General features: G+C 36.0%; 4 protein-coding genes and 1 non-coding gene across 18 annotated transcripts; 2 read left to right on the forward strand and 3 right to left on the reverse strand.

Moving 5' to 3' along the window:
• Window positions 1-30370: 30370 nt before the first annotated feature.
• On the reverse strand, window positions 30371-30477 carry LOC141722367 (small nucleolar RNA R71). The gene has a single exon (XR_012575386.1). It is a non-coding gene; the product is annotated as a small nucleolar RNA R71 (small nucleolar RNA).
• A 9237-nt stretch (window positions 30478-39714) lies between these two features.
• Window positions 39715-41130, forward strand: LOC141719497 (protein FAR1-RELATED SEQUENCE 5-like). The gene is made up of 2 exons (XM_074521880.1): window positions 39715-40383; window positions 40639-41130. The coding sequence occupies exons 1-2, from the start codon at window positions 39715-39717 to the stop codon at window positions 41128-41130; spliced, it is 1161 nt and encodes a 386-aa protein (XP_074377981.1).
• A 5533-nt stretch (window positions 41131-46663) lies between these two features.
• On the forward strand, window positions 46664-55658 carry LOC141720801 (U-box domain-containing protein 35-like). Of its 4 annotated transcripts, none has more exons than XM_074523429.1 (10): window positions 46664-46975; window positions 47295-47546; window positions 47914-48041; window positions 48121-48242; window positions 49907-50097; window positions 50395-50717; window positions 52038-52139; window positions 53721-54149; window positions 54275-55027; window positions 55271-55658. In XM_074523429.1, the coding sequence occupies exons 2-10, from the start codon at window positions 47321-47323 to the stop codon at window positions 55451-55453; spliced, it is 2457 nt and encodes an 818-aa protein (XP_074379530.1). In that variant the 5' UTR covers window positions 46664-46975; window positions 47295-47320; the 3' UTR covers window positions 55454-55658. The 4 variants fall into 4 exon arrangements, with proteins under 4 accessions (XP_074379530.1, XP_074379533.1, XP_074379531.1 ...); XM_074523432.1 differs by having other exon boundaries at window positions 47920-48041; XM_074523430.1 differs by having other exon boundaries at window positions 46664-46909.
• A 440-nt stretch (window positions 55659-56098) lies between these two features.
• Window positions 56099-70064, reverse strand: LOC141720802 (DNA mismatch repair protein MSH5). 11 transcript variants are annotated; one of them, XR_012574552.1, is made up of 36 exons: window positions 69525-69686; window positions 68738-68791; window positions 67879-67910; window positions 67614-67708; window positions 67294-67374; window positions 67145-67217; window positions 66685-66748; window positions 66327-66478; window positions 66069-66170; window positions 65958-65985; window positions 65845-65876; window positions 65700-65757; window positions 65357-65443; window positions 65104-65160; window positions 64160-64261; window positions 64006-64050; window positions 63626-63703; window positions 63503-63553; window positions 63311-63392; window positions 63064-63137; window positions 62868-62967; window positions 62181-62277; window positions 61989-62078; window positions 61812-61876; window positions 61645-61704; window positions 61408-61483; window positions 61225-61311; window positions 61030-61091; window positions 60807-60868; window positions 59888-59941; window positions 58621-58706; window positions 58190-58221; window positions 58084-58107; window positions 57043-57158; window positions 56546-56924; window positions 56104-56457 (listed from the first exon to the last, which is right to left on the reverse strand). XR_012574552.1 is itself a non-coding variant. In XM_074523434.1 (35 exons), exons 1-35 carry the CDS (start codon window positions 69558-69560, stop codon window positions 56838-56840), a joined length of 2472 nt encoding a protein of 823 aa, XP_074379535.1. In that variant the 5' UTR covers window positions 69561-69691; the 3' UTR covers window positions 56101-56837. The 11 variants fall into 11 exon arrangements, 7 of the variants coding, with proteins under 7 accessions (XP_074379535.1, XP_074379536.1, XP_074379538.1 ...); XM_074523434.1 differs by having other exon boundaries at window positions 56101-56924; window positions 57043-57149; window positions 69525-69691; XM_074523435.1 differs by having other exon boundaries at window positions 56103-56924; window positions 67614-67681; window positions 69525-69687.
• Window positions 70065-72907: 2843 nt separating this feature from the next.
• Window positions 72908-75805, reverse strand: LOC141720803 (acid phosphatase 1-like). The gene is made up of 3 exons (XM_074523440.1): window positions 75063-75805; window positions 74266-74475; window positions 72908-73335 (listed from the first exon to the last, which is right to left on the reverse strand). Exons 1-3 carry the CDS (start codon window positions 75764-75766, stop codon window positions 73158-73160), a joined length of 1092 nt encoding a protein of 363 aa, XP_074379541.1. The 5' UTR covers window positions 75767-75805; the 3' UTR covers window positions 72908-73157.
• Between the last annotated feature and the right edge of the window lie 68374 nt (window positions 75806-144179).

Here is a 144179-nt window from a genome sequence, read left to right on the forward strand (position 1 = left end):
AACCCATAATCCAGTAACTGATTCTTCATCCAAAGAATCTGTGCACAACAGCTTCCTGCAGCAATATACTCTGCTTCTACAGTTGATGTGGAAATTGACTTTTGTTTCTTGCTGTACCAAGAAACCAATCTGCCTCCAAGAAATTGGCAGCTTCCACTTGTGCTTTTCCTGTCAATTTTGCAACCTGCAAAATCTGCATCTGAGTAACCTATTAGTTTAAAATCTGATTCTCTAGGATACCATAATCCCAGAGCAGCTGTTCCTTTAAGATACTTAAAGATTCTTTTTATAGCTGTTAAGTGAGGTTCTCTTGGATCTGCTTGAAATCTTGCACAAAGACAGGTAGCATACATGATATCAGGTCTACTAGCAGTTAGATAGAGTAGAGAGCCAATCATACCTCTGTAGTCAGTAATATCTACTGATTTACCGGTATCCTTATCCAGTTTTGTTGCAGTGGCCATTGGAGTGGATGCACTTGAACAATCTTGCATTCCAAATTTCTTTAGCAAGTTTCTGGTGTACTTGGTTTGACAAATAAAAGTGCCTTCCTCATTCTGCTTGACTTGAAGGCCCAGAAAATAGCTAAGTTCCCCCATCATACTCATCTGATATCTTGACTGCATTAGTTTGGCAAACTTCTTGCAAAGTTTGTCATTTGTAGATCCAAAAATGATATCATCAACATAAATCTGGACCAGAAGTAATTCCTTTCCATGGTTGAGGTAGAACAGTGTTTTGTCTATTGTCCCTCTGTGGAATCCACTTTCCAGAAGAAACTGAGCTAAAGTCTCATACCATGCTCTAGGAGCTTGCTTAAGTCCATAAAGTGCTTTGTCAAGTCTGTAGACATAGTCTGGATGTTTGGTATCTACAAAACCTGGAGGTTGTTCAACATATACCTCTTCCTCCAATTCTCCATTGAGAAAAGCACTTTCACATCCATTTGAAAGACAGTAAACTTTTTCTGAGCAGCATAAGCCAAAAATATCCTTATGGCTTCTAACCTAGCAACTGGTGCAAATGTTTCATCATAATCAATTCCCTCCTGTTGAGAATATCCTTTTGCAACCAGCCTTGCCTTATTCCTTGTAATTATGCCATCACTGTCAGTTTTGTTTCTGAATACCCACTTTATACCAACAACAGATCTATTATTTGGTCTTGGTACTAGGGTCCAGACTTTGTTTCTTTCAAATTCATTCAACTCTTCCTGCATTGCTTGCACCCAATCAGCATCTTGAAGAGCTTCTTCCACTTTCTTTGGCTCAGTCTGAGAGAGAAAAGAATTGTAAAGACACTCATTTGAAGTACCTGTTCTAGTTCTGACACCTGCATCAGGATTTCCAATTATCAAATCAGGTGTATGTGATTTTGTCCACTTCCTTACAGATGGAAGGTTTTCTCTAGAACTGGATGCTCCCTCATGATCCATGCTATCTTCATTTTCATTTTCTGATGCTCCCCCTGAAATTATGCTCTCTGAGTTGGATTCTTCAGTATTTAGATTTTCAGCACTATCAGAACTTGGCTTATCAGAACTTGACGAATCAGAACTTGAAGAGCCAGATGCATGTTCGGATGTTTCTTGAGATGTGGTAGGATCTTGAGTATGCTCCCCCTGCATAGGTGCATCTTCCTTTAACGTAGTCACCACAGTTTCAATAACATCAGAGTTTAATCCATCAGAGTTTGCAGTATCAGGACTTAGACTGTCAGGATTTTCAGTATCATAATATGAGTCTTCATTTTCAAATCTCAGCTGATCATGGTCAATGAAATCTTTAAGACCAGTGATCTTCTTGTCATCAAAAGAGACATTGATAGATTCCATGACCACTTTTGTTCTCAAATTATAGACTCTGAAGGCTTTTGTGGAAAGTGGATATCCAACAAAGATTCCTTCATCAGCTTTTAGATCAAACTTTGATAGTTGTTCAGGATGAGTCTTGAGAACAAAACACTTGCATCCAAATACATGAAAATATTTCAGATTTGGCTTCTTTTTCTTCACCATCTCATATGGTGTTTTTCCATGCTTGTTAATGAGTGTTGCATTTTGAGTAAAACAGGCAGTCTGCACAGCTTCAGCCCAGAAATAGGTTGGAAGCTTTGCTTCTTCAAGCATTGTACGTGCAGCTTCAATGAGAGTTCTATTCTTCCTTTCAACAACTCCATTTTGTTGTGGAGTTCCAGGAGCAGAAAATTCCTGCTTTATTCCATGGCTTTTGCAGAACTCTTCCATTATCAAATTCTTGAACTCAGTGCCATTATCACTCCTTAAAATTTTCACAGAATCTTTGACCATTTTATCCAGCTGTTTGACATGATCAATCAAGATAGATGCAGTTTCACTTTTTGTGTGTAAGAAATACACCCATGTGTATCTGGTGAACTCATCCACTATGACCAACGCATACTTCTTCTTTGCAATAGACAAGATATTTACTGGACCAAATAGATCAACATGTATAAGATGATAAGGCTCAAGAATTGATGAATCAGTCTTGCTCTTGAATGAAGATTTTCTTTGTTTGGCTTTCTGACATGAATCACAAAGACCATCAGGAGCAAATACTGTGTTTGGCAATCCTCTCACAAGATCTTTCTTGACCAGTTCATTTATATTGTTGAAATTTAAATGAGAGAGTTTCTTATGCCAATTCCAGCTTTCTTCAATTGATGCTCTACTTATCAGACAGATTGCAGAACCATCAGTACTTGTTGAAAGCTTAGCTTCATAAATGTTACCACGTCTGTATCCTTTCAGAACAACTTTGCCTTTAGATTTACTCACAATTTCACAGTGTTCTTCAAAGAAATCAACATGATAACCTCTGTCACAAATTTGACTTATACTCAGTAGGTTGTATTTAAGTCCTGAGACCAGAGCTACTTGTTTAATTATGACATTTCCAAGATTGATATTGCCATATCCCAATGTTTTTCCAATGTTGTCATCTCCATAAGAAACACTTGGGCCAGCTTTCTCCACAAAGTCTGATAGCAGGGCCTTATTTCCAGTCATATGTCCTGAACATCCACTGTCCAGAACTAGAATATTTTTCCTGTTGCCCTGCAATCACAAAGACCACTAATTATTAGTTTTAAGGACCCAGACTTGCTTGGATCCTTTGGCCTTATTAAGTTTGTTAACATTTGCAACGGATTTAGCATCAGAGTTTATGTTAACATTTTTCTTATCAGAATTTACACTATCAGACTTTGAATCAGAATTTACACTAGAAGGAACAATGGAAACTTTCTTCAAAGAAGGTTTTATTTGATAATAATCATAGTACAAACTATGTTATTCCTTACAAGTATAAATGGAATGCCATAAACTACCACAATGAAAACAAGGATTTTGTGGTTTGTATCTAACAGACTGACTCTTAACTCCTGATTTTGAAGGTAAGGAGTTAATATTCTTATTCTTCCTGTAAAAAGAAGCCAGATGGTTAGAACTTCCACAGTTATGACATGTTTTCCTAGGAGCATCAGGAACAGGTTTATAATCATTGCTTTTATTCACACCTTCCTTTCCATTCCTATTTTTCCTAGGTGATTTTACCTTGTTTGCATTCTTGACATCTTTCAGCTTATGCTTAAGCTGCTTCTTTGTCATTAAGCCTATGTTCACTTCAGCTGTCTTTTCCTGTTTTAGTTTGTCAGAAGTTAATTCCTCTTTATCTTCTGATTTCTCATTTTCAGACTTTACAGTTACAAACTTAATAGGTTTAAACTTTGGCTTTTGCTTAACAACAGGCTTAATTTCTTCAGTTCCTTTATCATTCTTATCTTCTCCATAACCTAAGCCCTCTTTCCAGTTTCCACTACTTAGAAAATTTTGAGTTGTTTTGCCAGAGTTAGTCCAAGTCCTGATAATCTATCTTTCCTTTTCTAACTCAGTTTTTAGAGATTCATTTAATTTTAGCACTTCATTCCTAACATAAAAAGCATCATCTCTATCCTTCTGAGTTTGATGGAACATGACTAACTCTTTTTCTAAGAAGTCATTCCTTTTCTTAAATGCAAGATTTTCAGAAGTTAATCTTTGACATGTTAAAGTTTGGTCTCTATAGCTAACAAACATGGTTTTAAGATATCTTCTCAACTCATTAATATCATCAGTATGAAAAGCATAAGTAGTCTGAGGTACCTTTGTTTCAGCAGCTTCAGAACTGCTCTCAGCACTTTCTTTATCAGCATTTGCCATCAATGCATAGTTCTCCTCACTTTCAGAGTCTGAGGTGTCTGTCCAGCTTTTCTGCTTTGTGACAAGAGCCTTGCCTCTGTCACCCTTTACCTTCTTGCAATCAGGAGATATGTGGCCTTTCTCACCACAGTTATAGCATTTAACATTGGTGTAATCTCCTCTGTCAGACTTTCCTCCTCTGCCTTCAGATCTTCTGAAATTCTTCTTATCAGAACTTATGCTTTTCCTGGAAAACTTCTTTCCCTTCCTGAACTTCCTGTATGCAATCTTTGTGATTCCTTTCACCATAAGAGCACACAGCTTCATCATCTCCTCATCAGCATCAGTCTCAGGCAAGCTTTCAGAATCTGAGTCATCATCACTCTCAGAACTTGATGACTCTGTATCAGACTTTATGAAAAGAGCTTTACCCTTGTCTTTCTTTGAGGAAGCTGCTCTGGGGAATTCTTCTTCAGCCTTAAGAGCAACTGTCCTTGACTTTCCTCATTTCCTCTTGCTTTTTTGTTCCATCTCCAGCTCATGAGTCTTGAGCATTCCATAGATTTCGTCAAGAGTTGTTTCATCAAGATTGTAGTTGTCTCTTATTGTCGTTGCCTTCAAATCCCAGCATTCAGGAAGAGCTAACAGGAACTTAAGGTTTGAATCTTCAAGATCATACTCTTTCTCAACCAATAACAAATCATTCAAAAGTTTGACAAATCTATCATATAAATCATTCAATGACTCATTAGTCTTTGAGTCAAAGTGTTCATACTCTTGAGTGAGTATTGTCTTCCTGTTCTTCTTAATTGTGTCAGTTGCCTGACACCTTGTTTCCAGAGCATCCCATATCTCCTTAGCAGTCTTGCAGTTGATTACCCTGTTTGACATTACATTATCAATGGCACTATGCAGTAAGTGTCGTACCTTAGCATCCTTAGCAATTGATGCTATGTCCTCAGCAGTATAATCACTCTTCTCTTTTGGTACGGTCTTTGTTGCTTCACCTACAACTACAACAGCGAGTTTGGTTGGTTTGTGAGGACCTTCCTTGACTCTATCCAGGTATTCTGGATCTGTTGCTTCCAGGAACATGGTCATCCTTACCTTTTATATGGGATATTCAGATGGTCTCAGTATGGGGACTCTGATGGTCTCATACCGACTCTGAATTTGTGTCTTTGGTGGTTCCTCAGTTGTGGTAGGCTTAGTTGGAGTTTCTGTGTCCGACATGATTGTGTTTGGATCTTTAACTGTATGTAAGTTAACAGATAGGCTCTGATACCAATTGTTAGGTCACACACACACTGTAGAGGGGGTGAATACAGTGTATAGTACACTTAAATCGAACTTTAAGAACTTAAGTAACAGAAAACAAACTTTATTGAAACAATAAACTCTGTTACAGTATGGAACTGTTACCTCTCAGTGATGAACAAATATCACGAGAGCTGCTAGGGTTACAATGAATAATCTTTTCTAATAATGATAACACTTATAGTGTAAACCCTATGTCTGTGTTTATATACTACACAGTTACAAGATAATCGCTAATTGATATGGAATATAATTCTGCTTCCTAAAATATATCAATCAGATATCTTTTCTTCCAAGTATTCCATTCTTCACGGAATTCCTTCTTCATGCATATCTCTTCTTATGTTTATCTCGATCTTCTTTTCTTTAATCAGCTACTGTCCTTATCTGATTGTCCTTCAGCACTTAAGTTCTGATATCTATCTTCTGATGATTATCTCCTGATAATATAAGTACTGATATCCTTAAGTCCTGACTTCCAGTATAAGTACTGATCAACAGTTAAGTACTGATTTATCCTGTTCATGTAAGATCTGAAAGCTAAACACAAAACATATTAGCCATGACATTATCAAATATATCTAACAACATCTCTCAGCATATCTGAGTTCATCAATCATCCTCCTTTTAGCATCTTTAAGCTCTGTAATATCTTCACCAGTTTGGAAGATAGCATATCTGAGATCATTAATTTTTGCTTTTCTCAACTCCTGATCTAGTCTGATGACGTAGGCTTTTTCAGACTCTAGATTGAATTCAAGTCCCTTAATACCAAGATATGTTCTAATCTTTGCAGTATCAGGCTTCATATCAACAATATCACCCTTGTGATCTCTGTACTTGGGACAGTATGTGCTGTCAGACTTCACAGAATAAAGCTTCTTCTGTCTCTGAATTTGAGTCTTCAAATAATTTGCAGCACTTTCTGTTAATTTGTCCTTCACTTGAAGTAAGAATAAAACATGTTCTAATTCCTCAAAATACTTCAGTGGTATAGCATTTTCCCTTATATGGTAAACCCTTCCATCTGTCATGAAATATAACAAGATGTGTTCTTTCAAGAAGGTATGGTAGACCATCTGTACAGATTCAAGTTGATTCAATCTTTCAGGTGTTACTCCAATATCTGGTTCACATAAGGAAGTTGGATCATTGGTTGTGTTCTTCACTCTTCTTTCATCAGCACTACCCAATCCAGATTTATCTCTTACTTCCTTTCCAGTAACCACTCTTGCTTCAAAACCACTTGCTGCAATCTTCAAAGGTTGAGTCTGTTTGGCTTTAGTGAATCCTGGTAGGAGTAACTTTGAGGATTTAACATGAGCAAAGTCAGAGGTTTCCTTTGACTTATCTTCTGATATCAATCCAACTTGAGCTATGTCAGAGGTTGCTTGCTTCATTGTTATATCAGAACTAACTATATCTTGACTCTGAACAACTTGAGCCATGTCAGAGGTTGTCTTAGAAATCTTCCTTGAAGTCAGAGTAAGATCAGCATCTTCATCAGAAATTTCTTCATCCATAGGAGGCACATAAACCTTTACAGGTTCACCAACTTTTTCTTTGCCCTTGGACCTTGGATATATCTACAATTGTGATTTGGCTTTACTTACCACATGATTTGTCCTTTCTTTTATCACAATGCCTTTAGCCGCAGGAAGTTTCTTTTTAACAACAAAAGCTTCAGATTTGGAGTTGACTTTTTCTAACTTAAGTCTAGCTTCTTCTTCCATTAGACTCTCAAAGTCCATTCCTGGATTTTCTTTCAGAAATAATTGTCTTGAAATTTCTTCATCAAGTTCCAACAGTTCATCAGAACTTATCCTTTTACCAGTATCAGAAGTTCTTCTCCCAGTATCAGAACTTGTTCTATGTCTTGTAGTTCCAATTCTACTTGATAAGAGACCTCCACCTTGACCATGACCTCCACCCATTCCAGAGTTTCCCGGGTCATTACCATCCTTTCCCTTCAGTGTCTTATCAGGTTTGCATTTGGACTTAATTACTTTCTCCCCCTTTTTGGCATCAGCAGGTAAAAGAAGAGAGAGAAGCTATTCCACTGAGGATTGGATCTCATTGAGTTGAGATTGCTGAGAAGCTTGATTTTTCAAAATTTCATCAATCTGAGACTGTTGCTTCTCTTGGATTTGATCAATGTTGGTAATTTTGTCAAAGCAAGGTTTGAAAAACCTTTTTTTGTCCAACTTGACAACTGTATCATGCTGCATTAAGGTTTCTTGAATCTTGTCCACCTTAGCCTGAGTTACAGAATATTGACCTTGAAGGTACCTTGTACTAAGTGCAGTAACCCTTAGCTGTGTCTTGAAATCATCATTTACTAGCATCTCATCAGCTTTTGCCAAGTGATCAGCAAGAATCTTTTCAGTAGGAACAAAGGTAACTGTATTCCACTCCTTAGTCCACTCCTGTCCTCTAGGAGTTTCACTCCAAGGTACTGGTGCTTCCCCTGTAACAAACTTTTTGACTATCTCAGCTTTTGAAGGAGCTTGTAGAGGTGCATTTCCAGAAGGAGCAGCTGCATCAGCATCGAAATTTGTAGCATCATTACCAGTAGCATCAACATTTGCAGCATCAGAACTTACAGAGTCAACACCTTCAGCATCCTCTGATAAAAGAACAGTATGAGAAGCTATGGAGGCTTCAACATCATCCTCTAAGGGCTGATCTCCAACTAAGTTCTGATCAACATCCAAATTCTGATGCTCACCTAAAATATGATCTTCAGTATCTAGATGCAGAGAAGGTGTTGTAGGCAATTCTGGATTAAAATCAGCATCAGGAATTGGTGTTATTGGTGGAGTGACTTGAGTTGGTGGAGCTTCTGGATACAAAACCTAAGGTACTTCTAAGTTATGGATGTCAATTTCATCACTTGACCCCTGGTTATCAGCATGTACTGGAGAGACTGGAGGTGTAGGAATGTGAGTAGTTTCTGGCTCATGTAGTGGAGAGTGATGAGATGCATAAGGGTCTAGATCAGCACCAGGAGAATTGTGAGCTTCAATAGAGTCTTGTGAGATCAGAGATTCCTGATCCCTTTCCTTAGCTGCTGCTTCCATTCCTTTACCAGAATCTTCAGGCCTTTTTGCCAATGTTTTGAATCTTTTAGCTTTTAAGGTGACTTTAGGAGCTGTATCATCAGAATTACGCTTTCTAAGCCTTTTTAGGGGCCTAGAACTCCCAATATCAACATCCTCCTGAGAAGAGACTTTCTCAGCTTCTCGAACAACAGGTTCTGAGACAGGAACCTGTTCCTCAGCATCTGATTCATCTCGCAGAATGAATCTCCTTCTCTTCTGTTGTATCGGAGGTACTTTCTTAGTCCTCTTAGGTTTGGAAGATGAAGGCTGCACTGTAGGTTCTAAAGTTTGAAGTGGAGAAGTTTGAGGTGGTTGAGTAGAAGTGGTAGGTGCTGATGAATGAGGTGCAGACAGTTGGACATCAGGATATAGTGCAGTATATTTCATAGGATCATAGGTTATTAAGGCTTGTTTGACAGATAAAGGAATTAAGAGGGGTCTTAACACAGCCTTCTTATTATCAGTAGATAATAAGTAAGTAAAAGCTCTTTTAGCTATTCTGAATGATGAAATTAATTCACCAGCATTTTGGGGCTTATTATCACAACATAAACTATAGATAAGCTGACAGAATCTAGCAAAATAAACAGTAGATCTATCTTCATTCATTCTGTCCCCAATAAAACCTAAAACAACACTTGCATAGTCAAAATCAGTTTGATTTATAAGAGCATACCCGATTTGTTGGTTGAATATGGGAATTGCATCAAAATTGGAACATTTGTTTGCAAAAGCCTTGGTTATGCAATCAAAGAAGAAACTCCATTCCCTCCTTATGAAAGATCTCTTCAACTGGCCCAGCTTTGCCAATGTCCTTTCATATCCTAGACTGGCCATCATGTTTTGAAGAACTGGATCTGCAACAGTAGAATAAACACAGTTCTTAGGTAGCTGCAGTGCTTGTCGAACCGTAGACAATGTCACAACATACTCATCCTCCCCTGATGAAAAAATAATACTTGGGGACCCTTGAGCACCACCATCATCATATACACCGCTTCTCCAGAACTCCAGTACTTGAGTACCAGAGACTGCTTCGGGTTTAGTCAGAGCATACCCAATATCAGAACTAGCAAGAAAGTCCTGAATGAAGTGAAGTTCAGAGGGTGCTTCTGACTTGCTAAGAATAGCAGAGAAGTTATTAGGAACAAAAGTAGCTCCATCAAAAATTATGTCCTTGGGTTCCATGAGAACTCGTGAGAAAGAAAATTGCCTGTAAGGTGTTTGAGAAAATGTCTGTGTGAAAAATCGTAAGTAGATGAGAGAGAATAAAAGTAAAAAGAGAGAGATAAAATATGAAAGTAAATAAAAGATTTTACAATCTTTTCTCTCTTTTACTTATACACGGTAGAAAAAGTAACCGTTGAGACACCTGTCAGACATGCAGCAGTAAAAGATAATTAATGGGCACGGGTATTCAGTAATCATTACTTATCACATGCAGTTTTTCAAGGAAAAACCGTTCCACTTACCAAGTAATCCCATTAATCAAGGTCGTTCAGTTTTACTTTAAATTTTAAAACTGTTCCCACTTAATAAATTTGTATCACTGATTGACCAATATTCTGTAAAAATATGACCAATGATAGAATGACCATTAATAAACCAAGTAAACAAATACTGCCACGTCAGAATCAGAACTTGATTTGTATCGGAGCTAAAAAGGTCATCAGAATATGGTTAGTGCCAGGATTTAAAATGTTATCAGAATATCAAACGACTCAGAGACAAAATCTTGCATAAAGATAAAATTTCATTAATATATTGAGCAAATCTATTTCATGAAATTTAAATTATATGCTTAAAATTACAAGATTGTCCTAAGCTATAAATCCTAACATCAACAGCTTTAGTCCTAAGCTAAGAAGCCAGACAAAGCTGATGGTGAAGAGAAACAGATAGCTGCAATTACTTCTTCTTCCTACTCTCAACAAAAAGAACAGCAAGACGAATGATTCACTCCTGCTGTCGGAGAGCTTCTCTCCGTTCCTCTTCCAGATGCTCAAGATGGCGATGATAGTCCATGTAGAAGAACAAGAGTGTTATTCCCAGTGGACTAACAATGAGATTTACAGAAGGGGGGTTAAATGTAAATCTCAAAACTTTTTCAAGTTTTGAGCAGTTTCTAAGGCTAAGTGTTTGAGTGATCAAATGTGTGTGAATTGCTTGAAGCTGATGCAGACAGATATATATTCAAACACAAATGTAATGAGCACAAAGAACTTAAAAACTTTTCTGGTGGATTTGTTGTTCCACCAGAGATGTGTTATTTCAGAAAATCTGTGATTCAAAGAATTAAATCACAGCTGCTTTCTAGTACAAACTAGATGATTTTCTCTTTTGATATTTCTAAATAGCTCAAGAAAAATTCATATCTAATTACTAGCTGCTACTTGGTTTATATATCACCAAGTTTACAAGTGAAGACAAACTGTAAAAAATACAATTAAAAAGATTCTTCACATGTTTCTTCTTCATTTCTCTATCCAATGCAATCTAGGATAATCTGTAAATCTTTGAATACTTCCTTGTTTGCATCAGAATGGAAATGCTGCATTTTCTTGATTCCTCCTAGAGGCTTCCACATTCCAGTATGTCTTTGTCAACCCATGTGCCTCAGTCAGCTTGTGAATTGTCACTATCAACTGCTAATGAACTAAGCATCCGTTGAAGCTTTCATCCGTTGATGCCTTATCCGTTGAGGCTTTATCCGTTGAAGCTTTATCCGTTGATGCATTATCAGTTGAAGTCTTTATCCGTTGAAGCACTTATCCGTTGATGGATATTATCCGTTGAAGCATTTATCCGTTGATGGATATTATCCGTTGAAGCATTAGTGACATCCGTTGAAGCTTTGTTTCTTATCCGTTGAAGGTCTTCAATATCCGTTGACACTTCTTCACTTATACAAAATTACAAGGCATGAAATATTTACAATTAGCCCTCCTATTTGTACATCCATTAGTAGTCAACATGACTGATTATTTCCTAACAACATCTAAGAATTACAGCTTGAAACCAGAGAGTGAAATGTGCTACAATACTAAACTTATTGCTAAGTAAAGCTACTCCTTCAAAGGATAGCCAAGATGGTCTTATCCGTTGAGGCTACAAACACTAGATTTCTACTTAAGTGTTTTGCTTAACTTATCATCAAACTAATACACATATTCCTAACAATCTCCCCCTATTTATGTCTACTAGAACTGTAGGCATAAATTTGGGTTTAGCTTGATGATAACAAAACACTTAACAAATATATAAACTGTAACAAAGCAGAAATTCAAAAGTGCTACAAAAATGTATATACTGAGATGGAATTGAAGAATTACATTGTTTCCAAGGGTGCTCCTTTAGCCTGAGCAAATTACTTTCTTTTCCTTTGATCCCTGGTTTTCTTTCCTAGCCTCCTGTCATTCTCCTCTATTTGAAGTTGAAGTTGTCTATAGAATTCAGCTTCATCTTCTTCATTGATATCTAACTTAGATTGCATATCCTTGAGAGTTTCATTACTGGCAATCTTTAGCTGATCTTCAATTCTGAAAAATCTTCTGACTCCTTTGTTGTCTCTGAACTCCATCAACCAATGAGGTGATTTGTGAATTATAATTCCTCTTTCTTGAATGAGTAAAGTTCTAGGCAAGGCATTGGGCTCCCTCCAAGTTTTCCTTATGTTGGCAATCTTGTTGAGAATCTCAGTCTTGGCAATCCTGGTAAAGCCAGAATCCTTTTGTATGGCTGAGTAGACTCTAATCAAGGTAGAGTAGCCTTCATTTAGAATTCTATGAAGAGACCATGTTCTTTCCCCAGCTCCTTTATATTTGAAGACTAGTCTTTCTGGTAGCTGTCTGTAGGCAGCTATTCCCCTTACATCCTCCAGCTCATCCAGATAGAGTTCAATGTCTGAAAATTCTTTTATGTCACAGATGTGAACATAATCATCTTTAGAGGTTTGAGGTTTAGGCTTAGGCTTCTGTGTGAATTTGATTGAGGCTTTAGAGGGTGTTGATTTGATCCTTCTTTTCTGCTTCTTTGATGGTGGAGAAGAGGTTAGGAAGGTGGGCAATTTGATGGTGTCCCAATCAATTGGTTCCTCCTTGGGAATGATTGTTTCACCATGAATGTTCATGAAGGGGTCAGGTACAATTGGTTCAGGAATAGAGGGTAGTGGTTTGGATATTGATTGGGTTTCTTCAGTCTTATCTACCTTCTTTCTCTTTGCATTGACCTTCTTTCTTTTCCCTTTCTGCCATTCTTCCTTACTTCTTTCCTCCATCTCAGTACCAACCATGTCCCCCATAGCTTCATCTTCACCTTTGTCTTCAATTTCTTTCTGTTCTTCAGCTTGACTTGACTTTAGCTATTTTTTAAGCTTTGCTTGTGCTCTTTTGCCAGCCTTTAGCTGTTTGGCTTCTTCCTTTAACCTTTTGGTTTCTTCCCTCTTGGCTATTGAGAATTTGGGATGTCCTTGCATCACACATATGCTTTTTCCCTCTCTGAAGATAATAGCCATGTTTCTCCTTACAGCCTCATCCATGGTCTCTTTGAGATATGCAATACTTCTACCTAAAAGCTTGTCCTCATCAGCTTTTGGAAGAGGAAAATCCACCTCTTTTAGAGGATTCTTTGTAGAGTCCTTATTGGATCTGTTATTGGGCTTGAGAACCATAGGTTGCAGATCTTTGGAAGAAGTTTCTCCATCCTTATGCCTCCTTACTGGCTTGAGTTCCATAATAATTGATTCCACTTTTGTGCTATGCTTCACAGATTGTGATTGAGAAGTTGTAGAACCAAATATTAGTTGCATCTTTTCATCAATCTTCTTCCTTTGCTCTTTGACTTGCAATTCAGCTGCTGCTATCTGGATTAAATCAATTCCATCTAGCTTTCCTTTGACTTGAATAGTTGGAGAAGTTGTGATGACAGGAACTAGCACTTGAGAAATCTGAAATGTTGTAGATGGCTCTCCTTCCCCTTCCCTTTTATTCTCCCCCTTTTTGTTATCATCAAGGGTAGGGGTCAAGCCTTGTGCTTGTGCCAGCTGCATGAGTAGATTTGTTTGAGTTTGTTGATTCTGAAGAATGGTGACCATAGAGTCTTCAATGATTTGAACCCTATCTTCCAATCTGGCCAGCCTCTTGTCAGCATCAAATGCCTTCCTCAGTCTCCCCAACAAATCTTGCATAGTACTATAGGGTATAAGTGAATCCAATTTCTCAGCATTATAGGATTTCAGATCAGCAATGTCCAGCTTGAGCTCATCCACACTTAGATTTTGCTGGTAATGCTGCAACTGCAAGAGATGCAGAGATTCCAGATGAGCTTGAAGAATTGCCTTGGTACCAGCATCCTGAGTCTCCTGAAGGGCCTGCTGAATTGTCATGACTTGTCTGACCAAAGTGACACCAAACTCTCCTGGTGTTGATGGTTTTGCCCATGCCCATGCAGGAAGATCAGGAACAGAACTTGGGCCTGCTACTCCCCCTAAGTTCATGCTCTCATTCAAAGAATTAGAGTCATCATCATTAGAATTCACTCCAAATTCTTCAGATGGCTCACCAGCTTGAGAAGGCAGCCTGTTGACAGCAGCTTTGTCTCTGAGAAGAGATTCAGAAGTGTGTACAATGTGTAGTGTATGTTCTGCCTCCACATTGCCCTGTGCAGCCAATAATTGATAGGCTGAAACAGGGTGAGTAAAAGTGTCAGCATCCAAGGAAATGTTATCAATGACAGCTTTGTAATGTTGCTGAAATTGTCTTCCCTTGTCTGCATCATCCACTTTCATTAACTCACTAGCAATGGCTGGATCCACCCTTATAGCTTCTGTACCTGCCTTTCTCTCAATTTCTCTCTGTTCTTGCATCAGGGGCTCCCCCTGGCTCACACACACCCTCACACCCTCACCTTCACCTTCTAAGGTGGCACTCCTCTCACTCACTTTTGCCATGCTGGAAGAAATAGCATGCATTTGGTGACTCTCAACCTCTCCTTTTGCCTGGGAGCAACCCAGCCTCTCACTCAAAAGATCACTCCCTTCCCTCAAACCTAAAAGTGATTGTACAGTTGCCATGTCCTCTACAGTTGGAATTGTTTCTGTTAAGTGTGTAGAGACCATCAACGGATAGGGAGTATCCGTTGAAGTAGAAACTGATGGTATCAACGGATAACTGCTGTTAAGCTTATCCATTGAAGAACAACCACTTGTCAACAGATGAGAGATATCTGTTGAGGAAGGAAAAGATGTAGATATAGAAAGTGACATAATTGTTGAATCTGTGTGGATTGATTTTAAGTGAGGTAACACAGATTCTTCAACTACATCTGAAAGAATTGGCTGATGATCCAACAAATCATCTAAAAGATGATGATCATCAGGTTTTGAGTAGGGCTTCTCCCTGAGTTTTAATGAGGGAGAATCAGGAACTGATGTGAATATTATATCCACATCCAGAGAGGGTGTTGGAGAGTTTGATGAATGGTGTGTTTCTATATTGAGAGAATGGGGTTGTGATTCCACATTTGCTGGAATCACATCAAGCTGAATTTGAGAAGGCACAGATACTGGTGGATGTATCTGTGTTGTGTGTGTCCCTTGTGTGGAAACTAGGGTTTTGGCCTTCTTCTTCCTTGAAAAGGCTTTAAATGGTGAATGTGTGGCTTCAGTGTCCCTCCCTCTTTTGTTCTGTGTCCCTGGTTGGGGACTATTTTCAATAGTTACATCCTTTTAGGAGGATGCAACTAGGGATGTGCTGGACTCCTTTTGAACCACCACAGTCTTTTGAGAGACCGTGGCTTGGCTGGTTTGGGTACAACTCACCTCTCCCACCTTATCCTGGGGGGCTTTTTGATGTTCACCCCTCCCCTCACCACTCACACCCTGTTCACTCCCTTCAGGGTTTATGGTAGTTGTTACAACTGTTGTCTTTTGAGAAACAACAGAGGTAGGTTTCTTTGACTTGACTTTGGAAACTTTAGATTTGGTGGCTTTGGTAGGAGCCTGTTTGGACAAAGACACAGGTTCTATAGCCACACTAGAAGGCAAAGAAACATTGGGGTTGGAAATAGTAGGAGTTATAGAAGTATTTACCTCACTTACCTGTGGTGCATTCATGATTGGCAAGTATACCAATGGCACCTGGCTGTTGAGGTTCATTCTCAAAAGGTCTGCAAGGACCCTTTTCTCTTGTGCCCAGCATTTGAGTTTATTATTCTCATTGGATATAACCAAACCTTCAACAACATGGTTAGCCAATAACATAAAGAATCTAGCATAGTAGATGTTGTGTGGTCTATTAGCTTTGTTACCTAAGCTGGAACCTAATTCTAGCATAACACAGTTGCTAAAATTAAAGTACCTATCAGAAACTAGCATATAGAGCATATTAACAAGAGATGAAGTGATAGCATCAAAATTGCTAATCTTCCCAGAGAAAACCTTAATAAAGGCATCTCCAAGAAAACTCCATTCTTTCCTAAAGCCTTTCCTTCTAATACTACCTAAACTAGCAGAATCAAAAGCATAGCCTATGGAATCTAGCATAGCAGAGACATCTTTATCAGTGTGTGGTGTCATGGCATTATTCTCAGGCAACTTAAAGCAAGATTGTATATCATCACAATTAATGCAATAGTCCTTACCTTTGAGAGAGAAGGCAATAGTCATATCTGTGGAGTTGAACTCTGCAGTTGTCCAAATCTCCTCAATCACCTCACAGTAGATAGTTGGGGCTTCCAGCATTGCATAGCTTAGTTTGCAGTTTTTGATGAAGTCCATCATCTTGTGATAATCAGAATGGGCTTCATTCTTTTCAACCAAGGCTATGAAATTATTCTTTTCATAAACAAATCTTGTTTGAGACATAATTTTGACTACTGGTGCCATTGTTGTGAGTAGAGGTTGCAGAGAAAAACTTGAGAATTTAGAGAGAAAGAGAATAAGAATTGCAAGAAAGCGTAAAGTGAGAATAAGAGTTCAATTGGGCTTTTATACTTTCTTGAATTAAAACGTAAATAAAATGATTGAATGATAATTTTAAGTAAGTTACAGCCGTTCAAGAATAAATAAAACTGTAGAAATTCTGAAAACTACCTTAAATACAATTACATACAACACTGTATATCTGTATCAACGGTTGAGTAAAAGAATCAACGGTTGTGACTCACTTATAGTAACTGACGTGACACATCAACGGATAAGGGAAATAGTTATCTGTTGATGAACAACACCATTTTATCCGTTGAAGGATAAAATTACCAGAAATGTATTTGTCTTTCAACGGATAATGAATATCCGTTGATAGAACAATTTTGGCTTTCAACGGATAGGGAATATCCGTTGATAGGATAAGTCTTGATTAAAGCCAACTTTGTTCTTGCAGCAAATTCATTTCAGGCTTCAAGGAAGATTATATTGATGACATATATTATGAATAATTAAGCATACCTAACTCACCTACTAATCTTGTGAATGTTGATTCATCAAGTGGCTTGGTAAATATGTCTGCAATCTGCTTTTCACTTGGAACAAAATGAAGCTCCACTGTAACTTTCATCACATGTTCCCTAATGAAGTGGTACTTGATATCAATGTGCTTGGTTCTTGAGTGCTGCACTGGATTTTCAGTAATGGCAATGGCACTTGTGTTGTCACAGAATATTGGAATTTTGTCAACAGTCAGACCATAGTCAAATAGTTGATTCCTCATCCATAGTATCTGTGCACAGCAACTACCAGCAGCAATGTACTCAGCTTCAGCTGTTGATGTGGAAACAGAATTCTGCTTCTTGCTGAACCATGATACAAGCTTGTTCCCTAGAAATTGACAGGTGCCTGTTGTGCTTTTCCTGTCTATTTTGCAACCTGCATAATCTGCATCTGAGTAGCCAATTAGATCAAAACCAGACTCTCTAGGGTACCAAATTCCTAGATTTGGAGTCCCCTTGAGATATCTGAAAATTCTTTTAATAGCCACTAAGTGAGATTCTTTAGGGTCAGCTTGAAATCTAGCACAGAGACATGTAGAAAACATTATATCAGGTCTACTAGCAGTTAAATATAAAAGTGAGCCAACCATGCCTCTATAACTTGTAATATCCACAGACTTTTCAGCCTTGTTTAATTTAAGCTTAGTGGCAGTGGCCATGGGAGTTTTTGCAGGTGAACAATCCATTAAGTCAAACTTCTTTAAAAGATCATAAATATATTTAGTTTGACTAATGAAAATTCCACCACTAACTTGTTTAACTTGTAAACCAAGAAAGTAAGTTAGCTCTCCCATCATGCTCATTTCATATTTACTTTGCATTAATTTAGCAAACTTTTTACAAAGCTTATCATCTGTAGATCCAAATATAATATCATCTACATAAATTTGTACAAGTATCTTAGAGCCATTAACATTTCTAAAGAAGAGAGTTTTGTCAACAGTACCTCTTGTGAAGTGATTATCTAGAAGGAACTTTGACAAAGTCTCATACCAGGCTCTAGGTGCTTGCTTTAGTCCATAGAGTGCTTTCAACAGATAATACACATGGTCTGGAAAATTTGGATCTTCAAAACCTGGAGGTTGGCTTACATAAACTTCTTCCTCCAATTCCCCATTTAGAAATGCACTCTTGACATCCATTTGATAGACTTTGAAATTGGCATTAGCTGCATAGGCTAGAAAGATTCTGATGGCTTCAAGTCTGGCAACTGGAGCAAATGTTTCATCAAAATCTATTCCCTCTTGTTGAGAATAGCCTTTAGCAACCAATCTGGCTTTATTCCTTATGACAATGCCATTTTCATCCATCTTGTTTCTGAATACCCATTTTGTGTCAATAGAACTCTTGTTCTTTGGCTTGGGTACCAGCTTCCATACTTTGTTCCTCTCAAATTGGTTTAGCTCCTCTTGTATTGCTAAAATCCAATCTGGATCCAATAGAGCTTCTTCCACTCTCTTAGGTTCCTCCTGTGATAGAAAGCTACTATACAGACATTCATCTTGAGTAGCCCTTCTAGTTTGTACTTTTGATGTAGCATTACCAATGATCAGTTCAAAAGGGTGATTCTTGGTCCATTTCCTTTGAGGTGATAGATTAGCCCTAGACGAGGTTGCCTCAGTATTGTCATGATGTGAGATAGAATGTTGATTTGTTGAAACTCCCCCTGAGTTGCTGATCCTTTGAAAGGAATTGGGAGCTCTATCAACTGATGAAGTGAATTGATTATCCGTTGACAGACTGTGATCAACGGATGCTTCATTATGAACTTCAACGGATGATGCACTTTGTCTTTCAACGGATGCTGCATCGCTTCTTTCAACGGAAGCTGAATTATGACTTTCAACGGATGCAGCATTCTGTGCATTATCCAAAGGCAGATTCTGAATTCTTCTTGAGATGCCTTCTTCATCATTCTCATCTTCACTATCATCACAGTATATCTCAATGTTGTCAAATTTGAGTCCTTCATAATGTCCCTCATCTGTTAGTCCATCAATCTTTTTATCATCAAATACATGTACAGATTCCATGACAATGTTGGTTCTTAGATTGTAGACCCTATATGATTTTCCAGCAGAATAACCAACAAATATTCCTTCATCAGCCTTTGCATAAAACTTCCCTTTGTGATCAGATTGATTCCTTAAAATGTAGCATTTGCAACCAAAGACATGTAGAAAGTTTAAAGTTGGTTTTCTTCTCTTGAATAATTGATAGGGAGTCATGCATTTTGCCTGATTGATTAGAGAAATATTCTGAGTGTAACATGCACAGTTAACAGCCTCAGCCCAAAAATAAGTTGGGAGTTTTGACTCTTCAAGCATTGTCCTTGCAGCTTCAATTAGCGATTTGTTCTTCCTTTCCACCACACCATTTTGTTGTGGAGTCCTTGGAGCTGAGAACTCATGCATGATCCCACTTTCTTCACAGAACAACTTCATGGTTGAATTCTTGAACTCAGTTCCATTGTCACTCCTAATATTCCTTACTTTGAAATCAGGATGATTGTTGACTTGCTTGATATGATTGATGATGATTTCACTAGCTTCATCCTTTGATCCAAGAAAATAAACCCATGAAAACTTTGAGAAATCATCTACAATCACTAGGCAGTATCTTTTCCTTGAAATTGACAATACATTGACTGGTCCAAAAAGATCCATGTGTAGAAGTTATAGTGGTTCATCAATTGCAGATTCAAGCTTCTTACTGAATGATACTTTCTTTTGCTTTCCTTTCTGACAAGCATCACACAGTCCATCCCTTGTGAATTCCACTAGAGGCATTCCTCTAACTAAGTCCTTTTTGACTAGATCATTCATTGTCTTGAAATTCAAATGGGACAGCTTCTTGTGCCATAGCCAACTTTCAACTGGACTTGCTTTGCTGAGAAGACAAGTAATGGATTCTGCATCTGTAGAGTTAAAATCAGCTAAGTACACATTCCCTTTTCTAACTCCAGTTAGAACCACTTTATTGTCCTTTTTACTTGTGACAATACAGGCTTCAGAATTGAATGAAACAGTATTCCCTCTGTCACATAGTTGACTGATGCTCAATAAATTGTGTTTGAGACCATCAACCAATGCAACTTCATCAATGATGACATTTTCTTTTGAAATCAAGCCATATCCCATAGTGAATCCTTTGATGTCATCTCCAAAGGTTATGCTAGGGCCAGCTCTCTCCTTAAACTCTGTGAGCAGGGTGAAATCTCCTGTCATGTGTCTTGAACAACCACTGTCCAAGTACCATAGATTCCTTCTTTGTCCCTGTACACAACAAAATCAATCAAGTTGATTTTGGTACCCAAGTTTCCTTGGGTCCAGCCTTGTTAGTCTTTTTCCTAGACTTCATTCCTCCTGCATCTTTTGACTTAGGTAACTTTGGGTCAACCTTGGTCTCAGATGTGGTTGGTTGAAGTGTAGGGTTAGTCACAGAATCATTTAACACATTTGATTGAATTTGATAAGGCATAGGTTGTGCAAACATGTTATTCCACATAGGCATATTGTATGGCATTTGAGGCATACTAAATGCAGTAAAATAAGGATTGTTAATATATGGCATGTTTGCAAAATGTGCATGGGGATTCTGGTGAGACATAACAGGCATAGCATGCAGAGGTGACATAGACATGTTAGGCATGGAGGGATTTGAAGGCATGGGAGCATTTTTAACAGATTTGCAATTATCATATAGGTGATCAACACTTTTACAATGCACACAGCTTTTTCTAGGAGCATACCTATCAGGTGTGTAATTGTTATGTTTATTAATCCCTACCTTCCCATTTCTTTTAGATTTTCTTTTAGTTTCCTTCTTATCCTCAACCAACTTAAGCCTATCTTTTAGCTGATCTAAAGTCATGTGTCCTATATTCACCTTACTGACATCTCTGGATGTGCTAGCTCCTTCTTTGACAAAGTTCTTGAGAGTTGAATCATTCTTTTTATTGAGACTTTTATTTTTAAAAGAACTTGCCTGTTTTAATTGATGAGCCTTCAACGGATGCTCCTTTTCTTCCTTCAACGGATAACTTTCATCATCCGTTGATTCCACATCCGTTGACAATCCATCAATTAATTCTAACTCCTTTTTGTTTTTCTTCCAGGCATCCTCACAGAATGATTCAATTCCCTGAACCTTTGCAATCTGAACACTAACATCCCTAGATGTTTTCCAGGCCTTGATTACCTCTTGCTCACTTTCTAACTGTGTAGAAAGAATTTCTACTTTCTTAACAGCTTCTGCTAGTTCACTTTCAACAGTCAAGCATTTAAGTTTTATCTTTTCAAGCTCAATTACCTGATCCTCTAACACAGCATTCCCATCACTTAAAAACACATTATTCTCCTTGATCCTAGTGTTTTCTTTTGCTAGTGATTTAAGGGAAACACGCAAATGATATAATTCATTGGTCATATCATTTATGGCTTCATTGCATTCATGTTTAGAAAGCTGAGAGAGATCAGTAGTAATCACCTGGTTGCTTGATGAACTAGTTTCATTTTCATCAGAATTAGCCATCAGGGCTAGGTTGACATATTCCACATCATCATCTTCATTTACCCCATCTGCTGCCCAATCATCTTAAGTGATAAAAGCTCTTTCCTTTTGTTTGAGCAAATCAAAATACTTCTTTTTGTAATCAACTTGCTCAAATTTTTTTTTCTCAGAATTTGGCTTCCTACACTCACTTGCAAAGTGTCCACTAATGCCACAGTTGTAACATTTGAACTTTGATTTGTCCACCATGTTTTTGTTTGGCTTAGTGAACTTTGTGTTTTTCCTGAACTTCATTTTTGCAAACCTCCTGGACAGAAAGGCCAAATGTTCTTCAATATCATCAGATTCATCCTGACTGGAATTGTCTTCATCCTCAGCAACTTGCTCTTTACCCTTGCTTGATTCTGATTTGCTTGTGCCAATTTTGAGACTTGGCATTGTCTTCTCCTCATTCCTGGCTTCCATCTTCTCACTGTCAGCTACAAGAGCAACTGTTCCTCCTTTTCTCTTTCCCTTTTCCAACAGCTCATCCTGCTCCATTTCAAGTTCATAAGACTTCAGAATTCCATATAGTCTTTCAAGTGTGAAGTTCTTATAATCTTGAGAATTTCTCAAAGAGACATTCATGGGCTTCCATTCCTTTGGCAGAGACCTAAGAAATTTTAAGTTGGAATCCTTGACTTGGTACACTCTACCATACAGCTTCAATCCATTCAACAGTTTCTGAAACCTGTTGAAGGTATCATTTAATGATTCACCTTCTTCAAAGTGAAAATATTTATACTGTTGAATAAGAAGCTGCATCTTGTTCTCTCTGACCTGCTCAGTACCTTCACAGATGATTTGTACAGTATCCCAAACTTCCTTTACAGTTTGGCTATTGATGACATTGTCAAACATATCTTGATCTAAGCCATTAAACAAAATGTTCATAGCTCTCTTATCCTTGCGGATTTCTTCCATGTCTTCAATAGTCCATTCTGCTTTTGACTTGGGAATGGACTGTCCAACAGCAACTGTTGCAGTAGCGGCTGTGGCTACTTTGTGAGGGATGTGAGGACCATTTTCAATACAGTTGATGTAGCTTTCATCTTGAGAAAGAAGATGTAAATGCATCTTCACTTTCCAGTGATGATAATTATCTTTTTCCAGGACTGGGATCTTTACACCAATATCCTTCCTATTCATGATGTTAGCAGGAGGATTCTTCTGTGCACTCATGATGTTAGCAGAATAGATCTTTAAACTCTTTGTATGTTAAGAGCTTGCTCTGATACCAATTGTTATTCCCAGTGGACTAACAATGAGATTTACAGGAGGGGGGTTGAATGTAAATCTCAAAACTTTTTCAAGTTTTGAGCAGTTTCTAAGGCTAAGTGTTTGAGTGATCAAATGTGTGTGAATTGCTTGAAGCTGATGCAGACAGATATATATTCAAACACAAATGTAATGAGCACAAAGAACTTAAAAACTTTTCTGGTGGATTTGTTGTTCCACCAGAGATGTGTTATTTCAGAAAATCTGTGATTCAAAGAATTAAATCACGGCTGCTTCCTAGTACAAACTAGATGATTTTCTCTTTTGATATTTCTAAATAGCTCAAGGAAAATTCATATCTAATTACTAGCTGCTACTTGGTTTATATATCACCAAGTTTACAAGTGAAGACAAACTATAAAAAATACAATTGAAAAGATTCTTCACATGTTTCTTCTTCATTTCTCTATCCAATGCAATCTAGGATAATCTGTAAATCTTTGAATACTTCCTTGTTTGCATCAGAATGGAAATGCTGCATTTTCTTGATTCCTCCTAGAGGCTTCCACATTCCAGTATGTCTTTGTCAACCCATGTGCCTCAGTCAGCTTGTGAATTGTCACTATTAACTGCTAATGAACTAAGCATCCGTTGAAGCTTTCATCCGTTGATGCCTTATCCGTTGAGGCTTTATCCGTTGAAGCTTTATCCATTGATGCATTATCAGTTGAAGTCTTTATCCGTTGAAGCACTTATCCGTTGATGGATATTATCCGTTGAAGCATTTATCCGTTGATGGATATTATCCGTTGAAGCATTATTGACATCCGTTGAAGCTTTGTTTCTTATCCGTTGAAGGTCTTCAATATCCGTTGACACTTCTTCACTTATACAAAATTACAAGGCATGAAATATTTACAATTAGCCCTCCTATTTGTACATCCATTAGTAGTCAACATGACTGATTATTTCCTAACAACATCTAAGAATTACAGCTTGAAACCAGAGAGTGAAATGTGCTACAATACTAAACTTATTGCTAAGTAAAGCTACTCCTTCAACGGATAGCCAAGATGGTCTTATCCGTTGAGGCTACAAACACTAGATTTCTACTTAAGTGTTTTTCTTAACTTATCATCAAACTAATACACATATTCCTAACAAAGAGGTCTGTGAGAACCTCTTGGGGAACTGAGTCCCAGATTTCATCAGGAATGGCAGTGACATGCCATTCCTGCTGCCATTCAATACACCTCAAATTGATAGTGAAAGTGTCATAGTTCTGAACTAAGTTGAAATGAACCATGTTTGTGATGAAAAAAAATGAGTTTGAGAGAAAATGAGAGATGTGTTGGTTGGAATGAGACGTTGGTTTATATAACCAATAGAATATCAAGAGACGCGAGGAAAATTGAATGGTTACAGGTAGAAATAATTCTACCTCGTCTCCCTAGACTGATGAGAATAATAACAGGCATTGGAAGTTTAAAACAGGATTTAATGCGCACACGAAACAAGTAGAAATTACTGTGCATAGACGAGTACCACTAACCCAAATTATGTGGACTATTAATACTTCACCCAAACATATTCTGATTTTAAATAAGACTATTTCAGAGTTTAACCACAAATAAGTCAAGTAAAGAATCAGAGTTTAATATCAGAACTTAGACTTATATCAGAACTTAACAGTTATCAGAACATGATTTCTTAACTCGAAAAGTGAATACCTATATCTGTAATTCTTCACACAAATTCTGATTTCGTTTCTTTAGAACTTAATCATCTGAACTTTCATCAGAATTTGTCCCCAGAATTTATGCAACTGACACTTAAACGTTCATCTAAAACAACATTTATCACCACAGTAATTTTCATCATTCATATGGAGTGTATGTGTGTGCAGTAAGCTAAATATCAGATAAAGATTAAAGTCTGATTCACTTCAGTATATCTTAAAAATAAGGCATAACTAAGAACTTTGCTCAAAATCTGTCATGATTTTGAAGTCTACTTTAGAATGAGTTCATGCATGAATCCACCTCAACTGTTTTGTGCTCATTTTATGCATCTTTTGAAATTCCATATTACAGTGGCTTCTCAGTGTAAGTGAGTCACGACTGCTTATCAGAATTTACGCTATTATCAGAGTATTTCTTCAGTAACCATGGAGTGTGAAAAGTCACCAAGAAAAATATTTATTTTACTTTTCTGATGCATATTACTTAATACCAGCAATGCACTTGGGTCTTCCCTTCCACAGTTTTTACTCTAGATCTCAAAGGAGTACCTGATTTTAATTTTTCTTTTTCTTTTGATAAGTGAGGTTTATCAGCACGTAGTACATCCATCAGATTTACTAACATCAGAACTTAACAGATAAGAAGCACTATTCCAGTTTGTGACTTAGTAATGAGATACACAAAGTAAACTTCAATTAAGCTCAGTATCATAATTTGCTTGTGTTAAAAGATTTCCACATAAATAATTACTTCAAACATGGGATCTTTAGTATATTAAAGACTACCAGGTCAGCATCTAGCATAGTTATCCTCATTGGATTGAATGGTCACAGAAACATTCATCTCACTATCAGAGTTTAGAAATTCATATCAGACAACAATCAGTATTTTAGCAATTTTCAATTAAGCACAGAATACATAAAGATAGTAATTTCTGTAAATACTGATCATAAAATCTGATGCATTAGAACAAAAACTAAGCAGATTTAGAGAAAGAACCTGAAACCATTCAAAGTTCATTTACCAATCTTGTAAAAGTAGCTTCACACAGTGGTTTTGTGAAGATATCTGTTAGTTGTTGATCTGTTGGAATAAAGTGCAATTCCACTGTACCTTCATCCACATTTCCCTTATGAAGTGGTACCTAATGCTGATGTGCTTTGTCATAGAGCGTTGAACTGGATTACTTGTCACAGCAATAGCACTTTGATTATCACAGTAAATAGGGATTTTAAAATATGTTAACCCATAATCCAGTAACTGATTCTTCATCCAAAGAATCTGTGCACAACAGCTTCCTGCAGCAATGTACTCTGCTTCTGCAGTTGATATGGAAATTGACTTTTGTTTCTTGCTAAACCAAGATACCAATCTGCCTCCAAGAAATTGGCAGCTTCCACTTGTACTTTTCCTGTCAATTTTGCATCCTGTAAAATCTGCATCTGAGTAACCTATTAGTTTAAAATCTGATTCTTTAGGATATCACAATCCCAGATCAACTATTCCCTTAAGATACTTGAAAATTCTCTTCACATCTGTTAAGTGAGGTTCTCTTGAATCTGCTTGAAATCTTGCACAAAGACAGGTAGCATACATGATATCAGGTCTACTAGCAGTTAGATAGAGTAGTAGTCAACCATACCTCTGTAATCAGTAATATCTACTGATATACCAGTATCCTTATCTAATTTTGTTGCAGTTGCCAAGGGAGTGGATGCACTTGAACAATCTTGCATTCCAAATTTCTGGTATACTTGGATTGACAAATAAAAGTACCTTTTTCATTCTGCTTGACTTGAAGGCCCAGAAAATAGCTAAGTTCCCCATCATACTCATTTGACATCTTGACTGCATCAGTTTGGCAAACTTCTTACAAAGTCTGTCATTTGTAGAACCAAAAATGATATCATCAACATATATCTGTACCAAAAGTAAGTCCTTTCCATGGTTGAGGTAGAACAGAGTTTTGTCAATAGTTCCTCTGTTAAATCCACTTTCCAGAAGAAACTGAGCTAAAGTCTCATACCATGCTCTTGGAGCTTGCTTAAGGTCATAAAGTGCTTTATCAAGCCTGTAGACATGATTTGGAAATTTGGAATCTACAAAGCCTGGAGGTTGTTCAACATATACTTCCTCTTCCAATTCTCCATTGAGAAAAGCACTTTTCACATCCATTTGAAAGATAGTAAACTTCTTGTGAGCAGCATAAGCCAAAAATATCCTTATGGCTTCCAATCTAGCAACTGGTGCAAATGTTTCATCATAATCAATTCCCTCATGTTGAGAATATCCTTTTGCAACCAGCCTTGCTTTATTCCTTATAATTATGCCATCACTATCAGTTTTGTTTCTGAACACCCACTTTGTACCAACAACAGATCTGTTTTTTGGTCTTGGCACTAGGGTCCACACTTTGTTTCTTTCAAATTCATTTAACTCTTCCTGTATTGCTTGCACCCAATCAGCATCTTGAAGAGCTTCTTCCACTTTCTTTGGTTCAGTCTGAGAGAGAAAAGAATTATAGAGACATTCATTTGAAGTAGATGTTCTAGTTCTGACACCTGCATCAGGATTTCCAATAATTAAGTCAGGTGTATGTGATTTAGTCCACTTCCTTGCAGATGGAAGGTTTTCTCTAGAACTGGATGCTCCCTCATGATCCATGTTGTCTTCATCAACATTTTCTGATGTTCCTCGAACTAATATGATGGTAAGCAAGGGAAGTGATTCTTTTTTTTATTTTAAATTTTATTCAATGTTTAATTCAATATAAATCTCTTTCTTAAATTTTATTAAGTACTTTTTTTAAAAAAAAATAAAAATCAAACATAAGACTATAAATTCAAATTTATTTATCATCAAATTTAATAATGAAGATTTAAGTGTTGAAGATAACATTAAATATTCAGTATTAGAAATTTCAAATGAAATGATATAACTTACTTATAGACATTGTACTCTATTTATACTTATCAAGTGCTTAATATATTTTCTCAACAAAAAATAATATTTATTTATTTTTTCACATACCTATATATTATAAAAAACAAATTAAAATTAAGTATTATATGTTTAGACATTTTTTAAATATTTAATGTATTTTTTTCATCAAAAAAAGGCAAAATATACAATAATAATTACAAAAAAAATTAATTTATTGATATAAAAAATTTATGTAATATTGAAAAGTAATATGAATGTTATTATGAATTTTAAAATTTTTTTACTAATTATTTTCTTCACAAAAAAAATCAAAAAATAAACAATTATCAAAACTGCTTCTGCAATGAACCATAGCGTAAGCTTTGGCTTCTGCAATGAATCATTGCGGAAGGGTTTAATGTTTTGACAATTTCTGCGCATTTTAGCGCGTGGGTTGGCTGAAGCATTAAATACACCTTCCGCAATAATTCATTGCGGAAGTGTGCATTAAATTTGCCTTACCAGCTTCGTTTTTTTGCTTTGTAAACCCAATTTCATCATTTTTCTCTATCATTTTTCAATTTGCAGCCAAAAAGAGGTTAATTTTTCTTTACTATTTTTAATGGCATCTCATTTATTTAATTATTCAAGTTCATCTAGTGAGCATAACGATTTTGATTATTTTACACCCGTTGGGAAAAATCCGGTTGATAAGTGGCATTTTATACCACTTAGAACGTCTTAAAATGGCTTAAATTGGTGTCTTGAAATCAAGTATTTTGTGTATTTGATGCATTTTTCTAGTGTTTATGCATTTCAGGGTATTAGTTGCATTTCGGAGGAGGAATCATCAAGAATAAGCCTTGGCATGTGTTCACCATTGCGAGAGGAAAAGAACGGGCAGATTACGGCGAAGAAACGGAGCAAACCTGGAATTTTTCCAGTAAGGTCCTGCGCGCCCGCGCAGCAATGCTGAGCGGCCGCGCAGCAGCCTTGCGCGCCCGCGCAGAAATGCTGAGCGGCCGCGCAGGGTCGGGGAAAAAGCTGAATTATTTTAGACTTCTACTTCTGTTTGGCTTCCAACTTCTATGTAATATGAGTTTTATGGGACTATTATATAAGTAGATTTGAGACGTTTTCATAGAGAATATGAAGGAGATTATGTTTTAGATTGTGTTTGGCGCAAGAAGCGAAGGAGATAAGGAAGAAGACCGATTTAGTACACTGCAGCGAAGAGGAAGCATATTTTCTTGTGATTCTTGTTTCGTTGTAACGTTGGATGCTAGTTTTCTTGCTTTGACTTATTTACTCTTGTGACGTACTCTGTTTTAATATAATTAGTTTAGTTATTATTTTCTTGTGTTGTTTATCATGATTTCATATGAACCCATGATGGCGATAAGTTCTATTATGGGCTAATCGTGATCATGGGGTTGCAACGGATTTATTATGGAATTCTTTAGTTAATTGTTTAATACTTTAGTGTGTGATGATTGCATGATAGCTAGTATTGGTTGTGCGTATTCGTCTTATGTGCGTCGCGAACATATAAGATAGGGTGTTAATCTCTTGTGAAGCGACGGTGGATCTTGAGATTTAGAACTTGCCATGCTAGCATAGGTTCATGTACGTTGTGCATGATTAGTGGGTAACTCTAACAGTTTTATTTGCCCTATGTAATCAAAAGGGATAACTTGTGCTTAAATCGTTGTGTTGTCAATTTCTGTAGACATATAGAAACTCAACATGATTGATGACTATTCAACTTCTATCTTAATTGTGGATGCTTGGTAGAATGGTATTAGTACAATGAAAGTTGGCTTTTATCAGTTTCGTGTTATTCGATTAATGTCATCACTGTCACATGCTAAAGGTAATAACAATGGCTATAGAAGGAAGTAATAATGAAGTTGTGATCTCATGAGTGTTTTATTATTGATAAATTGAAGTGTTAGTTAAGTGGTTAATTAAGTAGTTAATTATAGTTAATATTTAATCAACAATTTTAAGTGTTATTATCTTAACATTGAAAAGTAGTCATACATTGGTGAGTGAGTTTAATTAGACAATAACTTAGTCTGAGTCTCTGAGGGAACGAACTAGAAAGTATTCTATATTACTTGCGAACGCGTATACTTGCGTGAATATTAGTGCATGTTTTCGCCCTAACAAGTTTTTGGCGCCGCTGCCGGGGACTCGGCGTATTTGTTTAGTTTATGTACTTACCATCATTGGTCATTAGGACTCAGTGATTAGGACGTAGTAGTTAATTACTCTTTTCGGTTGTGTTTCAGGTACTTTAGCAAGCGTTTATGCAAACTCGTTCTCGTGCTCGCAAGAGGACCTTAGATACAGCTGAGGAGAAAGACGAAGTTCTTGATACTCCGGAGAAGTTAGATTTTGAGGATTCGGATTCAGGAACTGAGCAGAAAGAACCAGTAAACATGGGAGATCGTATTGTTCAAGCTGATCCAGCTCTTATGGATTTTTCTCGGCCTAAAATTGATGACATTCAGTCAAGCATCCTTCATCCGGCTATTCAAGCTAACACCTTTGAAATCAAGCCGGGCACTATTCAGATGGTGCAGAATTCTGTTTCTTTTGGAGGAGCGGCAACTGAAGACCCCAACATGCACATAAGGAATTTTGTCGAGATCTGCAGCACTTTTAAGTATAATGGCGTGACTGATGAGGCTATCAAGTTGAGGCTTTTCCCATTCTCACTGAGGGATAAAGCTAAAGACTGGTTATATTCTGAACCAGCTGGGTCCATCACTACGTGGCAAGATCTTGTGCAAAAGTTTCTGGTGAAGTTTTATCCAATGGCAAAGACTGCTGCTATGAGGAGTGCTCTTACTCAGTTTGCGCAGCAACCTACAGAATCTATGTGCGAGGCTTGGGAACGCTACAAGGAAATGTTGAGAAAATGTCCACATCATGGAATGCCGGATTGGATGGTAATCACTGGTTTTTATAATGGTTTGGGGGCCCAATCTCGGCCCATGCTCGATGCAGCAGCTGGAGGCGCCTTATGGGCTAAAAGCTATACTGAGGCGTATAATCTTATCGAGACGATGGCTGCAAATGAGCATCAAAACCCAACTCAGAGGATGACGTCAGGCAAGGTAGCAGGTATTCTGGAAGTTGATGCAGCCACCGCTATTGCAGCCCAGCTCCAAGCGCTATCAATGAAGGTTGATTCTTTGGCTACGTATGGAGTTAATCAAATAGCTATGGTTTGTGAGCTTTGTGCAGGTTCTCATGCTACTGATCAGTGTTCTCTTGTCAACGAATCTGTTCAGTATGTGAATAATTATCAGCGACAACAGCAGCCTGTGCCAGCGACCTATCATCCTAACAACAGAAATCATCCAAATTTCAGCTGGGGGAATAATCAGAATGCTATTCAGCCAACATATCAGCAAGGAGTAAGTAAACAGTTTAACCCACCTGGATTCCAGCAACCACAGCAGTATGCTACAAGGCAATCATATCCTCAACAGGGAAGTGCAGCTGCACCTACGAGTGCTGATTTTGAGGAACTTAAGCTGTTGTGCAAGAGTCAGACGGTTTCTATCAAGACCTTGGAAAATCAAATCGGTCAATTAGCCAATGCAGTGCTCAATCGTCAACCTGGCACTCTTCCCAGTGACACGGAAGTACCAGGCAGGAAGGAAGCTAAAGAGCAAGTTAAGGCTATTACCTTAAGGTCTGGAAAAGTAGCTGATGCTGAAAAGGCAAAAGAAGTCGAAGCTGAAGTTAGAGATGAAGAATCTAAGCAAAAGGAGAAAGTGGCGGAACCAAAGAAGACTACTGTTGAACACACTCTGCCTGAGGCTAATACAGGGGAGAAACAGCTCTATCTTCCACCACCTTTTCCTAAGAGATTGCAGCAACAAAAGCTGGATAGACAGTTCGGGAAGTTTCTGGAGGTGTTCAAGAAACTTCACATCAATATACATTTCGCTAAGGCGCTGGAACAAATGCCTAGTTATGCGAAGTTTATGAAGACTATTCTTTCAAGGAAGGTGAAACTGGATGACCCTGAAACCGTTGCTCTCACGGAAGAATGCAGCGCGGTTCTGCAACAAAAGTTACCACCAAAACTGAAAGATCCAGGAAGCTTCACCATTCCTTGCACCATTGGCAATCTAACTTTTGACAAGTGCCTTTGTGATTTGGGAGCAAGCATTAATCTGATGCCGTTGTCGATCTTTAAAAAGCTGGATCTGCCTGATCCAAAACCCACATACATGTCGCTACAATTGGCGGACCGTTCCATTACTTACCCAAGGGGCATAGTTGAGGATGTGCTCGTCAAGGTGGATAAGCTCTTCTTTCCTGCAGATTTTGTTATTCTGGATTTTGAGGAAGATAAGAAGATTCCCATAATCTTGGGGAGGCCTTTCTTGGCTACTGGTCGTACCTTGATAGATGTGCAAAAAGGGGAACTTACTATGCGGGTCCAAGATCAGGATGTGACCTTCAACGTATTCAAGGCAATGAAATTCCCTACAGAAGATGAGGAGTGCTTAAAAGTGGATGTGATTGATTCTGCGGTTACTTCGGAACTCGATCACATGCTAATGTCTGATGCATTGGAAAAGGCCTTAGTGGGGGATTTTGACAGCGATGATGAAGATAGCAACGAGCAATTACAATATCTGAACGCTTCTCCATGGAAGCGAAAGCTCGACATACCATTTGAATCTCTTGGTACTTCTGACCTTAAGAATGCTGAAGGGAAGCTCAAACCATCAATAGAGGAAGCACCTACCTTGGAGCTCAAACCATTACCTGAACACTTGAGGTATGCTTTTTTAGGAGATTAATCTACGTTACCTATTATTATTTCAGCTGACCTTTCAGGTAGTGAGGAAGACAAGCTCTTAAGGATTTTGAGAGAATTCAAATCGGCTATAGGATGGACCATAGCAGACATCAAGGGGATAAGTCCTTCATATTGTATGCATAAAATTCTGTTAGAGGAAGGTAGTAAGCCAACTGTGGAACAGCAGCGAAGACTGAACCCGATCATGAAGGAGGTGGTGAAGAAAGAAATTCTGAAATGGCTAGATGCAGGCATCATTTATCCTATTTCTGATAGCTCGTGGGTGAGCCCCGTGCAATGTGTACCTAAGAAAGGAGGTATCACTGTGGTCGCAAATGAAAAGAATGAGCTCATCCCTACTCGAACAGTTACAGGATGGAGAGTATGCATGGATTATAGAAAATTGAACAAAGCCACAAGGAAGGATCACTTCCCTCTCCCATTCATTGATCAAATGCTTGACAGATTGGCGGGACATGAGCATTTTTATCTTCTGGATGGTTATTCCGGGTATAATCAGATTTGTATTGCACCAGAGGATCAGGAAAAGACTACCTTCACTTGTCCATTTGGCACATTTGCTTTTCGTAGAGTTTCGTTTGGGTTATATGGCGCCCCGGCCACCTTTCAGAGATGTATGATAGCTATATTCTCTGACATGATTGGAAATAACGTCGAAGTGTTCATGGATGACTTCTCCGTCTTTGGACACTCATATGATGAATGTTTGAATAATCTGCGCGCCATACTCAAAAGATGCGTGGAAACTAATTTGGTGCTTAATTGGGAGAAATGTCATTTTATGGTGCGTGAAGGCATTATCCTTGGGCATAAGGTCTCTAGCAAAGGTCTGGAGGTGGACAAGGCCAAGGTGGGAGTCATTGAAAATCTTCCCCCACCTAATTCGGTGAAAGGAATCCGTAGTTTTCTCGGTCATGCGGGTTTTTATCGGCGATTCATCAAGGACTTTTCAAAGATATCTAAGCCGTTGTGCAATTTACTTGAGAAAGATGTGCCTTTCAAATTTGATGATGAATGTTTGGCAGCATTCGAGACTCTCAAGGAGAATTTGATCACGGTACCAGTTATTACAGCACCAGATTGGACAAAACCGTTTGAGATGATGTGTGATGCGAGTGACTATGCGGTAGGTGCAGTTCTGGGATAGCGCAAGAAAAATCTCTTCCATGTGGTCTACTATGCGAGTAAGACTTTAAATGGGGCCCAATTGAACTACACCACTACTGAGAAGGAACTTTTGGCTATAGTCTTTGGCTTTGAGAAATTTCGATCTTATCTGCTTGGTACGAAAGTGACAGTATTCACTGATCATGCAGCTATTCGCTATCTGGTTTCTAAGAAGGATTCAAAGTCGAGACTCATTCGTTGGGTGCTTTTACTTCAAGAATTTGAGTTAGAGATCAAAGATAGAAAAGGTACTGAGAATCAAGTAGCTGACCATCTCTCTAGGTTGGAGAATCCCGATTCTACTTCACAAGATAGGACGTTAATCAATGAATCTTTTCCGGATGAGCAGTTGTTTACAATTCAGGAGGAAGAACCATGGTTTGCAGATATTGTAAACTATCTTGTCAGCAATATAATGCCGCTTAATTTGACATCCGCTCAAAAGAAGAAGTTTCTGCATGAGGTGAAGTGGTATATGTGGGATGAACCATATTTGTTTAGACAGGGAGCTGATCAGATCATCAGGAGATGTATCCCGTTCTGTGAGACGGAGGGGATATTACGAGACTGCCATTCCACGGTTTATGGTGGACACTATGGAGGTGAGAAGACGGCAGCTCGTATTCTGCAAGCAGGTTTTTTCTGGCCTACTTTGTTCAAGGATGCTCATCAGTTTGTTTTAAGGTGTGATCGTTGCCAAAGAGTGGGAAATTTGTCAAGGAAAGATGAGATGCCATTAAATGTGATGCTTGAAGTCGAGGTCTTTGATGTATGGGGAATCGATTTTATGGGGCCTTTTATCTCGTCTTACAATAATCAGTACATCTTGCTGGCAGTCGATTATGTTTCAAAATGGGTCGAAGTTAAAGCTTTACCGACAAATGATGCAAAGGTAGTACTAAATTTTCTTCATAAGCAAATTTTCACAAGGTTTGGAGCGCCTCGGGTAATCATAAGTGATGAAGGATCGCATTTTTGCAACCGTAAGTTCACTTCTATGATGCAGCGTTATAATGTGAATCATCGAGTAGCTACTGCCTATCATCTGCAAACAAATGGTCAAGCGGAAGTGTCTAACAGAGAGATAAAACACATTCTAGAGAAGGTTGTTTGTCCGTCAAGGAAGGATTGGTCTTTAAAGCTCGATGAAGTTGTTTGGGCTTACAGAACAGCATACAAAACTCCACTTGGGATGTCACCGTTTCAGTTGGTGTACGGTAAGGGATGTCATCTACCGGCGGAGCTTGAGCATAAGGCCTACTGGGCATTGAAGAAATTGAACCTGGATTTAGATGCAGCTGGTAAGAAAAGAATGCTTCAGCTTAATGAACTTGATAAATTTCGACTTCAAGCGTACGAGAATAACAAAATGTATAAGGAAAAGGTGAAGAGGTGGCACGATAGGAAGCTACATCCTAAGTTATTTGTGCCAGGGCAACAAGTTCTGTTATTCAACTCTCGGCTCCGACTTTTTCCTGGGAAGTTAAAATCAAGGTGGTCTGGACCTTTTATTGTCAAAACTATGTTTCCACATGGAGCGGTGGAAATTTTTGAGAATGATTCGGACCAAGCATTCAAGGTTAACGGTCAACGGTTGAAGCACTACTATGGGGACATGGCAAACCGAGAGGTGGTTAGTGCCATTTTGTTGACTACTTGAGAAAGGTACGGAACGTCAAGCTAATGACGAAAAAGAAGCGCTGCGTGGGAGGCAACCCATGAATTGTTGTTACAGGAACCCTTAGAAGTTAATAACCTATCCAAAAACACAAAAAAATCAGAAAATAGGGGCTGAAAAAAAATTTTCCACAGACCCTCTGCGCGCCCGCGCAGCTATGCTGAGCGGTCGCGCAGCTTGCTGCGCGCCCGCGCAGAAATGCTGAGCGGCCGCGCAGGGGTCGAGTTCCAGAAAATTTTTTACAGTTCAGAAAAAAAAAAAAAACAAACAAAAACACAAAAACCCATCACAGCCCATAAACCCACGAATTCTTTTCACATTACCCCATGATTTTATCCCTCAACCCCACTCCTAGTCTAATTTAACCTACTCCACATCCTATATATACATACACCTATCCTACATATCTCCCACAAACTTCCTACACTTAAACCCTCTCATAAACATCAAAAATCAGTTCTTACACACTTTTATTCACAAATCAATGGCACCCAAGAGAGCACGCACTATTGACAGCAGCAGCACAGTTCCTACTGCTGATTCATCAAGGGGTACTGCTGCAAGGCCTCGGTTAACTGACAGAGCTGCGGAGGAGGAGTACACTAGGCTGTTGGGGAAGCCGATTCTGAAGGAGAGGGGGTTTTTACCATCAGGGAGGGATGGTGAGTTGTTGCCCATGATTGCAGAGAAGGGGTGGATAGCTTTTTGTGAGTCACCCGAAGCAGTACCGATGAGTGTTGTTCGCGAGTTCTACACGAACGCGAAGGCTGAAAAGAATGGGTTTTCTGTAGTTCGTGGGCTGACGGTTGATTATCATCCTGCGGCGATTCGCCGTGTGATTGGACAGCGAGAGAGGAAGCCCGAGGAGGAGAACTGGAATGAAAAGACTGCTGAGGATTTTGACTTGGATTTGATTTGTGCGACTCTCTGTCGACCGGGCACAGTTTGGAACCGCAGTCCAGCCAATAATGAGTATCGTCACTTTCCGGCGATCGCCATGAACAGGTATGCCCGTGCATGGAATGCATTTATATGTGCTAATATTTTGCCTTCTTCACATGCACACGAGGTCACAGTTGAGAGAGCACAGTTGTTGTGGGGAATTCTGAATGAGGAATACTATGTGGATCTTGGTGAGTTTATCTACCAAGGAATTCTGAAGTTTTTGAGGGGAGCAAAGCATATGAACATCCCTTATGCATCCACGGTTATGAAGCTATGCCGAGCAGTAGGAGTGAACTGGCCGGCTCATGAGCAGTTGCAGTTGCCAGCAGCTCCGATAGATTCTGGCACTCTGAATGGGATGCAGGAGTGGACCGGTGGTGAGCCTGAGGAGCATGGGCTGGGTTATCGTCTTCCAGGAGGACGTCAAGCACGAGGTGCTACTATGGCTAGGCCAGGGCGTGGTGAGGCTGGTTCTTCGAGAGCTCAGGAGGGTGGGTGCTGGGATGGGTGATGCCCAGTATAGGAGGCTTTCACGGTGGATGGATGCCATGTATGAGACGCAGAGCAGGTTTGCTCAGGAGCTCACTCTTGCGTTAGGGACTGCTTTTCGAGGCCTTGGAGCTGATATCCAGTGGCCAGTTTTTGGTGAGGACTCTGCATACCCGCCGCCTGATACTCCACCCACTGAGGGTGATGATGATGATGACTCCGAGTAGGTATACCCTGTGTTCCTTTCTACTACCTTCACTGGGGACAGTGAAGATTTTAAGTTTGGGGGTGGTAGTTAAGGAATATTTTGTGTGTGTCATATAGCTGCATATTCATGATAGTTAGTTCATATAGTTTTTTTTTATATAGCTTTATTTGTTTGTCATATCATATAGCTCATGCATATACCATGATCCCTTTTGCAATGATTTATCGACTGAATTGTGATATTGATGCGAGTGTAGTGATAGCATTAAAGTGATATTAAGTTGTGTAGGTTGATATGCATGTTAAAAGCACTTGTATTTTCACTAAGTCTTAGAGAATGCTTAAGGGCTAGATTGTTGTTATGATCTGATTATTTTCGAGGATAATCTATTTATTATGCTTAAAATTTGATAATAGGTTCTTAGTGGTAAAGGCATGAAAAAGAAAAAAAAATGGAGTAAAAATGGAATTTGTTGCTAGTTGTGGCTAGGCGTCAAATGGCTAGTAGCCGGCTCGCATGTTATGCGAGTAGTCTAGGGTTGAGCAAGATGGAGCGAAACGCACTTGCTCAGAAAAGAAAAGAAAAAAAAAATTGCATAATTGATCAAGAGTGGGCTCTTTGGTATTCGAGTTATTAAGTTCTTAGGGGACTTTGTGCCTAGTGACCTAAGGCTTTTAGAGTCTGGGATCCGCTAACCTAACGCTCGTTACATGGATACCATTGTATAAGTCTTTTGTGGACCTCACTCATTGCACGGTCAAATAAGCATTTGAGTTGTAAATAAAAAGCACGATTCTGTAGTAAGCTCCAGAGTTCTTGTAGTGTTGTATATCACTTTGTGCCTAGAATTTTTATTCTTTGTATAATCGTAGGATTGCCTTGAGGATAGTCTAGTCATAGTAATTGGTCTAGTTCTGAAGCATATCTGTTAAGCATTTGCACACACCACGTTTCTGGCTGTATGTCCGTTTGCATGAGTTTATTGATCTTTAGTGTCTAACTGCATTCGTTGAGACGTGACAATTTGGTTGGTTAATTGTAGTAAGGGGGATCGTTGCATTTTCATATAGATTGCATTCATGCATATTTTTATTTGTTTTGAGTCTGTGATGCTTGAGGACAAGCATCGATTTAAGTTTGGGGGTATGATAAGTGGCATTTTATACCACTTAGAACGTCTTAAAATGGCTTAAATTGGTGTCTTGAAATCAAGTATTTTGTGTATTTGATGCGTTTTTCTAGTGTTTATGCATTTCAGGGTATTAGTTGCATTTCGGAGGAGGAATCATCAAGAATAAGCCTTGGCATGTGTTCACCATTGTGAGAGGAAAAGAACCGGCAGATTACGGCGAAAAAACGGAGCAAACCTGGAATTTTTCCAGTAAGGTCCTGCGCGCCCGCACAGCAATGCTGAGCGGCCGCGCAGCAGCCTTGCGCGCCCGCGCAGAAATGCTGAGCGGCCGCGCAGGGTCGGGGAAAAAGCTGAATTATTTTAGACTTCTACTTCTGTTTGGCTCCAACTTCTATGTAATCTGAGTTTTATGGGACTATTATATAAGTAGATTTGAGACATTTTCATAGAGAATATGAAGGAGATTATGTTTTAGATTGTGTTTGGCGCAAGAAGCGAAGGAGATGAGGAAGAAGACCGATTTAGTACACTGCAGCGAAGAGGAAGCATATTTTCTTGTGATTCTTGTTTCGTTGTAACGTTGGATGCTAGTTTTCTTGCTTTGACTTATTTACTCTTGTGACGTACTCTGTTTTAATATAATTAGTTTAGTTATTATTTTCTTGTGTTGTTTATCATGATTTCATATGAACCCATGATGGCGATAAGTTCTATTATGGGCTAATCGTGATCATGGGGTTGCAACGGATTTATTATGGAATTCTTTAGTTAATTGTTTAATACTTTAGTGTGTGATGATTGCATGATATCTAGTATTGGTTGTGCGTATTCGTCTTATGTGCGTCGCGAACATATAAGATAGGGTGTTAATCTCTTGTGAAGCGACGGTGGATCTTGAGATTTAGAACTTGCCATGCTAGCATAGGTTCATGTACGTTGTGCATGATTAGTGGGTAACTCTAACAGTTTTATTTGCCCTATGTAATCAAAAGGGATAACTTGTGCTTAAATCGTTGTGTTGTCAATTTCTGTAGACATATAGAAACTCAACATGATTGATGACTATTCAACTTCTATCTTAATTGTGGATGCTTGGTAGAATGGTATTAGTACAATGAAAGTTGGCTTTTATCAGTTTCGTGTTATTCGATTAATGTCATCACTGTCACATGCTAAAGGTAATAACAATGGCTATAGAAGGAAGTAATAATGAAGTTGTGATCTCATGAGTGTTTTATTATTGATAAATTGAAGTGTTAGTTAAGTGGTTAATTAAGTAGTTAATTATAGTTAATATTTAATCAACAATTTTAAGTGTTATTATCTTAACATTGAGAAGTAGTCATACATTGGTGAGTGAGTTTAATTAGACAATAACTTAGTCTGAGTCTCTGAGGGAACGAACTAGAAAGTATTCTATATTACTTGCGAACGTGTATACTTGCGTGAATATTAGTGCATGTTTTCGCCCTAACACCGGTTTATCGTAAGCTTATTATAGATGATGTTAATGAATTGATAGATGTTGATAATTATAAATGTAAGAAAAAATTGGATATGGATGATGATGATATTGAGTATATGGAAAAAAAGGAATATGGATGATGATGATATTGAGTATATGGAAAAAGTGAAATATCATAAAAAGAAGAGGGAGATTGTAAGGGAAAAGGAAAATTGAATGATGATGATTTTTGTAGAGAAGAGAAAATGAATATAAGTGATGATGATGTTGATGATGATGATGGAGATGATGATATGAGTTTTGACAAAAAAGGTTACGGTTTTTCAAAATCAAATATGAATAGTGTTGTGCCTTGCGTTGGTATGTTTTTTAACACTTTGGATGAAGCCGAAAAATTTTATAGAGATTATGGTAGAAGTGTTGGATTTGAGATTATTATTAGGAGTACTCATAGACATTCACGGGGTAATGGTATCTCCTCTCGTTTGTATATTTGTCGTAAGGGTGGAAGACTAGGTTCTAGTACGAAATTGGATGTTGATGATGAAAGAAAGGAAAAAAGAAGGATTAGAGATGTAATTCCGAGAACAAATTGTAGTGCTCGAATGTGTGTCACTCATAGAGTTAAAAATGATAAATGGGAAGTAACTTTGGTTAAATTAGAGCATGATTATGATATGGTAACCTTGGATAAAGTACAATTCATGCAAAGGTCCAAAAATATAGATCCGGTTACCCGAGCATTGCTTGAGTTATTTGATAAATCGGGCATTAAAACCGCTAAAGCGATGAGATTTCTTGGTGAAACATGGGGTGGTGTGGAAAAACTTGAATTTTCTAATCAAGATGCTCGTAACATAATTCGTGATATTCGACGACGGGTGTTCGATTCCGGTGATGCGGGGAGTGGGATGGCATTGCTACGATAATTGAAAGAAAAAAAATTTGGAAACTTTTTCTATCAAGTTGATTTGGATGAAGAAAATAGAGTTAGAGGTTTGGTTTGGGTTGATCATCGATCATTGAACGCATACACGAATTTTGGAGATGTTGTTTCATTTGACTCCACATATAGGACCAATAGGTATTGTATGCCGTTTATACCAATAACCGGGGTCAATCACCATTACCAAAATATCTTGTTCGGGTTTGCACTCATGCGGGATTAGACGGAGATTTCATATAAATGGGTTTTGAAGACATGGTTGGAAGCCGTCGGAAACAAACCTCCCCTCACTATTATTACGGATCAAGATATAGCATTGGAAAATGCTATTGCCGAGATTTTGCCGGATACCAAGCACATATTATGTTCGTGGCACATAAGTAATAAATTTCCCAAAAAATTGTCGGCTTTGTACACACAATATCCGGAATTTAAAGGGGATTTTAATGATTGTTTGTACAAGTCGTTGTCACCCACGGAATTTGTTGGTAAGTGGGAGGTTTTAGTTGATAAGTATGGACTCGAGGATCATGTTTGGCTAAACGATATGTATGCCATAAAAGATAAATGGATTCGTGCTTACACAAAACAACATTTCTCCGCCGGTATGACCACCACCTCAAGAAGCGAGTCCATGAATTCATTTTTTGACGAGTATGTGAAAGCTTCAACCGGGTTGAAAGAATTCATTGAGAATTCACAAAAGGCTTTGTAAACACAAATTCTTAACGAGGTTAAAGCCGACTACGAGACCGAGTATAAGGAAAGGAGATTGATATTTAATTCCGCCTTGGAAAATCATGCTTCTTCTATTTACACAAAAGAAATGTTTAGGCAATTTCAAAATGAGCTTAAAAAAAGCACATCTTATGTGGTAAATAGTTGCAAAGATGGTTCCAATTACATGTGGAAGTTGTATTTAGTTGAGAAGTATAATGTGCCAGAGAATCTTAGAAGAAGGTATCGGGTAATGGTTTCTTTGGAAGGAAATATTGATTGTGAATTTAAAAAATTTGAACATTCCGGGATGCTTTGAAAACATATCCTACGCTATCTTGACAAGAAACAAAAAATTATGATACCAACAATTTTTATCAAATCAAGATGGACGGCGAGCGCAAATAAAATTGATGGTTTTTTGCCTTATAATCCTCCCGTTCTTGTTGATGTTGGTGATTCAACAACGGCAAGGTATAGTGCTTTGTGTAAATCTTTTCAAGGTTTGGGTGCTCTTGGAAGTTGTTCAAAACCAGGATACAATTACGTGATGGATTTGATTGAGAAAGGAAAATGTTACGTGATTGAAAAGTTTCGTGAAGAAGAAAATAATTCAAGAATGGAGGAGGAGTTTCAAGCTTACGATGAACATGATCCAATATTTAATCCTCCAATGTCACAAACAAAGGGAATAAAGAAGGATTCGGCAAGGTATAAAAGTGGCATTGAGACGTCAACAACAAAGAAGAATTCGGGAAGGTCTAAAAGTGGTATTGAGACGTCAACTGAAAAAATCCGTTATTGCAGCTTTTGTAGTGTGGCGGACATGATAGGAGGCGTTGTCTAAAAAACCCAAATAGAAATTTTAAATGATTTAATTCGCAATTTATTTGAATGTAGAAATTAAAATTTGGAATGTAATATTTGAATTTGGCTTTTAAATATTATTTGGTATGTATTTGAGCTATTATTTACTTTTTTCATAAGTACAAATTTTAAAAAATTCGAAGCTGAAAAAAACAGGGGAGCAGAGCCCACTTCTGCAATGATTCATTGCGGAAATGTTTTGCTTCCACAATGATTCATTGCGGATGGTCCCCTGTTTCCCCTGTTTTCCCCTGTTTTTGCTTAGCTTTGAATTTTTGAGGAATTAACTCAATTTTGAATTTTTTAAAAATTCAATATTAAATGGAAAAAAATCAGAAATGGTGAAAAAAAATTCGTGACACTATTTTTTAATAATTTCAGTGTCTCCTCTAATTTTTGATTAATTTTTAATAAAATTCCATTTTTTTATTTTTTCTTTATTTTTAATTTGAATTAATACACATTATTCAAGGAGAAAAATCAAAATAAAATGGAAAAAAATGGGAAATGGTGAAAAAAAATTAATGACACTATTTTTTCATAATTTCAGTCTCTCCTCTAATTTTTAATTAATTTTTAAGAAATGTCCATTATTTTTATTTTTTTTTATTTTTAATTCGAATTATTACACATTATTCAAGGAGAAAATTCAATATTAAATGGAAAAAGTCAGAAATGGTGAAACAAAATTAGTGACACTATTTTTTAATAATTTCAGTGTCTCCTCTAATTTTTGATTAATTTTTAATAAAAGTCCATTTTTTTATTTTTTTTCTTTATTTTTAATTCGAATTAATACACATTATTCAAGGAGAAAAATCAAAATGAAATGGAAAAAAATGGGAAATGGTGAAAAAATAATTAGGCATTTTATTCCTAAAAATGCAAGATTTAATCAATTTAAGGGGTAAAATGCATTAATTCCTTTTTTAAGTCCTAAATATGAAATAATTAGGCATTTTATTCCTAAAAATGCAAGATTTAATCAATCTAAGGGGTAAAATGCATTAATTCTTTTTTTAAGTCCTAAATATGAAATTATTAGGCATTTTATTCCTAAAAATGCAAGATGTAATCAATCTAAGGGGTAAAATGCATTAATTCTTTTTTTAAGTCCTAAATATGAAATAATTAGGCATTTTATTCCTAAAAATGCAAGATTTAATCAATTTAAGGGGTAAAATGCATTAATTCTTTTTTTAAGTCCTAAATATAAAATAATTAGGCATTTTATTCCTAAAAATGCAAGATTTAATCAATCTAAGGGGTAAAATGTATTAATTCTTTTTTAAGTCCTAAATATGAAATAATTAGGCATTTTATTCCTAAAAATGCAAGATTTAATCAATTTAAGGGGTAAAATTGCAAGAGTTAAGGAAGAGTTATAAAATATACCGCATCAACCATATTCTGCTGGTTATACCAATGACGAGGCCGTATCTTAGTGGCATGCTCAGCTACAAACGGTGCTATCTTCAATTTACTCACCCTCCTATACCAGTACATGTACTCTGTCATCGGTACATAAGCCCCCTCTGTAAAAATAGGCATACCGTGTCAACAAAAGAATCCCACTTCAATATAAACTGTCTCAACAAAACAGTATGGTTATCCCGTTGCATACGGGATAACCTCTCCACACGTAGAAAACTATGATCCACCGGCTCCTCAGGAATATGTTGCAGCATACCGAACTGTCTCAGAACCCTGTCCGGCATGACATACTCCACCATCTCAAAATGAATCATCGGTATGCGACCGAGTGCCGTATGCAACATATCCATCATGTCAGTATCATAATCATCGGCACTATAATCAATCCTCCTATAAAACCTCCGATATGGCTGTCATGTCAACCAACTCATCTGAAAGCTATCAAAATCTCCCTGATAACCTCCTGTGTGATGGTGAGGGTTACTCCTCCTGTTAGCTACCGGTCTAGCCCACGCTGTAGCCCTCGGCAACACAAACCTCGTACGCGGTGCAATCTTCGGACGGCCAGGCAATACCCTCTCCCAAGCCCACAACATCAGCAACATAGCACACCCGTTCAGACTGCCTGAAGACTTATGCACAGCCTTCGACAAGCATTTATACAAGTAGCTCAGAACAGCAGCCCCCCAAGCATAATCGATAATATGATCAGTGTCTAGTATAAGCTGTAGATATCGGGGGTGCACCACATCCCGTGATGAGGTAGGAAATAATATACCTCCAATCAGAAACAGAAGATATGCCCCGGTGTAAACTATAGGATCCTGCTGAAGAAACTCTGGACTCTGCTCCCCCTCTGGCCTAGAACCATATCTCGTGCGTAACTTGTGAAGAGTCACCCCGCATCGACCATACATATCAGCCCGCTCCTTCTCAGTCATCCTCAAATCCTCCCAGTTGGTCACCCAATACGGTTTTGGATTATCAAGCTCCGTATGGGTAACAGCACGACCAGTAATAGGCAACCCCAAGATCATGTAAACATCCTCCAGTGTAATGGTCATCTCACCGAATGTGAAGTGAAATGAGTTAGTCTTTGGCCTCCACCTCTCCACCAGTGCAGTGATCAAGCGAATATCATTCTGCGGAACAACCAAGGGGTTAACAAACACCCCGAAACCCCAGCCTGTAAGCAAATGTATCTGCTCCTCATCCAATACCCAGTTACACATGTTAGCAGTCAACTGTCTAACATCGAGCGTCTCCCTCTCACCCCCATGCCATATAAGAGTACTAATGTGATCATCCTGCATGGTCAGCAATGATCGATCCATAGGCCCGCATTCTATATTCATTTTATCTGCAATTTTCAAAACAAGAATATTTCAGTTTGATATTATAATGCACAAATAATGGCAAAATAACAAGCAACTAAACAAATAACTGCAAATAAACAAGTAATTAAACAAGGATAGATTATGAACAATTAATTAACAATTAAACAAGTAATTTATAATTAAATAAGTGTAAACAATGATATCTTTAAATATATCCTTATTTCAAATTCAAATTAATTATTCTAATCATATTTAGTCATTTTCATTAGCCCCAATTAAACAAGTATTTAAACAAATATATATTTTTAAATACTAAGAAATATCCTTAATTGAAATTATTAATTCAAATTAACCTAATAATTACTCATAATTATTCCAAACCATTTATCATTAATTTTAAATATTAACCTAATTATTCGAATAAAATTCACAACTCGAAATTAAACCTAAATTCATTTCTTAACTAATTTATTTCAAATTAAAAAATTAAAATGACCTATTCCTTATTTCAAATTATTAATTTAAATTCAAATTAATTATTCTAATCATATTTAGTCATTCTAATTAGCCCCAATTAAACAAGTATGCCTAACTCATATATTTAAATGCTAAAAGCATGCCTAATCACCCATAATTAGCCCAAATCATCTATCATTAATCCTAAATTTAATCTAATAATTCGAATTAATATGTATATAATTAACCTAATTATTCGAATGAAATTCACAACTCAAAATTAAACCTAAATTCATTCCTTAACTAATTTATTTCAAATTAAAAAATTAAAATGACCTAATTAATCCTAACCCTAATAGTTAATTATGCCAAATTTTAACATATAATTCGAAATAAAAATTAATTAATTCGAAATAAAAAATTAAAAATTCCTAATTAATACTAACCCTAATTCGAACTAATTAATCAGAAAGAATCAAGAACATATAATGCCATCTAAAAAGTATCAAATCACGCTACAATTCAAACTAAAAAAAGAATAAAATCATCATACAATTCGACTAAAAAAGAACAAAATCAACACAAATAATCAAGATTATCATGTGTGTATAATCAAGAACATCTTGTGTGTACTGTGTATGTGTATATATATACATACATCTCGTATGTGTTTGTGCGTATACAAGAGAAAAAAATGGAAGAAGAATAACGAACCTTTGAATCAAGGAAGAAGAACACAAAAGAATCAGTTGCAATTGCCTTAGAAAAGCTCAAAATCGCCCTAAGATTGCACGGAATCGCCCAAAAAATGCTCAAGAACAGATTTTAATCGATAAAACTGCTAACAGTTGGTTAGCAGGGTATATCTGTACACGACTTCCGCAATGAATCATTGCGGAAGTATTAAGGGTAAAAGGGTATTTTCAGTCCTTCCGCAATAAATCATAGCGAAAGTCAAGGTAAAAAGGTAATTTAATACCCTTCCGCAATTCATTGCGGAAGGAACCATTGCGTAAGGGTTGAATTGCGGAAGGAACTATTGCGTAAGGGTTGATTCTGAAAAAACTCCACCATTGCGTAAGGGTTGATTCTGAAAAAACTTCAACCAACCATGGTTGGGGAAGGGGACTCGTTAAATAATATGTCTCACTCATATAAAATTTTAAAATAATTTGCAACTTAATCTAAAATACTAAATTTGTTCTAACAAAAATAAAAGACACAAAAGTAAACTGTACTTTGGCTGTTGTGGTCATTGCATCTGATTCTTCATTTTTCGTCAAGGGGTTGGTTCTCCTTCTCCCTGCTCAGCTGCTCTTTCTCCAATAAAATAAAATAAAATAAAATAATTCATTTGCTTTTTCTCAAAAATTATTAAATATACTCAAACAAGAAACACGTTGACTAGAAAGCCAAACAAGTTGGGTTTAAGGAGAAAACAGCAAACAAACGAAACGACCAAAGTGTGTTCCGAAGAAAATAATTATTACATACCAATACAATGAATCCTATATATATATATATATATATAAATCTACATACACATACATGCACAATGTTTGAACAACATTTTGTGCTGCTATCACATCATTTGCCTTGTGGGTTCGAGCATTAAGCAGCAGCTGCTTCACGTTTTTATCTTCTTTTCATTTCTCTAACCTATATATTTTAAAGATTTTTAGGGTAAATTTTCATTGCTTTTCTTCATCTTCTTCAAGGCCAAATTTGACATTAATTCTTCAGCAAGTGGTACAATTATATTTTCTGATTGTTTCTAAACATATTTTAATTTTGATTATAATTCTTGTGCACGTGTGAAATCTTGACTTTTCAGCCATTTTATTGATTGATTACTTGTACATAGTAACATTTATAATTGATTTTGTTGATTTTATTGATTTCATCTTCAGTCCAGTTTCAAGAGTTTGTTTCTGTTTTGTTTTTTTTTTGTGTTATCTACTTAAGTGCAATTTAATTGTTAATTTCCAATTTAGAGCATGTGACAATTGATTGTTAAATTCCTGACTACGGTTTGATGGTTTTCCGTAATTTCTTTGATTTGATAAAGATAAAGGCATTCATGTGATACACAAAATGATGCTACACAACATTTACAAGAGAAGCGGCTTAGATATGAATGATGATGAAATGATTGAAGATCTTTGTGTGCTGGCCCCTCCGGTTGTTGCTATAGCTGTCAATGGAAGTTCAAATTGTAAACAAGTAGTTCAGTGGGCATTGGAGAAATTTGATCGTGAGGATAATGTGTTGTTCAAGTTGTTACATATCCGCCCTAGGATAACAACTGTCCCGACATCAAGTAAGTTCTTTTGTTTTTTTTTTCATTTTGTTTCGGACAATGATAAATGATTAGTGTAGAAAATAGATTCACCGGGAATGCAACAAACTATCTACCTGTATTGAGTTGTTGGTTATAAATTGTTGTCTGTATGAATGTATAGGAATGTAGACTGCACTTAAGAATATTAAGGATATCACAATATACGTAATGGAATATAATGGCTATAAAAATTGCACTCTTAGATTAAGCAGGATATTGACAAAATATGAAGTTCTTTGTCCACTAAATAGGTTTTTGCATATTGTGCTGCACAAGCAAAACTTAAAAAAGACAATAGACTCAATATCGTATTTTACCCTGGGGTTTGATAGAGTGCCTTCTCTAGCTGCAGTGGGAAATCTCATTCCTATGTCAGAAGTGCGAGACGATGTAGGTGCTACATACATAAGGGAAGTGGAGTGGCAAACTGATGAAAAATTATTTCCTTACAAGAACATGTGTGCTCAAAGAAAGGTTAGGAATCAAGTGGTTTTTTAAAAGGTCACGTAGCTCATATATGAAGAAGCTCACTTCATATTTCTTCCACTTGCAGATACAAGTAGAGGTTTCACAAATTGAATCAGATGATGTTGTAAATGCGATAGTGGACGAGGTTACCAAGTGTAGCATTAAAAGGCTTGTTATCGGAGCTTCATCTCGTAGCATGTTCTCGAGGTATGAACCTAACTTGTCCAATTAATTGTGAATAATTAAGCTTTTGGGTATCTGTCCCTTATGCTTTAGCATACTCCTCAGGGGACCCATGATTTTCATGAATTGACAACCAATTCTGGATTCTGGAAGACATAGTAGATATTTTCATTTCGGGAAGCACATGTAGATTTTGCCATGTTGTCGGTCACAGTGTCATCGACTATATTGGACTTGCAATGCTTTGTGCAAGAATGCATTTTTAATCATTGCTCCCATTTCCTAACGGAAGTACCATTGAGTATTTGAATTATTAACCAATAATATAAGTATTACCTATTTGTGGATATCATTAGGAATCAAATCAAGTCATCAACAAAATTGACTCGAATAGTCAAATAATGATAAAGTAAACAATAAAGACATAATACAAAAAGATGCAAATCTTTAGCGTATTAGGGAAAAACTAAAGATAGGATACCAAATATCCACAATGGGGAGAACTTGTAAAAATGCTCATCATCCCAATGCTTCCTCTAACCTAAAGCTTTTTTGAAACTAATCTTTTCTTTCTCTAGGTTTTATATCGTACCACGTTAATTATGAAAAATTTTAGATAGTACAGTATAGTTTCAAACAAAAACATTTTGATTTTAACGAGAACATCATTTCACTCCATTTTTTTTATTAGCATGCATGGAAAAAAGCCTTCTCCCTCTGGTAAATCACTACCAGGTTATCTCTATGCATATGATGTATCCAAGCTGCTGTGCTATTTGAAACCTTATATTTAATATAATGTAAAATGGTGTCTCGACTTTTTTTTGTTAGCCGTGTCTTCGTCCAGTTTCAATTTCTATTGTTCACCACCAACTGCCAATCTGCCATTTTAAAAAAATAAATTCTGCCAATTAATTGATATCTTGAAGTACAGGGAAGGACATTAAGCATTTTGTTAAATTTAAACTTGATGTAATCAAAGAGTTCTGTATTTATCATATAGAAAAAAAATTGAGTACCATATTACGAAAAAGTATAAAAACTAAGCTAAGAAAAAGAAGGTGCTTGTGTCACCCTCCTCTTATACTTTGACCTTGTAAACACGTTCTTGTGATTTTCTGCATTATGTGGCTTTCAGGGGGGTTTCCCCTTTGATCATATTGTTTAAGCATTGATAAATTTTACTTGGTAGAAGATAAAGAATATTAAGTACCCCTATGACACGGTCAAGCACTTGAGCGTAGCCAGTCAATAATGAAAATATGTTTTGAGTTGGATTTTTTTTACTGAATTGGAGATTATAACGGGTGAGGATCTACAATCACATATATGAAAGTTGTGACAAGAAGGATGGTCGTCTCACACCAGCTGCACAATGCATGTAATTAGGGACTTATTGAGTTTTTTTTTTCCTCTTTTTTTTTGTATTAAAGAAATCTGCCAAGTATGTTTATGTGAGGCTGTGCATTGGAAGAGGATCAAAAGCTGTTGCTATTGTGTTTTTTTGGAAATAACTTGATACTTTTGAACTGACAATGAAAAACCTTTCAGTTTTATTCCGAAGAAACACAATTCATACTCTCAGAATGCTTTATAGACCATCTCATTTCTTCTCTTTTTAAATAAATATAGGAAAATCTTTGTATTTAAACCCTTCCAGTAATATTATATTTTTCTTGAAAACTTAGGGGAAGGAGATTGTCTTCTAGAATTTCAGAAGGCACCCCAAGTTTTTGCACAGTATATGCTGTTTCAAGAGGGAAACTTTCATCTGTCCGTCCATCTGATACAGAGACAATTAAAGATGTGAAGGATGACATGAGTGATACAAGTTGTTCTACCAGCAGTTCTTCAGGTTATAGTTTCAGCTCGCGAGCAGGTTAGATGCTTTTTTGGTGCCTTAAATCTCAGATGAGTGGTAAACATGTATGCAGATGTACATTGGCTGCATATTGTGTCCCTCCAATCCTGTACATGCGAGCAATAACTTGTGTTCTAGCTTGAAACATAAATATGAGTTTGAGTCGATCTGAGTTAAGATAAATAAGCTTGATCTCAAGCTACTCGCGATCAGCTCAATAGTAATTAGAGCACTGCTTAAAAGTAGTATAAATAAACAAAACAAATATTAAGATAGGACTTCTGTTGAACGCATAATGTTTTTTCCCTTTTTCAGAATGGACGGAGGCAGACTCAGTTAGCACACACTCTCAATTTCAATCTCCTTCACTACCAATGCAGCGGCGTCAAGCACTTTCAACTATAAATCATAAATTTCATTACACAAAAGTCAGTTCCATTAGATATGACCATCCAAGAATCGTGTCTTCAGATATTGAGAAAACTAATAAATTTGTGAGTCCTTATCCCAGTAACGAAGACCTTGACTATGCAAAAGTTTCAAGTAATAGAAACTTGGTTTCAGACCATGACCAATGGACATCTAGGAGAAGTTCAACCTCAAGTGCACTACCTACAGAATACTCGTCAGAGAGCCAGGTGCTGTATCTTGCTAAAGAGTAGAACACACGCACACACACGTGTTATATTGTAAGGGCTTCTTAATCATATTGACTTCATGAATTTATTTGTATCAGCACCCTAAGTTTAGAAATTACTCCAGACATTGAATACGATAAACTGGTTTAAGGAAAGATATAACAAAATCAGATCAGAGAAGTAGGTGGCTTAGACAAATAATTTCTCAATGGTGAACCTTACAAGGAGTTAATCACCTTAGAGCATATCCAATAGAGGTTGCTAACAAAGTTGTCAAACCATTACAAATCATTAAATATATTATTTTTTAATTTTCTCTCACATCCATGTCACTCTTGGCAACATTTATTAAAATTTTGCTCCAATAGTTAAAAAACTTTAAAGGTTGCCCATGTGGTCCCTCAGAAGCACTTTATAATAAAAATAATATATATATTAATTTTATATTTAGTTCAATATAAAAGTGGGTTGAGTAATATACACTTTAGATGTTTTTTATGACTTTTTGCTAATTTAGGAAGTTGCCAAGGGGTTGCCAAGTTTTGGCAACATTGGTAGGCAACCTTTTGGCAACCTCCCAACTCCAATAGGTAGGCAACCAAGGGTGTCGTGCCACATAAGCTTGGCAACCTCCTTGGCAACCCCTATTGGAGATGCTCTTATAAGACCCATGATAAACTAATTAATCTTACACATGCCTAATTGGTAGCTTAAATAATATATACTTGAACAAAGTAAGCAACTCAAATTAATAGTAAATACATCCTGTAGATTCTCAAATTTCTTAGATATGAAAAATCATTCAAATAATCTCAAACTTTTCCTTCTTATATCATATATACAAACTTTGTGGTATCATAAGCCTTTGATAGAGTTTATGTTTCGACTTCCTTGCTTTTGTTACTAGCACCTGTTACTCCTTACAAGTTACAAGCCTTACATTATTTGAACTGTGTTGAATTTCCTAGTAACTTGATGTGTTCTTTAAGTCACGTGTTTGGAATTGTACTGGAACCCGGAGTTTCCTGTATATGTTTGTGTTATATGTTAGAAAAGCATACAGAAATCCCAGAGTCCAGAATTTTGTATCTGTCAACAAAAAAAGCCTTATCTATACAGCAACTAAGTAGTAAGAACCAAAAATCTTCTTATGTTGCTGTTGTTATGTTTTAAAAAATGTAGTCCTGGTATACAATATGAAGGTACTTCTAGAGATTATTTATATGTAGTAATATAGATATAGTTATAAGGTTGTTTTAATGATAATCAAAGTAGCCATCAAGATAAAGGAATAAACAATAGTCCTACTTTTTGGTGCAGGTCAATGTTAACTTTGAGTTGGAAAAATTAAAAGTTGAGTTAAGACACATCCAAGGAATGTACGCAATAGCTCAAAGTGAGACAATGGATGCTTCTCGGAAGGTAATATTTGGGGCTCTTGCTTTTAAGAAAATATATGAATTTCATGTTTGAGTGTCAAATTTCATCATGACATCCGGGTGGACCGGGTATGATCTCATATTATATCATCCAAAAAAATTCCGGTTAAGCTTATTATGATTACTGATGTCTTCTGAATTAATCAGCAATTTTTTCTTTCTTAAAAATCTTCTTAAGTAGCATACTAAGTTTGCTTGTGACCTGTAAAACTTTATATAAAAAGAAGCAAAGGTACCCGAAGAATACTCAATACAATGTACACTAAATAATTTGATTAAGGTGTGATGAACATCAGTCTAGCATTTTGTTTGACTTTTCAAATAATTATATTAAATTTTTGTTTTAAATTAGTGGACCCATTTCTGAATATGAAATACTATTAGTTTGAGTTCCTCAACCAAGAATAATCTACTGGGGGTAAAGGGTCTTGGCTACAATATACTTTACTTTTTTTGTGGAAGGATCTGATGTCGGGACAATAATATATACTTTTAACAATTTCCCTTGTGCTTACCCTGATATAGTTTAAGTTGGACCATGTTTATAATGCCAGAAAAGTCAATCAGAAGAAGCTAGTAATATAAAAACTCCTGAAGAATTCTAGTATATCACACAGGCTTTTACTTAAAAGCGGGTAAAGAATTGACCTTCAGAGCTAAGATATGGACCGAACGTGGGTAAGAGAGTAGAGTTAACAATGAGTCATGAATGCATATGTTGCCTAGACTGAAAAATCTTTGTGAGGTTCTTCAATCCTTTGAATCTATATTTTTATTTTCTCCCACTTCTGTTGGCAGTTCCTTTCACCTTCCATGTAGCTATAGAGGTTTGTCTGCATTTGTTTTTCATGTATATGACCTTTTAAATAGATAAAATGTATATAATACTGGACTTATCATTTCAAACAATAAAGCTTTAGGTTGACTTATTTGTGTACCATATTCCTCAATCAAACACAGTTCAATTGCACTAACAAGAGAAGGGGCTGGATAACTTCTTGTTTGAGGAGGTAGAGATAACGAGTAACTTGCATTAAAACTTGATATCATTCTATTAGAAAATGAAACATGCAATGATTTCATAACTGGCTTTTGGTTAACAATAATATATATATAAAACCAAGAATAAGAAATTGTGCAGTGACAGTAACAAATTTTAAGCGAAATTCTAGCATCCGGTTTTAGTCAACTTTATACTGCCATGCTGCTCTCCTTGAAGGATTGAATATAGAATCCTCATTACTGATTATTATAGTTTGACATGTCCTTTTTTTTTGTTGTTGCTAAGATATGAAGATATCTATTTAAATGTTAATAGGTGCAGAGTTGTACTAACTGACCAAATTATAGCTATAAGACTGTACATAATTGAGTCTACCCCTTTTAATTACTACATTTAATTAGTACAAAATGGCGTGGTTTTTCAGAAGTACGTTCTTGTTTGTCTTTATTTGTCTTACTGTTGTTCACTAATGCTGATGAGCATTTCTCACTTGTCATCTCTTTAAAGAGATACATTTGCTGTCTGGTAGAGATGCATGCTCACCACTGCACTTTTTATCAGATAAATTATCTTAACAAAAGACGAATGGAGGAAGCAGTCAACTTGAAAGAAATACAAGATAAGGAGGAGGAAGCGAGAGTATTAGCAAAACAAGAAAAAGAAAAATATAGAGCTGCTAAAACAGAAGCTGATTATGTAAATCAATGCGCTGAAAGAGAAGTTTCAGAAAGAAAAGATGCAGAAGCTAGAGCCTCGCGTGAGACAAGGGAGAAAGAAAAGCTTGAGAATGCGCTAGCTGGATCTGTGCAGCAGTACCAAACATTCACATGGGAAGAGATTGTGTCTGCCACCTCATCGTTTTCAGAGGATCTTAGGATTGGCATGGGATCATATGGTACTGTCTACAAGGGCAGTTTGCATCATACAAGTGCAGCTGTTAAAGTTATCCACTCTCAGGACGTTCACAGGACCAAGGAATTTCTGCAAGAGGTATGGGAGTTCCACAAATGAAGGTTTTATAAGAAATACATATATTTGTCTACTATATATTTGTTCTACTATATAATCATGTCAAGGACAATAATACCTTGCTTTCTCTTTGCTTGGATTATCAGGTGGAGATTTTGAGCAAAATTCGTCATCCACACTTGCTAATTCTTATTGGCGCATGTATTAATCATGGGTGCCTTGTTTACGAGTATATGGAGAATGGTAGCTTGGACGACAGATTGTTTAGGAGAAACAACACTCCCTCAATTCCATGGTTTGAGAGGTATCGTATTGCTTGGGAAGTAGCTTCAGCACTTGTATTTCTTCATAATGCAAAGCCAAAACAAGTTATCCATCGTGACTTGAAACCAGCAAACATATTGCTTGATCACAATCTTGTAAGCAAGATAGGTGATGTTGGCCTCTCAACAATGCGTCAGCTAGACTCTAATTCTATATCAACCACATATCGAGACACTGGTCCTGTTGGAACCCTTTCCTATATTGACCCTGAGTATCAGAGGACGGGACTAATATCTCCAAAATCTGATGTTTATGCTTTCGGGATGGTTATACTGCAGTTGTTGACAGCAAAACCGGCCATTGCATTGACTCATGTAGTGGAAACAGCTATCGATGATGATAAATTTACAGAGGTGCTGGATCCAGAGGCGGGTAATTGGCCAATAAAAGAGACAAAAGAGTTAGCTCTACTGGGACTAAACTGTGCGGAGCTTCGACGTAGAGACAGGCCAGATCTGACAGATCTAGTTCTTCCTGTGCTGGAGAGACTAAAAGATGTTGCTGACAAGGCTCGAGATTTGGTGTCAACTGGTCAGACATTTCCTCCTAACCACTTTATATGCCCCATACTGAAGGTATGCCTGTTGATATTTTTGACCTCTACTTCGTTGAAATTTGCAAAAATGAAATGCTAAGAAAATAAAATTAAGAGAGTGAATTTCTTGAAGAGATACTTAAAACTGCAAGGAATTGATTGAGAAAAAAAAATGGTTCTTTATCTCGGTCTGTTCTTACAAATAGACAAATGCTAATATGAATCTTTTGTGTACTTGATCCTACGTACTAGCAAGTTTTTAATTTAGCTTTCCCTTCTATAGGAAGTAATGGATGATCCTCATGTTGCTGCTGATGGGTACACTTATGACCGCAAGGCAATAGCAAAGTGGTTGGAGGAGAATGATAAATCACCGATGACAAATTTGCCAATATCAGATAAGAGCCTCATACGAAATTATACAATTCTTAGTGCAATACTGGAGTGGAAGGGAAGAAAACAATAGAATTCTCATTTTTCCTACATATTTGTAATATTTGTGTTCATGTAATTTGCATGCGGTTATCAAAAGATCCATCATACGTATATGTTTCAGTTTTGAGAGTAGAACTTAAACAGTTGAAGTAATGTGAACCTGATAAGTGTAAATTAAAGGGCAAACAATTTGTTCCACGAGCTGGCACGAACAAAATTTAGGATTTTTGAGGAGAGTTCCTGGGCTGGGCATAGGCCGCTTAAATTTTTAACTTTTTAACATTTGTGTGCCAACAATACATATATGGGTATTGTTATTTACCCCCAAAAAATAGCTATTCTTACATTATGAAACCAACTAGTAACTTTTGCTTGCTAAGATAGAATTTTTTATCCAAATTATCCCATGCAAAATTTTAAAATGCCCATATAAAATTGCAACCTATTTAGCCTATTTATGATTTAAAATTTTATGGTAACTTTTAAGTATCCAATTTTTTAATATTCCCGCTTGTTTGCTTGTGTCAGTTATTTCTAATCTATATTTAGAACATTTTTCTGTTTTACAACCAAATTTAACATTACATTGGGGTTTGGAGGATGTGTTCTCTATTATAGATGTTGTAATATAAATAGCATCTTTTAGCATTGCACTAGACGTACGACGCTCTTGGAAGTTTGTAATATATCAATCAAACGTTTGTAATATATCGATCAAACGTTCACATGCTTATGCACAGCTGAGTTCAGTCTAAAAACTGTATTGGCAACTTATTTTATCTACAACGAACAATCCTTTCTTTCATAACTGCTCCTATTTGGTCTCAATGTGCAGAATCCAAGTTAGACACACTAACCATGCCTAACTAAATCCTCCAACTACCGTACACATGTTATTCATAGACACGGCCTTACTAGCTGTGAACACTTTATAATGAGATAGCTATCATCTTTCTTAATATCAAAGAATGCAGTCACAGTGATCTAGTGGCTTTTCCCGCTTCATTGTTAAGTATTTGAGGACAGACCATACAGCTGCAGAAAAAGTATCGATAATTTTTAATAAACAAATTGTATACATACCTGAGAGCTGTGTCAAAAGCTCGTTAGCAGAAATTTTAACCTTGTGTAGACCATGAACGCTTTTTGCAAGTCCACTTGCTAAAGTGTCATATCACAGTCAAATTATTTTGTTGGATACCTTGGAAATCGACAATAAGCCACACCTTGAAACTTGATTACCTATCCCAATTCTTCTAGCTTTGTAGGGTTTAGCTTAATATCAGGGTTAATTAAAGGTGAGGGCCAGCAACAAGATATATTAAACTAAAAGAGCTTTGGAATATCTATATTTCATTAGATGTCCTCTACTGGGATTCCAACTTCCGCAGAGAACATGGGTATCCCTCGATCCTTCAAGATTTAACTGGAAACACATCTTGAAAGAAAAGACTCAAATCACCTCTATGAACATCAAAAGCTAACATCTTCTCCGCATACTCCTGCTTCACATATAAGTCATGCTTATATTATCATACCTAAATAATCTTACTTACATTATTTAGCAAAAAAGTAAAAGAATCTTACTTCTACTCAGCAATAACAAACTAAACACATTACCTTATATTGCCGATCTTGTGTGGATATGTTATCACAATTTAGCCGCTCAATATGCCTATCATGTCCAGTAGCATCCAGAACATATGCGGCCCTCCTAATAACTTCCTCTGGTATACCTACAGAAGAAAATAGTACCTCAGGGCTACTTAATTTCACGAAGTAAACATATTCAACATATTACATATTATAACAAAGAACAAAGTTACAGAAACAAACATGTTTAGGTTCTCCGAACACCTAAAAACAAATTGGTTGGATTAACAGTAATATTACATGCAGGGGGTAATTAAGCATGTTTTCTCCTTGGATAGAAAAAGGAAAGAATTAATAGCCTTGCTATAATCCTATTTCACCAAGTGAAGTATTTCCGTTACAATGGAATCTGGAAACATATACTCCTGGAAGTATAATCTTACATCCAAAATTCTACAAAACATCAAAATTGCAATCTAAAACTATTTAACATAAGATAGGAAAAAAGTTCCATTTCAAGCAAATGGGCTGTTTAATGCATCTACAATTCCATCAAAATAGTAAACCTTGATTTCAGAGGTTCCCTTTAAGCAATTACTATGAATGCTGGCTTCCGCTCTCACACATCTATTTCCTCCAAGAGATTTTGGAATTTACTTAAATTTATGCCATTTCACAATACTTTGAGGTTGGTCATACTATTAAAGTACTCTTCTTCATTTGAATGCCTGATGTAGTTCATTTCAAACAAATTTTTGTATGAATTGAAGTCTTCGCAAATCCCATTTCCAAGAATAGCTCAGCTCCCATAGCAGTCCTCTTTTTGGTCTTACATATTCACAAGTTTCAGTTTCATTTCAAATTATATATAATTCAAACAAGATCAGCAAATTAGTGGTCATAACTTGGGGAAACAGTATCAATGCATGCCAACTATATTACTTCAAGTCGAGATCTATTGCATTTTCCATATAGATAAGAACAGACACGGTAACTTAAACTAGTCAAATACAAAGAAAGAAAACTGAAAGTAAGAAATATTCGGGGACAGCCACAATACAGACGTACCAGCAAGTAGGGCACAATGTAGCCCTGAAATAAACACCCAAACTTAGTATGATCAGGAATATCTACTATACACAAATCATAACAGAAGTCTAGCTTGTATACTCACCATAGCTGAGAAGTGCTCGTCCAGGAATAAGCCTGCTCGTTAAGCAAAAAACATTTAAGGTGTGAGATTACTTGGCCTGATTCATCAACAAAACAGACTAATACAGCTACACACACATTGCTTTGATTATGAGTTATAAACAAAACATTGCTACATACTAATCTTGATTGAGGGATATCATGTACATTACATGATGTTTTACATTTACCAGAGATCAGACTCTCCATTCAACTAAGAGAATCATATTAGATAAATTACAAATTTCAAAAAATGTTCTTATATATATATATATATAGGAGCATTGGTGTCTTTTAGTACTGTCATTAGTTAACAGGACTTTGTGTTGTAACAATCTTTTTTCTGCAATGAGCCTTTATTCTGCAACAAAGGGAGTACCACAGAAAAAACAAGAGACTAAAACACTAGTATACCTGTACAAAAATACAATATCTTCAACATCTGTGGGGTTCTTGTCAGGTCTTAGCACACTCATTGTATGGCATTTGATCTTATCTGACTGTAAACATTCAAAAATGCAAGTATAACTGTGTTGAAGTGGCAAAATTATACAGGTTTTTATGTTAATACTTATATCACATTAATTCCATATTCAGCCTAATTTTGTAAGTATGTGCTGCAACCTGTGCTGGAATATTAGGTTTGGTGAAAATTGTTACTTAAGAACTTATTTCTTTTTGAATCAAGATTAAGTAAAGAAACAACTTGGGGCTTGAATTGAGAGGTTCAACATCATCATAGCCATTACATTGCATCAAGGCGACACAGATCTCTAAACCTAAAAAATCAATCAAATAGTTGAGATAATAAGGTGTGCTTGATGATATCACGAAAGACGAAAGGAAGCATATAAAGCCAATCGCGGTGCGCCGGTACCTCAAAAAGTCATGAAATGAAGATATGAAGTGTACGGGCCAATTGAGAAGTCACACCAAAGACAGCAATTATTGAAATAGAAGGCAAAAAGAAAAGAGCATATTAAGGCTGTTACCAGGCATCAAGCCTGTGACATGTGCTTAACCGCAGTGACAGCAGATTAACCGCCTGGATGTGGAAAATTTCAGCATCTTTCTAATATTAAGTGTCTAACTTGAATAGGGTTGTTTTTTCTGCTCAATTATTCTTGTATAAATTGAGTCACAGAGGATTAAGACATCACTATAGGGAAAGCAGATTTTAGAAAGATTATAGAGAGAGAGTTTGGAAAGTGGCAGTAACTATTGTCGATTTATGGCAGAAATCAGCTATAAAAAGGACAAGATAAAAAGCGGCAGGAGTCAATTGAAAGGGAAAAGGGAAGAACATTATTAGGGTATAAATATGATGCTTCTATAAAAAAAAGACGCAATGCCTCTTTTTATAGACCTACAAAACTTGCTTCCTAAGGTTGGAATAGTAATGGTGATGTCACTAACTATGATGTCAGGGTGCTGAGTCATGCTACAGCATCTTAAGCTTAAAAAGCAAATTAATCTTCGGTGCTTAATAATTAGATTTTTTAATTATTCATGAGATTAAAGTTATAGGATAATTGTTGGTCGAATGATTTATCATCTTCCCTGTGGAAACGTTACTTTCTGTATCCCTGAACATGATATTATTTGCCCATACGACTTGTTCTAGTTGTGATAAGAACATTGGATATACACAAGTACTTAAAATAGCAACTGAATGGTGTACCTCAAGTAAGCAACCATGGTCAAATATTTCCGTCAAGTGAGTGCAAACCAGAACCTAGAATAAGTAAAGACTAGTCACTGGAAAGGATAATAGCAGCACTTCAATGTGTCATGGAAAAGGAATCTGTAAATACGGAAAAACGAAAAAACAAGAATGATACTTGTGCATTATAGTCCACATTGACGAGTAAGTACACGAATATATTGTCCTTAAAATTAGAAAGCAGCAAGACTGAGATATGAAAAGATAATGTAATGGTAATTCATTATCTGTTAACATTATAGTAAGATGTATAACTAATATTGCAGGACTGATCTCTATCATAATATGTATTATACTATTATTATTGTCACTAACATGTTAACACTTAGCTGGCAGAAGAACTTTTTGAATTTTACGAATGACTACGCTCACAATACATAAATCACAGGAAGGAGCTGTGAATATGATTAACTAAGCAAAAACATTAGCTAGTGAGCTAAGATGTGAGAGGGTAGGCACATTGTAAGACCAAATCCATTAGAGCTACTGAGAAAGGGAGGAGTTATTAGCATAATGTACAAGAGGCACATTTGGCAGATTGAAAGTATGAACTTGATAACGAATTCGGTGTCAAACTTAAAACTTTATTTTTGGAGTGAACAAAGATGCATTTTTATAAAACGAGATAAAAACCCCTATATACTGTATAGAATCTGTACATTTACTGTACAAATTTTTACCTGGATAAGGCCAGGAAGATTGTATGCAGGTGAAAACTAAGCTTACCGTGCACTATGCTTTCCATATTTATTAGCTTAGCTGCAGAGTTTTCTATAATAAATATGCATGAGCAGAACGACACATAGAAGCACAATCTCCATTACCAGAGTACGCTCCTGAGATATTAATGTTATAAACCAAAGAAAGCATGTTGTACCTTTGGAGGGTCATACATTGAGATAAAATGATTTATAGTTCCACCAAGGAGCCCAACGCCATCTGAAATAAAAATATAGCACATGGCTTCCGATCAATATATGTATATATATATAAATGTGCACACACACACATATAAATATATATATATATGTGTGTGTGTGTGTGTGTGTGTGTGTAAGTGAGTAAATAAAACCACTACCATGAATAGCTCAAAAACTGACCTTCAGTAAGAGTACCTTTTCCAAACTCATCCAACAGACATAAAGATTGAGAAGTTGCATGTCTACACATATTTCCAACATCAACTAAAGCTGAAACAACATTTTACTAGAAAGAACAAAAACCGAAAAACAGAAATAGAAGAGAATAATTTATTAGGATGTACATTACTAAGACGCCAGGTCTATATGAGATACCTTAGCATCATTCCCACTTGACGGAGATCAATCATAAATGTTGACTGTTCAGCAGTCATATGCTTGCTTCCCATTGCACAAAATATTCTATAGTTTTGAAATTGTGTTTAAAGAATGCTGTCATGGAAAAACCTGAGGTATAACTCTTTGCATATTGAATAAAAATGGAAAATAAGGGTCAACCTATCAGTCAAACCCACAGTAGCTGCATCTGCTGGAACAAAACTTCCAATGTGGGAAAGGAAAACTATTAAGGCTACCTGAAAGAACCAAAAGCAGAAAATTCATTTAAATTTTTAATTAAATAACAGAGTAATACCATTTGCAGAAATGTGTAATAGAACACCTAAAAGCAATTTTTCATCAAACATAAAAAAACCCAACTACTTTCCATAAAATGTAAGAACACACTGCAACTTTCCTGCTTTATGTATATACTTTTTCCTGAATAATTGGGGCCGGTTATGATATTGATCCTCCCTGAAAACAACCCATGTTAAGAAACATAAACTGTATTAGGGCAACCAAGGGCTTTCCAAAATGAAAACTAATGAACATAGCCCTGAGGATAGTACAAATATAAACACCTTCATCTAAAATTTTTGTATCATTGGGAATGAATGTGTCAACAGTCATCTCTTGCAAAACATGTCTGCTTCAGAAAAAAATACTTGTTCAAATATTCATTGCTGCCATAACCCTTGAGAAGGTGTATATTGATCAGATAGCTTTAAAACATTAAATTTCAAATATATAGTACTGACCTTCCATTTCGTACATCAAGCAAGGATTCTGAAGTCAAAATGGGCCGAACGTAATTGTTTTGACGAGCAACCAGTGCCAACGACAAAAAACTGATGATAACATTACAAAAACAATTACTCAAGCATACTGAAAACAGAAACCATATGTATTAGGAAGAAAGTGAAGCTGCCAGTCAAAAAGATAATACTTACCAATCAAGCTCAGCTGCAAAATTAACAGCCTTGAGCAGATCTTGAGAGAATAGCTGCAGACGCGATACTAAATCTCTTGTAATAGCCCTCTCCATGTCTTCGGAAAAAGTAAATGAATGTAAAAGAAAAAAAGGATAATTTTACAGAATAGTTTACAAATTTGTCTCCGGATACTAAATTAACAAAAGATGTGATGTGATCACAAATTAAAATTTCATTTGTCAGACAAGGGACCCTTGGTATACTGATCTATAAACTACAATGATTCATCTTGTATAAATTATGTCATAGCTTAAAAGAATTTGACAGTAGTGACATACACATAATCAGCAGTTAACTTGAAGAAAATGAGTAATTATTATGTCACCAACTCTTCTAAACCCTGAGGTAGTTAAAAGGGAGGCTTAAAATATTGGTTAGATTAACACTGACACACCCCTCAATCGGAAGCCCAATCTTGTGATTAGAGAAATATTTCAATCTTAGTCCAAATAAGTTCTGTGAGAATATCAGAGTTCCCAGGATTTGAACACGAGAACCCCAAGTCAAAACAGCACTCCTGCCATGATAATTTAGAAACTCTTCTAAGACCTCAAGGTGTTAGAAGATCTTAATACATGCTTATGTTAACAGTAAGATTAACCGGAGAATACAATAAGGCTCTCTTGAAATTCTTACACGGCATACCTAGAATTTTGTGATATACATCTCCCAGAAGAGTGTCTAGTTCTCTTGTCTTCGCAGTGTGATAAAAAAAAGATACAGCCTCTCCATCTTCATTAGAGAACTGAAAAAATATGACATCTACAGTCTGTTAATTACATAAATTTGAAATATATGACTAATAAACAGTAGCATATGATAGCAAGAGTATGAGACGTGCTGCAAATTCATAATCTTGAAGTTTCTCCAGCATGCTGTCACAGAGTTTTTCTTCGTATATGCACATCATATATCCTACAAATAAACAAAAGTAAATTCAGGTTTACAAGATCTATAAATAGTAATACGTTTGGTTGACAGTAAGAGAGTGGATAATCTAAAACTGAAAAGTAATGTTCTGTTAAAGTTCCTTGAAGACATTAATTTAGGAAAATAGAAAATATAACAGAATAGATATATTAATTAACCTATCTGGTGTATATAGACAATGCAGGGACGATGCTTCTGCACATGATTATAAGGGAGTCGTGCAAGTTCTAATGCTGAAACCTGTAAAAAATTAAAACAACTATTTAAATGGTACCCCATTACGCTGTTGCCTCCGAAGATTCTATATATACTGTAATGATATACTTGATTAGAAAGGAAAAATACAACACCTCCTCCAGAAATTCTGGCAATTCTTCATATATTTGTCTCATCTCATCCAACTACATATGAAGAATAAAGAATGATTTGCCAATTAAAGATAAGAGATCAGTATAGGTAATACCATCTTTTACCTCATCACAGAAACCATCTTTTACAATTGTCTCATAGCCCTTCTCTTTATTTCTATTTACATCAATAACTCCAATTACCTGCACATGCAACAAATATAAGGTCAAAAAACATTATTCGCAGATCAAGTTCAGCAGAATGGTATTGTCATAAAGTAGTACTTTTCTCAGATTTTTTCTCTCATCCAGTAAACAAAGAAAAAGAGATAAGAGTCAATAGGTCATATGATGGAGGACAAAACTAAGTGACAATTATGAGTGCAAGTCCCAAGAAATATTTTTTGCATTTCTCGTTAAATTTAGCAAGTCTTTCTTGTGCTTTCATCTAACAATTCATCCCCCATGCCATCTAAAGATATATGATTGATAGAGGGGAAACTAACCAATTCATAGACATATGCCAGATCCCCGGATATTGAAGAACCCACCTGTCATAAATTTAAAGAATCCCAATACGCTTGAATTTTCATGAGGCTTAAAGAAACTCCCAAAACATGCAACTCCACAGGTATTGCAGTTATAGATATTACAGAGTACCTTCTCAAGTATGTCCAACTCTAACAAACTCACTTGCTCGCACAGAGTTTCAGTTGTGCTTACTTCAAATATCTTGTTGATATGCAAGAGTGCACAGATGCTCTGGAAACAAATAAACATCCAACTTAGAGAAATTCGATAGATAAGGGCATAATTTCTGTCATCCTTTTCATTTGGAATGTATGCATCAGTATATTCATACAGATGTGTACCCTACTTCAGGATAAAAGAAGAAAAACAAGCAATATAACCAGTAAGGCTATAATAATATTATCGCAAGTTGTCATGAATTTCCAACACAATTGTTGCCAAGGGGACAGGCGATCACCTACAACTAGTTTTGCATTTTTATACAGTTGACAAGTACTAACGGCAATTTAATTTCTAAAACTCAAATCGTGCATAACGTACAAACTTACAATAGAAAGTTAACTTACAAACTAACAGAAAAAGGACTAGGTTTAAAAATTAAAAACGAATAAAAGGATACCGTACTTCCGTACTATTTCTACTGTATGCATAACTTTCAATTTTAAAATTTTTAGGTAAAACATCAAAATGCTTTATAAACTACATGATCACTGGTCCTGACATATCCCAGCCCACCCAAATAAATTCACTACCAGAAGAAATTAATAAACAATATACCTACATATATACAAGTAAAGAGAGAGTAATTAGAAAAAGAAAAGAAAGAGAGAGTGAAATTCATTAAACAACCTCAAAAGTTAAAGAATTTTAATCTAAAAAACAAGAGAACATGTATAACTCAATTGTTACTGCCAGGATATTCTTCAAAGTGAACATTTTTTCTCACAGACAGTGATAGTGTTGCTAACGGTGAAGCATGCATCAAGTTATCAGATGCTGAATTACGTTCAAGGTTCATTAGGTAATTTTTTTGAAAAAGGACAAGGAGAGTTGGTGGTAGAACAAAACTTTACCTTCAAAAAACATGCCCAGTCACCACTTGTACAAATAGAGCTTGGAGAATTAAATTTCTGCCACAGGAAAACAAGAGAAGAGAATGAATAGTGTGGGCATAAGTAACATTTCTCATTACTCAAAAGTTTAAACTACAAATTGAGTTGTCATAGGACTCATCACACCCATAAAATAGATATATTATTCAACTTAAATAAAAGTTGATGTCTCAAGCTTATTACTCGAAGGTCCACAAGATGCGGAGAAGAGTACCTTCAATATATGGGGAACATCCTTCACTGACTTTAGTGTTTCACGCAAAGAAGACAATAATTCTTCCATTGAAAGGAAAAATGATATCTAGGTTCATCAATTAAAGAAATCATATCTACAAAGTAAATCAGTACAATATTACATGCTCATAATGAGTTATCATTCAATTGAAGTGAACAGAACAAAGTCATACAAAAATCTGTAAACTTCAAAAACTCAGCAACGCACATCTATTAATTTCTGAATGTAACTTGCTTCAAGTTACTTATCCTGTTTCTCATCAAATAACATGCTCATGGCTAGGTTCAACAGAAGACAAAGTTACAATGAACTAAAAGGATACAACATTGAGACGATTGTTCAGATTATCAATATCAAGTATAGGCCTCAAGAACCAGTTCCTAACAAAAAGCAATAAGAAATTAGCCAAGGGTCTTGTGTAGAGAAATGATTAAAAGTAAAATCGCATATTTGTGGTGTAAACTTACTTCAAAAGGCGTCTTCCCATTGGTGTCACGCACTAATAAAGCAAACACGCACAAAGACAGTAATTAACATTTTAGAGTATTTCAGATCTAGAAACTGAATGGAGTGTGCATACCTTATTCATCATACCAAACACAGAGAACCTGCACAAATACATATTTAGTAACACACAGGATATTTAAATTATCAGATAATTCAAAAGAATCTGAGAATGCTAGGTATGTACCCTTCTTTAGCTCTACCAATGCCCATATGGCTTGGATGTTTGTCTATTTGAAATATTTGCAGTGCCTCATGAGCCGCTGAATCAATTTTGAGAAATTTGTTCCTGCAATTATGTATCAGCAAACTAGGTAAATAGATAATTGAATGTATAATTATGATCCAGGTATGTTTAATACAATGCAATTACCCAGGGTAAAGTTAACATAATGCAATCATCTTGGACTGAGATTAAAAAAAGAAAAAGAAAGTAGAACTGTACAGTGATATCTCAGCAATAAAATCAATTGTAATTGACACACTCCCTTCCCGTTGTTCAAGGGTATCTACTATCCTTTCATTCTCTAATATGGCAAGAAGACCCCCACTTGCACGAACTTGAACTTCACTTCCAACGTCCATCATTGAGCTCAGCTACATTTTCCAGAAGGAGAAAATAGTGTAGTGTATTAAAAAGAGTGCATACAGAATGAGCTTAGCACAGAATACAGGTTATGTCTTCAATCAACATTTTCATAAGAGTAAAAGCTAGATGAGAAAAACGATTATTCTGATTTACGTATGTCAGATTTAGATGGATATAATCATACTGCAAACACAAACATTAATATGTTACTTACAAAACAAACTCTCTCTTTTATATTTAGTCCCTCTTCCATTCCTGTAACTCGAAGGTATATCAGCCTACACAATAAAACTAGAGAAATTAAAAAGGAAAAGGAGGAAGTTTAGAAATGAGTTTAAACTATATAACAGATAATTAACATATTTGTAATTGTATGACAAAGAGTTTATACGTTTATATGAAGACTGCTGCCATTTGTACATAATAATACAAATTGTAAGCATTCACTGACTCGATATTTAAATTGTAAGCAGAGAGACAATAACACAACCCTTGTTTATAGTTCAAAGTGTATTAAGACTCAATATTTAAAACAACCATTTATATATAATTGCGAAAACACGACAGACACATCACAGCCTACAAATGATTTAAATATAAATAAATTGATATAAACAGTAGGATGAGCAAGATGACAGTGAAGCACAAGTACAAGATCTTATGAGGGATTAAACCTGTGCCATGCTTGCTCGTAACTGAATATTGAACTTTTCATGAGCTTTACAGTAGGAGCCTCAATAGTTCCATCTGTATCATGTTCACTTCTATAACTGAACAGAAAACCAAGACAACAGTAATGCAACAAAAGAATAGATTTGCGTACCATTTTGCTGTAAAGCAGCCAAAAAGCATTCTTCAATTTTAGTGCTTGTAAATATGACTTGAGGTTTCGCTTGGAATTTAACTGAAATAAAGTCAGTTATAACTTTTAAGTATTTGTGATTTGTGAAGATAGAATTACAGAAGTAGCATGCTAAAGTAACCACATCACAACAAATTTGAACCAATGCCATAAATGTTATCATATCTAATATCACAATTCACCGGGATAGTTTTAACTTTTAACTTCTTTATTTCTACCCCATAATCAGTAAGCAGCAGAACCTGGCTGGGGACAAAGATATTAACCAATTAATCTCATACCTATATCAAGTAGAGAGAAGTCAGCACTCCCATCTTCCCAGAAGTCTGTAATGTAAAGGTGGCGGATGCTGGAATCATAATATGAAACTCCAACTCTGGTGAATGTTTTTTTAGTTATATATAAATCTTATAGGGGAAGATGCCATGAAAATACAATAAAAAGAAAGAAGATATTGTTACTTTAAGACACTTTTAATATGTATTATCATATTAAGATAAAAAATTATTATAACTAAATTACAGAACAGTAAAAGAATTTTCTCACCTATGACCATGCACGATACATGCCATGTAAACCTGCACAGTCAGTCACACATAAGATATGAACAAAAATACTAATAGCTATACAACTTATATATAGGAAATATAGATTAGATAATATGTAGCAGATAATGTGTGAGATTTTGATGATCACAATGGCGCAGCAGCACTTGTGTAATCCTCCCTGATATTTTCTTATTCAAGTATTCTTTACAGTAATATGACAAAATCAACTCTCAAGGTAATAATTTTACACAAGTTATGGTAACATCCACCACCTATCTCCTGTAACTACTTGCATTAAATATGATCTTTGAGGAGTCATATATATCAAATAGGTTCTTTAAGTATTTTTTAAAAAAACTCATTCAGATGACCCACAATACATTTTGTAACAGTAAAAATGCATAGTTACTGTACATCAGAATGACATAGTTTTCCAGCTTCAGAGTCATATAGTTTCTCATCGGCAATTAACACAAAACACAAACAAAATACAGTTAAACCTCTTTAAAGTAATAGGGTCGGGACCAAGAAAAAATATTACTTTAGCGAGTTTATTACTTTATCGGGAGTAAAGAAACACTGTGTCTATTATGTTTGGACCGGAGAAAAATATTATTTTAGCGAGATTATTACTTTATCGATTATTATTTCATCGAGGTTTAACTGTAATGCTGAAAAATTTGATAAGTATGTACCAACTACCATGACATTTTTTACTGTGATACTGTTACTTTATTTTAGAGTTTATGTCAGTGATATAAAAAAGCCCAATAAAGTGCTGCTAATGAAATGCAATTATCAACGAAAGATTAAAATAACTACAGTGTTTGGTAAATTGAGCAGAATAAAAATTTTACCTGAGTTGCGGCTGATGTTTCGCCGACTTCCTCCATATTTGATGCTCCTAATTCCTGTCATGTAAACATCACGTAGACAAAATATTTTCTCATGTATTGAATGGGAGTACAGATATATTACATTCTTTCACAACTACAAGTTGTGTGAATATGTGATTCAATGAACTAACATAGATTAGTGAGAAAAAACTCGTCTAGCACACTGTTAATTAAACTCAGTGTTCCATTGATACAAAAAAGTTAGTGGCCTGGAACACTAAAGAATGTTCGTTTCTTGTAGAAAATGCATGAAATGTGCATACAAATTTTGAAGCCACTGTTTATTAAAAGCTGCCAAACTCTGGTTCCATTTTTTATAGAGCAGATTTGCAGAAACTATAAGAGTTAACTCTGATGGATGAGTTGTAACTTAATCGGAGGACAGAGCACAACTTGTTAGGAACAAACAATAACAATCAGGTGATACACATAGATTTGTTAAATAGCCTGGCTACCAATTGAATTGAAATCATAACACATGGTATTATACATATCAAATTTGCAATATGTAGTTGCAATTCCGAATTACACTAACATACATATTTTAAAAGCACTTGAAAAGCCTAAACTCTGGATCAATAAGGAGAGTAAGAGTTTCAAAACGTAGCAGCATATAATTAACTGTATATTCCATCTAGACATCAGCAACTTGATGAAATAATTCTAAATCAAAGTTAATTTACGATGAAAATACCGATAAATCCTGGTAAAATTTCACACTCTCTAACTAATAGATGTAAATTAAAACCTCAAACACGAGCACGAAAGCAACACACATATGCATGCTTAGCACATCGTTTCATCAAACACCTCGAAGCGTGTGATCCCAATCCACGATTCCTCGCATCAACACATTTCAAGCTAAACGACTTTATATCGAAATTAGGTGAAAGTAGTAGTTCGCGGAAAATGAATGAAGGTAGATAAACACTAAATCTTAAAGAAGCAATTCAACAAACACATAAAGTGCGGAATAAAAAAATATGTGAAATCAATTGAAGATAAATTAAATAAAATGAGATGAAGATATAAGACAGTGAAGATTGGGAATACCTGGCACGTTAATCTCGTGGAGAAAGATATAAGCGATTGCGTTTACAATTGCGCGGAGAATCAGAAAATCACGAGCAACAATATTCGAAAAGAAGAAAGTAAGAGAGAAAGTGTATGTGTGCGTTTTTTGAAATTGAAGCTAAGTGGTGATGAATGTTGATCTGAATTTTCCCGCGTTTAGTAATCAGAGATGCAGAGAAAATCAGGCCCGAAAATCGGGTCAAAACCCGGTCAAACCCGGCCCGGTCCCGGCCGGTTTCGGGTCTCGACGGATCCTATATTTTTAGGCAAAGACCGGCCCGGCTCGATCCGGCCCGATTAAAAGCCCGAAAAAGTCCTGGCTCGATCCGACCCGATTAAAAGCCCGAAAAAACCCGGTTATAATTTGATTATTTTAATATATTTTCTTATATATTTATAAATTCACATTTACTACAAATATAAATAATACTTTAAACATATATATATTTACATATTTGTGATTAATAATATTATTTATATACTTCGTTGCATAAATAATGAAAGAAAATATAATAAGTACACTATATATATTTGGATATCATTGTTATGAATATTTGGATATCATTGTTACCATAACAATGATATCATTGTTATCATAACAATGATAAAACATATTATTCTATAAACATGTTTATTTTTTGTTGAACTTAAATGTTTTCAACGAAGTAATGTTTTCATAAAATATTCCATGTAAACTAATATATTTTTACGATGATCTAGTTGCTAACACATGTATTCTTCAGAATTACTAATAATACTCAATCCGATTTAAATTAGAAAAAAGGCCGGCCCGATCCGATCCGGCCCGAAAAAAGCCCGGTTAGGTCCGCCTCGAGGGCCCAAACGGGTTCTGACATTTCCGGAAAGCCCGGCCCGACCCGACCCGGTCAAAGTCAAAGCCCGAAAAGTCCGGTCCGGTCAAAACCCGGGCTTTTTAAGGTCCGGTCAAAACCCGGCCCGGTAGGCCTTTTGTGCATCTCTAGTATATATACAGTCTTTTTGGGAAGGCAAAAATTGAATAAAAACATGGGTAATTTAACCATTTTTAATAGTTGAGGGTTTACCCTCCGTTTCGAATTCTAGAAATATTAAAAAATAAATTTATAAAAAATAACATAAATCCTAATTTAATCTTTAGGCCCTAAATTTTAGCCAGCAAACTCTAATTTTTAACATTTTTAAATATTTTAGATTTCACTAATTCTTAATTTAGATTTTAAAAATATTAAAATATTTAGAGAAATGAAAAAAATATGAACAAAACATCTCTTAAAATAATATTTTAACCTTAAAAACATAACATTATCTAATATTTTGGGTAAAACAAAAAAAAACATTTAAAACGAGATACCAAACAATATTAACCTCAAAAACAAAATATAAAGTTGCTTTTTACCCCATAAACATGATTTATAAAAAAAAAGGCTGAAAAAATAGAGCACGCAACTCCATATTTGATTAAAAAAAATCAAAATTTTGTTTTGAAGTGATATTTGGAACCATATTTTTCCAAATTAATATTCAGACAAAAGAGTGATATTTGAGCCCAAAACCCTGAAATTTATACATGAGAAACGACTTTGATACATTGCAGTTTTTTTTACTACGTCATGTAACAAAATTAACAAATATTTCACCAATTTCGTTTTCATTTGGGAATCTAATTTATTTTTAATAGATCGTATTTATTTATCGATAATTTTTCAGAATTGTTTATGAGCAAAAAATTTTTTGTCGGTATTTAATGTTACTTTTAAATTATTCACTTAAATAAGTATCATTTCAAATTATTATATAAAAAAATATGATGATAGATGGATTTTCGATAACCAATTTCAGAAGACATTGTATAAAATTTTTGTGTTCTCCAAAATTCTATATATAAATTTTGTATATTAAATGATCCTTAAGCTAGAAAACAGTCATGCAACTTTAATACTGTACCACTATGGCACTATCTATAAGGTTATCTCACCATACTCTATTTAAGGAAGATCTAAATTTCTAACCATGCAAATATTTCATCCAAATTATTTTTTAGATATAATAATATATAAATATCATATTAAACAATTTTATTTTAAATTTATTATTTAATTATTATTAACAATTTATATAATATTTCATAAATTAATTAAATCAAAAAAAATTAATACACATAAAAATATTAAAATTGTGCACTTAATTCATGAAAAACACATTTATTGCAATAATTAACATACAAAATATCATTGTAACACACTAATTTTCTGAATTAGTATATTCTTCCCGCAAATGCTCAAATAATGCATCTCTAAGTGCAATATGTGCCTCTTTATTTTTTATTTTTAAATTTTAATGAAATTATGTTTTCTTATTAATTTAAGTTTTATTTTTAAAAATAAATTTTGTTAACCATTAATTATATTCTATTATTAATTATATAATTAAATAATCAAAAATTAATTTATAATCTCATAAATTACAAATAACAAAACCATAATTTTATATTAAATGAAGTGATCCGAATTTTATATTAATACACATAATTTTAAGAAAGCCTTAAACAACCATATAATCATGTGCTGCTTATATTAATCTAACAATTAACTGCGATCCTTAGGTAGATTAAGCATATCCTTAAATTAGCATTTTTCAAAATATGTTAATCTGAGGCTGCACGACTCGGGGGAGGACTGAAGGTGTCTGCATTGTGCTCCCTATTTGGAAGTCTCAGCATCACTTCATACTTACACTGACATTAATGACTTTGAGTTTCTTTGCGAATGCAAATATGCTACTTAGTCCATGTAAGTTGAAGGTCCTGACCAGCCCCAACCCCAAGTATACTCACAGTCACACATCAGGGGTTTCTTTCAAATTCGGATAGTTATTTTGATTTATTTCATTTTGTGGGGGTGTATCTCATATCCTCATCTAAGACAGAACCTCCGTATGCTCCCCGCTTTTGTCATTGTTTTCGGTGTCTAACTTCCTAGTAATTTAAAATTTTCCTTAGATCAGTGCTAACATCAAGCCTTGTGATATTTTTATATCTCAAGGGAAAAGAAGCAGAAGAATCGAACTGAGGTCTTCAACTGAACTAAAACCATGACGATTTTAAGGAAGATGCACTACATATTTAAAGAGTACATATAATACAAGGTACATTGTATGGACATGCATCATTACACATGTAACAGTGACAAGAATGATTATTTCATTCTAAGAATACATGTGCAGTCCAATGGCCAATAATTATATAATATACGCTATTATCGCAATAATTTACACTTAAAGATAGAAAAAAGAAGGTGCTTCAGTTTCATCAAGCAATATAATACATAGGATTTGGTAGCTTGAATGATCGAGCAGACATCGATGATCCTAGTAAGTCACTCCATTGATCTCCTGAGTTCCCATGAATACGATAGCCTTCTTCCATTATCTTTCGCCTCTTCTCAGACTTGAATTGTGTTGCAGTTTTCTTATGGTCCTCAGCACCTCTGTAAGTTCATGTAGTAAAACTCAAAAAATAAGCAAATATTTCTGGACACAATTATATTGATTTCAGAACTCAAAAAGAGTTTACCACGATATTGAAGTTGATTATTATGATATCACCTGTTACTTATGATTTTTTATTATTATTATCGTAGGTAACCGCAGCCGCTATCCTTTTGGGTGCGCACTGGATAAACCCTACGGGCTTTACTTATGATTCTTTTTAAGGAATACTTAATAGACTTTTCAACTTTAATTTTGTGAACATAACCCGACTTAAAGCTATAATAGCTATAGATATCTTTTACTACTGAAAAAGTGGTTTTTGTTTTGTTTAAAACAGAACTTCAAAACCAGTGTTTTACTCCATTTGTAGCTTAGTTCTAGGCTCTAGCTGCTAAAGCCTAAATCACAATTTAATCTCCGGCTATTGATATTGAGCCAGATGGGAAAGAAGGTACTCTCTTATATAGAATCTATAAAATTACATTCCATTCCCTTCTTTTTCAAGGCTAATAACTGCTATCTTATTCTTTTGTTCCTCATAAAGAACAACCAAGTTCGGCTTGTGCTGTTTGGGCATGCACGTTAGTCCTAAAAAACTGGTTTTATATTAGCTATAGCACAAATTTAAGCACTTTGATGGATCTGCTCTTACAAAAACACCCCCTGTAGAAGCTATCATTGATCTATGTACTCAATCAGAGAGAACAATGGGCATGTAAATGTCTAGAGCATCTTATTTAAGTATAGGTAACCATATACGTGTAAACTATATGAAACAAAACTCAGACATTACTTAGCATATGTTGCAAGGACTGCCTAAGACTAAAAGATGAATGTTATATCTACAGGCGATCATCAAGAATTGAATCATGCAAATTTCATTCGACTAAGAGAAAGTGCTTAAACCATAATGTTCCGATACTAACCTCAAAATAAGATAATCCCAATCATGAAATCCGATTTTACTCAGATTCTCGACTGTAACATTTCGGCGCATTTCACTACGTCCGGTCAGCAAAAAAACCTTGAAACCAAACTTTACTACTTCCTCATATAGCTTCAAGCTGGACTCGATCGCCTGTGCTATTCCATTGTCGACCCATTTATCAAATGCCTCGCTATCAAAGACCTCCAGTCTGCAAATATTCATTACAACCCATATAAATACATATGAAGATATGAACAGCTGCATATAATTTAGAATTTCTTTGAATACACAAATAACAGTTCTTGGATTGCCCACACCTCCAACTAAATCCCAAAATTTCATATTTTCATCACTCCGTTTAGTCCATTAAACATATCAAATATGAAATTCCCGTGATTCAATCAGGGGTAGATCTAGAAAGGGGTGTGAGAGACAGTAGTTCTCCCTGACATTTTTGTAAAAATCCAGAAGTTTCCCCACAAAAATTATAATTTATAAAGTGCCTCCCCTAAAATAATTTGTTGCCGCTTGTTATAACTTTTCTGGATCCATCATCAGGTTCAAATAACCTAAATTTTCGACAATTGATAAAATTAACATGTTTAAAACCCCTCACTTGGCCTTTTTCTATACATTTCCCCCAAAACTTATAACTAACAAGTAACAACCATCCAATAAGATCATATCACACGCCCTTTATCACATTACATCAATCAACAACCCAAAAAAAAACAATAAAATCAAAATTAAACAATTAAAGTAATAAAAAATAAGTAAGAGTAAAAATAAATTTACCCATAACCATGATCAACATAATAAGGAAGATTAGAAAGCAAAGTCTCATCAATATCAAAAACCCAAGCATCCATTCCATCACCCTTCAGTTCCACACCTGAAGCATACAATAAAGACTCTTTGGCCACTCTTTCAAGATCACTTTTATAACCCTTATTACTCATATAATCCTTGACATAATCTTTACATTCTTGAGGAATAGTTTTCCACGGGCTCAAATTATTAGACTCAACTGCAAATCTCCAGCTAGTACAATGCAAAGTAACATCATCATCGTGATCTGATGATAGTAATGGTGATTGTTTGATACGGGTTTCAAGAATTAAAGGTCTTGGAAGTGTGTGAGGGTTTAACGTTTCTTGACATGTGGATACATAAATTAGAGACATGAAGAGTAAGAGTTTGTGCAAGAGAAGGAATGGGTTCATTTTCATGTTCATGCAAGAGCAAGACAAAAGAGTTGGTGTTTGAACAGAATTGTTGGTTTTTGGACAAGAAAAGTGTGCGGAAAGTAAAGTAAAGTACCTTTTGTGGATTCGAGAGAGAGAAAGATGAAGAAATGGCAAAAGTTTGGAGTTATTGTAACTTGAATGAATGGTCAAGTTTAGTACCAGGGGAGTATAATACAATTCAAATGTATGTATGTAGAGAAGAACAAGGCAGCGTGTGCGTGTTGTGCAGCATATACTCTGCGCAAAACGCATTTGGTCGGTGTTGCTTAGCCAATAAGGAGCTTCATCCAAGTACGTGTTAGATGCTTTTTATCCAATTAGCGTGTTCCACGACATCTGTTTTAATTTTTAAAGAAAGCTTGGGGTAAATGATTACTGAGTTTTTGCATGTTTGGCAACAATAAATTTTAGCTTAAACAGGCATAAATACCCATTTTCTTTTCGGAGTAGTGCTGGGTGTACAATATTTGTATTGTTGATTTAAATGCAGGTGCTCATTTCAATTAAAATACACCATATTTCATTATGTATAAAATTTTGTATATAATTATATACACCAAACATTTCTCTTTTCTATTCTAGAGACTGTTGGGGCATTGAAATGAACGGTCATGTCACTCCGTATAGCCAAAACTAGAATGGTGACTAATGTACATTCAGTTGGAGTGTACGGCCGACGGTATTAAATCACTTAATCACTTGCAGCCAAATTATATTTTACGGATAATCAGAAAATACGAAGTGGTTATGGATTTAAATTTTAATAATCGCTTATTCGCGGTTTGGATATGGTTTTAAATTTTTAAAAATAGCAAAACCATAACTGGAACCACAAACCGCGACATATATTAATAATAAAATATATTTTCAAAAATATACTTGATATCATATAAATTAATATATTAACATATTTATTTTTTTTAAAAAGTTATTATTTAATTATCTTAAAATTAACTAACCTTTGTTAATACTTTATTATCATGACTTTAGAGGGTCAAATCAAGCTCAATATCTGAAACCAAACTAATTCAAAACAGTACTGTTGGGTACCCAATATCCAGTGTGTGCATCCAAAATTAAAGAACACCCTCTCTTTGGTAGTTACTCGGTACAGTTGTTTGATAATTACTCGGTACAGTTGTTTGCTACGATAAATAACAATTGTCAGATCTAAAATCAAAAAAATGAGAACCATTGGATACAATAATAAAATATTTTTATATTAATATTTAAACTGCTCTCATGGATTCAGGGTTCGAACTCCGTCAACAGCTTATTATATTTAAATTTTTATATTCTTTATTTAAACAATATATTATATTATATTATTTATTTTTTGTCAAAGTCTCAAATTATTATAAAACATATATTGTTATAATTATTATATTCTTCAATTTATTTTTTAACTATTGAAAATTATATTATAAAATATATTATTAAAAACTATCGAATATTAAAAACAATTGGTGCATCACACGGGGGTTATAGACTAGTATAGATGAAGACTTGAATTGCTGATACTTTACGCACAAATTGAATTCCCTAGTAAATTTTGTTTCTATATGCATATATGAAAGTTTAACCTGTAATTTAACTTAGTCCAGTCCCGCAATGTCCCTGAATATATGTCGGGCCGACATATATTCAGTTCAACTGACAATTAACAGTTGACTAGTTTAAGTTTGTAATTTATTCAATTTCAACTTGGTCGCTAAGATGCAAAATATGTGACTTAATTTCCGTGTTTCATAATTGACTATATTTTAGTTTTGAAAGTAAACTTATCAATTAACTTAAATTTAAATTTATTAATGTTCTGAATTTATTTTTTTGAGAAATTACTAATTATTTTATAGTAAGTGGTTAAACCGCAACCCAATCCCAATAATCGCAAATCACAACCGCAATTGACGCGGTTAATTGCAACTGCAAACGTGACTGCGATTGACAATTGTCTAAAACCGCTATTCGTGATTTGGTTTGATTTTTACCCCAAAACCGATCTGATCTGAACCACGTACACATCTACATTCCCGCTTTCATTTATGTCATAATGTAAGTTTTCAAGCAATTTTTAAATTTTTTCAATATCTTCGTACATTTCCGAACTTATAAATTTTACTTAAATTTTAGGATACAAAAATAGCTTCAAATTTTATCAAAAATTTCTGACTAAAATTTAAATTTATTCAAAAAATCAAAATTTAAAGATTTTTAAATGCAATTATCATTACGACACATTAAAATGCTTGTAAAAATGAAATAATTAAAATTTTCGAGTTTTATTAGAACATGATTTTTATTTTATATTTTCGCTAATTGATTACACACGTACATACATAAGTCGAACATTTGATCTCCCCGCAAAAGGTATAAGAACTCAACTAATGTACCAATATTTCGTTGACATTAGATAATGATATTTACTATGATACAAAGGGTGATATTGTTAAAAGGCGGATTACAAAACGTGATGAAATTTGTGAATTTAACATTTGTAAATGATGGTTAGTTATTTTTTAATTTTAATTTTATATTAATATATTTTAATCTCATGATTTTATTTTAACATAAGACCATTATTCCGATCAAACTAAATCAATGTAATTATATTTAGTTTTGTTTTTTTTATCCAGATTAACAATATAATTTTATTTTTATCGAGATAAATAGTATATACTATATAGTTTTATCACGAGATCATTATCCTTGTTTTTCAATTTCTTTTTTTTTTATTTTATATTCATATATTAAAATTATTAATTCATGTAATTAGTAATTTATATTTTATTTTATTTAAAAAATATATAACTTACTCCCTCTATCTTATTCATTTCTCTACACTTTCATTTTTGGTACATCCCTACCAATTCTCCGCGTTCCAAAAATGATAAAGTTTTATAATATAAAAATCAACCACATCCACTCATATTCACTACTTAATTCCACTATACTCACTATATATGTAAGAATCCAAATTTTTGACATCAGTAAAAGACCTTTAGGAATAGTAACCTTGCGGTTTATTAAAAACTTTTGCGACCATACTGTAATAACTCGAATTTTTGAAACCTCGTAAAACGCTAAATGAATAGTAACCCTGACATACGGGGAAAAACTTTTTAGCCCCCACTATGTAGTGCATGAGAAAATGAGTTTCAGAGTTGATATTATGATTATACGTACCAAATGAGTGTATGTAAACGCTATTAGTTTTCGAAGAAAACGAACTTTGACAAACGACCATATTTACGAATCATCGAGGATTACGGGAATCACAATATAATTACGAATTTAAAACCCTACGGATTTATATCCAAGTATGATAATTCAAAATATAAGGAATAAATGCGAAAGGATTTACGACGCAAACCATTTACGAGAAAGTATTACGAAAACATTTAATCGACCGAGCGAACGCGTAATCGATTAAATAAACGTAACGCACTAACTAACCATGGTAGGAAAGTAACCATGGTTACTTTATCAAATAGTGAGCTAAGGTGTAGGATGATCAACCAAGGCTACCAAATAGTGAGCTAGAGAGCTAAACAAGTGGCTTAGCTTGTAATCTACCAAAGGCTAGCTAGTTTTGTCTAAGATTTGCCAACAAGAATAAATCCTAGGATATATACTAGAGAATAAAGATCAATTACAAGCTATAACTTGCATTATTTCCAAGAAGCCACCAAGAAGCAACCAAGGAGCAAACACAAATTTCTCTCCCTCTCTTCCAAGAAGCTTCATTCGGCCCTTTTCTTTAAAACAAGGAAACCAATTTCAAATCTTTAAGCTCTAGCCATGGATAAATCCTCCCATTAATTCTCAAGCTTCCTACCAACCAAACTAAGGTAAGATAAATCTTTGAGCTCTTTTTATCAAGGTTTGATGGGTGAAATAAAATCAACAAAGATGAGAATGAATAGTGTGAATAGTAACTCTTCTTTGGCTTCTTGATTTTAATGGTTGTTTTAGGTTCCAAAAACCATACTAAGCACTCCCAAGACTTCACCATCATCAAGAACACATCTCAAACTCTCAATAAAGATAAAAAATCTTTGACCCAACTTTATTGAAGACTTAAGTTGTTAGATATATTTGATAATATCATGGCTAATATGATTTATGTTTAGTTTTCAGATCTTACTTAACAGGACAAATCAGTACTTAACTGGGAATCAGTACTTATACTGGAAATTAGGACTTAAGGATATCAATACTTATATTATCAGGAGATAATCATCAGAAGTTGGATATCAGAACTTAAGTGCTGAAGGACAATCAGATAAGGATAATAGCTGATTAAAGGAAAGAAGATCGAGATAAACATAAGAAGAGATATGCATGAAGAAGGAGTTTCGTGAAGAATGGAATACTTGGAAGAAAAGATATCTGATTGATATATTTTAAGAAGCAGAATTATATTTCATATCAATTAGCGATTATCTTGTAACTGTGTAATATATAAACACAGACATAGAGTTTACACTATAAGTTCGAGAAGATTATTCATTGTAACCCTAACAGCTCTCGTGATATTTGTTCATCACTGAGAGGTAACAGTTCCATACTGTAACAAAGTTTATTATTTCAATAAAGTTTGTTTTCTGTTACTTAAGATATTAAAGTTCGATTTGATTGTATGTTACACTGTATTCACCCCCTCTATAGTGTGTGTGACCTAACAAGTGGTATCAGAGCCCTTCTGTTAACACACATACAGTTAAAGATCCAAACACAATCATGTCTGACACAGAAACTCCAACTAAGCCTACCAAAACTGAAGAACCTCCAAAGACACAAATCCAAAGTCGGTATGAAACCATCAGAGTTCCCATACTGAGACCATCTGAATATGCCATATGGAAGGTGAGGATGACCATGTTTCTCGAAACTACAGATCCAGAATATCTTGATAGAATCAAGGAAGGGCCTCACAAACCAACCAAGCTCGCTGTTGCAGTTGCAGGTGAGGAAGCAAAGACTGTACCAAAGGAAAAGAGTGATTATACTGCTGAAGATATCGCATCAATTGCTAAGGATGCTAAGGTACGACACTTACTGCATAGTGCCATTGATAATGTAATGTCAAACAAGGTAATTAACTGCAAGACTGCTAAGGAGATATGGGATGCTCTGGAAACAAGGTGTCAGGGAACTGATACAATTAAGAAGAACAGGAAGACAATACTCACTCAAGAGTATGAACACTTTGACTCAAAGGCTAATGAATCATTGACTGATTTATATGATAGATTTGTCAAACTCTTGAATGATCTGTCACTGGTTAATAAGGAGTATGATCTTGAAGATTCAAACCTTAAATTCCTGTTAGCTCTTCCTGAATGTTGGGATTTGAAGGCAACAACAATAAGAGACAATTACAATCTTGATGAAACAACTCTTGATGAAATTTATGGAATGCTCAAGACTCATGAACTTGAGATGGAACAAAGAAGCAAGAGGAAAGGAGGAAAGTCAAGGACAGTTGCTCTTAAGGCTGAAGAAGAATCCCCCAAGGCAACTACCTCAAGGAAAGACAAGGGTAAAGCTCTGTTCACAAAGTCTGAAACTGAGTCATCAAGTTCTGAAAGTGATGATGACTCAGATTCTGAAAGCTTGCCTGAGACTGATGCTGATGAGGAGATGATGAAGCCGTGTGCTCTTATGGTGAAAGGGATCACAAAGATTGCATACAGGAAGTTCAGGAAGGGAAAGAAGTTTTCCAGGAAAGACATAAGTTCTGATAAGAAGAATTTCAGAAGATCTGAAGGCAGAGGAGGAAAGTCTGATAGAGGAGATTATACCAATGTCAAATGCTATAACTGTGGTGAGAAAGGCCACATATCTCCTGATTGCAAGAAGGTAAAGGGTGACAAAGGCAAGGCTCTTGTCACAAAGCAGAAAAGCTGGACAGACACCTTAGACTCTGAAAGTGAGGAGAACTATGCGTTGATGGCAAATGCTGATAAAGAAAGTGCTGAGAGCAGTTCTGAAGCTGCTGAAACAAAGGTACCTCAGACTACTTATGTTTTTCATACTGATGATATTAATGAGTTGAGAAGATATCTTAAAACCATGTTTGTTAGTTATATAGATCAAACTTTAACATGTGAAAGATTAACTTCTGAAAATCTTGCTTTTAAGAAAAGAAATGATTTCTTAGAAAAAGAGTTAGTTATGTTCCATCAAACTCAGAAGGATAGAGATGATGCTTTTTATGTTAGGGATGAAGTGCTAAAAATGAATAAATCTCTAAAAACAGAGTTAGAAAAGAAAAGAGAGATAATCAGGACTTGGACTAACTCTGGCAGAACAACTCAAAATTTGCTAAGTAGTGAAAATTGGAAAGAGGGCTTAGGTTATGGAGAGGATAAAAATGATAAAGGAACTGTAGAAATTAAGCCTGTTGTTAAGCAAAAGCCAAAGTTAAAACCTGTTAAGTTTGTAACTGTAAAGTCTGATAATGATAAATCAGAAGTTAGAGAGGGATTAACTTCTGACAAACTAAAACAGGAAAAGACAGCTGAAGTAAACATAGGCTTAATGACTAAGAAGCAACTTAAGCATAAGCTGAAAGATGTTAAGAATGTAAATAAGGTAAAATCACCTAGGAAAAATAGGAATGGAAAGGAAGGTGTGAATAAAAGCAATGATTATAAACCTGTTCCTGATGCTCCTAGGAAAACATGTCATAACTGTGGAAGTTCTAACCATTTGGCTTCTTTTTGCAGGAAGAATAAGAACATTAACTCCTTACCTTCAAAATCATGAGGTAAGAGTCAGCCTGTTAGATATAAACCACAGAATCCTTGTTTTCATTGTGGTAGTTTATGGCATTCCATTTATACTTGTAAGGAATATCATAGCTTGTACTATGATGTTTATCAATTAAAACCTTCTTTGAAGAAAGTTTCCATTGTTCCTTCTAGTGTAAATTCTGATTCAAAGTCTGATAGTGTAAGTTCTGATAAGAAAAATGTTAACATAAACTCTGATGCTAAATCCGCTGCAAATGTTAACAAACTTGGTAAGGCCAAAGGATCCAAGCAAGTCTGGGTCCTTAAAACTAATCATTAGTGGTCTTTGTGATTGCAGGGCAACAGGAAAAATATTCTAGTTCTGGACAGTGGATGTTCAGGACATATGACTGGAAATAAAGTCCTGCTATCAGACTTTGTGGAGAAAGCTGACCCAAGTGTTTCTTATGGAGATGGCAACATTGGAAAAACATTGGGATATGGCAATATCAATCTTTAGAATGTCATCATTAAAGAAGTAGCTCTGGTCTCAGGACTTAAACACAATCTGCTGAGTATAAGTCAAATCTGTGACAGAGGTTATCATGTTGATTTCTTTGAAGAACACTGTGAAGTTGTGAGTAAATCTAAAGGCAAAGTTATTCTAAAAGGATACAGGCGTGGTAACATTTATGAAGCTAAGCTTTCAACAAGTACTGATGGTTCTGCAATCTGTCTGATGAGTAGAGCATCAATTGAAGAAAGCTGGAATTGGCACAAGAAACTCTCTCATTTAAATTTCAACAATATAAATGAGTTGGTCAAGAAAGATCTTGTGAGAGGACTGACAAAGTCAGTATTTGCTCCTGATGGCCTTTGTGATTCTTGTCAGAAGGCCAAACAAAGAAAATCTTCATTCAAGAGCAAGACTGAATCATCAATTCTTGAGCCTTATCATCTACTACATGTTGATCTATTTGGTCCAGTAAATGTCATGTCTATTGCAAAGAAGAAATATGCATTGGTCATAGTGGATGAGTTCACTACATACACATGGGTGTATTTCTTGCACACAAAAAGTGAAACTGCATCTATCTTGATTGATCATATCAAACATCTGGATAAATTGGTCAAAGATTCTGTGAAAACAATAAGGAGTGATAATGACACTGAGTTCAAGAATTTGATAATGGAAGAGTTCTGCAAAAACCATGGAATTAAGCAGGAATTTTCTGCTCCTGGAACTCCACAGCAAAATGGAGTTGTTGAAAGGAAGAATAGAACTCTCATTGAAGCTGCACGTATAATGCTTGAAGAAGCAAAGCTTCCAACCTATTTCTGGGCTGAAGCTGTGCAGACTGCCTGTTTTACTCAAAATGCAACACTCATTAACAAGCAAGGAAAAACACCATATGAGATGGTGAAGAAAAAGAAGCCAAATCTGAAGTACTTTCATGTATTTGGATTCAAGTGTTTTGTTCTCAAGACTCATCCTGAACAGCTGTCCAAGTTTGATCTAAAAGCTGATGAAAGAATTTTTGTTGGATATCCACTTTCCACAAAAGCCTTCAGAGTCTATAATTTGAGAACAAAAGTGGTCATGGAATCTATCAATGTCTCTTTTGATGATAAGAAGATTACTGGTCTTGAAGATTTTATTGATCATGATCAGCTGAGATTTGAAAATGAAGACTCAAATTCTGATACTGAAAATCCTGACAGTCTAAGTCCTGATACTATAAACTCTGATGGATTAAACTCTGATGTTATTGAAACTATGGTGACTACGCCAAAGGAAGATGCACCTATGCAGGGGGAGCATACTAAAGATCATACCACATCTCAAGAAATATCAGAACATACATCTGGCTCTTCAAGTTCTGATTCGTCAAGTTCTGATAAGCCAAGTTCTGATAGTGCTGAAAATCTAAATTCTGAAGAATCCAACTCAGAGAACATAGTTTCAGGGGGAGCATCAGAAAATGAAAATGAAGACAACATGGATCATGGGGGAGCATCCAGTTCTAGAGAAAACCTTCCATCTGCAAGGAAGTGGACAAAATCACATACACCTGATTTGATAATTGGAAATCCTGATACAGGTGTCAGAACTAGAACAGGTACTTCAAACGAATGTCTTTACAATTCTTTTCTCTGTCAGACTGAGCCAAAGAAAGTGGAAGAAGTCCTTCAAGATGCTGATTGGGTGCAAGCAATGCAGGAAGAGTTAAATGAATTTGAAAGAAACAAAGTCTGGACCCTAGTGCCAAGACCAAAGAATAGATCTGTTGTTGGTACAAAGTGGGTATTCAGAAACAAAACTGACAGTGATGGCATAATTACAAGAAAAAAGGCAAGGCTGGTTGCAAAAGGATATTCTCAACAGGAGGGAATTGATTATGATGAAACATTTGCACTAGTATCTAGGTTAGAAGCCATAAGGATATTTTTGGCTTATGCTGCTCACAAAAAGTTTATTGTCTTTCAAATGGATGTGAAAAGTGCTTTTCTCAATAATGAATTAGAGGAGGAAGTATATGTTGAACAACCTCCAGGCTTTGTAGATTCCAAACATCCAGATTATGTACACAGGCTTGATAAAGCACTTTATGGACTTAAGCAAGCTCCTAGAGCATGGTATGAGACTTTAGCTCAGTTTCTTCTGGAAAGTGGATTCAACAGAGGAACAATAGACAAAACACTGTTCTACCTCAACCATGGAAAGGACTTACTTCTGGTCTAGATTTATGTTGATGATATCATTTTTGGGTCTACAAATGACATACTTTGCAAGAAGTTTGCCAAACTGATGCAGTCAAGGTATCAGATGAGTATGATGGGGGAACTTCGCTATTTTCTGGGCCTTCAAGTCAAGCAGAATGAAGAAGGCACTTTTATTTGTCAAACCAAGTACACCACAAACTTGCTGAAGAAATTTGGAATGCAAGATTGTTCAAGTGCATCCACTCCCATGGCCACTGCAACAAAACTGGATAAGGATACTGGTAAATCAGTAGATGTTACTGATTACAGAGGTATGATTGGCTCTCTACTCTATCTAACTGCTAGTAGACCTGATATCATGTATGCTACCTGTCTTTGTGCAAGATTTCAAGCAGATCCAAGAGAACCTCACTTAACAGCTGTGAAAAGAATTTTCAAGTATCTTAAAGGAACAGCTGATCTGGGATTGTGGTATCCTAGAGAATCAGATTTTAAACTAATAGGTTACTCATATGCAGATTTTGCAGGTTGCAAGATTGACAGGTAAAGCACAAGTGGAAGCTGCCAATTTCTTGGAGGCAGATTGGTTTCTTGGTTCAGCAAGAAACAAAAGTCAATTTCTACATCAACTGCAGAAGCAGAGTATATTGTTGCAGGAAGCTGTTGTGCACAGATTCTTTGGATGAAGAATCAGTTACTGGATTATGGGTTAATATATTTCAAAATCCCTATTTACTGTGATAATCAAAGTGCTATTGCTTTGACAGGTAAGTAATGATTACTGTTTTCTCAAGCCCAGTAACTATCCGTTATTACTGCATGTCTGACAGGTGTCCAACGGTTACATTTTTTTTTTTAAAAAAAGGAGTATAAGTAAGACAGAGAGAAGATTTTTTAATCTTTTATTTCCTTTCATACTTTTTCTCTACTTGCTTTTACTCTCTTTCTTCTTCTCACGTTGGTTTTTCATACAGACATTTTCTCAAACACCTAACTGGCACTCTTAAATCTCAATTTTTCACATGGCACCTAAGGATTTAATCATTGATGGAGCTAAGTTTGTTCCAAATAACTATGCTGCAATTCTTGATCATGCTGAAGCTCCATCTGAATTGCATTTTGTGCAAGATCTTCTTGCACATAGTGATATTGGGTATGCATTGACCCAGCCTTCAGTCTTTTCGAGCCAACAAGTTCTGATATTTTGGTGGACTGGGCACTTTGATAATGGTGGTACACATGGCACTCCCAGTATTGTTTTCGAAGTGGGTGATTCTTCATATACAGTCACTCCTGGTACAATACGCAAGACTCTACATCTCCCAGAAGGATGTACCTTTTTAATTCCAGAGGAATCAGCTCTTCAGGATTTAATGGCCCATTTGGGGTATGAACGGAGTTTGGCAAAGCTTGGGCAGTTGAAACGGGCTCATATCAGAAGAGAATGGAGCTTCTTCTTCGACTGCATCACTAAAGCTTTTGGAAACAAGTGTTCGAATTTTGATGCTATCCCAATTCTGAGTCAGCACATCGGGTATGCTATTATAAACCAAACTCATTTTGATTTTGCAACTGCTATAATTGGTTTTATTGGGGATAGGATGACAGAGGATAGGAATGTTGTTTACTTTGCTAGATTCTGTCAACTTATATATACTTTTTGTACTGATGAACCTCAATTAGTCAGTTCCTCAACTCCACCTTTTAAGGTTGCAAAACGTTACTTTCATGACCTGATAAATGCTGACACTAAGAAATCAGTGGTTAGACCTTTACAGATTCCTCAATCTGTAAAACAGATCTTAGTAAATGCTGATCCCTTTACTTATAGATCTGTTTATTCTGATGTCCAACCAACAACAACCTCCCAAACACCACAACAACCATCAGCACCTACCACCCATTCTACTCAACCAACCCTCAGGCAATATATCAAATCCTATCTCTCCACTTCACAGACAGTTCAACCCTCAACCTCAGTACCTACTGTGAAGCCTTCATCTTCCAAGCCAAAGAGGACAAAGACTGTTCCTCAAACACCTCAAAAGAGAAGGAGGATTGCCTTGAGAGATGAATCTGATACTGAGGACTAGGTTCCTTCATTAGAACCTGTTATTAATGAAGCTGAGAAAGAGACTTCTTAGAAGGATTCTGGAATTGGGGGATCTAGGCTTCTCAAGAGGCTTAGAAGAATGACAGTTCCTGAAACTCCCAAGGAATCCAAATTTACAAAGAGATACAAGAAACAGAGGGCAAATAGGCCAGTTTCAGATGATGAAGAGGAAGCAGTTAAGGAAGGGGATCAGGAATCTCTGATCTCACAAGAAAAGGAATTTGCTAAAGTCACTTCTTCTCCATCAACTCCATCTCAGGAAGCTGTTTCTGAAAAGGCCAACACACCATCTGTATCTCCTGTTGATCCAGGCACAAGTGCTGATATTGATGTTCAAAACTTGGTTGTGCCTGAAGTAATTTTCCTAGAAGCTCCAACATCAAATAATCTATCAACAACACCTGTTACTGATGCTGTTCAAACTCCAGAGTTATCTACTACACCTTCTCTACATCTAAATGCTGATGATCATAATATAGCTGAGCATCAGGATATGGCTGTTGATCAGACCTTTGAACTAGATCAGCAATTAGAGGATGCTGAAGCCTCCATTGCTACTCACACTGTTGTCTTATCCGAAGATACTGATTCTGTAAGTTCTGATGCTGTAAATGCTGGAGATACTGGTGATGCTGCTCCAAATACAGATGCTGATGCAGCAGGTCCTTCAGGACATGCTCCTCAACAAACTATTCTTAAGTCTAAACTTGTTAAGAAGTTTGTTACCAGAGAAGCACCAGTGCCTTGGAGTGAAACTCCTGCAGGACAGGAGTGGACTAAGGAGTGGAACTCAGTTTCCTGTGTTCCAACTGAAAACCATCTTGAAAGGCATATGTCATAGCCTACTCGTTTATTCGAGTATTTAACTCAACTCAAATAAGAATGTAATAAGTAAATAGTGGATCTATCATCAGAGAGATCTCACAAAGTAACATCTGTCAAAGAATAAAGAAACATTGTTCATCTGCAGACTTGAAGATTCACTGGAAGAAGTTCAAGAATTTGATCATGCCTCAGTGATATAAATCAAGATCGTGGATTTAATCAAGTGACAGAGATCTCGTCAGGGTATCATTTATTACAAGGATTCAATCAGAATATCAAAGTAAAGACATGAAGAAACGTCACGGAAGTTAGTCACTCATGAACCAGACAGTACATCGAGTGTCAGCATTGAAGTGGCGGAATTGATTCATAAGTCTCAGTGACTTTCAGAAGATTGTCAGAAGAATGGATGCTGCTCAGGGTTAGTATTAATTCTCTATTAATTAATTAAGTCATATAATTTAATTAAGAAAATAAATTATATCTGTAAAGATTAATTTATTGATTAATTGAATTAAATTGATTAATTAATTTAGAATTAATATTAAGGATTTACAAGATTTTAATTGGTTTAAAATCTGCTTAAATTCAGCAAGACAATTCATTTGAACTAGTATGACAATCGGTATGACAATTGATAGTCATACCGAAAGTCATGCTGTTAGGTCACACTTTCACTGTAGAGGGGGTGAATACAGTGTTTATTACAATCAAATCAAACTTCAAGAACTTATGTAACAGAAAACAAACTTTATTGAAACAATAAACTCTGTTACAATCTGGAACTGTTATCTCTCAGTGATGAACAAAATATCACGAGAGCTGCTAGGGTTACAGTAAATAATATTCTCGATAATGATAACACTTATAGTGTAAACCCTATGTCTGTGTTTATATATTACACAGTTACAAGATAATCGCTAATTGATATGGAATATAATTCTGCTTCCTAATATATATCAATCAGATATCTTTTCTTCCAAGTATTCCATTCTTTACGGAATTCCTTCTTCATGCATATCTCTTCTTATGTTTATCTTGATCTTCTTAACTTTAATCAGCTACTGTCCTTATCTGATCGTCCTTCAGCACTTAAGTTCTGATATCTATCTCCTGATGCTTATCTCCTGATAACATAAGTACTGATATCCCTTAAGTCCTGATGTCCAGTATAAGTACTGATCAGTTAAGTACTGATTTGTCCTGTTCAAATAAGATCTGAAATCTAAACATAAAACATATTAGCCATGACATTATCAAATATATCTAACAATCTCCCCCAACTTGTAAATTAGCAAAATATACAAGTTTAACAGATATTTGATGATGTCAAAAACATTAAGTACAAATGCATGAGAATTAGACAAGATAACTACAACTTACAGTCCTTAAAGCTTTTACCAATTCAACTTCTGATAACAACTTTAGTCTGTATACACATCAGAATTTAAGCAGTTGTAGATCTTCGACTTGGCTTCATCATTTTCTGATCTCTCTGATGTCAGGAGTTGTTCTGAGATAATTCTTCAACAAACATTTCTCAGCATATCTGAGTTCATCAATCATTCTCCGTTTGACATCTTTAAGCTCTGCAGTATCTTCACCAGTTTGAAAGATTGCAGCTCTGAGATCATTGATCTTTGCTTTTCTCAACTCCTGATCCAGTCTTATGACATAAGCTTTGTCAGACTCTAGATTAAACTCAAGCCCCTTAATACCAAGAAATGTTCTGATCTGTGCAGTATTAGGCTTCATATCAACAATATCACCATTGTGATTTCTGTACTTTGGAACATATATGCTGTCAGACTTAACAGAATAAAGTCTTTTCTGTCTCTGAATCTGTTCTTTCAAATAGTCTGCAGCAGTCCCTGTCAATCTGTCATCCACTTGAAGTAAGAATAATACATGCTCCAATTCTTCAAAATACTTCAATGGAATGGCATTTTGTCTTATATGATATACCCTACCATCTGTCATGAAATACAACAAGATGTGTTCCTTCAAGTAGGTATGGTAAACCATTTGTACAGATTCCAGTTGATTCAATCTTTCAGGAGTTGCTCCAATACCTGGTTCACTCAAGGAAGTTGGATCATTGGTAGTGTTGTGTACTCTTCTTTCATCAGCACTTCCCAATCCAGTTTTATCTCTTGCTTCCTTTCCAGTAACTACTCTAGCTTCAAAACGACTTGCAGTAGTCTTCAAAGGTTGAGTTTGTTTTGCTTTAGTGAATCCTGGTAGGAGTGTTTTTGATCTTCCTTCTGATATCAAGTTAACTTGAGCTGTGTCAGAGGTTACTTGCTTCTTTTGAATATCAGAACTTTTAATTTCTTGACTCTGAACAACTTGAGCCATGTCAGAGGTTGTTTTAAGAACTTTTCTTGAAGTCAGAGCAAGATTATCTTTGTCATCAGTAATTTCTTCATCTTCAGGAGGTACATAAACTTTAACAGGTTCACCAACCTTTTCTTTACCCTTGGATCTTGGATCTATCTTTGGTTGTGATTTAGCAAATGTTGCTTCAGTTTGTGCCTTTTCTTTAATCACAATACCTTTCAGTTTTGGAAGTGACTTTTTACCAGAAGCTTCAGATTTAGATGTGGCTTTCTTTGATTTAAGTCTAGCTTCTTCTTCCTTTAAACTTTCCAAGTCCATTCCTGGATTTTCTTGAAGAAATAACTGTCTTGACATTTCTTCATCAAGATCTAGAAGTTCATCATAATTTATTCTTTTACCAGTATCAGAACTTATTCTCTTCTCAGTATCAGAACTTATCCTGTGACTTGCAATTTCAGCATTTCTTGATGAGAATCTTTTACCTTGACTATGACCTCCACCCATTCCAGAGTTTCCTTGGTCATCTTTTTCATCATCCTTTCCTTGCAGTGTCTTGTCATCCTTGCATTTGGACTTAATCACTTTCTCCCCCTTTTTGGCATCAGCAGGAAGTAGAAGAGAGATAAGCAATTCCACTGAAGATTGGATTTCAGTCAATTGTGATTGCTGAGAAGCTTGATTTTGCAGAATTTGATCAATCTGTGCTTATTGACGATCTTGAGTCTTCTCAATATAAGCAATCCCGATTTGTTGGCTGAATATGGGAATTGCATCAAAATTTGAACATTTGTTGGCGAAAGCTTTGGTAATGCAATCAAAGAAGAAACTCCATTCCCTCCTTATGAAAGATCTCTTCAACTGTCCAAGCTTGGTCAATGTTCCTTCATATCCCAGACTAACCATCATGTTTTGAAGAACTGAGTCATCAACAGTAGAATAAACACAGTCCTCAGGTAGCTGTAATGCCTATCTAACTGTAGACAAAGTCACAACATACTCATCTTCCCCTGATGAAAATATTATACTTGGGGACCCTTGAGCACCACCATTGTCATATACTCCACTCCTCCAAAACTCCAGTACTTGAACTCCAGAAATGGATGTAGGCTCAGTTAGAGCAAACCCAATATCAGAACTAGTGAGAAAGTCCTGAATGAAATGAAGTTCAGAGGGTGCCTCTGTAGTGTTTAGTATCGCAGAGAAGTTATTAGGAACAAACTTTGCTCCATCAAAGAGAATGTCCTTGGGTGCCATTATGTTTGGAAAGAAATCGGTAACCTGTAATGTGTTTGAGAAAATGCCTCTTAAAAGAAAATCGTCAGTAGATGAGAGAGTTGAAAAGTAAAAAGAGAGATAAAATATAAAGGTAAATAAAAGATTTGACAATCTTTGCTCTCTTTTACTTATACACAAAAAGTAACCGTTGAGGACACATGGCAGACATGCATTTAAAAGTAGTGGTAAATACCTTGACACCTGTTATACATAGAGAAGGCAAAAAGTAATGGGCACGGTAAATAAGGAATAATTACCACCCACTTGCAGTTTTTCAAGGAAAAACTGTTGTAAAATCTCTCTAACAAGTATAGCAACATAGAGGCAAGTGTATAAAGAATTTAACAAGTTTAGGCCAAGACCACAGTTAACAAAACAAAACATGCAGGTAAACAAAATCAGTAACTGAAATAACGAAGAGAGAAAGAAAGATGTACCCGAAACCATAGCTTTCAACAGTGACTGAAATAAAGGTTTACAGATACAAAATGCCAAGAAAATAATCACAGCTGAGTCACCAGGCCTTGCTCGAAGTCCTGGCTGCTCTTGAAGAGATTATTGCCCCCTACCTGCTGCGTTTGGGATGTACGCAATATCTCCACTAGGATAAAACAGCTCGGAGTTTATGTTAACAGCAGCAACAAAACCTCCACTTCGACCAGCACCTCAGTCGCCGGAAAATATCAGCACTTCAGGACTTATGGGAGAGAAATGCAGAGAGGTTGAAGAGAAGAGATGAGAATGTAGTGTGTTATATTCATTCAGTTTAGCCTCTATTTATAGGAGAGGAAAAATGAAACTGTCCACACACTTAATGTCTGAATTAAACTGCTCCATTAATGAAAAAATCAAAACTGATCAGATTTTGAATTCATAAATGAAAAAATCAAAACTGAACAGCTTTTGAATTTAAATTATTTGTAACAGCTTTTCACATTAACACCCACATTATTATCAGAACTTAAGTTAAGTTCTGATTCGACTCATCAGTACTTAAGTTCTGATTCGACTCATCAGTACTTAAGTTTTGATTCTGATATCAGAACTTGTTAAGTTCTGATTTTATTCATCAGTTCTTAAGTTCTAATTCTTATATCAGAACTTGTTACAGATCAGATTATTTGCAGGTTCAATATATTTAGACTACTTAGCCTATTTCAGAACCCAGCCCAATAATCCAATCACTGATAAATAAATTCGAATTAAAATAATTCTCAAATAAATAAAATCCTCGCCCAGGTCGCCTCGCGTACGCGAGACACCGAGACATTCGCCCAAATCGTCCTTCGACCCGACCCGACCCGGTCCGGTCCGGTCCGGTGCGGTGCGTGGCGGGGCGGGGCGCGCGCGTGTGTGTGTGTGTGCGCGTGAAGCACACAACAACACAATGGACCATCACACACCTTAGTAGTTGTATACTACTCATGTGGGTAATACCATATAAAGCACACAACCCCCTTTATTTATTTCAATGTGGGACAAACATTCTCAAATTTTCCAAGCTTTTCCAAGCTACTTTCATCTCTCATTTCATATGGATTTCATTAAGAAAATTCTTAAAACCATACATGAAAATTTAAGTTCAAATATCATTGAACAATTTCCAATCATTAGATTTTAGGATTAACATCAAGAACATAATTAAATTAAGCTCTAAAATCCTAATTTTCTAACAATCCCCCACAAATCCATACAGAAATGTGATCAATTTCCCATCATGACTTGTTTTTCAGAGTCGGTACCCTTCCGGGTTTGAACCCTCCTAATTCCTCTACTTTAATGGCTATCGGACTCAGATGGAATGTTTCACCTTGAATCTTAATCCGTTTAGTATAACCATATTCCATAGACGACGACAAGTCAAAGGTTATGGTGCCAATCTACGGCTTTGAGACATTAATGGTCATGTCTCGATCCTGTTCGTCGAATGCTTCAAGGATTAACCCTATCCTCTAATTGCAACCACACAATTACATTCGCTTAGCTGGGCATCTCCAGAGATATACTGCCTCTATCTCGTCAAATGACTTGATCCCATTCAGAGTTTTAACACTCTTGCTTTTCTAGCAGTGTCAGTACCTTCTAGGTTTACAGGGGATAGACTCAGATACTATAGTATCATCTATGTAGCAAAGGTACTACCAACTCATCCTTACAGCTTGTTATTACCCATTGAATACACTTCGAGGGATCTCCTCTCATGTGTATTGGGTTCCCACTGTTGATGAATTATGATGGGTTGACAATCCCATCCCCAACCTTGACTTAAGGACCACTGCAGGTTCCAGTCCTTTAGTAAGAGGATCAACTATATTATTCTGAGTTCCTATGAACTCTATAGCTATGATCCTATCAGTCACTAAACCCCTTATAGACTTGAGTCTAACTTGGATGTGTCTCTTAGTTTTAGCATTATGCTTTTTACTGCTAATCTTGTCGATAGTTGTTCGACTATCACAGTGAATAGCAATAGCAGGGAGCGGTCTGCTTACTACAGGTATTGCAGACATAAGTCCGTGTAACCATTCAGCCTCCGTCCCTGTGGCATCAAGTGCACACAACTCAGCCTCAAAAGTAGACCGAGTAACAATAGTCTGTCTGCTTGACTTCCAGGATATTGCTCCACCAGCCAAGGTGAACATGTATCCAGTCACTCCATTGGAACCAGACTTCTTAGCTATCCAACTTGCATCACTGTACCCTTCAAGCACACCAGGAAATCTCCTGTAGTGTAAACTAAGGTACATTGTGCCTTTTAGATATCTAAGTACTCTATCAAGAGCATCCCAATGAGTTCTGTTTGGACAGCTTGTATATCTCGCCAATTTAGACACAGAATATGAAATATCTGGTCTAGTACAGTTAGCAAGATACTGCAAGCTCCCAATAATCTGAGAATACCTTAACTGAGACACAGGCACTCCTGAAGTATTCTTGACAAGGGAAACTTTCGAATCATAAGGTGTACTAGCGATTCTACACTGTGAATAACCATATTTCTCTAGTATAGATTTCTCTATATAATGAGATTGAGTCAAGGTTATTCCTTCAGTGAACTGAATCAATTTGATTCCAAGAATCACACTTGCCTCACCCATATCCTTCATTTCAAAATGCCTTTTCAAGAATTCTTTAGTCTCGTTAATAATCTCAATATTGGTTCCAAACAGTAAAATATCATCCACATATAGGCACAAAATAACACACTCATTACCTTTAACTTTAGTGTAGACACACTTATCACTTTCATTAATCTTATAACTGAAAGACAATATAGTTTCATCAAACTTTTTATGCCAATCTCTGGGAGCTTGTTTCAAGCCATAGATGGACTTGATCAACTTACATACTTTCCTTTCATTTCCTGATGCAACAAATCCATCAGGCTGATCCATATAAATCTCTTCCTCAAGTTCACCATGAAGAAAAGCCGTCTTTACATCCATCTGATGGATGATAAGACCATGGACTGAAGCCAATGCTATAAGCATTCGGATTGTTACCATTCTTGCAACTGGAGAGTATGTATCAAAATAATCAATTCCTTCCTTTTGCTTAAAACCCTTAGCTACCAGTCTAGCTTTGTACTTATCTATTGAGCCGTCAGGGTTCAACTTCCTTTTAAAGACCCATTTGCACCCAATAGTAGAACACCCAGGAGGGAGATCAACCAACTCCCATGTTCCATTGGAAATAATAGAGTCAATTTCACTCTTGACAGCGCCCTTCCAGTGCCTTGACTCAGAAGAATCCATAGCTTGCCGGAAAGTAAAAGGTTCGTCCTCGATATTGTAAGTGATGAAATCACCTCCAAAATCCTTGACTACTTTTGCACGCTTACTTCTCCTTGGTTCCTCTAATTCCTTAGGAATAGAGCTACTACTAGGTTCCGCCCCCACATTTGTCATCTTTTCCACATGATCAGGAATAGAACTTGATGTGTGAGTAGGATCTTCCTCAGAAGTCATTTCAGGTATTCCAGTCTTCATAGGGTAGACATCCTCAAAGAATGTCGCATCTCGAAATTCAACTATCGTGTTTGCCACTATACCATCTATGTCAGATTTTAACACTAAAAATCTCATAGCTGTAGTGGTTTCAAGATAGCCCAGAAAGATACAGTCAACAGTCTTTGGACCTAGTTTCTTTCTCTTGTGTTCAGGAACAAGCACCTTAGCAAGGCACCCCCACACACGAAGATACTTAAGACTAGTCATCCTGCCTTTCCATAACTCCAAGGGTGTTTTATCCATGTGTTTCAGAGGGACTCTATTCAAAATATGGCAAGCCGTATTTAGAGCCTCTCCCCACATGTATTTAGGCAACCCAGAGTTAATAAGCATACTATTAATCATATCTTTAAATGTTCTGTTCTTTCGCTCAGCAACCCCATTAGACTCAGGTGTGTATGGTGGAGTAACTTCATGAACTATACCATTGTTTGCACAAAATTCATTAAAAGCATTACTCGTATACTCACCACCTCTATCAGATCTCAACCTTTTAAGTAACTTACTAGTTTGTTTTTCTACTTCAGTTTTATATATAATGAATTTACTAAGTGCTCCATCCTTATGTCTAAGTAAATAAACATAACAGTATCTACTACTATCATCTATAAAAGTAATGAAGTATCTAAACTGGTCCTTGGTCAACACACCACCAAATTCACAAATATCAGTGTGTACTAAATCTAACAAGTCTGAATCCCTAACAACGTTATGAAAAGGTTTCCTTATCTGTTTAGCAGACACACATACTTGACATTTAGAATTCTTTTCTATGGTATATTTTGGAATCAACTCTAAGTTCATCATGTTCTTAAGAGCACCAAAGTTTAAATGACCTAGTCTAGCATGCCATATATTTGAGGATTAACAGTAGGAATAACATTATTAATCAAATTTCCCAAAACGGGATCCGCATTAATAACAAATAAACCATTTGACAAGTAACCCTTGCCAAAGAATGTACCAGTGTGAATAAGAACTACTTTATTACACTTAAACGAAATTTCAAAACCACTAGAAACTAAACAGCTTCCACTTATTATATTTCTACACATGTCGGGAACATGATGCACTCTCGTCAGAGATAGAATACGTCCTGAAGGGAACTTCAGATCCACGTTTCCAACTCCATGTACTTGAGCAACACTAGCATTCCCCATCTTCACAGTCAGGCTATGACTCTGTTGATAAGATACAAATAAACTAATATCAGCACAAATATGTACATTAGCTCCAGTATCTATCAACCATTCATTTGACAGATAGGTAGAAAATATCACAGGGTTGTAGGATACATACCGGTCAACGTTGGTTTCAGAAGCCGTAGCCTCACCAACAACCATGTTCACTACAGGCCCACTTGCGGTTCCAAGCACAACATTTGCTTGTGCTACCTCGGTTTTCTTCGCTTTCTTCGTAGGGCAGTCCTTACTCCAGTGCCCAACCTGCCCACAAGACCAGCATGGTTTGTTTGCCTTGGGTTTCTTGGCCTTGTCCTTGTCACTCTTAGGTTTATTACTATTAGCTTTCTTAGCAAAAGCCTTCCTCTTTTGTCCTACAGTTGCTATGTTTACCTTCGAGGTACCGTGTTCAGTTGGCATCACATGTCCCTGTTTAGACTTGTGTTGTTCTTGTACCGAGATGTCCAGCATAAGGTTGGTCCAGGTGATCTCTCCTTTCTGTCTTTTCAGGGAGAGAGAGAACTCTTCCCAAGACTTCGGGAGTTTTTCAATCACACTCATCACCTTGAACTTCTCCGGGAGATTCATTCCAGACTCCTTCAAAGCATGCACTATCATCTCGAACTCATGCACCTGCTCAGTCATGGACTTATTGTCCACCAGCTTGAACTCGAGGAACCTTGCCACAGAATACTTTTCTAGACCTTGTGAGTCAGTATTATATGTCTGGTCCAGCTTCTCCCATAAGAGTTTTGCAGAGTAGGCATCAGAAGAATAGACATCAAACAAAGTGTTTGTTAGTGCCGCCAGAATGGCCGCTCTAGCCACTCCATCCTTCTCAGCCCACTTCGCAAAAGCCTTAACTGTGTCAGCCTTCTCTTGATCCACTACTGGTTTCTCATATTCCACAACCGGCCACAGACCCTTTATAGTCAACCACAGCTTCATCCTTTTCTGCCAGCGAGAAAAGCCAATGCCACCGTTGAATTTCTCCGGTAAACCGGTTAGTTCAACAGCCTGTGGGAAACTATAGGTGGTCCAATCAATGGCCCCAGCAGTTGCACCCGAACTGCTACCACCACCAACGATAACCTCACTTTCGTTAACCATTATGCTAAATTCTATATAACCAATAATCTCTTCAAGAATGTTGTAAAATCTCTCTAACAAGTATAGCAACATAGAGGCAAGTGTATAAAGAATTGAACAAGTTTAGGCCAAGACCACAGTTAACAAAACAAAACATGCAGGTAAACAAAATCAGTAACTGAAATAACGAAGAGAGAAAGAAAGATGTACCCGAAACCATAGCTTTCAACAGTGACTGAAATAAAGGTTTACAGATACAAAATGCCAAGAAAATAATCACAGCTGAGTCACCAGGCCTTGCTCGAAGTCCTGGCTGCTCTTGAAGAGATTATTGCCCCCTACCTGCTGCGTTTGGGATGTACGCAATATCTCCACCAGGATAAAACAGCTCGGAGTTTATGTTAACAGCAGCAACAAAACCTCCACTTCGACCAGCACCTCAGTCGCCGGAAAATATCAGCACTTCAGGACTTATGGGAGAGAAATGCAGAGAGGTTGAAGAGAAGAGATGAGAATGTAGTGTGTTATATTCATTCAGTTTAGCCTCTATTTATAGGAGAGGAAAAATGAAACTGTCCACACACTTAATGTCTGAATTAAACTGCTCCATTAATGAAAAAATCAAAACTGATCAGATTTTGAATTCATAAATGAAAAAATCAAAACTGAACAGCTTTTGAATTTAAATTATTTGTAACAGCTTTTCACATTAACACCCACATTATTATCAGAACTTAAGTTAAGTTCTGATTCGACTCATCAGTACTTAAGTTCTGATTCGACTCATCAGTACTTAAGTTCTGATTCTGATATCAGAACTTGTTAAGTTCTGATTTTATTCATCAGTTCTTAAGTTCTGATTCTTATATCAGAACTTGTTACAGATCAGATTATTTGCAGGTTCAATATATTTAGACTACTTAGCCTATTTCAGAACCCAGCCCAATAATCCAATCACTGATAAATAAATTCGAATTAAAATAATTCTCAAATAAATAAAATCCTCGCCCAGGTCGCCTCGCGTACGCGAGACGCCGAGACATTCGCCCAAATCGTCCTTCGACCCGACCCGGTCCGGTCCGGTCCGGTGCGGTGCGGTGCGGTGCGGTGCGTGGCGGGGCGGGGCGCGCGTGTGTGTGTGTGTGCGCGTGAAGCACACAACAACACAATGGACCATCACACACCTTAGTAGTTGTATACTACTCATGTGGGTAATACCATATAAAGCACACAACCCCCTTTATTTATTTCAATGTGGGACAAACATTCTCAAATTTTCCAAGCTTTTCCAAGCTACTTTCATCTCTCATTTCATATGGATTTCATTAAGAAAATTCTTAAAACCATACATGAAAATTTAAGTTCAAATATCATTGAACAATTTCCAATCATTAGATTTTAGGATTAACATCAAGAACATAATTAAATTAAGCTCTAAAATCCTAATTTTCTAACAAAAACCGTTCCACTTACCTAGATTCCATTAATCAAGGTGAATTAGTTTTAATTTAAAATTGAAACTGTTCCCACTAATGCAAATATTTTACTCTGCAATATCAATATTTTGAAAAAAAACTGTGTGTGAGAATGAGTAAAATCAATCAGTTAAGTAAGTACTGATAAAACATTATCAGAACTTAAAGTCAGACACAATTTATACGATCATCAGAATATTTATCAGGATTTATCAATGCGTATCAAAATTTCTCAGAGACAAGATCATAAGACAAAAACAAATTCCATTAATATATCAAAATAATACATTGATGAAATTGAAATTACATCAGAACGTTTACAATCTTGTCCTAAGCTTCTAAATCTAACATCAACAGCCTTAGTCCTAGCTAAGAAGCCTGACAAAGCTGAGGATGAAGAAGAACAGGAAGAAGATGAGATTAAGTCATCTTCCTCTTCCTATCTTCGACAAACAAGATAGCGAGTCGAATGATTCGCTCTTGCTGACGGATAGCTTCCCGCCTTTCCTCCTCCAATCGATCAAGATGAAGCTGGTAGTCCATCTCGAAGAACAGAAGTCGGTTCAGCACCGCCTGTGGGACAGAGCCCCATATCTCTTCAGGAATGGCAGTTACATGCCACTCCTGCTGCCAGTCGGCGCAGCTTAGCTCGATATGAAAATTTTGGTAATTCAAAAACATGTTGAATCGGACCATGATGTTTTTGAAAAAGAATATGAAGTTAAGATTGTGAGAAAAATTGATGGAAAGGCTAATGTGAAGTGGCTGTTTATATAGGCAAGAGAATGCCAGGAGACGCGAAGATATTTAATGCTGACAGATAGAGTTAAGTCTACCTCGTCTCCCTAGACTTGAAAAAGAATAACAGTCATTTGAAAAGGAATGTGCACATGTAACAAGAGTGAACTGTTCAAGGACGAGTGCCATTAGTCCTAACCATAGACTATTAATCTTCCACTTCAACATATTCTAAATTAATCTGAGACTGTTACCAAATTTTACTCACAGATAAGTCAAGTAAAGGGTTAGACTGAAAAATCAGAACTTAGACCTATACCAGAACTTAACAGTCATCAGAACATAATGTCTTAACTCGAACAAGGAATATCTATCTTAGTAAGTTGTCATACAAGTTCTGAGTTATAGTCTTCAGAACTTAATCATCAGAACATATAACTAGAACGTGTCCTCAGAATTTGTGCAAGGTGACACAGTGACTGTTTGTCTAAAAGAACATAGACCACCACAAAAATTTCATCATTCATATGGAGTGATTTGTGTGTGCAGTAAGCTAAATAACTAATAAAGAGTAAAGTCTGATTTACTTCAGTACATCTTAGAAATAAGTCATAATTAAAATTTTGCTTAAGAGCTGTCATTATCCTGAAACCTACTGATAAATGAGTTCATGCATGAGTCCACCTCAACTGTTTTTTTTTTGTTTTTTTTTTGTGCTAATTTTATGCATCTTTTTAAATTCTATTTTACAGTGGCTTCTCAGTGTAAGTGAGTTACGACTGCTTATCAGAATTTATGCTATTATCAGAGTATTTCTCCAGTAATCATAGAGTGTGAAAAGTCACCAAGAAAATATTTTGCTTTTCTAATGCATATTTACTTAATACCAGCTATGCACTTGGGTCGTCCCATTCACATTTTTACTCTAGATCTCAAAGGAGTACCTGATATTATTCTTTGATTCTTTTTCTTCTTCTTTTGATAAGTGAGGTTTATCAGCACTTAGTACATTCAGCAGTTTTACTAGAATCAGAACTTAAACAGATGAGTAGCATTATTCTAATTTGGGACTTAGTAATAAGATGAATAAAGTAAACTAAACTAAGCTCAAGTATCAGAATTTGCTTGTGTCATAAGATTTCCACAGAAATAATTACTTCTTTCATGGGATCATTTGTTTATTGAAGACTAGTAGGTCAGTATCTAGCACAATTATCCTCATAGGATTGAATGATTACTTAAACAGATATATCACTTATTAGAGTTAAGAGATATATATCAGACAACAGTCAGTACTTAAAAACATTTATCAATTAAGCACAGAATACACAAAGAGATTAATTCTGTAAATACTGATCATAAAGTCTGATAACATAGAACAAGTTTAAGCAGATTTAGAGAAAGAACCTGAAATCATTCCAAGTTCATTTACCAATCTTGTAAAGGTAGCTTCATATAGTGGTTTTGTGAAGATATCTGCTACTTGTTGATCTGTGGGAACAAAATGCAATTCCACTGTACCTTCATCCACATGTTCCCTGATGAAATGGTACCTGATGCTGATGTGCTTTGTCATAGAGTGTTGAACTGGATTACCTGTCATAGCAATAGCACTTTGATTATCACAGTAAATAGGGATTTTGAAATATGTTAACCCATAATCCAGTAACTGATTCTTCATCCAAAGAATCTGTGCACAGCAGCTTCCTGCAGCAATATACTCTGCTTCTGCAGTTGATGTGGAAATTGACTTTTGTTTCTTGCTATACCAAGAAACCAATCTGCCTCCAAGAAATTGGCAGCTTCCACTTGTGCTTTTCCTGTCAATTTTGCAACCTGCAAAATCTGCATCTGAGTAACCTATTAATTTAAAATCTGATTCTCTAGGATACCATAATCCTAGATCAGCTGTTCCTTTAAGATACTTAAAGATTCTTTTTACAGCTGTTAAGTGAGGTTCTCTTGGATCTGCTTGAAATCTTGCACAAAGACAGGTAGCAAACATGATATCTGGTCTACTAGCAGTTAGATAGAGAAGTGAGCCAATCATACCTCTGTAATCAGTAATATCTACTGAATTACCAGTATCCTTATCCAGTTTTGTTGCAGTGGCCATGGGAGTGGATGCACTTGAACAGTCTTGCATTCCAAATTTCTTCAGCAAGTTTCTGGTGTACTTAGATTGACAAATAAAAGTGCCTTCTTCACTCTGCTTGACTTGAAGGCCCAGAAAATAACTAAGTTCTCCCATCATACTCATCTGATATCTTGACTGCATTAGTTTGGCAAACTTTTTGCAAAGTTTGTCATTTGGAGACCCAAAAATGATATCATCAACATAAATCTGGACCAAAAGTAAGTCCTTGCCATGGTTGAGATAGAACAGTGTTTTGTCAATAGTTCCTCTGTTGAATCCACTTTCCAGAAGAAACTGAGCTAAAGTCTCATACCATGCTCTAGAAGCTTGCTTAAGTCCATAAAGTGCTTTATCAAGCCTGTAGACATAATCTGGATGTTTGGAATCTACAAAGCCTGGAGGTTGTTCAACATATACTTCCTCCTCCAATTCTCCATTGAGAAAAGCACTTTTCACATCCATTTGAAAGACAGCAAACTTTTTGTGAGCAGCATAAGCCATGAATATCCTTATGGCTTCTAACCTAGCAACTGGCGCAAATGTTTCATCATAGTCAATTCCCTCCTGTTGAGAATATCCTTTTGCAACCAGCCTTGCCTTGTTCCTTACAATTATGCCATCACTGTCAGTTTTGTTTCTGAATACCCATTTTGTACCAACAACAGATCTATTCTTAGATCTTGGCACTAAGGTCCAGACTTTGTTTCTTTCAAATTCATTCAACTCTTCCTGCATTGCTTGCACCCAATCAGCATCTTGAAGAGCTTCTTCCACTTTCTTTGGCTCAGACTGAGAGAGAAAAGAATTGTAAAGACATTCATTCGAAGTACCTGTTCTAGTTCTGACACCTGCATCAGGATTTCCAATTATCAAATCAGGTGTATGTGATTTTGTCCACTTCCTTGAAGATGGAAGGTTTTCTCTAGAACTGGATGCTCCCCCATGATTCATGCTGTCTTCGTTTTCATTTTCTAATGCTCCCCCTGAAACTATGCTCTCTGAGTTGGATTCTTCAGCATTTAGATTTTCAGCACTATCAGTACTTGGCTTATCAGAACTTGACGAATCAGAACTTGAAGAGCCAGATGTATGTTCTGATGCTTCTTGAGATGTGATAATATCTTGAGTATGCTCCCCCTGCATTGGTGCATCTTCCTTTGACGTAGTCACCACAGTTTCAATAACATCAGAGTTTAATCCATCAGAGTTTACAGTATCAGGACTTAGACTGTCAGGACTTAAGGTATCAGAATATGAATCTTCATTTTCAAATCTCAGCTGATCATGATCAATACAATCTTCAAGTCCAGTGATCTTCTTGTCATCAAAAGAGACATTGATAGATTCCATGACCACTTTTGTTCTCAAATTATAGACTCTGAAGGCTTTTGTGGAAAGTGGATATCCAACAAAGATTCCCTCATCAGCTTTTAGATCAAACTTGGATAGCTGTTCAGGATGAGTCTTGAGAACAAAACACTTACATCCAAATACATGAAAGTATTTCAGATTTGGCTTCTTGTTCTTCACCATCTCATATGGTGTTTTTCCATGCTTGTTAATGAGTGTTGCATTTTGAGTAAAACAAGCAGTCTGCACAGCTTCAGCCCAGAAATAGGTTGGAAGCTTTGCTTCTTCAAGCATTGTTCGTGCAGCTTCAATGAGAGTTCTATTCTTCCTTTCAACAACTCCATTTTGCTGTGGAGTTCCAGGAGCAGAAAATTCCTGCTTTATTCCATGATTTTTGCAGAACTCTTCCATTATCAGATTCTTGAATTCAGTGCCATTATCACTCCTCAAAATTTTCACAGAATCTTTGATCAATTTATCCAGATGTTTGACATGATCAATCAGGATAGATGCAGTTTCACTTTTTGTGTGCAAGAAATACACCCATGTGTATCTGGACAACTCATCTACTATGACCAACGCATATTTCTTCTTTGCAATAGACATGACATTCACTGGACCAAATAGATCAACATGAAGTAGATAATAAGGCTCAAGAATTGATGATTCAGTCTTGCTCTTGAATGAAGATTTTCTTTGTTTGGCCTTCTGACATGAGTCACAAAGACCATCAGGAGCAAACACTGATTTTGGCAGTCCTCTCACAAGATCTTTCTTGATCAGTTCATTTATCTTGTTGAAGTTTAAATGAGAGAGTTTCTTGTGCCAATTCCAGCTTTCTTCAATTGAGGCTCTACTCACTAAACAGATTGCAGAACCATCAGAACTTATTGAAAGCTTAGCTTCATAAATGTTACCACGCCTGAATCCCTTCAGAACAACTTTTCCTTTAGATTTACTAACTATTTCACAATGTTCTGCAAAGAAATCAACATGATAACCTCTTTCACAGATTTGACTTATACTCAGTAAGTTGTGTTTTAGTCCCGAGACCAGAGCTACATCTTTAATGATGACATTCCCAAGATTGATATTGCCATATCCCAAAGTTTTTCCAATGTTGCCATCTCCATAAGAAACACTTGGGCCAGCTTTCTCCACAAAGTCTGATAGCAGGGCCTTATTTCCAGTCATATGTCCTGAACATCCACTGTCCAGAACTAAAATATTTTTCCTGTTGCCCTGCAATCAAAAAGACCACTAATTATTAGTTTTAAGGACCCAGACTTGCTTGGATCCTTTGGCCTTTTTAGGTTTGTTAACATTTGCAGCGGATTTAGCATCAGATTTTATGTTAACAGTTTTCTTATCAGAACTTATACTACCAGACTTTGAATCAGAACTTACACTAGAAGGAACAACAGAAACTTTCTTTAAAGAAGGTTTTATTTGATAATAATCATAGTATAAACTATGATATTCTTTACAAGTATAAATGGAATGCCATAAACTACCACAATGAAAACAAGGATTTTGTGGTTTGTATCTAACAGACTGACTCTTAACTCCTGATTTTGAAGATAAGGAGTTAATATTCTTATTCTTCCTGCAAAAAGAAGCCAGATGGTTAGGACTTCCACAGTTATGACATGCTTTCCTAGGAGCATCAGGAACAGATTTATAGTTATTGCTTTTATTCACACCTTCCTTTCCATTTCTGTTTTTCCTAGGTGATTTTACCTTGTTTGCATTCTTAACATCTTTCAGCTTATGCTTAAGCTGCTTCTTTGTCATTAAGCCTATGTTAACTTCAGCTGTCTTTTCCTGTTTTAGTTTGTCAGAAGCTAATTCCTTTTTAACTTCTGATTTCTCATTTTCAGATTTTTCAGTTACAAACTTAACAGGTTTTAACTTCGGCTTTTGCTTATCAACAGGCTTAATTTCTACAGTTCCTTTTTCATTTTTATTTTCTCCATAACCTAAGCCCTCTTTCCAGTTTCCATTGCTTAGCAAATTTTGAGTTGTTTTGCCAGAGTTAGTCCAAGTCCTAATAATCTCTCTCTCCTTTTCTAACTCAGTTTTTAGAGATTCATTCATTTTTAGCACTTCATCCCTAACATAAAAAGCATCATCTCTATCCTTCTGAGTTTGATGGAACATGACTAACTCTTTTTCTAAGAAATCATTTCTTTTCCTAAAAGCAAGATTTTCAGAAGTTAATCTTTCACATGTTAAAGTTTGATCTCTATAACTAACAAACATGGTTTTAAGATATCTTCTCAACTCATTAATATCATCAGTATGAAAAGCATAAGTAGTCTGAGGTACCTTTGTTTCAGCAGCTTCAGAACTGCTCTCAGAACTTGATTTATCAGCATTTGCCATCAATGCATAGTTCTCCTCACTTTCAGAGTCTGAGGTGTCTGTCCAGCTTTTCTGCTTTGTGACAAGAGCTTTGCCTTTGTCACTCTTGGTCTTCTTGCAATCAGGAGATATGTGGCCTTTCTCACCACAATTATAATATTTAACATTGGCGTAATCTCCTCTGTCAGACTTTCCTCCTCTTCCTTCAGATCTTCTGAAATTCTTCTTATCAGAACTTATGCCTTTCCTGGAAAACTTCTTTCCCTTCCTGAACTTCCTGTATGCAATCTTTGTGATTCCTTTCACCATAAGAGCACACAGCTTCATCATCTCCTCATCAGCATCAGTTTCAGGCAAGCTTTCAGAATCTGAGTCATCATCACTCTCAGAACTTGATGACTCAGTATCAGACTTTATGAAAAGAGCTTTACCCTTGTCTTTCTTTGAGGAAGGTGCTTTGGGGGATTCCTCTTCAGCCTTGAGAGCAACTGTCCTTGACTTTCCTCCTTTCCTCTTGCTTCTTTGTTCCATCTCAAGTTCATGAGTCTTGAGCATTCCACAGATTTCATCAAGAGTTGTTTCATCAAGATTGTAGTTGTCTCTTATTGTTGTTGCCTTCAAATCCCAGCATTCAGGAAGAGCTAACAGGAATTTTAGGTTGGTATCTTCAAGATCATACTCTTTACCAACCAATGACAAATCATTCAAAAGTTTGACAAATCTATCATATAAATCATTTAATGACTCATTAGATTTTGAGTCAAAATGTTCATACTCTTGAGTGAGTATTGTCTTCCTGTTCTTCTTAACTGTTTCAGTTCCTTGACACCTTGTCTCCAGTGCATCCCATATCTCCTTGGCAGTCTTGCAGTTGATTACCCTGTTTGACATTACATTATCAATGGCACTATGCAGTAAGTGTCGTACCTTGGCATCCTTAGCAATAGATGCTATATCTTCAGCAGTGTAATCACTCTTTTCCTTTGGTACAGTCTTTGCTGCTTCACCTGCAACTACAACAGCGAGCTTGGTAGGTTTGTGAGGCCCTTCCTTGATTCTATCAAGGTATTCTGGATCTGTTGCTTCCAGAAACATGGTCATCCTTACCTTCCATATGGGATATTCAGATGGTCTCAATATGGGAACTCTGATAGTCTCATATCGACTCTGAATTGATGTCTTTGATGATTCCTCAGTTTTGGTAGGCTTAGTTGGAGTTTCTGTGTCAGACATGATTGTGTTTGGATCTTTAACTGTATGTGTGTTAACAGAAGGCTCTGATACCACTTGTTAGGTCACACTTTCACTGTAGAGGGGGTGAATACAGTGTTTATTACAATCAAATCAAACTTCAAGAACTTATGTAACAGAAAACAAACTTTATTGAAACAATAAACTCTGTTACAATCTAGAACTGTTATCTCTCAGTGATGAACAAAATATCACGAGAGCTGCTAGGGTTACAGTAAATAATATTCTCGATAATGATAACACTTATAGTGTAAACCCTATGTCTGTGTTTATATATTACACAGTTACAAGATAATCGCTAATTGATATGGAATATAATTCTGCTTCCTAATATATATCAATCAGATATCTTTTCTTCCAAGTATTCCATTCTTTACGGAATTCCTTCTTCATGCATATCTCTTCTTATGTTTATCTTGATCTTCATAACTTTAATCAGCTACTGTCCTTATCTGATCGTCCTTCAGCACTTAAGTTCTGATATCTATCTCCTGATGCTTATCTCCTGATAACATAAGTACTGATATCCCTTAAGTCCTGACGTCCAGTATAAGTACTGATCAGTTAAGTACTGATTTGTCCTGTTCAAATAAGATCTGAAATCTAAACTTAAAACATATTAGCCATGACATTATCAAATATATCTAACACATGCCAATACATTTAATTGTCTTATTATAATTTCTGTTTAGATTAAAATCTATTATTAATTCAGCAAGACAATTTATTTGAACTAATATGACAATCGGTATGACAATCAATAGTCATACCGAAAGTCTTGCTAGCTCATTTTAATTGTCTTGCTAGTTGTAAATTTTGTCATACCGAAAGTCTTGCTGGCCAAAGAGATTGTCATGCCAGTACATGTTTACATTCGGTTGTTTGATAAAAAGGAGCAGAAGTCTATTATTTCACTATCGGAAAAAACAGAACACAAACTCAAGAACAAAAGAAAAAGGAGCAGAAAAATATTTCATCTCATCTGCAACTTCAAGATCAATTTCTAGATTATAAAGTTAAATCCAATCAACTAGAAATACTTATCTTGTTCTTGTGTATCAATCTAGCGGATTAAAATCCCTAGAACTTAATCTCAAATCGCATTTAGCATTTGATCTTTTAATTACAAAAATAGAAAAAGTTCATGTCGAATTTATTCTAGATTTGTAATAATTGATTTGAGATTAATCCCTTGTAACCGATACCGTAGTTGTAACACCTTTCAAGTTTAATAAAAGTTTTATTTAACTTGAATTTTGTTTCACAATTTTATTCCGCATTTTATTCGACTAAACGGTATTGTTTGCATTCAACCCCCCCTTCTACAAACAAATTGGGACCTAACAATTGGTATCAGAGCCTTCTGATTAACGTACAAATCTAGATCCTAGACTTTTGTGTTTCTTTCACTTCTTGAATTTTTTATTCACTCAAAAAATTCATAATGACTACACAAAAAGTTGGAACCGTTAAAATTCCACTTTTCGATAAAGAAAATTATGTTATGTGGAAGAAGAAGATGCTATTGTTTTTACAGGTTGCTAATCCCAAATATTTGCAAGTGTTGAAGAAGGGTCCAAAAATTCCTATGGTTATGGAACCAGAGGTAATAGAAAATGATGTGGTGATCACCAAAGCGAGAACTTATGTGAAGGATCCTGAGGACTTCTCTCCTGCTGAAATAGAAGAAGCTTCCCTGGATGCTAGCCTTCAATTAATCTTAGTAGATTCCCTTAATCCCCTGATGAATAGACATGTGATGAATTGTAAAGATTCCAAACATATCTGGGAAACTATTGAGATTATTAATGAAGGCACAGAGGAAGTTAGGGAGAACAAACTAGAAATCCTAACCTCTGAGTATGAATACTTTAAATCCAATCCAGGAGAAGGAATCACTGAAGTGTTTGAGAGGTACAATGCATTGATCAACAACCTGAACATTAATGGTAAATACTATTCCATCAGGGAGGTCAACAAAAAGTTCCTTTTAACACTGCCAACTCATCTCGAACATAGAATCACTGCCATAAGAGAAGCAAGAGATCTGAGTGAGATTTCTTTGGAAAGGCTCTATGGTGTGTTAAAGACTTATGAGTTGGAGCAGATTCAGTAGAAGGAAGTTTACGGGAAAGGAAGAGTGGTCAGCACGTCTACTGCTCTAGTAGCTGATGAACAACAACAACAACCACAACATCAACAACAATCTCAACAGTCAGAAAGAATGGTACAGTCTTCCAAGGTTGAAGATAATGTGATAGTAGCAGAATTTGATTCTCCTACTACAAATCAATCAGGAGATGATTATTATTCCTTGGAAGAACTGGAGCAATTGGAGGATGAGTCAATGGCCCTGATTGTCAAGAGATTCTCAAATGTCAGATTCAAAAGGAATCCCAAGTTCAAGTACAAGTCCAACTACAACAGATTCCTGAAAGGTGGATCTTCATCCTCTAACACCAGCAGTGGTGGGTATAAAACAGGGATGGTTGATCGAAGCACCATTCGATGCTTCAACTGTAATGAGTTGGGACACTTTGCCACAGAATGCAGGAAGCCAAAACAAGCTAGGAAGAACTCTTACGATTCTAATCAGAAGAGTAAATCTGAAAGGGCGTACCTGGCAAAGGGAAGAAGCTGGGATGATACTGACAGTGAAGATGAAGAAGTTGGGAATCTTGCTCTCATGGCTAGTAATGCAAGCACCTCATCGTCAAGAAAAGAGGGCATTAAACAGGTACAACCGGTAGTGTGGATTCTTGACAGCGGATCGTCAAGACATATGACCGGAGATAGAGCCCTTCTATCAAATGTGGTTGAGAAAGCTGGCCCAGTGGTTACCTTTGGAGATAACAGCAAAGGTTTAACGGAGGGATATGGCTGTTTGCTAGCTGGAAATGTTATCATTGAAAATGTATATGTTGTGCAAGGACTTGAACACAATCTGCTTAGCATTAGTCAGTTCTGTGACAACGGCTACAATGTTTTATTCGACAAGCTGAAGTGTCAGATTCTGCACAAGAAAAGTGAAAAACCCTCCTTAATGGGAATCCGGAAAGGAAATCTGTTCGTAGCTGACATGAACTCTGGAAGCAATCTTGAAGTCAATTGTTTCTATGCAAAGGCATCGTCAGATGAGAGTTGGCTATGGCACAAGAGACTTTCTCATCTCAATTTCAAAACAATGAATTCTCTTGTCAAAAGAGAATTGGTAAGAGGTCTGCCTCAGCTGGAATTCTCTCCAGAAGGACTATGTGAGGCTTGCCAGAAAGGAAAGTCAAAGAAAGCAAGTCACAAAGGCACTGACACATCTTCCATAACTGGTGTTCTGCAATTATTGCACATGGATTTATTTGGTCCAGTTAATATCCTTTCTATGTCAAAGAAGTGTTACTGTCTTGTGATAGTTGATGACTATTCCAAGTATACGTGGGTTTTATTTCTTCACTCTAAGGATGAAACACCACAAGTTGTGATTGATCATATCAAGATGATTGAGTTAGATTCTAACGTCCCTGTTAGAGCAATAAGGTCAGATAATGGGACAGAATTCAAGAATGCACTTCTCAATGGATTCTGTACAGACAAAGGGATTACCAGACAATTTTCAGCTCCTAGAACCCCTCAGCAAAATGGAGTGGTAGAAAGGAAGAATCGTACATTGATTGAAGCTGCAAGAACGATGTTAAGTGAATCAGGTCTTCCAATGTACTTTTGGGCTGAAGCTGTCAATACTGCATGTTATACTCAGAATCGAACTCTAATCAACAAAGACTTCATTAAAACTCCTTATGAGATTTTGAATGAACAAAAACCTTCTATCAAATACTTTCATGTATTTGGTGCCAGATGTTTCGTGCTCAAGGATGGAGATGATCGTCGTGGTAAGTTCGAGGCAAAGGCATATGAGGGTATTTTTGTTGGATATGGAAGAAGATCATATAGAGTGTATATCATTGATCAACACAAAGTAACTGAAAGTGTCAATGTTACATTTGATGACACTAAACTCCCTAGTATCCAAACTGAAGATCCTTCTGAGAAACTGAAGTTTGATGATACGTCAGATTCAGAATCAGAACATGGTCAAGTACCTGAGGTTGTTGCTGGTGAAGAACCTGTTAATCCTGATGATACTCAAGGTAATAGTAATGGAAACTTTGGCAACAATGGAGATACCACTGCTACTGACGGAGAATCTTCAAGTCAACATGGCAACAACTCGGGGGGAGATGCTGAAGGATCATCTAGTAGGACACAACATCACAATGAATTTCAAGGCGAATCATCAAGATCAAATCTTCCAAGACAGACTGTCTGGAATAAAGCTCACCCTTTTGAGTTGATTATTGGTGATCCAGATGTTGGAGTCAGAACTAGACGTGCTACTCAAAATGAGTGTCTGTTCTCAGGATTTCTTTCTGAGATGGAACCTAAGAAAATTGAAGAAGCACTGACTGATCCAGATTGGGTGATTGCTATGCAAGATGAACTCAATCAGTTTGAAAGTCAACAAGTCTGGAAACTGGTACCTAGGCCTGTACACAAGAAAGCTGTTGGTACTAGGTTGGTATTCAGGAATAAACTAGATGAAGATGGTGTGGTTACAAGAAACAAGGCAAGACTGGTAGCTAAAGGGTATTCTCAAGCTGAAGGCATTGATTATGATGAAACCTATGCTCCAGTGGCTAGACTTGAGGCCATCAGGATATTTCTGGCATTCGCAGCATTTTCAAACTTTAAAGTTTATCAAATGGATGTCAAGAGCGCCTTTCTGAATGGAAAGCTGGATGAAGAGGTATATGTAGAGCAACCTCCTGGTTTTGAAGATCCAGATCATTTGGATTTTGTCTTCTTTCTTTTCAAGGCTATCTATGGGCTAAAACAGTCTCCAAGAAAATGGTATGACACTCTCTCTGAATTTCTTATTGAAAATAGCTTTATTAGAGGTGTCATAGACAAAACTCTCTTTTCTAAAACACATAAGAAGGATACTATATTAGTCCAAGTCTATGTGGATGATATAATATTTGGGTCTACTAATGATAATCTCTGTAAGAGATTTGCTAAGTTAATGCACAACAAGTTTGAAATGAGCATGATGGGAGAGCTGAAGTTCTTTCTTGGATTACAAGTAAATCAAAGGTTAGATGGAACATTTATTTGTCAATCCAAGTATCTCAAGGAACTCCTCAAAAAGTACAATCTAGAGGATTCTGCATCAGCAAGGACTCCATCAACTACAGCTGTCAAGCTTGGACCATGTGAAAACTCCATTAAGGTAGATGTCACAAGCTACAGAGGTATGATTGGCTCGTTACTCTATCTTACTGCAAGTAGACCAGATATTATGTATGCTACATGTTTATGTGCAAGGTTCCAAGCGGATCCTAGAGATATTCATCTCGTTGCTGTTAAACGAATCTTAAGATATCTTAAGGGAACACCAAATCTAGGTATTTGGTACCCTAAAGAATCTGGTTTTAACCTTGTTGGATATACAGATTCAGATTACGCAGGAAGTGTTGTTGATAGGAAAAGCACCTCAGGAAGTTGTCAATTCCTAGGAAGCAGGCTAGTCTCATGGTACAGCAAGAAACAGCAAACAGTTTCCAACTCAACGGCCGAGGCTGAATATATTGCTGCTGGAAGCTGCTGTGCTCAGATCTTGTGGATTAGGAACCAACTACGAGACTATGGCTCTGTATTGAACAAGATTCCTATTTTATGTGACAATACAAGTGCAATAGCCATCACCAACAACCCTGTGCAGCACTCGAGGACAAAGCACATTGACATCAGGTATCATTTTATTAGAGAGCACGTCATGAATGGTACTGTTGAACTATTTTTTGTTCCAACAGAAGAACAAATAGCAGATATTTTCACTAAACCACTTGACGAATCCACATTTACCAGATTAGTTGGTAAATTGGGCATGTTGAATAGTTTTAGTGATTAATTTAGTTAATATCTGTCATCTGTTCTTGAATGAATTTACAAATGAATTTTTCATAAATGAAAAATTTATTTGCAAATTTATTTTATCATTTTATCATATTTCTTGCTTATTTCTATGTAATATATATTATCTTATCTATTTTTATTTTCCCTACTTGTTAATTTAAAATATCTCAGAATATTTTATTTCCTCTAAAAATATTTTACTATGAATTTTATTTGCTAAAATTCAATAGAAATCTATTTTTGGAATAAAAAATAATAAATTCTGATATATTGTCTTTGTTTCTGTAAATATTATAGGTCTGTATTTCAGTTTTACCATTTTGTAATATAATTTCAGTACATTTATAGAGTCTGTACATATTTGATTGTATTTCTGCTAAAATGACAATCGGCAAGACAATTGAAATTGTCTTGCTGAAAGTCATTTCGCTATATAATTGTCATATTAGTGTTTTTCAGTATAGTTTATACTGACAAGACAATCGGTATGACTATCAATTGTCTTGCCAGTTATAAACAATATATATATATATTTTCTTTTATTTTATACTGGTATGACAATCGGTATGACTATCAGATTGTCATACCAGTTATATATACTCAGTGTTTATTTTGTTATTTCCTTTATTTCTGTTGATTTTTTTCTTTTCCTTCTTTTGCCTGGTATGACAATCGGTATGACAATCCAGGATTGTCATACCAGCTGTCATATAAAGGAGTTTGTTTATTTTGTTTTAAACCATTTTCAACAGTTCATTTCTTCTCAAAAATTCGAACAGTTTTTGTCTTCAGTTTCTCTCTTCTCTCTCTTCGAACTGCTTCCTTCCTTGCTCGAGTTTTTACTCAGCAAACTGAATCTTCACTCCTGTGATATATACTTACATATATATACATACAGGAGTGCTGTCAAAATTTTCAATTTTTTTTTATATATATCAGTTTGCCCCTTCAAATTCAATTTGTGTTTGTTGATTTTGAACTTTTTATTTTTATTTTAATTTCTGATTAGTGTCTTTTGGTTTTTCAAAACTGCGTTTGTGAGTTAAGAATTTTAACGAGATACATTTCTGTCTAAATTTTTCGATTATAATTAATTTAATTCGAATTATTAAATTAATTTAATTAATTCGAATTTTCTTAATATTATTCTTAAAATTCTGAAAAGCGTGTGTCTTATTATTATTTTAAATGGCTCTCAATTTCCAAATTGTCGTGCATAATCAGGTTGGTTATTTTAATCCGGAAAAATGTGATGTTGAAAAATTTAAGCCATGGATTAGATTTTTAAATGACCATTCGATTGTTAGCTCTGCTATTAAATCAAATGTGATTTTAAACATCGATCTACTTAGATTGATTTGCACAACCTCTACTGTGGCCGATGATTCAAAATCTTTTTCATTCACCGTCGCAAACACACAGTATGTAGTTGATGAAACAGTCGTCAATCGTGCGTTAAATTTTCCACTAGACAATTTCTGTAATTTACCCTCTGAAAATGATATCTCAAATTTTTTCAATGCTATTCACTATCAGGGGGTGATCAATTTAACCAAACTTTCTAAATCAAATTTGGTGTCTGAATGGGATATTTTCTTCGATACATTTTCCAAAGTGTTTGCCAACTGCACAAAATCCAATTTTCATAACATCACTTCCACTCTGCAGTATATTGGTCTGGCGGTTGTTTTCAATCAAAGGATCAATTTTGGCAAACTACTTTTTCCCATTCTCTTGAGACGTCTAACTTCTGCTTTACGTGATCATTCTACAAATCGTAGGGTATCATGTTACTATGCTCATTTTCTCATGCTTATAGCAGATCATCTTCTCACACCTGAACACAAAGCCCTTTTTGCTAACTCTGCAGTAACCGAACCCCCTCCAGTTAGCAAAAAGATTTACACTCGCCAAGACACAACCTTCAAATTCATGCAAGTTCCAGTACTTGTATCTGCTTTCATGGCCACTTATATTCCTTTACCTATTTTCAATCTTCCCGGCCATGAACAGCAACCTCAACCTCCAGTGGTTCAAGCCACCCAGGCTCCTCAAACATCAGATGCTCTTCCATTGCAGGTAGTAATTCCTCACTCTCACTCCCTTCCTACTTCTGTTGAAAGACCCCCAGTGGTTGATAGGGCTGACCATGAAGTTGTAGAACCACAGCTTCAATCCCAGGTCATAGAGCCAAACACAGAGTCACATTCTATCTCAACCTCTCCCCCACTATCTAAAATGTTACCCAGAAGATTACTAGGAAGTAGTACATTGTTAAATATGAGTGAACCCTCAGCTCTGCCTCCTCCTAAGAAAAGAAGAACATATTCTGAGGCATCTGAAAGCCCATCCTTGTCCTCCCAACAGGACATGGACTTTGAAATGGCCAATGAACAGTTACTAGAGGCATTCTCTCAACAGGATGCATCTATTGAAATTCGCCATAGGGCCATGGCATCTTGTACTGAGTCAAGCACAATTCCATTACTCACAATGGAACCATACACTTCCCCAGATCATACTCAGGACACACAGCGAGGAGTGCACGTAGAGTCGGTTACAGTGCCTGCCATAGTTACGGCAGAAGAGCAGTCACATGCTTCAGAGGGAAAATCTGACTCTCCGCCATCTTTAATAGAGTCATTTTCTCCCCTCCCAGATCCAACACCTCTGGCTCCCTTATGGGATTCTCCACTCGCAGATTTATCTGGAGAAAGTGGAGGGCAACTCGGTCAATCTATCCCTGAAGCAATTCAGACATCTATTCCAAAAGATTTGATAGTATTGACTGAGGATCGGGACTCGCGAATTCCCATTGCACCACCACTGACCTCTCTTGAAGAGGCTAGGGTGATTTTTAATGCAGGTACAGAAGAACAGTAACAGGAAGACTCCTCACGAGCAATTATATTGAGAGAAACACATGCACGTGAGGTGAGTGAACCAAACACGAGTGAAATTCAGGTGAGAGCACACACAGACACTGATACTGTAAACCTGTTAGCTCAGATTGCTGCCCTAAAAGAAGAACTTGCTAAAAGCCAAGCTGAAGCTCAAGCATTCAAAGCACAAGTGGTTGAACGGTCTTCTTCTTCCACCTCTGTCAACAATCAGCTTGCAATCATAAGGAATGACATCTCAGATCTAAAGACCATTGTAATACCAAAGCTCAATTCTATTCAGGACACTCCAACTTTATCAGCTGATGACATATCCAACTTCTGCTCTCTACACACAAGAATGACTTCTCTTGAAGACCTCGTTGAGATGAATCATTCACTGGACTCCTCAAGATTTCTAAAGATAGAGACGGGCATGGAACATCTCAATGAAGGGATGAAGCACCTATATTTCATGATCAAGAATTCTCATTGCCCTAATGAAGAACAAAGAACTTATTTTGAAGGACCTTCTGGTGGAGGATCAGGCTCTGGAGGTGATGGAGGTTCCAAAGGAAAGTCAGTAGAGGATCCCTCAACTAAGGGGGAGAAGAAAGGGAGTAGTGCCAAAGGGAAAGAAAAAGATACCTCTGCTGGAAACAAAGGAAAGGCTGATGATGTCTACTACAGTGGAGAACAGGATGACTTTGATATTTTTGACATTCCCACTGAACCAGTTCAGGAAGATAAAGATGGGTTATTTGAAGCTGAAGAGGAAAGTGATTTTGGAGAATGGGAAGAAGAAGCTCAAGTGGATCCTATGTTTGAGAAAGAATTTCAGAAGGAGCAGTCAGAGATGAAAAGAAAAGAAGCTGAACTCAAGAAGGTCTCTCAGATCATTGACATGAGAAAAGACATTCAAAGAACAAAAACTCTTCAAAAGCAACGTCTTCATGACATTAAGGCTCAAGAAAGGAGAAGAGATGTCAGACTAAAGATTGGTGAAAAATGGGATGAAGCTAGGAGAGTACTTGATATGCCTCAGCTGAGCACTAACAATGATAGGCAGTTCTTACATCTTCTTGACAAGCTGGAAATCTCAAATCCTAACAATGACATATACATGAATGCTATCAAGACTGAAGTCTCAAGGATCACAGCTGCTTTTGATAGATCCCTAAATGAGATGAGCATTTTTGTATATTGTCAGAGTGAAGGATCATTCAAGGTGTCACTTCATCTATTTGAGAATTGTTCTTTGTCAGAGATTTGGGTTCTTTTAAACAAAGTCAAAAGAAGCTCAGAATTAAATGAAGTTCTTCGAGAAAGGCTTAAAGAGTTTGCCAGCAGGGCTAGTCCTCAAGTGGTCAACAATCCTCATCAGGTGAGATTCTTTAAGTCTGATTGTCTTCAAATCTGTCAGCTAGATGTACAATCTCTTAAAGACTACTCAGCTAAGCATCTGGTCTGGATGGAACATCAATTGAGAACTGCTGGATATTCATCCATGTTGAAGACTCAAGCTGCTGACTTGATTCAAGCTTATTGTGAAAAGAATGTTAAAAGGTACAATCAACTCAAGAATAAGCTGAAGTCAGTTGGAGTTCAACCAGTCAGACCAGCAAGCTTCACTTCAGAAAAGGATCGTGTCTTTGACAAGGAATTGCTTCAAGATTTAGAAGAAGGTGAAGTCAGAAGAGAAGACAACTGAAGTCAATTAGCTCAAAACTCAATGTAATATGATTAGAGCTTTATGAATCAAGATAGTCTAATGTAGTTATATGTTCAGGCTAGAGGAACATCTATCTTGTATTCACTTGTAAATTTCATTTGGAATCTGGAAAATGTTAAATATAATCCAGAACTTTTCTGCTATTTACTTTACATTACCGTTTATATCTTTTTCTTATTTGTTAGTTGAGTTATCCTCTAGGTATTTGTTGTTATTGTCTAACAAGCAAATAGGGGGAGATTGAAAGGCATATGTCATAGCCTACTCGTTTATTCGAGTATTTAACTCAACTCAAATAAGAATGTAATAAGTAAATAGTGGATCTATCATCAGAGAGATCTCACAAAGTAACATCTGTCAAAGAATAAAGAAACATTGTTCATCTGCAGACTTGAAGATTCACTGGAAGAAGTTCAAGAATTTGATCATGCCTCAGTGATATAAATCAAGATCGTGGATTTAATCAAGTGACAGAGATCTCGTCAGGGTATCATTTATTACAAGGATTCAATCAGAATATCAAAGTCAAGACATGAAGAAACATCACGGAAGTTAGTCACTCATGAACCAGACAGTACATCGAGTGTCAGCATTGAAGTGGCGGAATTGATTCATAAGTCTCAGTGACTTTCAGAAGATTGTCAGAAGAATGGATGCTGCTCAGGGTTAGTATTAATTCTCTATTAATTAATTAAGTCATATAATTTAATTAAGAAAATAAATTATATCTGCAAAGATTAATTTATTGATTAATTGAATTAAATTGATTAATTAATTTAGAATTAATATTAAGGATTTACAAGATTTTAATTGGTTTAAAATCTGCTTAAATTCAGCAAGACAATTCATTTGAACTAGTATGACAATCGGTATGACAATTGATAGTCATACCGAAAGTCATGCCAATACATTTAATTGTCTTATTAGAATTTCTGTTTAGATTAAAATCTATTATTAATTCAGCAAGACAATTTATTTGAACTAATATGACAATCGGTATGACAATCAATAGTCATACCGAAAGTCTTGCTAGCTCATTTTAATTGTCTTGCTAGTTGTAAATTTTGTCATACCGAAAGTCTTGCTGGCCAAAGAGATTGTCATGCCAGTACATGTTTACATTCGGCTGTTTGATAAAAAGGAGCAGAAGTCTATTATTTCACTATCGGAAAAAACAGAACACAAACTCAAGAACAAAAGAAAAAGGAGCAGAAAAATATTTCATCTCATCTGCAACTTCAAGATCAATTTCTAGATTATAAAGTTAAATCCAATCAACTAGAAATACTTATCTTGTTCTTGTGTATCAATCTAGCGGATTAAAATCCCTAGAACTTAATCTCAAATCGCATTTAGCATTTGATCTTTTAATTACAAAAATAGAAAAAGTTCATGTCGAATTTATTCTAGATTTGTAATAATTGATTTGAGATTAATCCCTTGTAACCGATACCGTAGTTGTAACACCTTTCAAGTTTAATAAAAGTTTTATTTAACTTGAATTTTGTTTCACAATTTTATTCCGCATTTTATTCGACTAAACGGTATTGTTCGCATTCAACCCCCCCTTCTACAAACAAATTGGGACCTAACACATCTTGCTGAGCACTTGACTAAAGCTGATGAAATGTTAAATTCTGATGATTTCAAAACCCAGCTTAGAGTCACTGCATTGAGTACTAAACATCTACAAGGTCTTCATTCAACTACTCATGCAGAGCTACACAAGATTCAGGAAGAATTCATCAAACAGGAACAAATTCAAAAGATTGATAAGAAAAAGTTCTTCCAACCTACCTTTGACAGGATTGCTTATATTGAGAAGACTCAAGAGAAACAACAAGCTCAGATTAATGATATTCTGACAAATCAAGCTTCTCAGCAATCTCAACTTACTGAAATCCAAGCCTCAGTGGAATTGTTTGTCTCTCTTCTACTTCCTGCTGATGCCAAAAAGGTGGAGAAAGTAATTAAGTCCAAATGCAAGACTGACAAGACACTGAAAGGGAAGGATAATGAAAAGGATGATCAAGGACGCTCTGGAATGGGTAGAGGTCATAGTCAAGGTAGAGGTTTTACATCAAGAAAAGCTGAAATCACAAGTCACAGGACAAGTTCTGATACTGGGAAAATAATAAGTTCTGCTACTGGTAAAAGGATAAGTTCTGATGAACTTTTAGATCTTGATGAGGAAATGTCAAGACAGTTATTTCTTCAGGAAAATCCAGGAATGGACTTGGAGAGTTTAATGGAGGAAGAAGCCAGACTTAAATCAGAGAAAGTCACATCTAAATCTGAAGCTTCTGGTAAAAAGCCACTTCCAAAACTCTAAGGCATTGTGATAAAAGAAAGGACAAATGCTGAAGCAACATTGGCTAAATCACAACCGCAGATAGATCCAAGATCCAAGGGTAAAGAAAAGGTTGGTGAACCTATCAAGGTTTATATGCCTCTTGAGGATGAAGAAATTACTGATGAAAAGGATGATCTTGCTCTGACTTCAAGAAAAGTTCTTAAAACAACCTCTGACATGGCTCAAGTTGTTCAGAGTCAAGATAAAGTAAGTTCTGATATTTCAAAGAAGCAAGTAACCTCTGACACAGCTCAAGTTAACTTGATATCAGAAGTTAGACCAAAGACACTCCTACCAGGATTCACTAAAGCAAAACAGACTCAACCTTTGAAGACTGCTGCAAGTGGTTTTAAAGCAAGAGTAGTTACTGGAAAGGAAGCAAGAGATAAAACTGGATTGGGAAGTGCTGATGAAAGAAGAATACAGAACACTACCAATGATCCAACTTCCTTGAGTGAACCAGGTATTGGAGCAACTCCTGAGAGATTGAATCAACCAGAATCTGTACAAATGGTTTACCATACCTACTTGAAAGAACACATCTTGTTGTACTTCATGACAGATGGTAGGGTTTATCATATAAGGCAAAATGCCATTCCATTGAAGTATTTTGAAGAACTGGAGCATGTACTATTCTTACTTCAAGTGGATGACAGATTGACAGGAACTGCTGCAAACTATTTGAAGGATCAGATTCAGAGACAGAAAAGGCTTAATTCTGTTAAGTCTGACAGCACATATGTTCCAAAGTACAGAGATCACAAGGATGATATAGTTGAAATGAAGCCCAACACTGCTAAAATTATAACTATCTTTCTAGGTTACAGGGCTGTGGAATTCAATCTTGAGTCTGATAAAGCTTATTTGATCAGACTGGATCAGGATATAAGAAAAGCAAAGATTAATGATCTCAGGGCTGCAATCTTTCAAATTGGTGAAGATACTGCAGAGCTTAAAGATGCTAAAAGGAGGATGATTGATGAACTTAGATATGCTGAGAGATGTTTGTTGAAGAACTATCTCAGAACAACTCCTGAAATCAAAGAGATCAGAAGATGAAGCCAAGTCGAAGATCTACAACTGCTTAAATTCTGAAATTTGTACAGACTGAAGTTGTTATCAGAAGTTAAATATTGGTAGAGCTTTAAGGACTGTAAGTTGTAGCTATCTAGTCTAATTCTCATGCATTTGTACTTAATGTTTTTGACATCATCAAATATCTGTTAAACTTGTATATTATGATAATTTATAAGTTGGGGGAGATTGTTAGATATATTTGATAATGTCATGGCTAATATGATTTATGTTTAGTTTTCAGATCTTACTTAACAGGACAAATCAGTACTTAACTGGGAATCAGTACTTATACTGGAAGTCAGGACTTAAGGATATCAGTACTTATATTATCAGGAGATAATCATCAGAAGTTGGATATCTGAACTTAAGTGCTGAAGGACAATCAGATAAGGATAATAGCTGATTAAAGGAAAGAAGATCGAGATAAACATAAGAAGAGATATGCATGAAGAAGGAGTTTCAAGGGACTCAACGTCCATTTACGAAATACTAAACACCTCGAACTTTTATTAAAACGATTTCCAAAGATCGCATTCCCTCAACTGTACTTTATCGTTCGGATAATAAATATCTATTTACTATTCATTTATTATGGGAGAAGTATTCTCCAGTGAATATTTATTTCAGAGTCGATTAAATATTAAAGATTATTATATTACTTAAATATAAATTAGTTGAGGAATATTATTCAAATATTCTTTTCAAGTAAACTCATTCGAGGTTTAATTATTTACCGATTAATATTTAATTATTTATTATTTATTAAAGGATTTATTTATGATTTAAAAATCATAAAACCAGATGTAAAATACTTTCTGATTTTCGGAAAATCATCCAAATAATTTCGAATCGTCGAAAATGTCATCTCGACTTATTTTAATATTTTAAATATAGTTTCAAGGAGAAATTTTCCCCCTTATTTAATTATCTGTTGACAACGGTCAACTCACATCCTTAGTACTTCCTCCGAAAATTTCGGAAGTACGTATATATATATTTATATCTTAGTAAGATAAGCTGTTTCTATCAACAAACAAAACGCTTGGGGAACTTCGATGTGGTTCAAGTTCTCGAGATATGATAGAATTCTTTTAAAAGGACAAGGGAGGGGTAGACTCTGGTACTATGTGTGCTAGATGGACTACCAAAGGTACCGCATGCGAAGGTACTCTGTGTACTCAGGAACTTGTGAAGTATGTGTATACCCAAAAATGGGACACGTAGCCCGAATGCGGCAAGGGTGATAACCGGGATACGAAGGTGTCGTCCTTCTACTAGTAGAAAAGGTTACTATTATCGTATTATGACTGATCATCGTATGCGGTGGCTCCAACGAGTGTCCTATTCTTCCAATTGGAATTGTAATGCAATACCGTAACCCAAGCCTAGGTGCTGGGTTTACTATTAAGGTATTCGCAGGATAATAAAATCCACTAAAGGATTGTTTTCATAAGAAGGTGTGTATCACCAAGGTAAACTATTTTCGAATAAAACGTAATTATCATATATGATGTTTTACGTGAGTTTATAATACAATCATTTTCATACTGTACATTATTATGAAGGGGATTAAAGCTCACTCTTGCTTTCTTTTAAATGACACAACACAACAGATAACCAATATGCCGGTGTGGGACGTAGTCGCTTGCAGTCATGGGAAGAATCCCTGGCAGCTTTGTCTCAGGTGTGCCAGAGTATCAGATAGGTATAAGATATCAGTCGTAATTATTGTAATTTCATGTAGAGGTTATGAATAATTGTTTGAGATCATGTAAAGTACATTTAAGTTTTAATAACAGATTATACTTGTTGTACGTCGTTTCTAAGGCTATAACTTGTGAGTGTGTGAGATTGGGGGTCTGTGATATGGAATTATTGGATTATTAAGTTAATGCAGGTTACACATGATTGAAGGATTGCGTGACGACCCAGATTCCTGACCCTAGATTTGGGGGCGTTACAATATACATTAAAAATTGATCGGTCCCACCACTTTACCCACTTTTCTTATTTGTTCTCGCTAAATTACATTTTTTTCTTAATTTCCACACCGAACCCTCTGTGTAGAGATGTTGTAAAAGACATGCCTGAATTTTAACAAGACTAAGAAATTTTGTCAACCCTAAGTAAGTTGTATTGTTATCTTAATCTGTATTTTGTACTTGTAACACTTAAAGTCTGTAAAAATGCAAAGGAGCAGACTGGAGTCTTTTTCCTGAAACGGTATCAAGCCTAAGGGTTCTATCTGGAAGAAGATCATGCCTCAGAAGAATTTGGAAGAAGCTTGGAGTTGAATAAATCTGTTTGGAGAAAAAACTTTAAGTCAAGATCTCTACAAGTTACATATTTAATGTTATAGAGAAGTCATTCGAGAACTTCAGAATAGCTTATCGAGAAATCAGGAAAGCTACTAGAGAACTTAGTCAGATATCGACAAACCAAATTGAAGATATGAAAATTGGAGATATCGACAAGTCATTTCTTCACTAGAGAACTCAGAGTCATCGACAAGTCTACATTCATTAGAGAACTCTGAGTTATCGATAAGTCAAGTTTCATTAGAGAACTCAGAGATATCGATAAGTCAAAATTCACTAGAGAACTCAGAGATATCGACAAGTTATAATTTACTAGAGGACTCTGAGATTTCGACAAGTTAATTTGACTAGAGAACTCTGAGAAATCGACAAGTCAAGAAGCCACTAGAGAACTAAGAGTTATCGATAAGTCAAAGTGAAGATGTGAAGACTAGAGATCTCGACAAGCCAAAATTCTCTTATAGAGAGCGGAAGACCTCTACAAGCCAAACTAAATATAGAGTACTAGAGATCTCGATAAACCAATATACTTATCGAGATGTTAAGTGTTCTATAGACCTAAACCGGAGATCTCGATGTACAATCTTAAAGTACAAGGTTGCAGATTAGTTCAATATCCAAGATAAGTAATCAACAAACAATTCAACAGCTGGATTGACAAGTCTACAAAAAGCAGCTTGAAGAATGTGCAAGATCAATGGTAAAGATTAACTGACAAAGGATGATTAAAGTGAACACGGGAAGCTAAAGATATGCTAAGCCTTAAATGGAAGATCTGTTTTTCTATAAATAGAAATGACAAGTGACAGTTTAGAAAAGCTAATAGCATGTCTTATTACACACTGTGTAAACCAGCAGTTAACTGAGTTATAAAGTTAACACTGGTCCTTAGTCAGATGTAACAATTTAGATCAAATTTCTTGTAACACTCTCAAGGAGAAGCTAAGCTCTTTATCAACAAAAAGCCTAGAAATTTTGTAGCAAAACAATCTTAATTTTAATATAAAATTAAGTGAGTTTTGAAGATCTGTGTTCTTTATTTTTCTGCAAGTTTAAATTCCGCATGAACACATTTCACTACAAGAATTAATTTACTTTGTTCAACCATAAACATTCAAGAAAAGCTCAAAAACAGTAAAACACATTCACCCCTATGTATGTTATTCATTTTCTAACAAGTGATATCAGAGCAAAATCTGAAAGTAAACAGATTTAAGATCTTGGAAGAATGAATACACAGAAAATCAGTAGCATAAAAAGTCCTACCTTTGACAAAGCTAACTACACTCTTTGGAAAAATAAAATGAGGTTCTTCATCAAGATGGCCAATCCACTCTACATTCAGATCCTCAAGAATGGACCCGACATTCCTATGGTTATAGTTGAGGAATCTACAGATGGAAACATGGTTATCCCAGCTCATTTTGCTCCAAAAGATCCTTCTGAGTATTCTTACCCTAAAAAGGAAAAAGTCTTCCTGGATAGTAGCTTGCAATTAATATTGATTGAGTCACTTGATAATGTGATGTACAACAACATTGTCAACTGTGACACTGACAAGCAAATATGGGAAAAGATTGAGATACTCTGTGAAGGAACTGAAGAAGTTAGGTCAAACCAAAGAAGAATACCGATTTCACACTATGAGGGTTTTATGGAAAATCCAAAGGAAAATATTACTGATGTGTTTGAAAGGTTTAACGAGCTGATAAATGATTTGCAGCTTCATGACAAATATTATGAAGCTGAAGAAGTGAACTTGAAGTTCTTGCTTACTCTCCCTGATAATTTGGAACAGAAAATCTCAGCAATCAGGGAAGGGAGAGACTTGAGCAGAATAACTCTGGAAGTTCTATATGGAATTCTCAAAACATATGAACTAGAGATAATTCAAAGGCAGTCATTGAGATCTGTTCAAGGACATGTTGTGGATGGCTCAAGTGCTTTAATTGTAAATGAAAGCCAAACATCTAATGATGAACCAAGATCTCAAACTCCAGTTGCCTCAACAAGTGAGGAAAGAACAAATGATTCACAGGAGCAAGTCATTCTGGAATTGGAAAAGGATGAGTTCTATACTCTTGAAGAACTGGATGAGCTAGATCAGTCAATGGCCTATTTAGCTAGGAAATTCTCTAATATTAGAGTAAAGAAGCCAAGATACTTCAAGAATAAAGGATAGTCCTTTAACAAAGACAACAACTGGAAGGAAAAAGGGAAGTACAATTCTGAAAGCAAGAATGGCTACAAAACCGGATCTGTTGATAGATCTAATATAAGATGCTTCAATTGTGATGAACAAGGCCACTTTGCTACAGAATGCAGGAAACCCAATAAAGCAAATAAAGACAAGGCTTATCTTGAACTTGAAGCAAAGTATGAAACTCTTCTAAGGAAACAACAAAGTAAAGCTTATATTATAGAGGGTAAAAGTTGGGATGACTCTGAGAATGATGAAGATGAAGAATTTGGTAATTATTCACTCATGGCCCTGGAGCAAGGAGAATCATCCTCATCTAAATCACAGACACCAACTCTTACCACTATCGATTTAAATATGAATCAATACAAGGAAACTGTTGAAAAGATGAGCACAAAAATGTTTCACATTCGCACAAGCATGGTTGCTGCTAATGAAGAAGTTAGCAGATTAACAAAGATAAATGAGAAGCTTGAAAGTGAGAAGCAAGAAACTGAATTGTTGTTGGTGGAACTTGAAGCTTTAAAACAAAAAATGCTTATCTAAAGAACAAGCTCAAGTGTGCAAATAAAATTAAAGCTGTGCTAAGGGATAAGCTGGAAAAGAATGAAGTGAAGATGAAATCCTTCAGAAATGCATCTGAACTGGTCAGACAGTATCATGAGAAGAATAATCCATGTGCAAACATTGCTATGGCCTTGACTATGATGCCATGAATGACAAAAAGAAGATTGTAGGTGACAAAGGGAAAACAAAGAAAACTGAGAATGCTCCGACCTTTTTGAAAGAGGTTAATGCACCTATATTCAAAGCATGTGAGGTCAACTTCAGTGAAGAAGAATTGATTATCAAGAAAAAAATTGCTGATGAAGATAAAGAGAAGAAAACTGAAGAATCAGTTCAGTCTTCCAATACTGAAGAGAAGCTCAAAAGTCCCAAGACTCATGTTAAAGAAACCAAAACTGAAGATGCAAGAAAGAAAAGAAAAAATAGAAATGGGAAAATAGGGATAAACAAAAGCAATAATTTTGCTTATATTGCAAATGCTCCTAGAAAGAAGTGTGAGAAATGTGGCTCTGCAAATTATCTAACTCACCTTTATAAAAAGGTTGTTAGCAAGCCAACTAAAGGAACTTGCAAATACAATGAAGCAAATTCAAATGATCCCTATTCATTCTGTGACAAGTTTGATTGCATTCCTTGCAACTTGAAAATAATGAAGAGTTGCCACAAACTAAGAGTAGACCTTAAAGAAACAAGAAATGAGTCCATATCAGAAGGAAAACGTGCACAACAGTCACTGAATTCTGTCTCTTCTAAAACAACTCATTCTACTTCTACTGAACAAGTTACTAAGAAGAAACTACCCAACACTGCTTGGGTTTCCAAACACACTTAAGACTCATTGTATGCAGGGCATAGTGTAAAGAGTCATCTGGATCATAGACAGTAGATGTTCCAAGCATATGACAGGTGATAAGGCCCTGCTATCACAACAACAAAGGATTCATAATGGGATATGGCAAGATTGATTCTGAAAATGTTGTCCTTGATGATGTAGCACTGGTAGCTGGTCTTGAAGTAAATCTTCTCAGAGTTAGAAAATTTGTAGACAAAGGCCTTAAGTCTTACTCAACAAAGAAGAATGCACTGTTATCAGCCAGAAAACTGGTGAAGTTGCTCTGAAAGGAGCAAGGAAAGGAAGCTTGTTTGGTGCAGATTTTGACTCAATAAATAAGGATGGTGTTTGTTGCTTCTACACCAAGGCATGAGAAGAAGTAAACAAGCTATGGCATAAAAACATCCATCTCACTTGAATTTCAAGGAAATTAACACCTTGTCAAAAGGAGTTAGTAAGAGACATGTCTAAGCTGGAGTTTGCTCAAGTTGAAGTTCGTGTAGTAGGTCAGAAAAGAAAAATGAAGAAACTACTCAACAGGAAAATCATGAAAATGGAAGCTCATCTCACACACCTGAATTAAATTGCACAAACTCAGGGGGAGAAAGAAGATTTTAAGATACTTGAAGGGGACTCCAAACTTGGGATTATAGTATCCTAAGGGAACTGGTTTTGAAGCTATTGGTTACACAGATGCAAACTTTGCTAGATGCAGGGTTGATAGAAAGAGTACCAGTGGAAGCTGTCAATTTCTAAGACAAAGACTTGTGTCCTGGTATAGCAAGAAACAACAATCTGTATCAACTTCTACAGCTGAAGCTGAATATATAGCTGCAGGGAGTTGTTGTGCTCAAGTGCTTTGGATTAGAAATCAACTAATGGATTATGGCCTAGTGTTACATAAAGATCCTATTATGTGTGACAAAACTAGTGTTATATCTATAGTAGCTAATCCAGTTAATCATTCTAGGACAAAGCACATTGATGTAAGGTACCATTTTATTAGAGAACATGCTACAAATGGTACCATTGAGCTCATGTTTGTACCAACAGAAAAACAATTGGCTGAAATTTTTACCAAACATTTGGATGAAGCAACTTTCATAGACTTGTAAGTGAAATTGGAATGCTTAATTCTTCATCCTAAGGCAAGAACTCAGCTAATGTTTTGTAGCAGATTAATCTCCAGTAAATCAATATTAATTTGATTTAATTGGAAGTTAACTGAAATATGAATTATAAATATTTCAGAAATCTCTGCATATTTGTATTTCAAATTCAAATTCAACGGATTTTTTTAAATTCTAAGTAAACTGCTCAGTTGTTAATTTACATTCTTAATATATAAAATTAACACAAGGCAGAATTACGTAAACCAAAAGTATATAGATAATTGAGTTCTCGATAAGTCAAATTGACTTCTCAACAAATCATTTTAGGACTTCTCGATTGAGTCCTCGATAAGTCAATTACTGACTTCTCGAGTGACTTCTCGATAGGCTTAATATGACTTATCGATAAGTCTTTGTAGAGTTCTCTAGTAGTGTTAATTCACGGAGTTCTCTGCAAGTGTAATTTTTGACTTATCAATAACTAAGAACTGAAATAATTTAATTTAATAAATTATTTTGGTATAATAATTTTGGAAAATTTATTCTAATTTTATTTTGAATTTATTCAAATAAAAGTTGGAATTAATTCGGTCCACTTGTTGGACAAACTGGGTATTTATTTGACATCTCGATAAGTTAATTTTGAGTTCTCTAAAAGAGTAATTTAAAATGACTTCTCGATAAACAAACTCCAAACGTCTATTTTTGAGTTCTCGACAAGTCATTTACTTTTACTATAAATATCCAGACTTCTCGATACATACACATACTTACAACTTCGAGATCTAAATTAACCTAGCCTTTCAAGCAAAAAACCATTTCTCTCTCGTTTCTACTCATTTCTCAAAAATTCTTCTTACCCATTCTCTCTTATTAAACTATAATGGCACAAAACACTATTAGAGCAACTATCCCAGAGAAAGGAACAAATTTCTTGGCTTTTACTGATGCTAACCAATCCCTTGACAGTTTCAAGGGGTTTGTGAAATTTCTGTCTGAATCGTACATTGCAGGAGCCTTGACTGCTAATACAGTGTTGTACCTCGATGTGTTGCATGCGTTTTGGACTACAGCTGTGGTGAGTGAGGACTGTGATGCATGATGAAGCTGTATCCTTGGTAGTGACTTGCTCAGTTGGAGGTCAACAAATTGAGTTTAATGAGCAGGATGTGAACCTAGCTTTGGGACCGCCTTCTGCAAATCTGGTGGAAGTGCCAACTCCTGATGAGCTGATTGAGTTTCTGGACTTCATCAACTGTGGTGGAAGAATCAACTTATCAAGCCTAAACAGAACTAATCTAATGAAGGAGTGGTCATTCATTTTTCATTCAGTGGTGAGAGCTTTTATATGTAGGAAGACATGATATGACAACATTTCAAGTGTGGTGCAAAAGCTGGTGTACTCAATTGCCCACAACAAACACTTGAATGTTGGTCTGCTGATCCTGGAAGAACTTGCAACCAGGCTAACTATGCCCCTGTCAGCTAGAGGTAAGGAAATTTTCTTCCCTAGATTTATTATGTCCACATTAAATAATAAAGTAGCAGACATACACCTACAGAATGGTATAGATAGTACTAAATTAGGCAATTGTAAGCAAGTGTCCAAAATAATATTTGGTTCACTTACTACAAAGAATAAGGTCAATGTAAGTCTGAAAATTACTCCATTTATGTTGGAGAGGTTTAGGACTTACCCTTATCCTATGCCTGACATGAAATCTAATGCACAATCTAGCACAACTATGATTTCTGAACCTGTGGAAGTACAAACGCAAGAACACCAACAGGAATCTTCCCAAGCTGCAACCATTCTTTCATAACCTTTAGAAGCTAGGAAACCAACTACCTCATCAAAAGGATGAGGTCAGTAAAAAGAAGAGAAATGGGGCAACCTTAACTATGGTAACTGAGAGTGGTGAGGAAATGGCTGAAAAAGAATCACCTCTGGTCAAAAGATCCAAAAGAAGTAAATAACCTGAGCTAACCACTCTAGCCACCTCTGCATCCTCCCAACAGGATGCAGTTGCAAAAATAACCAGGAGTGAGTCTGCACAGCCTGCACTAGAAGCAATTCAAGTGTATGGTAGGAGAAACAAAGAGGGCACACACAGTGATAACACATCTCTTGAAGCTCCCTCATTCATTCAGGGGGAGCTGCCAACATTCACAACTGAGCAACAAATTCTTATGTCCAAAATTTCTTCTATTCCAATCCCACTTGAATCCACTTCTCAAGTACACCAAAAATCAAGTGACTTGGCTCAAGAAGCTTTGCTCACCACCCAAACACTTCATTTAGATGCTGAGAGGCTACATGCTGGGGTAGACCTTGATGACACCATCACAAACATGGGGGATTGTTAGGTCACACAACACTATAGAAGGGGGTTGAATATAGTGTTTATACAATCAAATCGATTTCAAACACAAGTATGTCACAAGTATGTAACAGTAATCAAGTATATCCAATATAATAAACTGTGTTACAATAGAACAATTGTTCTCTCTCAGTGATGAACAATATCAGTAAGAGCTGCTAGGTTACAATGTATAATCTTTCTCGTGAATGATAACACTTATAGTGTAAAACCTAAGCTGTGTTTATATAGTACACAGCTAGAAGATATCTTCTAATTGATATGGAATATAATTTTGTCTCCTAAAATATTTCAATTAGATATTATCTTCTACAAGTCTTCTAGTCTTTTAACTCTTCATGCATATCTTCTATTGTTTTAGTCAAGAACCTTTCCTGTAAATCAGCTGCATTCCTTATCTGAAGTATCCGCACTTAAGTCCTGATATAAATCCTGACGGCCTTAAGTTCGGATATAAGTTCTGACTTCAGTAAGTTTTGATACCAGTAAATCCTCATATTAAGTTCTGAAACTAAACACAACAGATTAGACATGACATCTCAAATATATCTAACAATCTCCCCCAACTTGTAAATTATGAAAAATATACAAGTTAATAGATTTGATGATGTCAAAAGTATTTAAGTACATATGCAATGAGAGTTTATTTAGACAACTAACAACAACTTACAGTCCTTGTAGCTTTTACCAATTTTACAGAGTCAATCTGAATCCAAAGTGATTCTTGACAAAGTTTGATATCAGCTTCTCTTCTGTATTTCTCAGGACTTGAGCTAATGTAGCTTTGACTTACTTCATCGCTTTATCTTGTCTTCCAATCTGATAGATTGCAGTCCTAAGTGCTAAGATATGATTTCTTTCCAAACCATCACCAAGTCTGATTACCCTTGGGTGAGATGAGTCTTCATTATAGCACAGACATTTCTCTTTGAGAATAACTTCAAGTTTAGCAGAATCCTTCTTCATTGGAATTTCATTTCCATCATCTTCAACTATATTTGGAATGAATTCTGTAATCCTTGATCCAAAAATTCTTGCTTTATCCCTTATGGTCTTCATTATGAAATTTGACCATCTCCTAGTAATCTCAGACATTATCTTCAAAAGATAATGAAAGAATTGAAGTTCTTTCAGAGATTTGTTCAGCACATCTGATTCCGACATTATATATATTCTTCCATCTTCAAGAAACAGAATCAGCTTTTCTTTGACATTACTTTTATCATGAGCATCCAGTACCACTTGAACAGATATAACCTTATCAAGGTGTTTTTGTGTAACTTTTTCAAGAGGTTTGTCAGTCAATAAGAATGGAGCTCTAGTAAGTACTTCAACTCCTGTCTTGATTTTGGCTTCTTTAGAACCTAATCCAGCTCTGTCTCTTACTTCTCTGGCTTTCAATCCAACAGTCATGAAATCAGATAATAGTTGACTTTTCTTAGGATCTGATGGATTAACATTTTTCCATAGGAGTTTTCTCTTATCAGTAACTGTCAATTTGTTCAAATCAACTTGAGCACTGTCAGAGGTTGATGACTTGATCAGAATTTTCTATTTCTTCTATAGCTTGCTGTTCTTCACTCTGAGCAACTTGAGCTATGTCAGAGGTTGTCTTAGATTCTTCTGTTATCTTCCTTCTTTTCAGAGTTTCAACAGTTTCATCTTCAGCAGCTGTATCATGAAAAACTTGAACCATTTTGAACACTGGTTTCATCAGGATTTGAGGAATCTTCATCTCCTGTGTCTTTGTTGGTTCATCAATCTTTCATTTCCCTTTATCCTTGGGATCAATTTCAACTTATGATCTTGTCTTGGGCTTTGAAGCCTCAGAGCTTTCCTTGATCGCAATGCCTTTTGCCTTAGGGCTTGGAGGTTTTTTTGTATTAGAAGCTTTAGACTTAAGATTTGTCTTCTCAGCTGCAAATATAGCTTCTTCCTCCTTCAAAGTCTCTAAATCCATTCCAGGATTATGCTTGAGAAATAATCTTCTGGCAATTTCTTCATCAAGTGTCTGAATCTTGGGATCTTTATAATAGACCGTAGTCTCAATTCCCTTGAGCTTCAGAGTTTGCAAAAACTTCTGAGAGTCTTGACTATCACCTTGGATGAGAAGATCAGAACTTGATATCAGACTTTGATCATCAGAACTTGCTTTCAGAACTTGAGCATTTACAGCTTCAGAACTTGTCTTCTTCTATGTAAAAGATTTGCTAGAGTCAGAAATTAGTTTCGTTGAAATAACTTTGCTGCTTTGCCCTTGACCTTGACCTTTGATGGGGTTTCCCTGGTCATCCTCCTTATCATCCTTCTTCTTCAGTACTTGACTAGTAGAGCATTTGGACTTCACTACCTTCTCCCCCTTTTTGACATCATCTGGTAGGAGTAGAGATAAAAGAAGTTCTACTGAAGATTGGATTTCATTCAGTTGAGCTTGTTGAGAGGCTTGATTCTGCAGGACCTCAGTCAATTGGGCCTGTTGCTTTTTGTTAGGTCCCAATGTGTTTGTAGAAGGGGGGGTTGAATACAAACAGTACCAAATAATCGAATAAATGCGGAATAAAAAATGTGAAACAAAATTCAAGTTAAATAAAAATATTATTAAACTTGAAAGGTGTTACAACAACTGTATCGATTACAAGGTATTAATCTCAAATCAATTATCACAAATCTAGAATAAATTCGACATGAACTTTTTCTATTTTTGCAATAATTAGAATCAAATGCTAAACGCGATTTGAGATTAAGTTCTAGGGATTTTAATCCGCTAGATTGTTACACAAGAGCAAGATAAAGATTTCTAGTGGATTGGATTTAACTTTACAATCTAGAAATTTAATCTTGAAGTATGCAGATGAAAAGATGAAATATTTCTTCTTGTATTTCTTTTCTGCTTTTTTTTTCTTGACTTCTGTGTTCTGGATTTTAGTTGCTGCTTCTCTGCTTCTTTTTAATCAACAGCCGAATAGAATTGAATTGGCATGACAATCCTATAGCTGGCAAGACTTTCGGTAGGACAATGGATTGAACTAGCAAGACAATCTGAATGAACTAGCATGACAATCAGAATGAACTAGCAAGACAATCATCCTCCTAGTGTAACTTTCGGTGAGACTATTGAAAATGGCCTAGCATGACAATCGGTATGACAATCCTGATTGTCATGCTAGTTCATTTTCAATTGTCTTGCTGATTTAATGCAGATTTTAATCCAATTTAAATTCTGAAAATTCCTAAAATTAATTCAGAATTAATTAATCAATTAATTCAATTAATCAATAAATTAATCTTTGCAGATATAATTTATTTTCTTAATTAAATTATATGACTTAATTAATTAATAGAGAATTAAAATTAATCTTAAGTAGCAACCATTCTTCTGAAAATCTTCTGATAATCACAGTCAATTATGAATCAATTCCACCACTTCAACGTTGACACTCGATGTACTGTCTGGTTCATGAGTGACTAACTTCCGTGACGTTTCTTCATGTCTTGACTTTGACACTTTGATTTTCTTCAGATTAAATCCTTGTAATTAATTGATACCCTGGCGAGATCTCTGTCACTTGATTAAATCCACGATCTTGATTTATATCACTGAGGCATGATCAACTTCTTGAACTTCTTCCAGTGAATTAACTCCTCGAGTCTGTAGATGAACCTTGTTTCTGAATCCTTTGACAGATATTACTTTGCGAGATCTCTCTGACGGTCGATCCACTATTTACTTATTATATTCTTATTTGAGTTGACTTGAATCCTCGAATATACAAATAGGCCTATGACATATGACTTACAATCTCCCCCTATTTGTTTGTTAGACAATAACACACAAATACCTAGAGGATAACTCAACTAACAAATAAGAAAAAGATATAAACAGAAATGCAAAGTAAATAGTAGAAAAGTTCTGGACTAGATTTAACATTTTCCAGATTCCAAGTAGATGTTCCTCTAGACTGAACATATCTTCAAGTAGTTCCATCTTCATTTGTACAACCACATTTCCTGTTGAGAAGTCCATATCTCTTGCTTCTCCCCCTATGAGAATCAACTGATTAAAGAAGATCACCTTCGTTTTACCACCTCTCCCGTACAATAGGATCCGCAGATAAAAACCAATGGTACTCCCTTAACTGCTTCTTCCCTTACTAGGAAATCACCTTATGTTTACCACCTCTCCCGTACAATAGGATCCGTAGTTAGAAACAACAATGGTGTGGTGTAGTGTACATTTTTAGGATCTTTTTCTTCCTCCCTGCTATTTCTCCCCCTTAGTTGAGGAATCCTCCAAACTATTTCTTAAGCTTTTATCTCCCCCTTAAAGAAGGAATGTATGTCGTCGTCTGAAGGAGTTCTCATATTTCACTTGGTTGAAAAAGAAATAACAAGTAGTTTCTCTTTCTACCTCACTGTGAGTGTGTGATTCTGTTTAGTGTACCTCACATGTGTTTCACTCTTCTCTCCACTCGTGTTTACACTCATTCTCACAAGTATATCACTCTTCTCATAGCTCCAAAAATCAGCTATACCTGCAAGGAAAATCACCTTAGCCATCCTTAAGGAGGTCACAGGTGGTGCAATGGGAGTTCACAAATCCCCATCCTTGTTAAACTCGTCAGATAAATCTGAGTCATAATCTACAAGTTGCTAGTTTCCCTTTTAGGGTTCCAGATTTGAATTCTGGGAAGGTAAACAATGATCCAACGAATTTAGCATAAAGATCAAAGTTCCCTTCTAATGTCTGTGAAGACATTTCCTTGTGACTTATCAGGTAATATCTGAATCATTGTCAACAAGTTGCCGATCTGCACCTATGTCAGATCCACTATCCGCAGATGCATCCAGGGGATTTAAGCCTGGGGAGGTAGACACTGACCACTGACATATGGCTTTTGGATCAGTATCCTCTCCTAATACCTGTAAAGGCAATTGGTCCACTAACGAACCTTGAACAATCGAATCTGACCTTAAAATGGTCGAAACTCTTGTTTCCGTCAACTCATCCTTTGTGTGTGTAACCTCTCCTTGTGCATCAAGAATTATTTATGTTTGAAGTGGTGACACTACATCGGATACCTTGGCTGACAGGCAAAATTCAATAGACGCACCCTGTTGAGAGAATGAATCTAGTAACTGTTTTTGTGCCTTTTCAGCCATTACATCTTTTTGAGAAGATGTATGGGGGCTAGCAGTTGTCTCGGTTTAAATACTACTCATCTATGTAGGAGACAGAGCTACTGGTTGACTACAGAACCTTCCTTATGTGGTGCACTAGGCACTATCTCCCTCACGCTCATTCATACTACATTTAGTGGTAAGAGAGTGTTGTTTGGTTCTGTTTTTGTGTTTGTCTTTACAGTCTGGGATAGACGTTGTGGGTTTTCAACCTCATGACTGTCAATGAAAGAAAGTCATTGGAGACTGAACCTGTAACACAGAACATATGGTGATAGAGAGAAAATGATTTATAATAGTGATTTCAAAAGATTTTACATGACATAAGAAATCACTAATGTAGAAAGAAGTTTGATTTTGTTTTTCAATATGAATGAGTTTTTGATAAAACATTGATCACTTAGGGTAAAGTCTAAGTAATTCTCATTCATGTCAAAAGCTTACAAATATCTGCAACATAATGTTAACAACATATCATTGACCGATACTTGTCAAGTACTTTAGATACTAATTGTTATGTTGCATAAACAATATACCACTGCACATATAAAACAATATGTTTGTGCCTAGTGATAAAATAGTTATAAATATGACGACTCTACTAGTTCATATAAAATTACAACTTCTGTTAGAGTGCCATACCATGTCCTTGACGATTGCTTGAGCAGTATACTAGTTCATACCAACCTAAAGTGAGATTGTGAAGAAGAGATTGCATAGTCCAATAGATCTGCAGCTGCAAAGTCCATGAACTGTGGTGCACTGACTTCCTCTTTTGACTCACCAAACAGGAGTACACTTGTACAAATCTTACTAGAGGACAATTCCAAGTGTAATGTGCAGCAGGTGTCTGATATGTCGTAATATTCTCAAGTCTCGTCATTGGTGCTATAAGTTAGATACTGCTTCCTGATAATAACCTAGCACAATATACAAAATTACAATGATAACATTCCCAGCTTGCAAACAGCCATATCCCTCAGATAAACCTTTGTTGTTATCTCCAAAGGTAATCAAGGGGCCAGCTTTCTCAATCCACATTTGATAGCAGGGCTCTATCTCCGGTCATATGTCTTGATGATCCATTGTCAAGAATCCACACTTCCGGTTTCACCTGTTTTAATGCCCTGCAACACAAATGGATTAACCCTTCTTCGGAACCCAAACTTGGTTGGGCCCGGCATACTTGTAGAACTGTCCTTTGTCAGGCAAAACAACATTTTTAATCTTAATTGTCTCAACTTTCTCAATGACTGAACATTTGACCTTGTAAACAGCCTTAACAAATTTCTGTTTAAGCTTAGGCACAAATGTCTCCTTTCTAGCCTTAGAAGGACTGGCAGTCTTAGACCTATCATGCTTCTTGTTATTCACATGCTGACGAGGAGTAGTCTTATCATTAGACACATGCTTACCATTAAAATAAGCATACATCATATTAAAAGCACAAGACATACAATTAGCAACACCACATGCTTTATGAGAGTGATTAACAGCAGGTAATTTATGCATGGTAGACATGGCATTATTGTTATCCAACTCATGTGTGTCTGAGTTAGTCTCAGTTGCTTTCACAACTTTGACTGGAACTTTCGACTCACTTGACTTGGAAACAATCTTCTCATAAGCATGATCCTCAGCACGTATTTCTTCTTGAATAACAGAAGAGGTCGCATCAAATGGTTCAGCAATTGATGCTTTATAGAGGGGTTCATCAACACCCTTAAGCACATGTGGTACTTCCCTCCCTTTAGCACAGACATGAGGAGAGGAGTTTATGCCTAATTCTCCAATAGCAGCATTGTAATCATATCCTATTCCAGATGTTTGATTAACAGCTTGCTTACTGTAGAACTCTTTAGCCTTCGAACAAGAATTGAAGTAGGCTCTAACCTTAGTCTCAAGACCGGTGATCTTGTCTTTGAGAATAGTTTCGATTTTTCTATAACAGTCAACTCTATTCTCTAGAAAAGATACCTGTTCTTTTAATTTGTCTTGATTAATATGCACAAGTCTTAATTCATTGACCTCTTTCTCAAGGTCTGTGATCTTTAAACTTAACAGTTCATTATCACGACGTGCACAATCTAAGTTACCTCTTAGATGATAAACCATTTCAGCATCAGAAAGTTTTACCTCTATTCTTGACGATGAAGCTTTTCCATCAATAGCCATAAGAGCAAGATTTCCTTCATCTGCATCTTCACTGTCAGTATCATCCCAGCTTCTTCCCTTTGCCAGATAAGCCCTTTCAGAGTTCTTTCTTACTTGCTTTGGCTTCCTACATTCTGTGGCAAAGTGTCCCAACTCATTGCAGTTATAGCATCTAATGGTGCTTCGATCAACCATCCCTGTTTTGTACCCACCACTGCTGGTGATAGAGGATGAAGATCCACCTTTCTGGAATTTGTTGTAGTTGGACTTGTACTTAAGCTTGGGATTCCTCCTGAATCTGACATGGGAGAATCTCTTGACAATTTGGGCCATTGATTCATCTTCCAATTACTCTAGCTCTTCCAAGGAATAAAAATCATCACTTGATTGATTTGTAGTAGGAGGATCATATTCTGCTACTAACTCATTTTCCTCACCCTTGGAAAACTGTACCATTCTTTCTAACTGTTGAGATTGTTGTTGTTGTTGACCTTCAGCTACAAGTGCAGTAGATGTGCTGACCATTCTATCCTTCCCGTAGACTTCCTTCTGTTGAATCTGCTCCAACTCATAGGTTTTTAACACTCCATAGAGCCTGTCCAAAGAAATCTCACTCAGATCTCTAGCTTCTCTAATGGCAGTGATTCTATGTTCAAGATGAGCTGGCAGTGTTAAAAGGAACTTTTTGTTGACCTCCCTGATTGAATAATACTTTCCATTGATGTTCAGGTTGTTGATCAACGCATTGTACCTCTCAAACACTTCAGTAATTCCTTCTCCTGGATTTGATTTGAAATGTTCATATTCAGAGGTTAGGATTTCCAACTTGTTCTCCCTAACTTCCTCTGTGCCTTCATTAATCACCTCAATAGTTTCCCACATGTGTTTAGAATTTTTACAGTTCATCACATGTCTGTTCATCAAGGGATCAAGGGAATCAATTAATATTAATTGAAGGCTGGCATCCAAGGAGGCTTCTTCCTTCTCAGCAGGAGTAAAATCTTCAGGCTCTTTTGGATAGGTTCTAGCTTCAGTAGTCACCACACCATCTATTATTACCTCCGGTTCAATAACCATCGGAGTTTTTATACCCTTCTTTAACAAGTTTGAATATTTGGGATTTGCAACTTATAAAAATAATAGCATCTTCTTCTTCCACATGATATAATTCTCTTTATCAAATTGTGGAATTTTAACGGTTCCAACTTTATGTGAAGTCATTATGAATTTTTGAATAAATAAAAAATCAAGGAGTTGAAAAATCACAAAAGTCTAGGATCTTGATTTGTTCGTTAATCAGAAGGCTCTGATACCAATTGTTAGGTCCCAATGTGTTTGTAGAAGGGGGGGTTGAATACAAACAGTACCAAATAATCGAATAAATGCGGAATAAAAAATGTGAAACAAAATTCAAGTTAAATAAAAATATTATTAAACTTGAAAGGTGTTACAACAACTGTATCGATTACAAGGTATTAATCTCAAATCAATTATCACAAATCTAGAATAAATTCGACATGAACTTTTTCTATTTTTGCAATAATTAGAATCAAATGCTAAACGCGATTTGAGATTAAGTTCTAGGGATTTTAATCCGCTAGATTGTTACACAAGAGCAAGATAAAGATTTCTAGTGGATTGGATTTAACTTTACAATCTAGAAATTTAATCTTGAAGTATGCAGATGAAAAGATGAAATATTTCTTCTTGTATTTCTTTTCTGCTTTTTTTTTCTTGACTTCTGTGTTCTGGATTTTAGTTGCTGCTTCTCTGCTTCTTTTTAATCAATAGCCGAATAGAATTGAATTGGCATGACAATCCTATAGCTGGCAAGACTTTCGGTAGGACAATGGATTGAACTAGCAAGACAATCTGAATGAACTAGCATGACAATCAGAATGAACTAGCAAGACAATCATCCTCCTAGTGTAACTTTCGGTGAGACTATTGAAAATGGCCTAGCATGACAATCGGTATGACAATCCTGATTGTCATGCTAGTTCATTTTCAATTGTCTTGCTGATTTAATGCAGATTTTAATCCAATTTAAATTCTGAAAATTCCTAAAATTAATTCAGAATTAATTAATCAATTAATTCAATTAATCAATAAATTAATCTTTGCAGATATAATTTATTTTCTTAATTAAATTATATGACTTAATTAATTAATAGAGAATTAAAACTAATCTTAAGCAGCAACCATTCTTCTGAAAATCTTCTGATAATCACAGTCAATTATGAATCAATTCCACCACTTCAACGTTGACACTCGATGTACTGTCTGGTTCATGAGTGACTAACTTCCGTGACGTTTCTTCATGTCTTGACTTTGACACTTTGATTTTCTTCAGATTAAATCCTTGTAATTAATTGATACCCTGGCGAGATCTCTGTCACTTGATTAAATCCACGATCTTGATTTATATCACTGAGGCATGATCAACTTCTTGAACTTCTTCCAGTGAATTAACTCCTCGAGTCTGTAGATGAACCTTGTTTCTGAATCCTTTGACAGATATTACTTTGCGAGATCTCTCTGACGGTCGATCCACTATTTACTTATTATATTCTTATTTGAGTTGACTTGAATCCTCGAATATACAAATAGGCCTATGACATATGACTTACACTTTTCTTGAACCTTCTCAATAGCCTCTACTTTCTCATGAATAGTTCTGATAAACCTGTTCTTGTCTAGCTTGATCATCATGTCCAGCTTATCATCATTTTCCTGAAGCTTATTAACCTTGGCATGAGTAATGGAGTGTTGACCTTGAAGACTTTTTGTACCGAAAGCTGTGACTTTAAGTTGAGCTTTAAAGTCATAATTTGTCATCAACTCATCAGCTTTAGCAATATGATCTGATAGAACTTTGGAGCTTGGAATGAAGTTAGATTCATTCCACTTTTTGATCCATTCAACTCCTCTGTGAGTTTCTTCCCATATAACAGGAGCTTCTTATTCAACATATTTCAACAGTTTCTTCTTTCCAAGAATTGGAGCTGGAGTGTTGACTGGAGCACTGTCTCCAGAACTTGAGTTAAGCTCATCATCTTCTGATAGCACAAGTGTGTGTGGCTGTTGGAGATTCTGGTACAACTTCATCTATTTCCACATCCAAAATTGGAGTGTTTGGAACTTCAGTATTTATTGGAGAAACAAGTGGAGTTGTCACTTGTCCTTGTGGTGCTTCCAGAAACATGACAGATGGAATGATCAGCCTGTGAAGGTCAATTTCAGGACTTAATCCCGAATCTTCAACTTGAACAGTTTCTTGGATAGGAGAGACATGAGGTGTGATCACTGTGTCTGGAACAGTGTTTTTAGATTGTGGTGGAGGTGGCAAGGCTTCAATTAATATTGGTATTGTTGAGATCAGAGATTCCTGATCCCCTTCCCCAGCTTCTTGAGCATCCTCAGATAGAGGTTGTGTCATATGCCTTCCTGCTCTCATTTTCTTTGAACTCCTGGATGGTGGAGGAGTTTCTTGAGCAGCATCAGAACTTGAAGTTCTTTTCCTCTTTGCAATACTAGAACCCTCAGCTTCAGTTTCCTTCTGAGAAATATCTTTTTCAGCTGCTACCTCCTTCTGAAAAATTTCTCTTTCAGTTTCTACTGTCACAGGTTCTAATGCATGAACCTGGACTTGCTCCTCTTCTTCATCAGAATCATCCCTTAGTATCATCCTTCTTCTCCTTGGTGGAGATTTAGGAACAACTTTTGCTCTTGAAGGTTTGGGTCTAAATGTTGTAGCAGATGGTTATGGTTGAGAAGATTGAGCAGGTTGGAAATAAGTTCTGATGGTAGGCTGTGGTTGAGGTTGAGAAGATTGAGCTGGTTGAGTAGTGGTAGTAGGTGCTGATGGAGGTTGAGCTGCTGCTACATCAGGATATATGGTACTGTATGTGAGAGGATCAGAATTTACTAAGAACTGTTTTACTGATTGAGGAATTTGGAGGGGTCTTAGTACATTCTTCTTATTATCAGTAGATAATAAGTCAGTGAAAGCCCTTTTGTGTAGCTTAAAGGGTTCAATTAACTCACTAAAGGTGTGTGGTGTATCAGGACAACAGAAATTATATATAAGTTGACAAAATCTAGCAAAATAGACTATATTGCTATCTTCTTTCATCCCATCACCAATAAACCCTAAAACATCACTTGCTTAATCAAAATGTGTTTGATTCAAAAGGGCATACCCGATTTGCTGACTCATTATAGGTATAGCATCAAAGTTTGAGCACTTGTTGGCAAAAGCTTTTGTAATACAGTCAAAGAAAAAACTCCACTTCCTCCTGATGTGGGGTCTCTTCAATTGTCCCAGCTTTGCCAAAGACTTTTCATAGCCTAGATTTGCCATCATTTGTTGAAGAGCTGGTTCCTTAACTGGTGAATTGAAGGTGCAATTTTCTGGCAAATGTAGTGCTTATCAAACAGTTGACAAGGTCACCACATGCTCATCATCCCCTGTTGTAAAGATAATACTTGGGGACCCAGCTTTTCCACCATCATCATAAACACCAGACCGCCAAAACTCCAGAATCTGCTTGCTTGAGAGAGCCTGGGGTTGGGTCAGTGCATAGCCTATTTCACTTCAAGCAAGAAAGTCTTGGATGAAATGAAGTTCTGAAGGAGCCTCGTCCTTAGAAAGAATAGACATGTAGTTATTAGGAACAAACTTGGCTCCATCGTAGATTAGATCTTTGGGTGCCATTTCTGTAAAGAAATAAGTGAGAAAATATATGTTCACAAGATGTTTGTTAAAATGCCTGTAAGAAAGTCCGGCAGAAAGTAGAGAGTAAAAGAGAGAGAGAGAGAGAGAGAGAGAGTAAAAGAAATAAGAGATTAAGTAAGAGAGAAAGTAAAAGATTTGGGTAATCTTTTGTCTCTAATATTTATACTCTTTCCACTCAATGGCTCTTTTTGGAAGTAAAACAGACACTTTACATATGTCATCCAGTAAATAGTCAAAGCAGTAGTTAGTGGGCAAGGGAAATAAGCAGTAATTTTTACTCACATGCTGTTACCAAAATAAACACGCAACCCATTAACAAAATGATTATCACTATTTTTATCTCACTTAATTATTTTCTGATAAAATATAACCGTTACAGTAAATACTGAAAATAAGCCAAGTAATTCAATAATGCCACGTAAGCATCAGAATTTCCATCAGGATTTGCATCAGAACTTGACTATTATCAGAATTGAACGGTCATCAGAACATGGCTTTTGTACTCGAAAAGTGAATGATTGTGTTTGTGATTTTTCACACAAATAATGATCGGTTTCTTCAGAGTTTAATCATCAGAACTTGTCCTCAGAATTTATGCAAATAATACTTAACTGTTTGTCAAAAATAACTTAATCACCACAGTAATTTTTATCATTCATATGGAGTGAGAGTGTGTGCATGTGCAAATGATCAGATAATGATTAAAGTCTGATAAACTTCAGATATCTTAGAAATAAGGCATAACTAAGAAAAATGCTTAAAATCTGTCTTTAATTTTGAAGTCTACTATAGAATAAAGTTATGCAAGAGTCCACCTCAACTGTTTGTGCTCATTTTATGCATCTTTTGACATTCTTTTTACAGTGGCTTCTCAGTGTAAATGAGTCACAACTGCTATCAGAATTTATGCTATTATCAAAGTATTTCTCCAGTAATCAGAGAATGTGAAAAGTCACCAAAAAAAATTATTTGCTTTTCTAATGCATATAACTTAATACCAGCAATACACTTGGGTCTTCCCTTTCACATATTTACTCTTGATCTCTAAGGAGTAGCTGACTTCAATTTTTCTTTCCTTTTATTTTCTTCAGATAAGTGAGGCTTATCAAGAATGTAGTTCATCCTTAAGATTTACTGACATCAGAATTTGACAGATAAGAAGCAAAAATCTAGTTTGTGACTTAGAAATAAGATACACAAAGTAAATTTGACTAAGATAAAAAAGAGAGTTTGCTTGTGTTATGGATTTCCACATAAATAACTAATTCAAACATGGGATACACAATTTGTTAAAGACTACTAAGTCAGCATCTAACAAATAATCCTCATTGGAGTGAATAGTCACAGAACATTCAAAACACTATCAGAGTATATAGATTCACATCAGATAACAATCAGTATTTAATATATTTTAATTTAAGCACAGATTACATAGAGATAAGATAAACTGTAAACACTGATCATAAAGTCTGATGCATGAGAACAAAACTAAACAGATTTTGAGAAAGAATCTGAAACTGTTCCAAGTTCATTTACCAGTCTTGTAAAGGTAGCTTCGCATAGTG

The sequence above is a fragment of the Apium graveolens genome, chromosome 4, assembly GCF_009905375.1.
Source record: "Apium graveolens cultivar Ventura chromosome 4, ASM990537v1, whole genome shotgun sequence".
Taxonomy (NCBI): domain Eukaryota; kingdom Viridiplantae; phylum Streptophyta; class Magnoliopsida; order Apiales; family Apiaceae; genus Apium; species Apium graveolens.

Excerpts from the sequence above, each read along its gene's own strand:
- LOC141719497 (XM_074521880.1), top strand. The coding sequence starts at position 39,715 with ATGAATATAAGTGATGATGATGTTGATGATGATGATGGAGATGATGAT. Across the intron at positions 40,384-40,638 it reads GTGATGCGGGGAGTGGGATG|ACGGAGATTTCATATAAATG; the intron begins GCATTGCTACGA and ends ATGCGGGATTAG.
- LOC141720801 (XM_074523429.1), top strand. The coding sequence starts at position 47,321 with ATGATGCTACACAACATTTACAAGAGAAGCGGCTTAGATATGAATGAT. Across the intron at positions 48,243-49,906 it reads TCTCGTAGCATGTTCTCGAG|GGGAAGGAGATTGTCTTCTA; the intron begins GTATGAACCTAA and ends TTGAAAACTTAG. Across the intron at positions 50,098-50,394 it reads TAGTTTCAGCTCGCGAGCAG|AATGGACGGAGGCAGACTCA; the intron begins GTTAGATGCTTT and ends TCCCTTTTTCAG.
- LOC141720802 (XM_074523433.1), bottom strand. The coding sequence starts at position 69,560 with ATGCATATGTGTGTTGCTTTCGTGCTCGTGTTTGAG. Across the intron at positions 65,161-65,356 it reads ATGTTCCCCATATATTGAAG|AAATTTAATTCTCCAAGCTC; the intron begins GTACTCTTCTCC and ends TTCCTGTGGCAG. Across the intron at positions 63,393-63,502 it reads TGCCAGAATTTCTGGAGGAG|GTTTCAGCATTAGAACTTGC; the intron begins GTGTTGTATTTT and ends AATTTTTTACAG.
- LOC141720803 (XM_074523440.1), bottom strand. The coding sequence starts at position 75,766 with ATGCGTTTTGCGCAGAGTATATGCTGCACAACACGCACACGCTGCCTT. Across the intron at positions 74,476-75,062 it reads TATGTTGATCATGGTTATGG|ACTGGAGGTCTTTGATAGCG; the intron begins GTAAATTTATTT and ends GAATATTTGCAG. Across the intron at positions 73,336-74,265 it reads TGGGATTATCTTATTTTGAG|AGGTGCTGAGGACCATAAGA; the intron begins GTTAGTATCGGA and ends ATGAACTTACAG.